The 144,179-nt window shown below is 35.2% G+C and overlaps 4 protein-coding genes and 2 long non-coding RNA genes across 10 annotated transcripts in view; 4 read left to right on the forward strand and 2 right to left on the reverse strand.

Moving 5' to 3' along the window:
• Positions 1–61,171: 61,171 nt before the first annotated feature.
• Positions 61,172–62,210, reverse strand: LOC140014496 (uncharacterized). Its single transcript, XR_011821256.1, has 2 exons — positions 61,554–62,210; positions 61,172–61,459 (listed from the first exon to the last, which is right to left on the reverse strand). It is a non-coding gene; the product is annotated as an uncharacterized lncRNA (long non-coding RNA).
• Positions 62,211–63,812: 1,602 nt separating this feature from the next.
• LOC140014796 (uncharacterized) lies at positions 63,813–74,271 on the reverse strand. Its single transcript, XR_011821488.1, has 3 exons — positions 73,946–74,271; positions 72,337–72,425; positions 63,813–64,194 (listed from the first exon to the last, which is right to left on the reverse strand). It is a non-coding gene; the product is annotated as an uncharacterized lncRNA (long non-coding RNA).
• Positions 74,272–83,658: 9,387 nt separating this feature from the next.
• On the forward strand, positions 83,659–84,159 carry LOC140014885 (uncharacterized). The gene has a single exon (XM_072066522.1). The coding sequence runs from the start codon at positions 83,659–83,661 to the stop codon at positions 84,157–84,159; it is 501 nt and encodes a 166-aa protein (XP_071922623.1).
• Positions 84,160–93,344: 9,185 nt separating this feature from the next.
• Positions 93,345–97,661, forward strand: LOC140014886 (uncharacterized). Its single transcript, XM_072066523.1, has 6 exons — positions 93,345–93,513; positions 93,925–94,194; positions 95,104–95,792; positions 95,859–96,015; positions 96,104–96,243; positions 96,663–97,661. Exons 1-6 carry the CDS (start codon positions 93,345–93,347, stop codon positions 97,659–97,661), a joined length of 2,424 nt encoding a protein of 807 aa, XP_071922624.1.
• Positions 97,662–112,676: 15,015 nt separating this feature from the next.
• Positions 112,677–113,351, forward strand: LOC140014557 (zinc finger BED domain-containing protein RICESLEEPER 2-like). The gene is made up of 2 exons (XM_072065609.1): positions 112,677–113,018; positions 113,169–113,351. The coding sequence occupies exons 1-2, from the start codon at positions 112,677–112,679 to the stop codon at positions 113,349–113,351; spliced, it is 525 nt and encodes a 174-aa protein (XP_071921710.1).
• A 16,108-nt stretch (positions 113,352–129,459) lies between these two features.
• Positions 129,460–144,179, forward strand: part of LOC113710223 (probable starch synthase 4, chloroplastic/amyloplastic) — a 17,483-nt gene continuing 2,763 nt past the window's right edge. Inside the window, exons 1-13 of one of the 5 annotated variants that reach the window (XM_027233109.2) lie at positions 129,464–129,805; positions 130,926–131,553; positions 131,911–132,010; positions 132,103–132,548; positions 132,648–133,150; positions 133,263–133,314; positions 137,960–138,082; positions 138,201–138,276; positions 138,364–138,548; positions 138,639–138,833; positions 138,991–139,062; positions 140,818–141,027; positions 142,304–142,429. In XM_027233109.2, the coding sequence (XP_027088910.2) occupies positions 129,648–129,805; positions 130,926–131,553; positions 131,911–132,010; positions 132,103–132,548; positions 132,648–133,150; positions 133,263–133,314; positions 137,960–138,082; positions 138,201–138,276; positions 138,364–138,548; positions 138,639–138,833; positions 138,991–139,062; positions 140,818–141,027; positions 142,304–142,429 (2,874 nt within the window). In that variant the 5' untranslated portion in view covers positions 129,464–129,647. Of the gene's footprint in view, positions 129,806–130,904; positions 131,554–131,910; positions 132,011–132,102; positions 133,151–133,262; positions 133,315–137,959; positions 138,083–138,200; positions 138,277–138,363; positions 138,549–138,638; positions 138,834–138,990; positions 139,063–140,817; positions 141,028–142,303; positions 142,430–144,179 lie in introns of all 5 variants that reach the window. The other 4 variants (XM_027233110.2, XM_027233111.2, XM_027233108.2 and 1 more) reach the window with 4 other exon arrangements.

Consider the following 144,179-nt stretch of genomic DNA (forward strand, 5'->3'; position numbering starts at 1 on the left):
TTAATGTGGTCTCCAAGTGATTAGCTAAGTGTGGTGTGAATTTGAGGTGAATTGGAGTAAGTTTGATGAAGATTTGATGAAGAAATTTGAAGAGCTCTTGAGTTGTTTTTCTTGCTTGATGGCCGGCCAAATGAGAGAGCAAGAGAGAGAGATTTTGGTCTGAAATGAGGCTTTCAAAGGAAGCTTAATGGTTAAGTATTGGATGCACAAAAGTCAATCGCAAATAGTGCGCGTACGCGCGCGTTTCGTGCTCGATTCCTCTCGAGTTTGTTTCACTTGTGCTCTAAACCTCTAATGCACTTTCATTCATATTATTATTATTCATTCTTAAGGGTCTAAAATCCCTCAATTAATCGGGCGCGTAAAAACGCATAGTACCGATTTGTGCGCGATAAAGTGGAATCTCTAAGAATTTCTTATAACGATGGTATAATTAACTAACACTTGAGCACTTAAACATAAAAATACCTATTTTAAGACTAATGTACAAGTCTCCAATTTTTCAAGTTTATTGTATCCTCAAATCGATTATTAACTCTAATCGCGTATTCACTATTCTCACTTAACGAACTTTCAAAAATTAAATTTGGAAAGAAATCATTTTAAAAATATATGCAAGTCATAATTCCATGTAATTGGGTCTAAAAAGGTTGAAATAAAATATTCAGAGTAAACGGACAATTAAATATTTAAATAAGCTAGTAATAGGAATTTAAAATAAGTAAATTTTTTTTTTTTTGCGAGTCCTCACACATCTTCTAGAAGCGTATGTCGTTTTTGCCATGTATTTGTCCTAATTTTCCCTCCCAAATCCTTGTCTCAGTCACTCCCCTTCGCACTGAGCCGCATTTTTATCCTCTAAAAGATAAGTTCAACCTTTCTGCTAAAGAAGGGGTTCAACCTTTCTGCTAAGTTAGTAGAAGTACTGAAGGGACCTCAGACCACTTTTAGGATATTAGGGCCACTAGCAATACGAAAGAGAAAAAATCAAGCATCAATGATTTAAAATATACAAGCACATGTAAACTTATTTTACACGTACTAAACTTCAGCAAAATGTCATCCTCTACTGATACATTAACAACAATCCTACTCCAACAGAATGCAATAGGACTTCCCTGAAAGGAAATTTACATGGTTTCAACCAACATCATGTCTTTTAGTGTCTGTCAGTTCATTAGAGCAGATAGAGATAAGAAATAGTTGTTGGCTAATGATCATGAGTTGAAATGTTGTACTATAAAACCAAAAATTGAACCTTATTTTGCGTTCATTTCACTCTACATTAAGGAAGAAATCAACCTGTCTGGGATTAGTAGGCTGAACGTCAACAAATTCATGTGAATGAGGCCATGATGTAAAGTTTTGATGTATTGAAGTCCGAAACTGAAATTCTTTCATGTCCCAAGGTTCAAGTTACAGCTACTTTCTTCTGATAACACAAGGTCTGGAAATATCATCCGTAAGAAACAAAAGGCGTTCCCATTGAACAATCCTCTCCAAATGTCTTTTCTCATTTTTTTTTTGAAGTTTTTCTTAAAATGATTCAAATTAATAACTTCAATACTTAGCATGCATATCCAGTGACAGTGTTACACTCGGTAGAATTGATAGTTAGACAGTGTTACACTCGGTAGAATTGAGAGTTAGGAAAGGAGATGGAAGAGATATTAAATGTAAAGAAAAATGACTTTATTATCCTGGATTATAAGTAACAGCATCAGAAACATGTGAATTCTAAAGATTGCCAGACCTTTGAAAAAATACCTTGTATTAACTTTACAAACAGGTTAATCTGAAGTATGTCCATTGTGGCCACGATCTGGTAACCGCTCAGAACCTCACACCTCAGTGAAGATGTGCCCTCTTTCACAGGACTTATAACTCTTTCCTGCACCAGAAAAACTATCTTAAATATAACATTTAGCTAGCCTCACCAACATAAGTTCATTAGCAAATGTAGATAGGGAGAGGAGCATGGTTCGCAATACCGGCCGATACCGTTACGTATCGACCGAGTCATAACCGGAACGGAGGGGACCGGGTACGATACCGATCCTCGAATCGCAGATATTATCATATCCGCAACGACTTACTCTGATTCGATCGATATTGGCCGATTCGAATCCGTGATGCATGATATCGGCTGATATATCCGAGTCAACTCGGATATTTTTTTAAATTGTATCTTTTTTTATATTTTCTAATTTTAGTAATTTTTTCAAAATTTTTGGAATTTTTCATGTGCTATAATGTGTGTATCACCCGATATTCAACCAATATACCGTAATGGATGTGGAACAACCGAAACCGCGATGCGATCGCGACTCGTGATGGCAAACCATGGAGAGGAGGATACTCAGCTATTAGTTAGGTTTTCTATAAATTACCTACAAACTGTTAAGATGACATGAAGGTACAAGATTGCTTGCTAACTGCTCCTGAAAATAATGAAACACAGAAAAAGATCTTTAAGTACTTGATTTGTATGAGATTAACCTAAAACAAGTTTGGGGAATTGTTTGTTGAGTATCACATTGGAAATTCAAGGGGTTCATGGCAAAAGGTCATCTATTTAATTTTGGTTCTGAAAACAAGCACTATGGTAAATCCATGAATCATATACGTGTCAGAACACAAACCTTTCTATTTGTTACAGAATTCAATATGTCTTCAAGTAGTTTCCCACATAATTCAAGCTCCTCCATATATTTCATACTTCGGAAGTCATGTCATGCCAAATTCAAGCTCCAAATTTCAAACATCCTATCACAATTTATAGTGAGAGTAGCCGGACATTAATTCCAACTAGACTTTGGAAGTTGAAAGGAAACGATTCCACTATGTCACTAAAGAAGCTGGTAAAATAGAATAAATAGCTTAACAAAATGGACTCATCATACTAATCAAACCTGGAGTCATGAAATTTGTACCAATTAGTCCTTTTGCTTAACCTTATTATCCCATGGCTTTTTTTAGCTAATCAATGTGCAGTTCAGTGTAATAACTGTAAACCGAATTTAAGCACATACAGTTCCTCCTGTCAAGTACCTTCATTATTTACCATATCTTAGACTTAGATTCAAGAGAAATTAAGCCTAGAATAGGAGTTCTCCAACATTAAAACACTTTAAGGACCTCAAATATTCCTCATCTTCTTGAAGTTGTTACTGCAGGATGCCAATTCTCCTGCCAAAGTTTCTGACATGATAATTGAGATTCTGAGAAGTCTTCTGTAAAATTAAACTTTTCAAAATATGGGGGCCTGGATCCAGAGATCATTGTTAGTTGCAATATGTGCCCTCAGATGGATCGATTTGAATAAAGAATGGCGTTTGTAGTCAAATTTGAACATGAGCAGTACCAACTCTCAAGTGTGTGAAGCTCCCTAATAGAGCCGGATCTAAGCGTTGACTAGGTAAGCGTCCTGTAGTAAGAGGAGTAGTTATGAACCCTGTAGACCATCCCCATGGAGGTAGGGAAGGGAGAGCTCCAATTGGTAGAAAAAAACCCACAATCCCTTTGGATTATCCTGCACTAGGAAGAAGAAGTAGAAAAAGTAAGGGTGAATTCTTAGTTTATGATGAAAAAAAAGTCATTCTACAACTGGGGCAGTTTTTGCAGGTTTTTTGTGAGGACCGAAAATTTTCTGAATTTCTAGGCTTTATTTTATTTAATCGCACACTTTTATTAGAAAATTCCCCAAATAATTTTTTTTTTATGAGTACATATAGTTTTAAATCATTTTCCTAGTATACGTTAGTTCATGTGAAATTAAGAGCGTATATCGGACGTGGGACCCGCTAGTGCGGAAAGTTTGGTAAAATTCGGCCAATTAGGTTAAGTTTTGGATACCGGATTTATTTTACCAGGTGCTAAGAGATAATTAAAGGTTGTTATATCGATGAGAGTGGAGAGACAAAAGGATAGCCAAGCATTAATGAGAGTGACAAGTGTCCTTTGGACCAACTTTACCAATAAATCAAAATTGACCAAAATCATCTTCATTCTTCTAGCATCTTGGCCGAATTCTTGAGGAGGAAAAACAAGAAGAAAGCCTTCAACTCCAACTCCATTTCTTGCTCAATCTTGTGAATCAACCGTTAAAATTTCAAATTCCTCCACAAAAGTCACTTGTTTAGGAAGATTGAAGGTAGTGGTGGAGTGATTGGAGAAGGGAAAGGACTAAGCCATCACCTTTCTTGAGATTTCAAGGTATCATGTCTAGCAATCCTTTCTTTGTTCTTAATAATGTTTAATTAGTGACTTGTGTTAGTCATAGAGTTGGATTTGTGCAAGGTTTTGTGACTTTTGGTGAAGTTTTATAATTATTGGTGATTTTTCTGTTTTCATATGAATATGATTATGTGGTCATGTATGATGATTGGAAATGATATTTAAGGAAGCTAGAAGGTGGAAAAAGTGGTTAATTGCAAGCAATTTCTGTTTTGGAAAGAAAATTGGAAAGTTAGGGTTTCAATGTTCTTCATTCTGCCTGGCACTGTAGCTTATAGTTAGAGGCCGAATTGGCCTTGGGTTAAAACATGAAAGTTGTAGGGAATGATATTTTAGAGATTCCTACAAAATTTCAGGTCAATCAGAGTAACTTAGCTTGTGAAAAGATGGAATTACCCTTGCTGCCCTGTTTCTACCCGAATTTGAGAATTGCTTCTGTAATGGGTTATTTTGGTTGGGAATTCTTCGGAATTGGTTGTTGAGGTCTTCTGATGAATTTTATCCCTGTTTCTTAGCTTTCGGATAGATTTGGAATTACTGGATTTGGACTTAGGTAGCCTGATTTATGATGTTTGCACCAGAATGCGATTTGTGAACCTGTTTTTGCGGTTCTGGTGTAGTAGATTGCATTTTTGACCTGGTTACACTCGAAACTGGGCTGAGTGACCTTCTGTAACATTGTATCCCTATCTCTTAGCTTCGAAACGGTGTATCTTGTACCTCCATCCAATAATCGTAGTGCCAATGGTGCCAAAACCGCAAAATGATGTCAAAAACTATTTTTATGGTTAGAGCTTAACTTTCATTTCCGGACTTTTCCCTAGCTTGAATTGTACTCGTACTACTTGGAGCTTACTGAACGGCTATTGAATGAACTTCTTTTGTGTGTGACTTTGGGACTTTGGGACTGGATGAGAAAAATAATGAAGCCATAAATGGCTGGAAATAGGAAAATGCAAAGGGCGTGCTGCCCAAATTTTCGCTCGAGGGCTAAGTTTCTATTTCAATTTGTCTATTTTTCGTTTGGAAAATACTATGACCGTTTTCCATCTTAAAACATGATACATTTTCCATTTGAACCTTCAAATGTTTAGTTACTACTTCATACCAAAATATAGAGGTATGACCTAAGGTTTTCTCAGTCAAGACATGTAGGCTATAATACCTACTTGAATGTCTATCGATTTTTAACCACATACACGATTTTGAAAAATAATATTTCTGAGCCTATCTAGTTGGATTCTGATTTGACTTTGATTCAAGTGTTTTCCATTGGAATTGTTATAACCCTTTGAGTTTGGTTATGACACCCTAGTTATTTCCGTCCACAGATCCAAATGGTTGTTTTTCACTTTAAAGTCACATTTATCCGTTTTACTCGTAACTAGTCGAGTTCCTTGATTCCACTTACTTGTTTTGCTAGATGAATAGTAATATTCTTTCTCGTTGAATCATAGATTTTCTCGGTGACCGAGGGTAAGATCCGATAGGACATTTTGGACGTTATTTTGCATAATTCGGTGAGTGTTCCTTGTTTGTTATGTTTCTTGATTATATGGCTTGTATATATGACTGATAACATGTTAAATGCTTTCAATGATTAGCCAAAACGAGTTTTCTAGGCGAGTGTGTACTTTATCGCACTCAGTCTAAATGATTGTGAACTTTTCAATGATTGAACGATTGAAATGTTACTTGTGCATGAATGTAAGCCTTTTGGCTGAACTGGCCACTGCCCCTTGTTACCGATCGACTCGAGCCAGAAGCGGATTCGGTCGGGCGATATGGTGACCTAGGTGAACGTTTGGTATACTCGAGTATTACCTTGTAGGTTGGTGGAGGTTGGTGGAGCCTGGCAAATGTCTAGGAAAGGGTGAATGAAATGAACGAATGAACGAACGAACGAGGGTTTTATGTATAAACGAAAAATGCATTTTCAAATGAATGAAGGAAAGGGGAATGATAGGAGAACGAACGAACGAACAAACAAACAAACGAACGAACGAACGAACAAACAAACAAACGAACGAACGAACGAACGAACGTATCCTTTTCATGTATGGTTTATTGTAAATGTTGTAACTGTTTCTTGACTTATCATTGGATTTATGACTTGATTCTATGTTCGGAACCTCATTGAGCTTTTAGCTTATCCCTTTAGTTTTGTTTTCCTTAACAGGGGAAGGCGAGCAAGGACGAGAGCTCTGTATAGACTGGCTGGGTCTAGTTTTGGTTTTATTTTGGTTCTCGCCCTAGTGCTTGGCACGGGCTGGTTGTATGGTGACTTGAGAACTTTTGTATTCTCGACGGTTGTACTTCTTTCTGAGATAGCAATGTACATATAAGTTTCACTTAAGTTTTGGATCCTCGTTTTGCTCTTTCTTGTGGTTCTATTTCTGATTTGTGTGAGTGAACGACTGAGTCCCGGCGAGAGCTGGGCAGGCGGTCCGCTGAACCCTCTGGTTCGCCTAAGGGGGAAGTGGGGCTGTCACATTTTTCTACAAATGGGGTGTTCACATTCCGGGAATGCGAGGTCACTGCAGTGAGCTTTCTGTGAAATTTCTTTTTCTTTTCCTTTTCAACTACCAAACAAATAACATGCACTTCATAAAAATAACTTATATAATTTTTTAAAATAACATTGCGTTATGAAATTTCTAAAATTACAGTTGAAATTGTAACAGATATTAATGACTATTAACTATTACATTCTTATAACTAATATTCATCGGTGTCAACAAATAAATACGATTCATTAATAACAAAGGAAAATTAGAATTTGATATAAAAAAATTTATTTCATAAAAAAGGAAAAAAAGTTAGTTTTTTTTTCATAAAATATAGTCAACACCTTACATGTTAACAATTTCATTCTATTTTTACATTGATATATGAAATAGATAGAAAGAACTATGCATGTGTACTTTTTCCACCATTTAAATGTATTATAATAACCGTACAATTACCAATTTTTTTTAATATAAAAGAAATATGTTTTTTTTTAGAGCACATATTTGATGACTTTAGGCACGTGCAAGTTTTAAAATAAAAAAAATTTATTCCTCTGCTAATTACAGATTTTTAAATAACATTTCTCTAACATTTCTCCGAAATATAAGATTTTAGTAGAGATTTTAAAATAAGATTTTACTACCGATAGCATTTTAGTAAAGACAAATTCTACAAAACAAACAACATTTACAGTTAATTTTACATTTTTTTGGGAGCTCATAAATTTCATTTAAAATTTTTTTTTCTAGCAAGTTTGAATTTAATTTTCTGAAAGTCATACTTATAAATGCGAAATCTAACAAAAAAATTAAATACCATTTTTGGAGGTCAAATTTATCAAATGCGAGCTATTTGAAGAATTTTAAAAAAAAAACATTTAGGAGCTCGCATTTAGCTCTTACTATTTTCTGGAAAAAATTCTCTAGCTCCAAAAAAAAAAGCAAAAAAATTTAAATTATACTTAAGCTCGCATTCGCGGAATGCGAGCTCAATAGAGCTGAGCTCGCATTCACGGAATGCGAAGACCCCCCTACGGAATATCCCACCAAAATCACCCCTTTTGTAGAATTTTTTAAAATTCATCACAAAATTGGAAATTTCTCAAAAAGTAATAAATATAGTGATAATTTGATTCTTCGTCGCCGTAGTAAATAAGAGAAAAATTAGAGTTTTTTTCTTCATCTTTATCAAAAAAAAAAAAAAAAAGGACTTGCGAGCACAAGTACCTAGACTCTGAAGGCATGACTTGTAATAATTGGAGCACTGTAAAAGCTTCACAATTTTGAGATCTAGAGGGTTTGTGCTGGATCACAAGCACAAGTAAACAAGCCCAAGTAAACTGAAGATAAACTGAAGAGCAACTAGACATGCAAAGGCAGACAAACTGATACGCGAAAGGTCAAATATATTACATTATACAGACAGACAGCTACCATTTCCACACTTGATTTGGTTCAGACTATTAATTACGTGCTGCATGAAAGAATAATTGATCACTTTCTGAGAAGTAGAATACGGACATTATAAGTGTAAAAATCAAAGAAAAGACTGAACTCCATTTTGCACATCTGAACTCATACCATATTCTCACTTAATTTGTATCCCAAACTTCAATTTTTGGTACTTTATAACCTAACCTCTCATATTTGTCCTGCTTAATTCATGGAGTAATTGATAATATTTTTCGAAACTAATGGAAGTGGTCAAAAAGAAAAAAAACATTGCAGACTAGAACAATGATACATTGTCATTGTTTTGTACATTTCTCTATTCTGCTAATTTTGTTAACAATGTTATTGGTTGGATGTAAACGGGAGAAACCTGACAGGTTAAGGTACAAAATGTCCAAAATTGAAGTTGAGATTGCAAAGCCAAAATAGTCCAAACAAAAATAGTCTGAGTTCGTGAAGTGTCCATAAATTCCATGCAGGCAGTAAACTGAAGATTGAAAGGCAATGCATTATTACCAAGTCCTTTTTCTATTGCAATTATACATCCACTCAAGCGAATCTAGTTGCTAATGTTACATGCTGGCTTCACTATAAACAGATAAAAAGAGTAGCATAGGAAGATGGTTTTTTCTCGGTTATTGTTCCTTATAGTTGGTCCTAGTAAAAAATCTGGCTTCAGGAACCAAAAAAAAAAGGTAATTCTCGTCTGACCTGTCTCCTTTTTTTTTGGGGGGAAATATCTTTTCTTGCCTAGATGAATATAAATCTGTTGCATGAAGAAAGACTAAGAGGTAAAAATTGGCCTGATTATATCACCAGGTCCAAGACGAGACACAACTCGTAAACCTAGCAACAACGGCAACGGGATTTGAATCTCAACTCCAAGGAATTGCCCCATCTGATCCCTCCAGAAAAAAGCAAAAGAAACTAGCACTTTCTGGAGCTGACTGAAAGTTAAGCATGTGATATAGGTTGCAATACTTACAACTTGACAGTAAATGAGGCTGTAATTACTCCAATTAATGACTTCTGTATTTCCAGTTAATTAGAAGTATCTCTCATCTTCTCCTACGCTTCCTATGTCTATCATCACTTTTGCTATCACTTATACTTTCCTCCGAGCTTGAGGATGGTTCAGATGAATCTGAATCATGAGAACTAGAACTACCTGACTCATCAGATTCAGGAACAGGCTTCTGCTGTTGCATGATAAGGCGCGGCATGTTCTTCAGATGCAGTCATGCTTGTAGCCCTCAAAAATAGTTCTTCTATTTATATTGCCTTATATATATTGCTTAATGACTTTTAGACATGAAATTGCCTTCAAATGAATAAAGATGAGTTGCATCTTGGTTAGTTCTGTCCTTCAATTATTTGACTTTCCTCGTATGATCCAAGAGAAGTTTAGTTCATTAGCTAGATTCTCTTTTTGACAAATCTCACTTCTTTTCTCATTCGAGAGGTCTTAAGGAACTCAAGTTATGTTCCGGCTTCTGCTATTTGTTGTAAAATTTAATTGAATTCTAAATAACGGCCAACACCCAAAATAACAGCCATAACCGATTGTATTTATGAATTACGATCTTAAAATTTCAAATCAATGAAATTTGTAAAGCTTAAAATTGGTAACAAGATATTAAAAAAAAAATCTTTACTAGCATTTTATTCTTTTTGGATTTCAGAGTTGTAATCATATTTCTCATTCTTGTAATGTCATGATTTGATTTTTTTTTTTCAAAATTCAACGTGATTTATTTTTAAGGTCTGATCCTTGCAAAATTGAATGTCAACCTTCACCTGTGAAGGGAGGCATTAGAAAAAATGATGAGTATGTAGTAGGGCTGCAAACAAATCAAACGGCTGGCTAGCGATTCGAGTTTGGTCAACATCGAGCTCGAGATAACCAAGTCGAATTCGAGTTCAAAAATACTAAACTTGTTAACTCGCGAGCCGGTTCTAGTTCGATTATATATATATATATTATTTTAATAGTAAAATTACATATATATCCCTAATATTTTATTATTTGTTAAAAAAAGTATTTTTTATTTATTTTTATTCATTTAAGCTCGAGTTTGAGCTCGAACTTGACGCGAATTTGAGTCAAGCTGAAGTTCGAATTTGACATTTTCATCGAACTCGAACTTGAGTTTGAGATTCGTAAAATTATGTGTTAGGAAGGGAATTCTTAGAATGATTACTGAATTGTTGGAAAATTAGTTTCTGTAAATGTCGTGCCCCATTTTTTTTTGAAAAATAATAATAATCTAAGTATTTAGGTGTTAGAAAAATGAATTTTTTGATTTGGAAAATGAGTTTTTTATTTTAGAGAATAAACAAAAGAAAAGGGGCCTAAAATGGGACTTAAAACGTGCGACGGTTTTGGTCCAAAATAATAGTCTAAAAAAGGGGTTTTAAGAAAAATAGGAGTCGCCACTTGGTATTGAGTTAAGATGTACCAAGTCACCCAAAATATGTATTTTTAATTAAAAAAAATAGATAAAACCCTTTTTAGACGACTCCAGATCTTCGAAAAGCAAGAGAAAAGAATTAAAGAGTCACGGTTGAAGAAAAGGAAGGCAAAGATTAGATCTAAGGTACCCTTTCAATCTAGCCAAGGCTAGTGGCGTGATTTAGTCAAAAATTTTCTTAATCTAACCTATAAACTTATCATATTATGGTGTTTCTATATGGATGCAAATATAGACCTAATGGATATCAAGAGGGTCGAAATATCTCTTCAAAATTTAATTGGTGCGAATCACATTAATTGTGATATCTAAAATGATTCTTAGAAGAGGTCACGAATATGCAAAAAATGAGACTCGAAAAAAGAAAAATTATAAGATATATAAATAAGTATATGTGACCTAAGAGAGTGATGCAACATAACGGGTACAGGAACTAAGATTCGTGACTTCAATTTTCCTTTTTATAGAGAGGACGAGAGCGTGTTAAGGCTAAGAAGCCACACTTGCTCATTTCCCATATTTGAAGGGTGACTCTCCTAATTTAATCAAGCAAATGAACTAATCTACTTCTAATTTTCTAAATGGAATACAAGTCTGAATGTCATGTTTCGTACACATAGGGATAAGGGAGATAATATAAAGGAAATATCATGCCAAATAAGGAAAAGAATCCTAAAAGTGAAAAGTATGCATGAAATGCAATAAATGTCAAGCAAAGTATGAATTCTAGCGCGAAAACGGTCTAACGGATCTAGCATTGGACTAGCCTATTTTTACAAGTTTTCACTAGCGTTTGACTAGTGTGGTGACATCATGCATTTATTATAAACAAATAAATCATATAAAACATAATTAAAGCAAAAAAACATATAATGCACATAGAACACACAATATATAAGTATAATTTATAGATGCAAAACTCTAATGAAAGCGAATAAACACGTAAGCACGCAAGCACACAAGCAAATAAATGCAAATAAAAGCTTAACTATTACATTCGGGACCCTAACTAAAATCTAAGGGGGAATTTGAAAACAATAACCTAACTATTATATTTATTTAACTAATTACATTTTTGGCAAAATTAAAACCTATCTATTACATAGCCTAACTAAATACATGTCTTAAGCATCTATCTATTACAACTTGGCACTTAAATGCCTCTCAAATAATCATCAAAATTAAACAGAATAAATAAAACTTAAAATAAATAAAATGGGTAATTAAAGGAAAAAACACTCAAAACATGCAATTACACATAAAATAATTTAAAATAATAAAAGAAGTTACTTCCCATGAAGTTGTGGTTAAATGGGGTGAAATTTGCTCTATTTATGCTCCAAAATCAACAAAATAATCAAGGCACCAATTTAATTATAAAGAAATAGGAATAATCATGAAATCTATCAAATCAAGCACTTAAATAAAGTATAATTAACAATTAAAGAAGATAAACAACTTGTATTTAAGAAATCAAAACTATTAAGGACCTAATTGCAAAAATTAAGAAAATTTTTGGGATCAAATTATAATTATTACAAAGATTAGGGTCAAAATTAAATAAAAAATAAAGGTTAGGGACCAAATTGCAATTAAATTAGGGATCTAATTGAAATAAATCCAAAGTTTTTAGAGTCACAATAAGATTACACAAATATCCAAGGACCAGACTGCAAATTCGTCACCAGATTGCTTGATAAAAAGACCGTTGGGCCATTTCTTTTAATTTCTGTGGGCAAAACTTCCTAAGCCCAATCAAAAGTCCAAGGCAAAATACACAGGCCAACCCATGGTTTTATCCAAACAAACCCAACAAAAAAGAGTGGGTGTCAAACTCCCAAACCCAAACTAAAACCCAAAAATATAAAACCAAACCTTTTATCAAATCCCAAACAGAAACAACCTTCAACCCAAACTAACCTATTTTATTAAAACCAAACAAAGTAATAAATCTACAAAAAATACTAAGGGTCTATTTGATAACATAAAAAAGTGTTGAATCTGAATTTTTTCAGACATTTATATGTTTTGACTGTTTGATAAATAAAAATCCATTTGCTGAATTTGTTAACTAGTGCTGAACTTGTGTGTATTTTTTTCAGCACAAGAATCCTAACTGAATGCTTAATTCTAATAAGAATCAATAAAATTACTTCAATTGTCTTATCTTATCTACCAAATCTATCCTTGTTTGTTAATTATGTTTAAAATTTTTATCTAATTAAACAACCTAATATTCTCTATCTAATGATTTTCTATTTCTCTTTTCTCCCTTTTGAATGACTTTCACATCTTCTGCATACTTCTCATATAATATATTTCATCTTTTATATTAATTTGATTTAAAAATAAATATTGTCATTTTCATACCTAACATTTTTAACTAATTAAATCATAAGTTCTATTTCTTTTTTGGATGAAAAGATATAAGGGCAAAATTGTCAAATTTAACTTATTAAGCATTTAGTTATAAATATTTATCAAACAGTATAAATAAGTTTAGCATTAAAATTCAGACATTCATATATTTCTTTTCAGTGCTTAAAATTCAGCAAATTAATTGTTTTAGTATTCAGATTTCAGAATTCAGACTTCAAAATTTAGATTCAGTTTTATCAAACGGAACCTAAGCCTTAATTATGCACGAAATCCAAGAATTAATCTACCCAAAAAGTCACCTAAAACATGCAAAAAAAAGATTAAAGTTTAAAAGGGGCAAAATTGATTGAAATTTTCCAGATTTGGGCCACAATGAAATTAGGCAAAATTTGAGGGGCCAAAATATAAATTTTAGAAAAATTCCATGCAAACCCGCGAAAGCTTTCTTCTTCTTTTTTCTTCTGCAACCCTTTTTCTTTTGCATCTTATCAAATACAAACAAACACCACGAATGATCCAAAATTTCAGACTAAAGCAGTAAGACCACACGAGCACATCATCAAGATTCAATTTTGGTACATTTAACACGAAATTGTGCAATAAAATCTGAACTATTACCCTATGAAATGAGCAAGAAAAAGAAAGAAAGTCCAGGCAGAATCTGGATGATTTTGGCACAGATTTAAGCTTAGATGGCAAGGGAAAGATGAAATACATCACCTTTGACGCTTGAAAGAATGAAACAACACGTTAATCCTCAAAGGAAATGAATCCAAACGCAAGAACTTGAAGATTGAACCTTGCTGTAACAGGCTTCAAGAGCTGACAGTGTAGCAAGTTTGGTCCCAGATTTGAAGAGTTTAGAAATGTTTTCTCTGAAAATTTTCAACTCAAAAGTTCTTCTCCTAGCAGAAATCAATAATCGATTCAAAAGAAGTCAAGACGAAGAAGAAAATGGCCTCTGAACAGGGTCTCCCGCTCAACCCTGGCTAAAGATTCTGCAGGAAAAAATTTCGAAGAGGGAAGTTTGGGTTGAGATTTGAAGGATTTCTGATATTTTTCAGCAAAACTCCTCAACACGAAAGTTATTCCCCTCTGTCTCAAGAAAATACAGAAGGAAAAATCACTCGAAACCAATCTATAACGAAGGAGAAAAGTCTCCTCGAACTAGGACGGTTCACTAGTTTTTTCTAGAACTTTTCTGCAATTTTCTTCCATTTTCTCTCTCCCATTTTCTCTCCTTTTTTGCTGTTTTTTCTTTTCTTTTCCTTTGGCCGGCACCTCCTTTCTTCCTCTTACATTTTTCAACCTTAATCCTACGTTTTGGTTCTATTTATATGGTACAAAGAGCTTCCAAACCCTCACCTCAAAGGTGGGGATGAAAGCTATGGTTCTTGAGCTCTTTTGAAGCCATTGGATGACTGTTGTTCCAAAATATTCTTGATAAGGATCAAAGGAGTGAGGTGGCCAAAGTTTGGGGAAAAAAGAAGCAAGAAAAATGAGTGGAAATGGGACCAAATTTTGCAGCTGCAATTTTGCTTACCTTGTATTGGTTTCTTGCTTGGCTTCTGGTACGAGGATGATGAGGAAATGCACGCGCGCGTGGAATTTTTTTTTTTTTGCAAAAAATTGATTTTAATCCAAATTTTTCTTCTTTTTTTTTCTTTTCTGCCTAATTTTAAAAAATGTATTGAAATGATTTTTTCTCAAGAAATAGAAATGAAACAAAAGAAATTAAAATAAATAAAATTTAAACTAAAAATGAACAAAAATAGGAATACAATGAAGAAAAATAAAATGGTAAAATTTTGATGTCTACAGCTTGCCTCTCTTTCGAAACTCGAGACAAAAACGCAGACACCAAATTGCTCACTTGTCTGACTCAACTATAATCGAAACAGCTAACAAAATTTAATAAATTAGAAAACTTAAACCTAGAAAATAAAAGGAGTGGCGGGATAACCCAAATCTAACAAAAATAACAGTTGGTGGAATAAAATGCAAACCCAACAAAATAAAAAATCGATGGGATAAAACCCAAACCCGACATAATTTGTGGAATAAAACCCGAATCCAACAGAATAAAGGTTGGTGGGACAAAATCCAAGCTAAACAAAATATACGTTCTGTGGGATAAATCCCAAACCGGATGTGGTTGGTGGGATAAAATTCAAACTCAACAAAATAAATATTTGTGGGATAAAATCGAATTCCAACAAAATAAACGTTCGGTGAAATAAAACTCAAACCCGACGTGGTTGGTGGAATATAACCCAAGTCCAACAAAATAAAGGTTGAAGGGATAAAATCCCAACCCAACAAAATAAATGTTCTGTGGGATAAAACTCAAACCCGACGTAGTTGGTGGGATAAAATCCAAATCCAACAAAACCTAAACCCAACAAAATAAATGTTCAGTGGGATAAAATCCAAATCCAATGTAGTTGGTGGAATAAAATCCAAATCCAACAAAATAAAGGTTGGTGGGATAAAATCCAAACCCAACAAAATAGACATTCGATAAGATAAAACTCAAACCCGACGTAGTTGGTGGGATAAAACCCAAATTCAACAAAATAAACGTTCGGTGGGATAAAACCCAAACTCGACGTGGTGGATCGGATAAAATCTAAACCCAACAAAATAAAGGTTGGTGGGATAAAACCCAAACCTAACAAAATAAACGTTCGGTAGGATAAAATTCAAGACCGACGTTATTGGCGGGATAAAACTCAAACCCAACAAAATAAAGGTTGGTGGGATAAAAACCAAACTCAACAAAATAAACGTTCAATGGGATAAAATCCAAATCCGACGTGGTTGGTGGGATAAAATCCAAACCCAACAAAATAAAGGTTGGTGAGATAAAACTCAAACTCAACAAAATAAACGTTCAGTGGGATAAAATCTAAACCCAAAAAAATAAAGGTTGGTGGGATAAAATCCAAACCCAACAAAATAAACGTTCGATGGGATAAAACCCAATCCCGACGTGATTGGTAGGATAAAATCCAAACCCAACAAAATGAAGATTGGTGGGATAAAATTCAAATCCAACAAAATAAGTGTCCGGTGAGATAAAACCCAAACCTGACACGTTTGATGTGATAAAATTCAATTCCAACAAAATAAAGGGTTGGTGGGATAAAATCTAAACCCAACAAAATAAGTGTTTGGTGGGATAAAACTCAAACCCAACATGATTAGTGGGATAAAATCTAAACCCAACAAAATAAACGTTGGTGGGATAAAATCCAACTCAACAAAATAAGTGTTTGGTGGAAGAAAACTTAAATCCGACACGGTTGGTGGAATAAAATCCAATTCCAACAAAATAAATGATCGAAATAGCTGTTGAAATCACTTCTCTTTTTTTTCTTTTTTCTTTTTTTAAAAAAATTGCCCCAGTGTAGGTTTTTTTTTTGTGCTTGACCTTCAAATTCGAATGATTCCAACTTGCACTTCTCCATTGATTTCGGCCATAAACACCTACACAGAGGGGATTTGCCAAAATACAACATGCACTTGAACCTTGATAAAAAAATTTCTCTCTTTATTCTGAAAATAATGCAATTACTAATCTTGGAAGATACGGTCTTATCAAAATCGAATTTTGAACAGTAGATTTGAAAGTATATTACTTGACTCTTGGACGAAATCCTACAAATGTATTACAAAATTTTGCCCCAATTTGGGTCTATTTTGCGAAATTTGTCTCAGTTTGAGCTTATTTTACAAAATCTCACAAATATATGTAAGGATCGAAGACAAGTTAAGAGGGGGGTGAATTAGGTGGTTTAAAAACTAGTCAAGATGTGAGTCACTTTTTCTCGAACTTGCCCTCTTTTTCTAATAGACCTCACAAAGGAACAATTAATGAATAAGCAGAAGTGATTGTGAGAGAAGAAATAAGCAGTTTATATTGCAGGACAGTAAGTAAACAGATGGAATAGCAAACCAAGTTTCAAACTCGACTTGAGTTTGAATATCACTTTATATAGCAAGGTTCTTCAAGTTGATCAACTTACAACCAATCTCTTGTATACAAAAGAAGGATCACTTCCTTCTTGTCTCAAGTCTCACTTGATCAAGCAGGAAGTTTTATAATCACTCGGATAATCCTCACAAAGCTACACTATTGAAGAAATTGAAACACACTTGAAAAGTTTATAGAAAATTACACAACTAAGAGTATAAATCTTCTTTTTGGAGTATTCTCACACTTGAATCACTCAAGATCTGATGTGGTCTCAATGTGTAAAAGTTGTTCTGAAGTAGTTAACTATTTCTATTTATAAGAGACCAAAAAGTACTCCAATAAATGCTGTCAACGGATAGAAGGCAGTTGAAGAGTCAACTAGCCGTTGGTGGTGTCGGACGTCCGGTAGGCAGATTCTTCGCATCCGATCGCAGATAGTGAGTTGAAGAAGTTTTTCTTGAAATGTTTAGGACGTCCGGTGCTTCAATACTTTGCTTCCGAAGTGTCGCACCATTTGTCGGACGTTCGGTACTCAGGTATTGTTCGTCCGAACGAAATCAATGAGTTTAGAGAGCTAGGTTCATTTGCTTCGAACGTCCGAGATTGAGTTCCTCATGCGTCCGAAGTTGCTCAAAGATTGTCGGACGGCCGATGCAGATTTTTTGTGCGTCCGACACATGTTTCAACATTTGTTAGCCAGTTTTGCTCCAAATCTGAAAATATCTATTTTGGGGAATATTAGTGTCATCCATTTATTTTGTCATCATCAAAAGATACGGACTGAGATGAATAATCTCTCCCTTTCTGATGATGACAAAACAATGGATTGAGCAAAAGAAATTTTAAGTATAGCTCCCTCTTACACATACTCCCCCTTACATAATGCATCTCTTTCTTTGCATTTCCCTTCGATTCAGAAGAGGTTGACTCCTCCTCACATAGAGAGTTCATATTCAATCCATTTCTCCCCCTTTTTGTCATCATTAAATTAATTATGGCCATATTAAATCAACCATGCTCAGCATTCATGCAACAAATCATGAGTCAACAAATCACAGAAATATCAAATTCATTACGGACCAACAGACATTCATCCAGAATATTATCCAACAATGTCAGACATTCATCCAAAAAATATAGGAATAACAAGTCACGAGTTCAAAACACACAAAAATATCCAAATATTCTTACAGACCAGTAGTGAAAGAGAAAGTAGAAGTCTTAATACAAAACACATAAATTTTAAAACGCAAAGGATGCCAAGAACTAATTATGAACTACCATGAGGTGCATGTGCCTAGGGGTGCCTAAAATGTGATTTTGGAGGATCTGGGCCTTCTTCTAGCCAGACGAAACTGAGCAGGGTTTTCTTTCTCAGTGTCCTCATCCTCATCATCGTCATCCTCTTCTTCAGTTTCTTCTTCAATTGCCGGAGCTTTTCCCTTGTCTTGTGATTGAGAACTGGAGGCACGGTACTCTGGGGTGGCCTCAGTGGTTGGCTCAGTTCTAGACTCCTTTCGATTAGCATTTTATTTTCAGGAGGAATGGGAGGTACGAGCAGATTCCTTTTGGCAACAAAGGTAGCTTGTTGATCAGAAGTCATGGTCATCATCAAGCCATCTTCAAGAAGCAAGATATGTTGTTTGAAGTTCTCAAACAGAGTGATGACCTCAAGGTTGGATGAAGGAAATTTAGAGGCTGATTTTCTGGGATGAATGGTGAAGGGTGTCACATACATTGACTGGTCACGAGGAGTCCTAGGGGTGACAGGGATTTCATGAAGATTTTTTCTCTTGGACTCAGAGACAGTTTCTTTGTAGCACCAGTGACCCTAAAAAAATTTTAGATTTTTTCTCTCAAAATAAGCCTTTGAAAACACAGTTGATGCACTCTCTTTTGGGGATTTGCCAGAAAAAGAAATTTCAAAATGATTGAAAATAAGAGTCAAAAAGTTTTCATAGGACAGTTTCCTACGGCTGTCAGAACTTATCTTGAGCAGAAACTTACACATTACAAAGCCAAAATCAATTCGAATTTTTTTCAGAAAACAGTAGAACAAGTAAAGTTTCATTTTATTTGCATCAGTTCTTTGGCCATCAGTGAGCACCAACAAGTTTGAAATTATGGTGAAAATAATCAGATTCTGAGGGCTCAGATCCTCCAATCTAACCTCAGCAGGAGTATTAAAATGAGATTAAAAGTAGGTCATTAATTTTGCAACATGAAAGTGATGGTATGCAGAGGGAAATACCTCATATGAAAAGAAGTTTGCAATTTTGCCTTTAAAACCACTTTCAATTTTGATTTCCAAAACAGAGTTAACAATGTCAGGATTCAGTTCAATGTTAACAGAGTTGACATGAGAAATGAGATCAGTATGTGATCTGCCTTTCCTAAGATTAGCAAAAAATTGATGGAGCATGTCAAGGTAGTATGTGTTTGGAATGGTTAACAGATGGGTCCATTTTTGGAATTCAAACAGGTTGAGAACCGGTTCAAGATCAAGCTTACGAAATTCGTAGGGAATAATGGTCCTCTGGATGATGAAACCCTTCTGCGAAATCCATTCGAACCTATCTCTGGTTTCATCGTCGATGAACTTGGGTAGAGGAGTGGGTTCAATAGCAGTTTGAGTCTCAGGCTGCTCAAGCCGCTTTCTTTTTCCACTGCGCTGAGAAGATTGTGCAGCACTTTGGACACCAGACCTTGTCCTTGGTGATTTCCTAGTAGATGGTTCCTCATTTTGCTGATCCTCAGCAGTTTTTTCTGCATTCTGCTGATCCCCAGAAGGATCAACAGTTTGCTTTTCCTTGGGCTGAGCAATGCTCTTCCGTTTTGCAGTCCTTTTGTGACGCCCCCACTTCTCCCAAGGGCGAACCCAAGGGTATCCGCGGAACGCCTGCCTAGCTCTCGCCAGGACTCGAGACAAATTAATTCAAAGTTAACAATATATAACAATTTATACCAGTCTAATAAGGAAAATTCGCTTCCAAAATCGAATATCCAAGTCTTGTACCACGTGTTCAAAATACATCCGTTATCCAATTCTTACGTCAGGATCCAAAAGATACATCAATTCCCAAATATATACAATAGCCAAAATGTCTAGCCAATTACAATTGAACCCTAATACAAAAGTACATCCAAAGGGTTCCAACGAGTTTCACTCCATCCATTCCTGTTAAGGAAAACAAATCTACGGGGTGAGCGAAACGCTCGTGAGGCCAAGAAAACACACATGCAAGCACGTTGTCCAAATAACAATCCCAATATTCAAGTAATTTACAATTCGAGCGAGAAAAATAAACAGAAATAATTCAAGGATATAGGAGCTCTCAGGAGCTATTTTCCTCTTGCTTCGCCACGGCTCGATCCGATACCCCCTCGTGATGACACTCCGTTATCCTGGTGGGTATTTTATCCGTAGAAACTTCACTTATTACTTCCTCCGACCAACATTCCACCCTCTCGGATCCGAAACCAAACACGCACGAAAAAAAAGGTAATACTCGTTGAGTATGCCACACGAGATCTCAAGAGATCAAGTTTTGATTTTTGAACACGCACGGAAAGGGCGATACTCCACGAGTATGCCGAACAAGATCTCAAAAGATCAAGTTGTGTTTTGTTATTCTCTTGGTTTATCAAACTTCTCGACCAAGCCCATGCCGGCTCGAGTTGTAAGATTGGTTAAGAGAATTGGGCGTCCCCATAAGTCGAGGAGGTTCACTCCACCCGACAACAAGACACGCACGACATACACGACATGCATGGCAACACGACACGCACACGAAAACGGGTATATTTTAATCGACGAGATTCACTCAATCGACTTTGAAAACCAAGTTAATACAAGTAAAGTGCAAGTAAAGGAGAGCGAGTGCGATAAAGTACACACTCGTCTCATCAAGTGATATTCACGTATATAAGCAGGTAAATCAAGTAAACACGACAAGTCATGCACTTGACACTCACCAATTCAAAAGTAATTGAGCGAGAAAATCTTTAGTTGTCCCCTCCGGGATTCTTTTCAAGACTCGCTTGAGCACCTGAAGCAATTAACAAGTATTTTTCACTCACAATCACGTATTAATCAAGAAAGGAGTTACGCTTATTTGGACTAGTCAATACCTCAAACCAAGAATCTTAGCCACTCAAAATAAAGGTTCAAAAGTGAGGTTTTATTAACACAAGAAAAACTGATTTCCTTCATGAAATCAAGTTTAAAGCGATCAATTATCATCAAGAAGGAGTAACAAGTTTTCAAATTTTCATTTTCTAAGAAATCAGCAAATTTCAGCTTTGCGCGTCAAATTTAGAAAAATCAGATCTTGCACTCAGTAGGTCCAAAATTATAAAACTTGGTACCGTTGGAAACCTCTTAGAAAGTACTAAAAGTTCTTAAAAGACACTTTTTCATGAATCTAAGTGGAAGGTATTCAAAAATGAGCTTGAAGGTACAGGTTCGGCGTACAAGGCAGAATTAAGTTGGATTTCGGCCAATTTTGGAAATTCGGCACGATTCACATGTTGCAAACCGGCCTCTGAAATTTACAGCTCAATTAGTGTTACAAGTTAGGTTTATAACAAAACAAGCGGATCAAGAATTGGAGTTTCGAGTACCGAGATACGGTAGCTCAAAGTTGAGGAAGATTCAAGACTGAAGAAGAATTTCCAGTTTTGAACCTCCAACACTAGCAATTTAATTCGGTATCGAAACGAACTTGAATTGGTGCCAAAATTGGCAGTATTTTACTCCTATATGCAAGGTATTCTTCTATCAAATTTCAGGGAAAAATACCCTCGGGAAGGTAGTTAATTAGTCAACCAAAGTTCAGGAAAAATTCTAAGGCAATCTGCCTTGTGACTTTCATTTCACAATTTCAAATCGTTTAACCAAGAAAACTATCCGAACATGGTTCATTTGTGAAACAAAGGTCTAAGACACATCCATGATACCTTTGGTAAGTGATGAGCATCAAGAACTTCAATTAATAAAATCATTCCCAAGTTTTGCCCCAAATCAGTCCAAATACTACGTTTTTCCAAAACAGGGCAGTCCTCTTGTTTTAGTCACAACTCAATCAATTTAACTCGGAATGAGGCATGGTTTATGGCGTTAGAAAATACATTCACGGGACTAAAAGTTCACAGAAGGAAATGTTCTGAAATTCGGCAAGAAACCAGCTCAAAATTGAGCCTCAAGTTGCTGCCTCAACAAGCCATTCCAGCAAATCCGAGAGACAGGACAGCTAACTTAAAACGTTTGGTTCGGATCACTCACAAAGAATCAGAACGTGCATTTTATCTCAAATTAAATCTAGGAATGTCTAGTTTCAAACGCCACTGACGGCACTTGATTTCGACACCCGAGGACAGAGTTATAGCCAAAATACTACTGCTGGTCGGAGTCATACGCGAATCAGTTTCCAGATTTGCTGGTTTCTAAAAAAAATTCATTTGCCCATTCAAACCTCGTTATTTTTCAATGAAATTTTCCACACCTCTAATACATCATATAAGCATCCAGTTCAAGCCATTAGTTCATTAAAAACTGGCCTTAAAATGGCCGAATAAAACAGGGGTAGAATCGGAAGTTTTTGCTTCTTACACCCAATGAAGTTTCTACTAATTACCCACCACTAATGCATCATTATAATCACTAAACCAACAATATAATCACCATTAATTATCACATCAGCAACAACAACCCAAGTGTGGGAATTCCAAGAGCCCACAATCACATTTTTACACCATAATCAAGTAACTAAGTGCATGCATGAGTTAAATCTTGCCATATAATCTCTAAAAGATAAGAATCCATGGGTTGATCATTACCTACTCCTTTGGTTTGCAAGATCAGAATTTTCGGCCCTCTTAAAGTTCCAAGAAACCGTGAAAGCTCCCCTCTTCCTTAGCTAGATATAGTCTCCAAGTGGTTTACTAAGTGGTCTCCAAGTTTGGTGTGATTTGGATGAATTTTGGTGCATGGATTGAAGATGAAAAATGAAGAACAATGGAGAGCTCTTCTCCTTTCTTGTTGCACGGCCAAATGAAGTGAGGAGAGAGAAGGTGTTGGTTCAATTGTGGCTTCCTAAGTAAGATTCATTGTGTGGTGCAAAACCCATCTCAAAGTCAACTTGAAATAGTGCAATTAGGATGCGTTTGGACTCGATTTTTCTCGCGCGTTTGGTTCGCTAGTGCACTAAACCTCCAATGCATATATATTCATGTAAATATTATTCACTCTTAATTGTCCCGAAATAAGGGTCTAAAGTCACTCAAATGAAGTCGCGCGTGTGAAAACGCGTACCGTCAATTTTACCGCTATAACGCGAAACTTTCGAAAATTCTTATAACGATTGCACTACTAACTATCACTTGAATATTTATTCATAAGATTACCTATTTTAGGACCATAGTACAAGTCTTCAATATTCCAATCTTATTGTGCTACTACGCGGATAAAATCTCCAAGTACTATTCACTATTTTTACTAAACGTACTCCAGAAAATTAATTTTCAGAACGAGTCACTTTAAAAATATAACGAAATTATATTTCCATGTATTTAGGTCTAATAAGGCTAGAAAATATTCCTCGTGGCAAAAATCCAATTAAATAGTTTATTAAGCCATAATTTAGGCATAAAATAATATAGTTTTTACGAGTTCTCACACCTTTTACCCTTCCTGAGTGATTTGGTGACAGTTACATCTGCATTGGTGGGCTGCGTTAGTTCCTCTTCGTTGTCACTCACTGGATGCTCCTCAGATTGCTGTTCCTCCATCTGCTCAATAGATGGTTCAGCAGATGGCTCTCTGGTCTGCACATTCTATTTTTTTCTTGCTGACTTTGTCATTTTTCCACCACGATTTCCAGTTTTCTTTTGGGTAATTTGATGGAGGGTTCAATAACTTGAACATTTTCATCCTCTTCATCACGCAGTTTGAAAGTGCGTCCGGCACTCATGGATCCCCCTCTGATCCTCACCATGATTGAAATGCAATGGTGTTTGTGATGTGTGATGTAATGCAAATGAATATTAAATGGTGAAAGAGTTCAATATTAACTACAGTGGATGCACAAATTGTCCACAAAGAGTGAGTTTTAGTGATTTAGGGTTTTGGGTAAAAAATTGGAATTTATAGTGTAGTTGGCGGTTAGGGGGAAGATATGAAGTGTAATAAACACACAATAGGTGTGAGAAGGTGTCGGTCAGAGTAATTTGTTGGAACTTGTTCCAAAGAGAGACGAATTTTAAATTTTGAACTGAGAGAGAATGTGAATAGTTGCGTTCGAGATGAATGGTAAGAACGAACTGAATGACGCTGAGAATTTCTTTATAAGACTCAATTTTTGAGTGTCGGACGGCCGAACGAAATGAAGCGTCCGACACAATCGTCCGAACCAAAATTTTTCTGGAAAAGGAATGAAAAACACTGTCGAACGTCCGTTCTAACTCATTGAACATCCAATAGAGAAAGACCAGAAAAAAACTTAGAAACTTTTTTCTGAAACACCCAGTTTTGTTCTCAGATACACAAATTGATCCAGTGAGAGGGCTTTTGTGAGGATATCAGCAATTTGATGCTTTATGTCATGTGCTTAGTTCTAGAATGTTGAATGGAATTTTTTGTCAAATTGATGGCACTAGTGTTATCACAATATATAGGCACACAATCATACACCAAATCAAAGTCATTCAATGTTTTTTTCATCCACAATAGTTGAGCACAACAAGCACCAGCAGCAACATATTCAGCCTCAGTTGTAGACAATGAAATAGCATTCTGTTTTTTGCTAAACCAAGACATTAAGCAATTTCCAAGAAAGTTACATATACCGGTTGTACTTTTTCTATCTACCCTGCAGCCACCAAAGTCAGCATCAGAGAATCCACATAGAGGAAGTTTATGACACTTAGGATACCACATGCCAAAATTCAATGTTCCTTTTAGATATCTAAGAATTCTTTTTACCGCATTCAAATGTGATTCATTTGGACAAGACTGAAAATGAGCACATAGGCACACAACAAACATAATATCAGATCTACTAACAGTTAAGTAAAGCAAACTACCAATCATACCTCTATACTTCTTTTCATCAACTTTTGTACCTTCTTCATCCTTGTCAAGCTTGGTAGATGTGCGCATAGGTGTTCCAACTTGCTTTGAATCCTTCATTCCAAATCTTTTTAGCAGCTCTTTGGTGTATTTGATTTGATTGATGAATGTTCCATCTCGGGTTTGAACTACTTGGAGTCCAAGGAAGAAATTTAATTCTCCCATCATGCTCATTTCAAACTCTTTTTGCATGATATTGAAAAAATCGTTGCACAAGCTCTTATTAGTAGTAGCAAATATGATATCGTCCACATATATTTGCACAATTAAAAGATCACATGAACTTTGTTTAGTGAAAAGGGTAGTATCCACAATTCCTCTTTTAAAGCCATTTTCAATCAAGAAACTACTCAAACGTTCAAACCATGCTCTTGGAACTTGTTTCAATCCATACAAGCCTTTTGAAAGTTTAAAAACATGATTTGGGTAAAATTCATTTTCAAAATCAGGAGGTTGATCAACATAGACTTCTTGATCAATAAATCCATTTAAGAAAGCACTTTTAACATCCATTTGAAATAATTTAAAGTTGTTGAAGCATGCGAAGGCCAAAAACATTCTAATTGATTCTAGCCTAGCTACGGGTGCAAATGATTCATCAAAATCTATTCCTTCTTCTTGAGTGTATCCCTTAACTACCAGTGTGGCCTTATTTCTTACTATCTCACCTTTGTCATTCATTTTGCTTCAAAAAACTCACTTGGTGCCAATGATGGGATGATCTTGTGGTTTAGCCACTAATGTCCAAATCTTATTTCTTTCAAATTGATTTAACTCCTCTTCCATAGCTAAAATTCAGTTCTCATTTTTCAATGCATCAACAACATTTTTGGGCTCAAAATGTGAGACCAATGCAAAATTATCTATTAGTTGTCTGGACGAGGAACGCGTTCTGACTTTTTCGGATTGATCACCAATGATGAGTTCCTTAGGATGGTTTTGGACAAATTTCCAGGCTCTTGGAAGATCATCAGGAGTGGTAGAGTCTCTGTCGTTGTTTTCTCTAGTTGGACTGTCTTGAGTTTCATCTTCCTTTGAATTATTTTCTGGTGAAGCAGTGCCTTGGTCACTGATTGTTAGCCTCTTTAGTTTTTCTTGAACACCTGCATCATCATCTTCACCACAATTCATGAAAATGTCATCATTAGATTCATCAAAAGTAATGTATATAGTTTCATCTATAACCAGAGTCCTACGATTATAGACTCTAAAACCTCTCTTATTCTCACAATATCCCAAGAAGATTCCCTCATCAGATTTTTTATCAAACTTTCCAAGGTGTTCCTTGATATTTAGAATGAAGCATCTACAACCAAAGACTTTAAAATATCCAACGACAAGTTTTCTATCAAACATCAGCTCATAGGAAGTTTTGTTCAAAATTGGTCTTAAAAGAACTCTGTTCATGATATAGCAGGCTGTGTTAACAGCTTCAGTCCAAAAATACTTTGGTAAATTACATTCACTAAGCATGGTTCTAGCAGCCTCTTGGAGAGTTCTATTTTTTCTTTCAACAATCCCATTTTGTTGGGGGATTCTTGCGATAGAAAATTCATGTGTAATACCATTGTTATCGCAAAATTATGGAAAATCACAGAAACGAAATTTTGAGCCATTGTCACTCCTTATATTGATGATTTTCAAACCAATCAGATTCTGAACTTTTGCAAATAGTGAAATAAAGTTTTTGAAAGCATCATCTTTGTGTGCAAGGAATATCACCCAAGTGTATCTAGAATAATCATTAACAACAACAAGACAAAATCTTTTGCCACCTAGGCTAGTGGTTTGAGTAGGACCAAATAGATCAAGATGTAAAAGTTCTAGAGGCTTTGAAGTAGAAACACATTTTTTTGATTTAAAAGATACCTTAACTTGTTTTTCAAATTGGCAAGCATCACAGATTCGGTCTTTTTCAAATTTGATTTTTGGAAGCCCTCTAACAAGTTTCTTTTTGAAAATTTCTTTTAGCAAATCCATATTGAAATGACAGAGCCTTCTATGCCACAATCAGGGGTCCTCATTTGCTGCTTTGAGACAACTAAGGTTAGAGGAATCAACTTTTTCAAGGATAACAACATAGATGTCATTCACTCTTTTTTCTTTGAAAACAGTGTTGAACTTAGAGTCAAGAATAAGGTATTCATACTTTTTAAATAACACAAACAGATTCCTATCACACAATTGACTAACACTTAGTAAGTTGTAACTCAAATTTTCCACTAAAAGAATATTGTGAACAAAGGTTTGACCATTCTTACCCACATCACCAATACCAACAGTTTTGGCTTTGTTGTCATCTCCAAAAGTCACTTTTTCGCTTGCTTTTGGCTTGAGCTTGATGAACTGTGATGTATCACCAGTCATATGTCTTGAACATCCACTATCTATGAACCACTTTGATTTCTTAACAGTGTTCACCAGGTTCACCTATGCAGAGATTCACAAGATAATTTTTGGTACCCTTTACTTTTTTGGATTCTTGAGAGTTAGCATTATGTCTGACCATCCACATGCATCTCATGCCATTTCTCATATTTTTTCTTACGTAACAATTGCTTTTTATGTGGCCAAATTGACAACAGAAGCTACATTCAGTTAAAGAGTTATTCACATGAACGGGTTTAATAAATCTGACTTGCCTTTTCCTATGGATAGCAAACTCATTTGCATTTTGATTCAGTCTTATCTGATGAGTGCCAAAATGAGATTTTGCGTCATTTATTTGAAACCAGTTTTGTTTCTTATGTTGAAGCATATCACTAAGATCATCCATTCTTCTTTTCAAGTTGCTTAGTTCATTTCTGAGCATGTTACAGAAGTTTGTTTTTCTATCAAGTTCAGCATGCAAATCATTTTCAATCATTTTCAAGCTCTCATTTTCATTTCTCAGACCTTTGTTTTGTCGAAAAAGACTTGCATTGTCTTGTATCAGAAAGTTAATTTTCTGTTTTAGTTCCTTGTTCCTAACATAGGACTCTTTCAAATTATTGTGCATTTTTTTCAAAAATGAATTAACATCATCATCGGATTCACTGTCACTATCAGTTTGAGAGTTACATGTGGTTACCTTTTCATCACCAATGGCCATGAAAGCTATTTGGGCAGATTGCTCTTCTTCTTCGACTTCACCTTCTGAATTGCAGTCATTCCAGGTGATCTGAAAATTGTTGAACTTTGATTTTCGTTCAATCTTGTTCTCCTTCTTTTTCTTCATTGGACACTCATTTGCATAGTGTCCAGGTTGGCCGCATTCAAAGCACTTATCAGTTTACTTTTTGTTGAACTCTGACTTTCCTTTGTTTCTTAAGTTGTTGAACTGATTCGGAAAGGAATTGCTAGATCAACATTTTCTGAATTTTTTCTTGTTGAGTATTCTTTTGAAGCCTCGTGTGATGAGTGCAATATCACTGTCATCACTTTCCATGTCATCTCCATCCAGGGAGGCTGTATCATCTTCATCTTGTGAGGCCTTCAGAGCAATACTCTTTCTCATCTTTGTGTCTTCTTTTTCCTGTACCTTGGACTTGAGTTTTAGCTCCTAAGAAGGCAGTGAATTAATAAGAGATTCAATACATAATGTATTTAGATCTTTGGCTTCCTCAATGGCAGTCACTTTACTCTCCCAATCCTTCGATAGGGCATCCAGAATTTTTCTATTTTTCTTATCTAGAGAGTAATCTTTCTCAAGCACTTCTAGATCCTTAATAAGATCATTGAATCTGCAATACATCTTGTCAATATTTTCATGAGATTTCATCTTAAAAGATTCATATTTAGTGACCAGAATGGACTTCTTCTGTTCTCTCACATTCTCACTTCCTTCATGAATTTCTCTAAATTTATCCCAAATCTCTTTTGTAAATTTGCAACCCTTGACTCTAATAGATTCATTTAAATCTAAAGCACTATATAGTACATTCATCGCCTTGGCATTTAGAGTGAGATGAGTTCTATCTTCAGCAGTCAGCTCACTTCTTGTTTTTGGTCTCGGCCTGTTTGTATCTTCATCAGTAATAGAAGTATCATATGGACCTTCATTGATAATAAATCACAACTCAATATCAATAGATTGTAAGAAAATAATCATCCTTTTCTTCCAACTCACATAATTTGACCCATTGAATATTGGAGGTCTAGTGACTGATTGTCCCTCAAAGAACATGGCATTGTTGGTTGTCATTTTTACTCCAAAGCAGATTGAACTTAATCTCTAGGAGACCAAACTCTGATACCAATTGTAAGGATCGAAGACAACCTAAGAGGGGGGGTGAATTAGGTGGTTTAAAAACTAACCAAGATGTGAGTCACTTTTTCTCGAACTTGCCCTCTTTTTCTAAAAGACCTCACAAAGGAACAATTAATGAATAAGCAGAAGTGATTGTGAGAGAAGAAATAAGCAGTTTATATTGCAGGACAGTAAGTAAAGAGATGGAATAGCAAACCAAGTTTCAAACTCGACTTGAGTTTGAATATCACTTTATATAGCAAGTTTCTTCAAGTTGATCAACTTACAACCAATCTCTTGTGTACAAAGGAAGGATCACTTCCTCCTTGCTTCAAGTCTCACTTGATCAAGCAAGGAAGTTTTATAATCATTCGGATAACCCTCACAAAGCTACACTATTGAAGAAATTGAAACACACTTGAAAAACTTATAGAAAATTACACAACTAAGAGTACAAATCTTCTTTTTGGAGTATTCTCACACTTGAATCACTCAAGATCTGATGTAGTTTCAATGTGTAAAAGTTGTTCTGAAGTGGTTGGCTATTTCTCTTTATAAGAGACCAAAAAGTACTCCAATAAATGCTGTTAACGGATAGAAGGCAGCTGAAGAGTCAACTAGTCGTTGGTGGTGCCGGACGTCCGGTAGGCAGATTTTCCGCGTCCGATCGCAGGTAGTGAGTTGAAGAAGTTTTTCTTGAAATGTTTAGGACGTCCGGTGCTTCAATACTTTGCGTCCGAAGTGTCGCACCGTTTGTCGGACGTCCGGTACTCAAGTATTGTTCGTCTGAATGAAATCAGTGAGTTTAGAGAGCTAGGTTCATTTGCTTCGGACGTTCGAGAGTGAGTTCCTTATGCGTCCGAAGTTGCTCGAAGATTGTCGGACGGCCGTTGCAAACTTTTTGTGCATCCGACACATGCTTCAACATTTGTTAGCCAGTTTTGCTCCAAATCTGAAAATATCTATTTTGGGGAATATTAGTGTCATCCATTTGTTTTGTCGTCATCAAAAGATACGGACTGAGATGAACAATATATTATAAAAATTTGCTCCAGTGTGGGTCTATTTAGTTGCAAAAATTTTGTTCGGATAGCTCTCAATTTATTTGAGCAAAATAAGAAACTGTATTTTCTAAAATTTAGAAAATAATCACATACTAATGTGCAATATGAATAGAATTTGCATTTTTCAAATGATGCACTTTAAATGTCATGTTTAAATTCATGTAGAAAACTCCATGATGAATCTCTCAAAATAAGACCAAATTGCAAAATATCTCTTCCTCATTGTAGGATCGGTGTTGAGGAAAAAGTGTCCTTTTTTTGTTACCTTATCTTTTAGGACCAATCAAGTAGGTGTTATTTCTGATTTTCAAGTAGCTAAAAAAAATGATAGTTAAAGATGATATATCAGGATCTATTTTACTTTCACGTCCAGATCATGTCTAACTTATTCAATATCACATCTTGGTGAAAGCAAATAGTTTATCACTCTTATTTCTTGAAAAAACTCTGTCAACATATAAGATTTATAATCTTGTAATATATGGGCAAGAGATAGCTAAACATATAAAACAGGTTATGACCCTGTGATCACAAGTGATTGGTAGATCCCTTAGGAGCATGATCCTTATTTCGAGTTGCCATGAAAGATAAATCAGCGATGGACTTTATGAGTTTCTAATGCGGTTTGAAGACGATAATTAAAGAAATGAAATTTTCAAGAACATTGCACTTAAAATCTCATTTCTTCCCAAAAATTGCTTTAGTTTTGGACTCAAATATCCTGGACTCCATTTTGACTTTTATCTTCAATTAATAGGGGATTTCAGTATTAAATCTCTTTGCATTTTTTTCATTTTCTTCTCTCTTTTTCTTCACATTTCCCTTTTCTTTTTCTTCTTCTTCTTTCTTTCTTTTTTCTTTTTTTTTTGCCAATACCGGAATATCAAATATCAATGATAGGATTGAGAACCCCCTATTTTTTAGAGCATAGATGCCCCCTCTTTTCTTTTCTTTTTTTAAATTGGAGTCCAAATATTAATGGTAGAATCAAATTCCCTCAAATTGTAGTTTCTCAATCTTCTTTTTTAATTTTAGCATTTTTTGTTATTTTTTAAAAAATTTACCAATCTCCTTTCTCAGTGTGGGGTGCGATCATAAGTGCTTTAGAAACGAACCACCAATTTTAACTCAAATGAGGATGCAAAGAATAAACAGTGTTTAGATAATAAAAACGATAGCCAAAATATTATTCTCATTTCGCATGACAATCAAAATAAAGAATAGTCCATTGGGAGAATCCATTCCCTTTTGACATTTGAAAATTTTTCCAATGTAGGGTTATGATCACTAAGGCTCTTATTTGAAACGAAATTGTACCTTTAAAGGCTCAAATAGAATAACAAATGATAAGATCTGTATAGATAGACAAACGAACGCTTAAAGTATCATTCCAAATTCTCAAAACAAACAAGAGTAATGTACATTTTTGTTTTCACTTAGATGTGGATTGAATCTGGTTAGGTATAATGGGCATTTTGAGAATAAAAATTACCCCACTCTAAAGTTTGTCAACCAATGTGACTGATTTTGACGGTTTGATAAAAGTGGGCAAAATATGAATAGTAATAATGAAAGGAGAAAAGACATCTTAGTTGATTTTTTAAGACAAACTAACCAGTTTGAGTGATCTCTTTTGATTTCGAACGTTCTCATTTAATAGTCTAGACCACAAATTTAGTTATGCAAGATTTTAGTAAAATAAACATACACTTGTGAATTTTTAAGCAAAAAGTTGAAAAATCTCAATTTGGTCTTATTTCTTAAAATTCATCATAAAGTCTGTGAGGATTCGGATTTTATTTTCTTACTTTTATATTATTTTAATAGTTAATTAATTATTTATTCACCCGTTTACTCCGACTAATTTATTTCATTCATTTTAAAACCCATTGTATGCAAATATGTTACTTTTATATTTTTAAAACGTTCCGTTCGCGAATTTAATTTTTCTATAGATCGTTTAGCGAGAAATAACGAATACACGTTTTTCGAGACAATATTCGATTCGAGAGTGCAATAATCTTGGAAATTTGAGAACTCATATTTTATTCTTAAAATAGTTATTTTTATAATTATTTACCCTATAGTTAGTTAATTATATCATCGTTACATGAATTTCTTTTAAATTTCGCTTTATCGCGCGTGAATCGAAAGTTCGCCTAAATCGAGCCGGAACGGCTAAGTGGAGATTTAATAAACTTATACTAGACTACTAAGGGTGAATAATTATAGTGTTATTGGAATTACATTAGAGGTTTAGTGTACAAGTGAAACAAACCCGAGAGAAATCAGATACGAAACGCCCGCGCGAGCACTATTCTTAGTTGACTTTTGTACCATTAACTTGGCTTCCTTGGTACACTTCATCTACCTACCAACAAAACACAAAACCCTCATCTTCTCTTCTCCATTCAGCCGACCAAACAGCAAAGAAAAGAAAGGAAGAAAAGCTTCTTCATTCTTGCACCAATCTTCCTCCATTTCATCTCAAACTTTGCATCCAACTCACAAACCACTTGGGAATTTACTTAAGCTAGAAGAAAGACTTCATCTTGGCAGTTTTCTTGGAGCTTTTGGTGCCAAAAATTTCTGATTTCTCTCAAAACTAGGAGGTAACCATCCAACACCATCCAATCTTTCATTCTTGGCTTTAATGGGTTTTATCCTTGGCTTTGAAGCTTGTAGCTTCATTATTGTTGTTATTACTTGGATTGGATTGGTTGAAGTGGGCTCTATGAATTCCCATCTTGGTTGTATGGGCTGATATGATGATATAATACTTAGTTTGAGTTGTTTAAGTATTGTTTAAGATGATTATGGATAGAGAATCGAAGGAAATAGCACAGGAATGCTGGCTGAAATCTGTTCTATTTTGCCTTGTTTATATTTTAAATTTTTGGTGCTCAAATGACTGTGAAACTGATGTATATATGTTATATATGGTGTGTAGAAAGTTTCTACCAAAAATCATTTGAATTAATTGAGCAAAATTTGAAATTTCGAAATGTGAAGAAACCTGAAAAATGTGTTCGGACAGCTTGAACAGTGTCCCTTTGATCAAACATATCTTTTTGTACAGATGTTGAAATTGAGTGTCATTTATGGCATTTGAAACTAGACAGTTGTAGCTTTCCAACGGTATAAAATTCACTTTCTGGTTCGAAATGAGTGAGCCGTAGTGAGTCAGCAAAGTTGCTGCCCTGTTCTGTTGGCCTATCCGAGAGAAAGGTAGAAGCTACATTTTGTGGTTCTATTTTTTCTCACTTATGAATTGATTTTGAAAACGATTTGTTCTGATGAAATGTAGCCTTATGATTCTAGTTTCCAACGCCACCAATCATTCTCAATTTCAAATTGTATTGAGTGAGATATGGTTCTATTTTCAAACTGCGACAAAATTGGAAAACCCTTCTTTTTGGCTGGCCGACTGATTTGGTTGCTTGTGAGAGGTTTTATTTTGAAATTTTGATGTTAACCAACTATCAATTGCTTACGAAATGTTTCTTGGACTTTGGTTTCACAAATGAACCAAAATGGGATTGATTTTATAGTGCAAAGTGTTTGAAAAGGGAAAGAAAACAAGAAGACAGATTTGTCTTGAAAATTTCTTGAACTTTGGTAGTTTTGTTAACTATCTTTCCGTACGGGTTTTTACATGAAATTTGATAGAGGAATAGCCCCCATACCACATTTGGTGTTATTCTAAGACCATTTCGATATCCAAATGATATGCCAAAGTTGTTCTTCAAGTCTGGAAAATTTACTGAACTGTCTTCAGTTTTGACCAACTTTGAGCTGCTATATTTTGGCACTCAAAACTCCGAATTTAGTTTCGTTTGTCATTGTGTTACAAATTTCAGAGGCTAGTTCTCTTTTTGTGAATTCTACCGAATTTCCAAAGTTTACCAAAAAATAAGACTAAAACTGCCTTGTGTGCTTATATCAGCCACTTTGAGCTGAAATTTGAATGTCTTCCGTTTAGAATCTTGGAAAAGTTCTTCTAGGAACTTTTAGTACTTTGGATTTAGTTTCCAACGGTACTAAATTTTCTAATTTTAGACCTACTGAGTGCAAGATCTGATTTTTCTAAGTTTGCCGCGCAAAGCTGAAATTTGCCGATTTCTTAGAAAATGAAATTTTGGGAACTTGACTTCTTATATTTGTATTGGTATATTGTTTTGAACCCGATTTCGTGGGGAATACAAGTTTCTTTAGTAATTTAAAATCCTCACTTTTGAATCTTGATTTTCAATAAAGTGAAACGCTTATAAGGACATTGAATTGAATTTTAAAGATTGTGTGCATTCTTCCTTATTTAACAAGAAATTTGTGAAAATGTGTGAGAGTGATTATTGGTCGTTTTCTTCAGGCGATCAAGAAGGTCTTGAAAAGAATCCCAAAACAGATTATTAAAGATCTTTTGCACTTACTCCCTTATTGTGATTTGATGAGTGTCAAGTGCATGAATTGTTGATAATGCTTTAATTGTTAATTGAGTATTATGAAATTGTTGAGACGAGTGTGTACTTTATCGCACTCGTTCTCCCTTAAGTGATGCTACAATTGAATTGTGCTATGTGAATTGATATTTGAATTGTGTGAAGTGAATTGCTATGTGAATTAAGTGAAGTGTTGCCATTGCAAATTACATTTGTGTTGACTTGACGTCGATCGAAGTAAATCTTATCGACAAATCATATTTTACTCGTGGGGACGCCCTTGTCCTCTCTCTCTTTGAACTACGTGGTACTTAAGACCTGAATACATATGATTTGGTAATTATACATGAACACGTTTAACTCGTGAGATCTGAGTGGAAGCATGTACCACACCGATTCGGGAAGGAGGTGCCTCTCATACTGTCTCAGTGCTATAATCGGTTATCTGAACGATAGCATGTACTACACCGATCCGGATGGGAGGCACCTCTCATGTTGATTGAGTACCATAAATAATTGTAATCGATTCCCTGAGCGATAGTATGTACCACACTGATTCGGGTGGAAGGTACCTCTCATGTCGACTCAGAACCATAAACAAAATATAAGTCGATTGGAGCAATGTCTCATCGACCACTGAGCGATAGTATGTACCACACCGATTCGGGTGGGAGGTACCTCTCATGTCGACTCAGAACAAAAAATGTATAATTGATTCCCTGAGCGATAGCATGTACTACACCGATTTGGGTGGGAGGTACCTTTCATGTCGACTCAGAACCATAAATAGAGTAAGTAAAGTTCTACAAAATTAAATACCTACCCGGTTGACGGAGTGTCACCACGTGGAGGTATTGGATTGAATTGGGCAAAACAATTGAAAATTAGTTTCTGAGATCTCCTGTATCATCAGTGAATGTGTTTAATTGAAAATTGTGAATTGCTTGAATGTTACAACTTTATTTCTCGCTTAAATGATATTGTTATTTGAACTACGTGTTTTGCATGTTTTCTTGGCCTCATGAGCATTCGCTCACCCCGTCAGATTTGTTTTCCTTAACAGGAGTTGAGATGAAAGGAATTATGGGGAAGCCTACTTGATGGCTCTTTTGATTAGAATTTTTGGTTGTATTGACTAGACGACTTTTGGAAGTTGTACATTTTGAAAAAATTTATGTATTTTGAAAACTTGTGATGTAAGACTGAATACTTGTATAAGGAAGCGACTTTGTTTTCAGTTCGTTTTTTTTATTTGGTTATGTACCTTAAGTTTGGATTGGAATAGTATCGAGTTCTGACGAGAGTTGGGCAGGCGTCTCGCTGATACCCTTGGGTTCGCCCTTGGGAGAAGTGGGGGCCTTACAAAGTCTCCCAATGAGCAAATAAAGAATGAAATGTACATGAATATATACAAAACAATAATTGTCTAAATGAAAAACTTTATTATTGCAAGTGTTTGAAACAAAAATTTTTGCTCAACTACAATACAAATAAGAAAAGAAAAATCTCTAAAGGATACACTTTCATATATATACACTTTTTCCCTCCTTTATCTTTTGAGATAAAATGTGTCAACAAATCAAAATAAAAAAGGATTTTTTTCTCTCTCTTTTTTTTGTTTTTATTTTTACAAACAATCATATCATGAAATATATTAGATGCTTTTGACTAGCATTTCCAGATGGATTCTTCAGATTTTTACATTGTCGAATCTGCCCAAGAATCAAGTAATACTCGTTATATTTTTTTTTCAAAAATTATCAAACCAAAATTGTTATCAGATATAGAAAAAATATTTTTATTTTATTGAAACATTTTTTATAAATGCAAGGGAAGGGAAAACAATAAAAGAAAAATACCTAGAGTTAATAAGTAAAACTGTAAAATCGGTATGCATGTCCTATGGGAAAACCCTTTTATGCAAAAGGTAGGCCTAGCATAAAAAATGCAATCTTTTAGAGTAGGCACCATACAATACTTGATGGATCTTTGATGGATCCGATTAATTTATTGATATTCGTGTGAAAAAAAATTTGAAAAATTTAACTAATTGGAAAGCCAGAAGACATTTGATCTAACAAAATGAGGACAATGTCTGAATGGATTAACTGCTTTGGTTGACACATAAAAAGATGTAAAAAGTCAATTTAATATGAAAGAGGCTATTTTTGAAAAGATTGCAATGTTTCGACTAGTTTTTACAGTGATCCATAGATCGAAACTCTAAAAGAGAATAAACGGGTCAAATGGATTGGATGGAATTGATGGTTTATTTAAAAATTGATTGGATTGTCCTAGAAGTGAATAAAACTGGTCAAATGGATTGAATGAAATTGAAGATTTATTCAAAATTGACTGAATTGTCCTAAAAATGAATAAATTGGTCAAATGGATTGGATGAAATTGATAGTATATTCAAAAATCGACTGGACTGCCCGCACATTTGTAATCTCAAATGTCACAAATTTCGTTGCAATGCATTAGTCTATAAGTTTTCTAAAATCAAGATTTGGCCTCGATATATTTATTATTTCAATAATGAGGAATCATTTGTGAATTTATTCAACTTAACGTCCTTTACGCAAGGGATTTTTTACAAACTTTGATAAAATGACCAAAAGATGATTATTAGAGACTCATATTCTAATGTGCAAAGCCGTTCCATCATTTTTAATGTCGTCATCGTGGAAAGAATCGGATCCTACCTTATCTTGTGCACTACCCCTTTGGATGGTACAAAAAATATAAACGTGCAAGTCACATTGGATTATATATTCGAGACGAAAGGTAGTTTATCCTTAACATGGGATCCCCTATGCGGCATTCCCTCTATAGTTGATACATGATACCAGTTTATTAAAACGAGTAAATATGTAGTAACGCAGATTAAACATGACCTAAAGGAACCCTTTTATATGCCAGAGTAGGCTTAAAAGTGAAGTGCAATATTGAGATATTAAAATGCAATAACTTATAATTTAAACGTGTGAGAATCTATCTACTAAGGTGAGCTCTAAAAAGAGTACCATAAGACTCTTATTTTCTAAGGTTTGTGAATGCAAGAAAAGAGAAAACAAAGAGAAGTTAATTCAATAAATAAATAACACATAGTACGTTGGAACAATAAAATGATACAGAAATATAAAAGAAAAGAAAAGGGGTAGAATCCTTCCCCTCGTGTCAAGTGTGCCTAACAGGGTAAAGTTGACTCTATCATAGGCGATTTCTAACATTGATGCATGAGGTTGGGCTTACTAATGCATCTATATTTGATAAGATTTTAGGTTCCCAAACTTTCAAACCAAAAGTGAAGGGTCATCAATCCTAAGACCTCTAGTTGGTGGTTCGAATGATCTCTCAGATATTGCTACGTGCACGTCGTATCACGGCCACATGTCCAAGTGAATCTAAGCTAATCCTAATAAGGAGGAGTGGTGTGACAACCACTAAAAAGAAAATAAGATGAGGAGTTATAAAGAGATAGTATATGTACGTATGAAGTGCTTCTTTGAGGGGAGGGATTGATATTAAACATGCATGAAGGTTGTAACGTGACATTTCCCCCCACCCCTAATGCAAAAGCGTGATAATAAAAATGAAAGTAAATAAATTATTCATCACATATACGGAAAGCGAGAGGCGGTCACGTGTGTAAAATGCAATAATCCTAAAAGGAAAAGGAAAAGAAAAATGCAACATAAAACATCCTAATGTGATATGTAGAAAAAGTTAGAAAAAGAAAAGGATCGACTAAATCAAGTACTCAGACTCTCTAAACATCTCCAGTAGAGTCGCCAGCTATCGCGCCCCTTTTTTTTGAAAAATAATAATAATCTAAATATTTAGGTGTTAGAAAAATGAATTTTTTGATTTGGAAAATGAGTTTTTTATTTTAGAAAATAAACAAAAGAAAAAGGGCCTAAAATGGGATTTAAAATGTGCGACGGTTTTGACCCAAAATAATAGTCTAAAAAAGAGTTTTTAAGAAAAATAGAAGTCACTACTTGGTATTGAGTTAAGGCGTACCAAGTCACCAAAAATATGTATTTTTAATAAAAAAATAGATAAACCCCTTTTAGACGACTCCAGATCTTCGAAAAACAAGAGAAAAGAGTTCGGGAGTTACGGTTGAAGAAAGGGAAGGCAAAGATTTGATCTAAAGCACCCTTTTAACTTAGCCAAGGCTAGTTGCTTGATTTAGTCGAAAATTTTCTTAATCTAACCTATAAACTTATCATATTAGGGTGTTTCTATATGGATGCAAATCTAAACCTAATGGATATCGAGAGGGTCGAAATATCTCTTCAAAATTTAATTAATGCGACTCACATTAATTGTGATGGCCAAAATGATTCTTAAAAGAGATCACGAATATGCAAAAAATGAAACTCGAAAAAGAAAAAATATAAGATATATGAATAAGTATATGTGACCTAAGAGGGTGATGCAACATAACAGGTACAGGAACTAAGATTCGTGACTTCAATTTTCCTTTTTATAGAGAGAACGAGAGCGTGCTAAGGCTAAGAAACCACACCTGCTCATTTCCCATATTTGAAGGGTAGCTCCCTTAATCTAATTAAGCAAATGAACTAACCTACTTCTGATTTTTTAAATGGAATGCAAGTCTGAATGTCATGTTTCGTACACATAGAGATAAGGGAGATAATATAAAGGAAATATCATGCCAAATAAGGAAAAGAATCCTAAAAGTGAAAAGTATACATGAAATGCAATAAATGTCAAGCAAAGTATGAATTCTAGCTCAAAAACGGCCTAACGGGTCTAGTATTGGACGAACCCATTTTTACAAGTTTTCACTAGCGTTGAACTAGTGAGAAATCGGAGAGAAAGGCCACAACTAGTGTTGGACTAGTGTGGTGACGTCATGCATTTATTATAAACAAATAAATCATATAAAACATAATTGAAGCAAAAAAACACATAATGCACATAGAACACATAACACATAAGTATAAGTTCTAGATACAAAACCTTAATGAAAGTAAATAAACACTATTAAGCATGCAAGCACACAAACAAATAAACGCAAATAAAAACCTAACTATTACATTCGGGACTCTAACTACAAGCTAAAGGAGAATTTGAAAATAATAACCTAACTATTACATTTATTTATCTAATTACATTTTTGACAAAATTAAAATCTATCTATTACATGGCCTAACTAAATACATGTCTTGAGCATCTATCTATTACAACTTGGCGCTTAAATACCTCTCAAAGAATCATCAAAATTAAATAGAGTAAATGAAACTTATAACACATAAAATGGGTAATTAAAGGAAAAAGCATTCGTGACTTCAATTACACATAAAAGCACATAGGAGCATATAAAAGAATTTAAAATAATAAAAGAAGTTACCTCCCATGAAGTTGTGGTTAAATGGGGTGAAATTTGCCCTATTTATGCTCCAAAATCAACAAAATAATCAAGACACCAATTTAATTATAAAGAAATGGAAATAATCATGAAATCTATCAAATCAAGCACTTAAATGAAGTATAATTAATAATTAAAGAAGATAAAAAACTTGTATTTAAGAAATCAAAACTCCTAGGGACCTAATTGCAAAAATTAAGAAAGTTTTTGAGGTCAAATTACAATTATTACAAAGATTAAGGTCAAAATTAAATAAAAATAAAAGTTTAGGGATCAAATTACAATTAAATTAGGGACCTGATTGAAAGAAATCCAAAGTTTTTAGGGCTACAATAAAATTACACAAATATCCATGGGCCAGACTGCAAATTCATCACCATATTGCTTGATAAAAAGGCCATTGAGCCATTTCTTTTAATTTCTTTGAGCCAAAACTTCCTAAACCCAATCGAAAGTTCAAGACAAAATACACAGACCTGTCCATAGTTTTATCCAAATAAACCCAATCAAAAAAAGTGAGTTTTAAACTTCCAAACCCAAACTAAAACCCAAAAATATAAAACCAAAACCTTTTATCAAAACCCAAACGGAAATAACTTTCAACCCAAACTAATCTATTTTATTAAAACCAAACAAAGTAATAAATCTACAAAAAATGCTAAGCCTTAATTATGTATTAAATCCCAGAATTAATCTACCCAAAAAGTCACATAAAACATGCAAAAGAAGATTAAAGTTTAAAAGGGGCAAAATTGATTGAAATTTTCCAGATTTGGGTCACAATGAAATTAGGCAAAAGTTGAGGGGCCAAAATGTAAATTTTAGAAAATTTCCATGCAAACCACGAAAGCTTTCTTCTTCTTCTTTCTTCTGCAAACCTTTTTCTTTTGCATCTTATCAAACACAACAAACACCACGAATGATCCAAAGTTTCAGAGACAAGCAGCAAGAGCACACAACCACATCATCAAGATTCAATCTTGGTACATTTAACATGAAATTGTGCAATAAAATTTGAACTATTATCCCATAAAATGAACAAGAAAATGCAGCAAAAAAAAGAAAGAAAGTGCAGGCAGAATCCGGATGATTTTGGCACATATTTAAGTTTAGATGGCAAGGAAAAAATGAAATACATCACCTTTGGCGCTTTAAAGGATGAAACAACACGTTAATCCTCGAAGGAAATGAATCCAAACGCAAGAACTTGAAGATTGAAGCTTGCTGTAATAGGCTTCAAGAGCTGACAGTGTAGCAAGTTTGGGCCCAGATTCGAAGAGCTTAAAAACGTTTTCTCTGAAATTTCCCACACAAAAGTTCTTCTCCTACGTATATAGAGTATCCAGAAATCAATAATCGATTCAAAAGAAGTCAAGATGAAGAAGAAAATGGCCTCTGAACAGGGTGTCCCGCTAAACCCAGGCTCAAGATTCTGCAGGAAAAAATTTCGAAGAGCAAAGTTTGGGCTGAGATTTGAAGGGTTTTTGATGTTTTTCAGCAAAACTCCTCAACATGAAAGTTATTCCCCTTTGTCTCAAGAAAATACAGAAGGAAAAATCACTCAAAACCAATCTCCAGCGAAGGTTAAAAGTCTCCCCGAACTAGGCTGGTTCACCAGCTTTTTCCAGAAATTTTTTGCAATTTTCTTCCACTTTCTCTCTCCCGGTTTCTCTCATTTTTTGCTGTTTTTTCTTCCTTTTCCTTTGGCCGGCTCCTCCTTTCTTCCTCTTACTTTTTTCAGCCCTAATCCTATGTTTTGGTTATATTTATATGGTACAAAGAGCTTCCATTGAAGCCATTGGATGACTGTTGTTCCAGAAGATTCTTGATAAGGATCAAAGTGGTGAGGTGGCCAAAGTTTGGGGAAAATAGAAGCAAGAAAAATGAGTGGAAATGGGGCCAAATTTTGCAGCTGCAATTTTGCTTCCCTTGTACTGGTTTCTTGCTTGGCTTCTGGTACGAGGATGATGAGGAAATACACGCGCGCGTGGAATTTTTTTTTCTACAGAAAATTGATTTTAATCAAAATTTTTCTTCTTTTCTTTTCTTTTCTTTCTTTTCTTTTCTGCCTAATTTTTAAAAAAAATGAATTGAAATGATTTTTTCTCAAGAAAAAGAAATGAAACAAAATAAATTAAAATAAATAAAATTCAAACTAAAAATGAACAAAAATAGGAATAAAATGAAGAAAAATAAAAATGGTAAAATTTTGGTGTCTGCAGTAAATGATCATTCTAGAATCTTCAATATGGTGTCGTTAGCAGCTTAAAGAGTTAGTTAGAATTAGTTAGACAATAACCATAAATAGTGAGCTCCACAATGTAAGAATGTATCGGGTGGTTATAAATAAAATCTTCATTTCTCTCTCCCTCTCTCTCTCTCTCTCACATGTTCTCTAAGTCTTCTTCCTCATTCTGATTCTGCAAATTCTTGCCTAAATCTCTAAGGTTCCTAGCAATTTGGTATTCAGAGCCTGCTGATCCTTGGACAAATTCTGCAAATTAATGGCAGAAAGCACTAGATTTAAGACACTAGAAGAACAAGTACAGAAGCAGGAGATTAAACTTCAAGAAATAATGGAGAACCTCCAATCTTCGCAATCGTCACAACAGCAGCTTAAAGAGCAACTCCGGCTAGAACTTGAAGAAAGTAATAAGTGAATAGAAAGCTTAGTTGTTGGAATGGAGCAGAAATTTGGTGCCTTCTTGGAACAAAAGTTTAGCTCGCTACTGTTGAAGGTGACAGGTAGGAAGGAGAAGGTGTTCGAAGAAGAAATGAGAGGAAGGGTGGACTAGACACTGCCATTGTTACCAACTCCCCCTTTTCAATCCAGTTTGCAGATTGAAATAGATTCCCAGAAGAGCCACAAAAGAGAAGGAAACATGCACACAGAAGCAGATTTCCAGAAAACCTTCAAGAAAGAAGGTAAACTTCAAATTCCTAATCCTCCAAAAATTGATTTGCAACTATTTTCTAGGGATAATCTGTGAGATTGGCTGCGAAAATGTAACAAATATTTCATGAATTACCAAATTTCGGATGATCAAAAGGTGACAGTAGTGGAAATGTACCTTGATGGAAGGGCTGACAAATGGTTCCAGGGAGTAAAAATCGAGAGGCCAAGGTTAACCTAGGAAGAATTTGAGGAGTTATTGTGTAAAAGATTCAGTGATAAGGTTTATAGAGATGTAGTTGAGGAATTTAACAAATTGCAACAAGAAGGGAGTGTGGAAGGGTACCAGGAGAAGTTTGAAGAGCTGAAACCATTGATGATGATTAAGAACATGAATCTTGATGAAAATTATTTCATCTCTAGTTTTATTAAAGGGTTGAAGGAGGAAATTAAACCTATGGTATGAATGTTGAAACCAACTACTCTGTCTGAAGCCTATGAAGTTTTTCAGTGGCAGGAGTATTACATTAAAATTCAAAGCAAAAGTTTTAAAGAAAGCCACAGGGGTATACAGAGAGTAAATTTGGGATCACCAAAAATGCCTCTTCAATTGCATTAAATTCAAACACTTACAAGGTTCCCCCAACTGGGAATTTTAAGAGCGCTAAAATCAGAAATTCACCAGCTGATAATCAAGATTCCAAAAGGATTTCACCGCAGGAGATTCAGTACAGAAGAAATCATGGCTTATGTTTTAGATGTAGGGAGAAATATGGACCTGGACATCAATGTAAGCTTGGTCACTTAAATTTTATGATCTGTGATGAAGATGATGATTCGATGTTTGAGGATACTCTAGGAGAACAAGATGACCAAACAGGAAATCCTGGTCAGGTTATGGACATAAATTACCAAATTTCAGCAAGCCTTTCATCATTGAAACTGATGCTAGTGGGGGAGGTCTCGTGACAGCCCCACCTCTCTCTAGGGCGTACCCAAGGGTTCGGCGGATTGCCTACTCAATTCTCGTCAGGACTCACTCATGAATCTCAGAAAATAATAACAATTCCCAAACTCCAATAGCATTAACTGCAAAATGAGCATCAAAACTTCATGGTTAAACATTACATACCATTCATTTTCCAAATTATCCCTACTTACATACATACAATCGAACGAATAAACTCTAAGTCATTTAATCAAATCACCAAGTACAACTATGATGGCAAGTTACTTAAAGTTAGACGTCAACTCTCAAACTGTCTATTTTCCTCGCTTCCCCATTGCCAATGCCTGCTAAGGAAAATAAACTAAAAGAAATGAGCTATAAGCCTAGTGAGGTTCCAAGTAAACTAGCAGGCATAATACCATTAAGTCAAACCCAAATAGAGCAGGACATAATGCATAATAAAGCAGGTAACCAGATAGATCATGCAATGGTATACAATAAAGAACATGTTCATGGCAAAAGATATAGGCTGCTCTGAGGAGCAGGTTCCATGGCAGCTTGTCCAGGGTCCGTTGACTCTCCGTCAACCATGAAATTATAATGTACGTAGATCACCACTAAACATCAATTTCCGTCCATCGATCATCCCCCTACTGGGCCCGAACGTCAAAGAAGTACCAAGATTCATCGATTTCCTCGACCAATTGCTTGCCGGCTTGATTCGACCAACTAGCCCTGAGTTGGGCTTATAGCTCCAAATATTTAGATATTCAAGATATGGCTTAGAGCCCCAAGTATTCAAGTATTCAGGAGTGGAGTCGTTGGCTGTCATCCAACGCTCACGCAGATAATGATTGGAGACATTAGTGGTCATTTAACGCTCCGTATTCAGAAATGTCACAAGTTCAAGTCGGGAATAAATAGGTTAGGAACTTTGACCTTTACCCAAGGTTGCCCAGCTTACCCGACAGTTCTGAGGCTGTTCTCAAGCAAAAGGTTCAACGAGGGCTCAGTTCAGCCGTTACCGACCTACATTCACGCATAAGCATGAGTAACCCAAGTATTCACTTTCCCGACGTCTTGGATAAGGGTCCAAAGGCTTAGTTCAACCGCTGCAAGAGGAATGCAACCGGCCTACAATCAGCCGTTGAAAGAAGAATGTGGCTGGTCTACAATCATAAACATATACATGCAAGTCCACACGCATGATCGATTATTCCAAATTCATGGAGGTCAAGTGCGAACAAGGACACACTCGCCTAGCCATGATCAAGTCACAAGTAATGCCCAGCATGTTACATTTTCAAGTATTTCAAGTCAAGATACAGGTCATATGCAAATCAAGTTACTTGTACATACATAAATGAGATATCAAGAGTTTAGTCAAGTTAGGTCAAGTGCGATAAAGTATACACTCCCCCATGAAATGTCAAATCGAGTGTCTAGCAAATTTCTAGAAACAATGAGCATGGAACATGCAGTTGGAACACTCACCAATAATCAAGTAAGCAAGACAAGAGAAGGCTTTTACAAGTTCTCCTCAGGATTTCTTTCGAATTCCTCTCGAATACCTAAGACATGCACAATCAACGATTACCTATAATCGTTCAACCAAGGTCAAACAATTTCCCCTCGACCCTTCCCTCAAGCATGCCCAATCTCTTGTCAAATTAAGAGAGAAACTCTCTTCACTTAACCATTAAGGTAACTCAAGGGAAGATTCAAAAGTGCTCCATTTGTAAGTCAAAACGTGGCAAGAGTTTTCGATTCAAAAGTTAGCCAAACCGCTCAAGAGTTTAACAAAACACACGTGAGAGGGAAAAACCACTTTCTCTTCCTTAACTCTTAATCTTTTGCCCAAGTTTTGATATATATAAATGAGCGTTCAAGTTTATTAAAACTTATGAAGTTAAAACTTCACAAAAGCACCATTTATTTCTTAGCAAAAACACCAACAAATCCTCCAAATTTTGAACATCAAGCAAGTGAAATTTCTCACAAAACTCTTGGCATGACGCCCCACTTTTCACCCCTGTTAATTCAAACTTGTTGCTCCTTTTAAAAGCACATTCGAGGGCAATTGATTAGCAAGCTATGTTGAGCAAATTTCACTTTAAAGTTAGAGAAAACGAGACAAATTTCAATCCAAGATTCGGCCAAAACCTTCCAAGTTTTGTTTGTCATTTCATAAGAAAAATTCCAGTTTGTGTAATGCTTTTTTAAAAGTTATAACTTGAATTTTGTAAGTCTAAAAATCATAAATCATATACCAGTAAAAAATCTGCAACTCTCTAGAAGACATCTTCATAAAATTCAACCCATCTCAGTCTCAATTCACTGCTTAACTGAGTACAAAAACAAGACAGTCTTGGATTTTCTGCCCACTTGGAAATTTTTTTGAAATTTATAGAAATTGAACCAAACCATGAATTTTATGCAGTTAAAAGAGCTATGAGTCTAGTTTCAAATGCAACAAACGGGACTGAATTCAAATTTTTCTATACCAAGATATAATAGATTTTCCAAAACTGCTCAGACTCTCCTGCTGGAAAAATTTTCAGCAGCACTTCTCCTTATTTTCTTAACTTTTCCATCCAAATTCAACGCCAATATTCATAGCAATCCAACCTCAATCACAATCACAAGTTATAGGCTATAAAATACACTTGTTTAAGGCCACAAAACCACCCAAAATAGCCAATTATCTAGCTCAAGAACTACCATAATAAAGCTGGAAAATGAAAACCCTAAGCTGAAATTTACCTCTACAAGCTAAAATTTTCTATAATCAAACCAAAATAACATATAAAAGCTAGAAAATTCACATGGCAAAGCTACTAGACCATAGCCAAACTTAACCATCATATCAAGGCCGAAATTTTCTCATTCAAAGCTGAAATTTGCCAATCACCACTTAAAACATGAAAATTTTCATGTAAACTACCAAAATCAAGTCCTAAATCTACTCATATGCAAGTTATAAAAGAGAAGATGATTTCTTGATGTAGTTACCTTGAAACCCTAAGAAGAAATGGAAACCAAGAGTTTCTTTCTCCAAAATCTCTTCACCAAAGCCCTTAACCCTACCTAAAGGTCAACTTTTATGAAGTAGATTCCAAGTTTATGGTGAAAACTCAAGGATTTAAGCAAGAATTTGAGGTTGAAAATGAAGTCTCTCTCTCTCTCTCTTTCCTCTCATGAAATTCGGCCTAGGGAAGGAAAGAATGAAGGTTGTTTTGGTCAAATTTTATTTTTATTAAAGGTTAAGATGGTCTTAGTCAAAGTCCAAAATCCATGGCTTTTGTGACAAGTGGCACTCCAAGGTTAATCTTCATCTCTTTGTCTTTCAAAGGCTAAAATATCTAGTCAACCTCTAATTATCCCTTAGCACCTTATAAAATAATATCCCTTTGCACAAAACTCCTCTACTCTTCAAAAATTTATCGCAAGCACTTCACTAGTGGGTCCTACTTCCATAATGCATTACGAACTTAACATGTACTAACTTATACAAGGAAAATGATTTAAAAACTTGACTCACTTATAAAAATATCTAAGAAATTAAGGCAATAAATTAAAGCAAAAATGTATTCAAAGAAATAAAATAAAATATAAAATAATTTTCGAATCCTCATACTCTCTCCCCCTTAAAAGAATTTCATCCTCGAAATTCTCACCTTTACTCACAAAACTCGATTTTTATAGGGTTTTCTCTACTTCTCAAGAGCTTCCCCTCACTCATGCCACTACCACAAACTTGTCTAGAGGAAAATCTTAATAACGTAATGGTTAAATTAACATGTTAAGAAAGATCAATGAAGGTATCAAAAGGTGTAAGGTGATAGGAGCATAGGACTCATTAATAAGAAGAAACCATAACTACGTAACTCGGTTACTACTCTCAATAGCCCTTAAACTCATACACTATATATTGACAAATCATCGACAACGTAAGGCCCCTCTCATCTTTACAATTGTACCACTATACCCGAATCACCCTCTCTAATCAAAATTTCTTCCTTTCGAACCATAAATAAAGAATTCTTGCTTAAATCCAAGACTAAATTATGGTAATTGATTTATAGATAAGGATTCAATGCTGCCTAACCATAAACATTTAATATCACTAACTAAAACATTAGGTACCAAGTTCACTGTTTCTAATAAAAATACAACTTACTACATAAAGTTTGCATAACACATAGTCCAATAAACACAACTATTTCAGCCAAACATCACTAATTGCTAACTTTAACTATTACAGCAGTTTTATCATCGCGAAATTCATTTGTCTCGGACAGTTCCTTACTTGATGTCCAAGTTGGCCGCATCTAAGACATGCACCAGTTTTCAAATAACAATTCCAGTTGAATTTGTTTCAGGTTTTACACTTGGCAGCTACGCATCTCTTTTTGAAGAGTCCATTCTTTTTTTTCTCCTTTTCTTTATTCTTCATAGCAAGTTCATCTTCACTAATCGCTTTACGTTTTCCTTTAGTATCGTGGAAATTTCCTTCACCCCCTTTTGACGTGATTACTAGGAATGTCTTGAGATGCTACTTGACTAGGCAAATGCATCAATTTAAACTTATAACGCACCTCCTCCGGGATCCCTTCATATTTCTTTTTCAGTTCTATATTCTTGTGCAGTAGCTCAATTTTCTCCGAATATTCTTGTTTTCATTGTCCTTCCCAGTACTCAACTAATCTCTTTTGGAACTCTACTTCCTTTCGAAGAATCGCTATTTTCTTATGCATTTAAGCCAAATTTGTCATCTCACCGATTCGCTTAAACTCAAGTGATAGCCTGCCAGGCAAATCAAAAGATCGAAATAAGTAACTAATTACAATTAGAAACTCTAACCATATAACTTTTAAGTTCATTCACTCCCAATCCACCCACGGAAGGTTAAACTTAGCTATTCTCAAATGAGATAGACGAGAAAGTGGAACACGGGTAGGGCAATACCTCAAGACACTATGCAACTTATTCCTATTCTAGGGTCTTAATACATGGAGTACCATTATCACTTATACACATAACAATACCCTAAAACATATTTCGTACATCAAAAGTTCCACACCTTACCTCAAATTTTTGCATAGAGGTATAGTACTCAAATCCTTTTTCTCAAAAACTTCATACATAATTTCAAAACTCTCAATCTCAGCATGATAGTAATCAAAGCCAAGTCCATACTTTGACATCAATTGATAGACATCAAGAAAGTATAGGCAAGGATAGTTCATCAAGAACCGAACTACGGGTATCTAATATTACAAGAAGGGCAGAAATACCTATATAGTTGCAGTTAAACCGTCTCAAAATCAAGTAAAAACTTATCAAATCCTCACATTCATAGGGGAAGGGAAACATGTCTTTAGTGCTAATTTCTCAACATACACTACAATCTAGCTGTCGTCTATAGAACCCTAGCCAAACTATTACTAGATTAGTCCATGATAGCACTTCTCGATCCAATCCTTTCGATCAGTTCAATTCCTAGATCAAATATTAGAATCTTCTGCGCCTTGACCTTTTCCATCAAAACTTACCTCAAGTGCAATCTAGATAACTGCCCTTATTCTAGTGATCTTCACTTTTTGGTACTCGGGTATAAGAATCCAAAATAAAATAATTCACAACTCGAACTGGCCGGTCCCAAGAGTAAATCACCTATATTAGAGATTTCTACCTGACGTACATATCTATTTTCCTCAATTATCATGATAAAGGTTTTATGCCTATAACAGTCATGATTCACAACTTACAGTCAAGAAGAGCACCTAGTCCTTTACACTTATTCACATAATCGGACAATAACACCACTTGGCCCCAAACTCACCCCGTGCAGAGACCATGTGAAACGACTCTGATATCACCTATGACAGCCCCACCTCCCCCTAAGGCATACCCAAGGGTTCGGCAGATTGTCTACCCAACTCTCGCCAGAACTCACTCACGAATCTCAGAAAATAATAACAATTCCCAAACTCCAATAGTATTAATAGCAAAATGAGCATCAAAACTTAATGGTTAAACATTACATACCATCCAATGTTACAAATTATCCCTACTTATATACATACAATCGAACGAATAAATTCTAAGTCATTGAATCAAATCACCAAATACAAGTAGGATGGCAAGTTACTTAAAACTAGACGTCAACTCTCGAACTGTCTATTTTCCCCGCTTCCCCGTTGCCAATGCCGGCTAAGGAAAACAAACAAAAAGGAATGAGTTAGAAATCCAGTAAGATTCAAAATAAACAGGCACGTAAATTAGCAGGCATTATACCATTAAGTGAAACCCAAATAGAGCAGGACATAATGCATAATGAAACAGGTAACCAGATAGATCATGCAATGGTATACAGTAAAGAACACGTTCATGGCAAAGGATATAGACTACTTGTCCAGGGTCCGTTGACTCTCCGTCAACCATGAAATTATAATGTCCGTAGATCACCACTAAACGACAATCTCCGTCCACCGATCATCCCCCTATCGGGCCCGAACGTCAAAGAAGTACCCAAGATTCATCGATCTCCTCGACTAATCACTTGCCGGCTCGATTCGACAAACTAGCCCTGTATTGGGTTTATAGCCCCAAATATTCATATATTCAAGATATGATTTAGAGCCCTAAGTATTCAAGTATTCAGGAATGGGGTCATTGGCTGTCATCCAATACTCACATAGGTAATGATTGGAGACATTAGTTGTCACTTAACATTCCGTATTCAGAAATGTCACAAGTTCAAGTCGAGAATAAATAGGTTAGGAACTTTGTCCTTTACCCAAGGTTGCCCAACTTACCCGACCGCTCTAAGACTGGTCTCAAGCAAGAGGTCCAACGAGGGCTCAGTTCAGCCGTTACCGATCTACATTCACGCATACGCATGAGTAATCCAAGTTTTCACATACCCAACGTCTCGGATAAGGATCCAAGGGTCTATTTCAACCGCTGTAAGAGAAATGCAGCTGACTTACAATCAACCGCAGCAAGAAGAATGCAGTCTGTCTATAATCATGCACATATACATGCAAGTCCGACGCAGGATCGATTATTTCAAATTTATGGAGGTTGATTGCGAATAAGGACGTACTCGCCTAGCCATGATCAAGTCACAAGTAATGCCCAGCATGTCACATTTTCAAGCATTTCAAGTCAAGATACAGGTCATATGCAAATCAAGTTACTTGTACATGCATAAATGAGATATCAAGAGTTTGGTCAAGTTAGATCAAGTGCGATAAAGTATACACTCCCCCATGAAATGTTAAATCGAGTGTCTAGCAAATTTCTAGAAACAATGAGTATGGAACATGCAGTTCGAACACTCACCAATAATCAAGTAAGCAATACAAGAGAAGGCTTTTACAAGTTCTCCTCGGGATTTCTTTCTAATTCCCCTCGAATACCTAAGACATGCACAATCAACGATTACCTATAATCGTTCAACCAAGGTCAAACAATTTCCCCCCGACCCTTCCCTCAAGCATGCTCAATCTCTTGTCAAATTAAGAGAGAGACTCTCTTCACTAACCACTAAGGTAACGCTCAAGGGAAGATTCAAAAGTGCTCCATTTGTAAGTCAAAATGTGACAAGAGTTTTTTATTCAAAAGTTAGCCAAACCACTGAAGAGTTTAACAAAACACACGTGGGAGCGAAAAATCACATTCACCTCCTTAACTCCTAATCTTTTGCTCAAGTTTGGATATATATAAATGAGCATTCAAGTTTACTAAAATTTATGAAGTCAAAACTTCACCAAACCACCATTTATTTCTTAGCAAAAACACCAACAAATCCTCCAAGTTTTGAACATCAAGCAAGTGATATTTCCCATAAAACTCTTGGCATGACGCTCCACTTTTCACCCCTTTTAATTCAAACTTGTTGTTCCTTTTAAAAGCACATTCTTGGGTAATTAATTAGCAAGTTATGTTGAGCAAAATTTCACTTTAAAGTTAGAGGAAACGAGACAAATTTCATTCCAAGATTCGGTCAAAACCTTCCAAGTTTTGTTTGTCATTTCATAAGAAAAATCCCAGTTTGTGTAATGCTCTTTGAAAAGTCATAACTTGAATTTCGTAAGTTCAAAAATCATAAATCTTAAACCGTTAGAAATAGAGTAAAAAATCTACAACTCTCTAGAAGACACCTTCATAAAATGCAGCTCATAACTTAGTCAAATCTCAACCTCAATTCACTGTTCAACTGATTGCAAAAACAGGACAATTTTAGATTTTCTGCCCACTTGGAAATTTTTCTGAAATTTGTAGAAATAAAAACCAAACCATGAATTTTACACAACTAAGAGCAATGAGTCTAGTTTCAAATGCAACAAATGGGACTCAATTCAAATTTTTCTATACCAAGATATAACAGATTTTCCAAGACTGCTCAGAGTCTCCTGCTGGAAAAATTTTCAGCAGCACTTCCCTTTATTTTCTTAACTTTTCCATCCAAATTCAAGACCAATATTCATTGCAATCCAACCTCAATCACAATCACAATCACAAGTTATAGGCTATAAAATACACTTGTTTAAGGCTACAAAACCACCCAAAATAGCCAATTATCTAGCTCAAGAACTACCATAATAAAGCTGGAAAATGGAAACCCTAAGCTGAAATTTACCTCTACAAGCTAAAATTTTCTATAATCAAACCAAAATAACATATAAAAGCTGGAAAATTCACATGGCAAAGCTACTAGACCATAGCCAAACTTAACCATCATATCAAGGCTGAAATTTTCTCATTCAAAGCTGCAATTTGCCAATCACCACTTAAACCATGAAATTTTTCATATAAACTACCAAAATCAAGTCCTAAATATATTCATATGCAAGTTATAAAAGAGAAGATGGTTTCTTGATGTAGTTACCTTGAAACCCTAAGAAGAAATAGAAACCAAGAGTTTCTTTCTCCAAAATCTCTTCACCAAAGCCCTTAACCCTTTCTAAAGGTCAACTTTTATGAAGTAGGTTGCAAATTTATGGTGAAAATGCAAGGATTTAAGCAAGAATTTGAGGTAGAAGATGAAGTCTCTCTCTCTCTTTTCCTCTCATGAAATTCGGCCAAGGGAAGGAAAGAATGAAGGTTGTTTTGGTCAAATTTTATTTTTATTAAAGGTTAAGAATGGTCTTAGTCAAAGTCCAAACTCCATGGCTTTTGTGACAAGTGGCACTCCAAGGTTAATCTTCATCTCTTTGTCTTTCAAAGGCTAAAATATCTAGCCAACCTCTAATTATCCCTTAGCACCTTATAAAATAATATCCCTTTGCACAAAACTCCTCTACTCTTCAAAAATTTATCGCACGCACTTTACTAGTGGGTCCTACTTCCATAATGCATTACGAACTTAACATGTACTAACTTATAGAAGGAAAATGATTTAAAAACTTGACTCACTTATAAAAATATCTAGGAAATTAAGGCAATAAATTAAAGTAAAGAAAATGTATTCAAAGAAATAAAATAAAATATAAAATAATTTTCGAGTCCTCACATGTCTAGGAGCTGTATTAATGCAGGGTGGTCACCTTATTACATTTTAAAGCAAAGCACAAGGAATCTTGAATTATCTGTATATGAGAAAGAACTCTTTTCATTGGTCATGGTTGTTACTAAATGGAAACATTATTTGGTAGGGCACCATTTATCATCAGGGCAGTGTAGACACCAAAATTTTTTTATTTTTATTTTTCTTTGTTTTATTCCTATTTTTGTTCATTTTTAGTTTAAATTTTATTTATTTAAATTTATTTTGTTTCATTTCTATTTCTTGAGAAAAAATCATTTCAATTCATTTTTTGTAAAAATTAGGCAGAAAAGAAAAGAAAAAAAGTAGAAAAATTTTGATTAAAATCAATTTTTTGTAGAAAAAAAATTTCCAACGCGCGCGTGCAAACCTCATCATCCTCGTACCAGAAGCCAAGCAAGAAACCAGTACAAGGGAAGCAAAATTGCGGCTGCAAAATTTGGCCCCATTTCCACTCATTTTTCTTGCTTCTTTTTTTCCCAAACTTTGGCCACCTCACCCCTAGGGTTGCAAACGAACCGAACCGCTCGCAAGCGGCTCGAGTCAAGCTCGACTTGAGCTCGATCAATATCGAGCTCGAGCTGGCTCGGGTCGCGCATATATATATATTTTTTTATTTTAATAATAAAATTACATATATATCGTTAATATTTTATTATTTATTAAGAAAAAATATTATTTTATTTATTTTTTAAAAATAAAATAATTTTTTTTTATTTTTTCGAACTTGGCTCGAACTTTAAATTGTCAGCTCGTCGAGTTTGAGTTCGAGTTCAATAAAACTAAGTCAAGGATCGGCTCGATTATACCAAAACTCGACTCGGTTTGACTCGTTTGCAACTCTACTCACCCCTTTGATCATTATCAAGAATCTTTTGGAACAACAGTCATCCAATTGCTTTAAAAGAGCCCAAGAACCATAGCTTTCATCTCCACCTTTGAGGTGAGGGTTTGGAAGCTCTTTGTACCATATACTAGAGATTTTTCTGGCTGTGCCTTGCCCAATATAGTGTCAAAAATATTGAAAAATTTGCTGGTATTCTCATTTCTTTAAACAATGACATGTAAATTCTTGCCAAGTTATATGTAGTGTCCATGCAAATGCATAACTCGTAGAACTGAAGCACTGAAGTAATTGCTAATTGAGGTGCTTAAGGGGCGAGACCACAGTGGTAAAGTTCACTAAAAATTCTATCAGGAAGACATATTAATTTTTGCTCTCATATTTTAGACATCAATCAATCATTTCTCATATTGGGTGACAATGAAGGCCCTTAAGAAGGGATGTAAATCTTATGCCATTCTGGACCAAAATGAAGTGCTTGCATACCTCCACATAAACCGCGAAGAGTCTGGAGAAAGGAGCACATATGCAATATGAAAAATAAACATAAATGAAGAACACAATAAACCCAAGTTAATTAACTCACAGCACACAATCTTTCTCTCACATAGAAAGATACACACTCACGTATAATTCCACAGTTTGACAATAGTTTGTACAGCTCGAACAAGAATTATGACCAAAAAAAATTCCAATCTTGGGCTAATTCAAGCATGTTGGACTTTGAATTATCAAATATCGATAATGAAGATACCTAAACAACACCAAAACAAAATTAACTGAATCGTAGAACAATAGTTCATAACTTCACAAACACTTAGAAATTCCTTCCAGCCCCAAATGTTTGATGCCAACATGTGACGATCATTGCAGCCCCAAATCGCGCCACACAGACAATAGCTTTCGTACAACACTTTGAATTCGTTCACAAAGCGATAACAATGTCAGGATTGATATTAAAAAGGTCATCTCTAGTCATTCCTAGTTTCCTATGAACTCCAACAGGAATGATCACAAGGTCCATGCCAGTGAGGGCATCCTCCAATTGCTCTTTCTTTACAAAACCATGCAGCTAGAAACGTAAACCATGGATAATCAGTCTATGCCAAATTGAATAATTGAGAACATAAGAATTTATATAGCACAAAAAGGGACATCTCAATTTTCACTCATTGAATTTCATTTTATCAAATTCCTGATCCCTGGATTTACCAACAAAGTTAAGGTAAAGTGAACTAAGATGAGATAATGCTACCATGCTGCAGTCTTTTCCCTGACCTTAAGGCCAAATATGTGAAGAAGAGATGTTAGAGAATCATAAAGTGGATATTTGCTGAACATAGGAGATAGACGAATATTTACCCATGTTTTCTCTTTCTTCATTAACTTTCACATTTCTAACATTGTACAATGACGACAATCTATTAACTCTTCTGCTATGTTGATTTTAATTGCAAGTCTGTAAAGTGACTCAAGGTTTCTACTGGCACAAAATGCGTTATTCTACAAAGTACTGTGGGTGGAACAACTCATTCAAGAGCTTCCATTTCATCTCTCTCTTTCCATTAACGGCTAACATTGATTTCTTTGACAAGTAGGCAGATGAGATACACATTAACAAATCAGCAATTTGGTTATCAATTAAGATTGAAAATGTACTACTGCTTTGGTGTCCATGTGATTAATATCTAGGATGAGAGCATAGGTATACTGTGACGGCCCCACCTCCCCCTAGGGCGTACCCCAGGGCTTGGCGGGTCGCCTGCCCAACTCTCGCCAGGACTCACTCATGCACCTCAAGCAAAAGAAAATAAGACCACAAGAACAAGGGTAACAATAATTCCAAACTTAAAACATATACTTATATACATGTCTATCTAAAAGGAATACAACTCAAATATACAAAGGTTCTCTATTCTTCACATCCAACCCTTGCCGAGCGATAGGGTGAGAACTGTTACAAAATTCAAAAGAACTGGACTAAACTAGTCTATACGGATCTCTCGTCCTTGCTCGCATCCCCTGTAAGGAAAACAAAACTAACGGAACGAGCTAAAAGCCCAGTGAGGTTCCAGACACATAAACAAACAATGAGTTCAATACATTAACCATAGATAGCAAGTAATTCCAGAAACATGACAATATAAAGCAATAATAACATTTATTAAAAGGATACGTGCTCACAGGGAGCCATTCATTCATTCATTTGTTCATTCTCCTTTCATTCCCTTCCTCCAATCATTTGAAAATGCATTTTGATAAGTAAAACCCCTCATTTGCATTGACAATCGTTCATTCATTTCATTCACCCCCTCCTGGACATTGGCCAGACTCCACCAGACTACAAGGTAATACTCGAGTATACCAAACGTTCATCCAGGGTCACCAAATCACCCGACCGAGTCCGCTTCTGGCTCGAGTCGATCGGCAACGAAGGGCAAAGGCCCAGTTCAGCCAAATGGCTTACATTCATGCGCAACTAGCATTTAATTATTTAATCATTGAAAATTTTACATTCATTTAGGTCGAGTGCGATAAAGTACACACTCGCCTAGAAAACTCATTTTAAGCAATCATTGAAAACATTTAACATGTTGTCATTCGTTCATAACAAGTCATATAATCAAGAACAAGCCACATAGTCAATGAAAATATAACAAACAAGGAACACTCACCTATTTACACAAAATAACGTCCAAAATATCTTTCTGGATAACACCCTCAATCACCAAGGAATCCTAATATAATTAAACGAACACATTATGCTTCAACTATCAAAGATGTAAGTGATTCAAAGAAAATTCGAATACGTACTAGTACAAGGTATAAATATGGTTTTGGTAGTGAAAAGAGGACATAAGTAAAATATTTGTAAAACTTATGCTCACTCGTAAAACTTTAAAATCTCTATTTGAGTTGAAGTGACAAAGAAAACGTATATCTATTAGTCAAAAAATTCATTTTTCCAAGGGTACCAGTTCGGCCAAGTTCTAACTTATATACCTCGATAAACAAGACGCAAATATCCTAGATGGTTCACGTGGTATTCGCTCTCAAGCCTTACTCAAGTCGTAAGTATCTCTTTCTAGTTCTCGGGCGTAAATTTGGGCAGCACGCCCTTTGTATTTACCTATTTTCCAGCCATTTATGGCTTCATTCTTTTCCTCAATCAATCCCTCAAGTCGTAAGTATCTCTTTCTAGTCCTCGGGTGTAAATTTGGGCAGCACGCCCTTTGTATTTACCTATTTTCCAGCCATTTATGGCTTCATTCTTTTCCTCAATCAATCCCAAAGTCACACACAAAATCATCTCATTTCAATAGCCGTTCCATAGGCTCAAAGTCATACAAGTACAAAATCAAGTTAGGAACATGTGTGGAAATGAAGTTTGAGTCAAGAAACAAAAGACAGATTTGCCGTCACTTAGCGTAACGGGCACAACCGAAGTTACGCTTATCAGATTGGGGTGAAATTTATACCGTTTCGACGCTAAGACGGAGTGATATAACTTTGATGAAGACTACTCAGTCCAGTTCATAGTGTATCTAGGTCAAAAGTCCGGATTACAGAACCAAAATCTCACATTCGGGCTAGTTAACTGCATTATGCGTAAACAATAATAACTCAGGCTACCGAAGTCCGATTGAGGTGTTTTCAGTTGCGTTGGAAAGCTGAAACATAGGGCTAAAAGGTTCATGTTTTGGACAAAGACTGGTTTGGTACGGATCAAGGTGAAAAATGCAGCCAACATGAGAAAATGTTAAAACTGTCTGCTGGACGCTACCTAGGGCAGTCTCAGGGGTATATTTGTCTTTTCACAAGATACGGTTGTCGGATTGAGTTGAAATTTTATAGGCAGCTATAAAACATCATTCTCTACAACTTTTATGTTTTGTTCTAAGCCTAATTCAACCTCTAACATGGTCAAACAGTGCCAGTCTGAACAGGGGAGGTGCAAAATCGAAAATCTGGAATTTATGCCTACAAGTGCTAATCTTCATAATTCTAGCTTAAAACACTTCCTCACCTCCTTATCTACACTTATTCCCATCATAATCCATCTAAGCAAGAAGAAATATGACTGATCAATACAAACCCTAACTCACCAATTCTTCCAAAATCACAACAACTACTTCCAGAGCTACCAATTTAACCAAATCATGAGTTATATAACAACTTAAACAAAAGTAAAAGAACCAAGATAAGGGACAGCCAAAATACCTCAAGAACAAGCTTTCAAAGGATATCCTCCACCTCTCTTTGAAATTTTTGGTTCCTTAAGCTTCCCAAACTCTCAAACTATTGATTAATCGATTTAGATTTCTTATTTTCTCACTTAAGTGGATCAAACTCAAGATGGATTGTGGTTTCTTTCTCTTGGCTTTTCTTCCTCTCTCTCTTGGCTGGTAGGCAGAAAAATGAAGGCTCAATGAAGCTTCAAGAAGGTTAAAAATGATAGAAATGAATTTGGGTCAAAGGTGACAAGTGTCACACTTTGATTGGTAGTCAAATTTTGTTCTTTTCTCTCTTATTTTTGGTCCAATATTTCAGCTGCCTTGAAGATATTTTGGGGCTGATATTAATCACTTAATAGTAAGGAGATTAAGGTAATAAAGTAGTGCTCAAGTGGTGCACTCACTCGATAACAAACGGTACCCGTCGGTTCAACCCGTTTTTTCTTAAATCACGCATACTAGGGTTTTATCTTATACTTCACTAACTTATTATCATCACTTCTAATCACACACTTAATATCATCTAAAACTCACTCTTAATCACCAAATTTGATCCACCTTCTGTACCGTATAGTCACACTACGAAAAGGCGTAAAAACCCTAATTCGTGCTAACTTGAAAATGAAAAAAAAAGACACCCTAGATTTTATGTTCATTTACACTTATTGTGGTGTGATTGGGGAGTGAGGCTATTAGAAAGTAATAATTTCCAAATAAAAGGAATTTTAAGAAAAATGTGAGGAATTTTACAATTCCATTGGTTACAATTAGGGTTTCGATTAAAATATAGGAGATTTAAGAAAACCGATTAGTCACAAGTAAACTAGGGTTTTTTTTTCTTTTGATTAGAATTTAGGGTTTAAAGAAGTCGGGGTATCACATATACCAATCTATTTATTTGTCCGCTATTGTCACGTAAAAAAGCTAACAACAACAAAAAGAGGGCAAATTAAACTTACCAAAGAAGACTCCATAAAAGGAAAAGTGAAGAGCAAGGCAGGTTGCTGCTGCTACTATTTCCAAATCAAATGGAAAGCCCAAATTGATTGTGTATAACATCTAGATTCCTAAAACATTCCCATTGTGAAGCCCATTTTTCATTTTTGTATTCATTGACTGGCCACAACAATCAATTATATCAAGCTCTTTATTTGTAGCATAGCATGACCAGGACCATGAATAAGAATAAAAAAGGTAAAACAGCAGTAATATCTATAAGTTTATATACAAAAATGCAAAATGCAAAATATTGGTCATATGCTTATAGAGTGGAGTTGATGTGGACTAAGTCAAGCAAGGAAGCGTCTTTCTATTTCGTCAAAATTTTGTGACTTTTGGATCTTTTTTTTTAATAAACAGAATACTGTTAATAAAATCTTAATGGTTGGAGCATACTTTATGAGATAAGAATCTTCAATCGAATGTTGAATAAAACTGAACTCAAATGCAATTCATGGTAATTCTTGAAAGCTTACTGATAGGTTGTGTCCCCTGATGGAAGCAACAACTTTGATTGCAGCAAGTAGGTGATCTTTCTTGATCATACTCGTTTGCTTCTAATACATATCAATCTATTGATTAGCCAGCCTCACCATAATCGTATAAAGCATACGTTCAGTTAATAAGTGAGACCAAATGAACCTACAACAGAAAACATTATGAGCAATAGATGAAATATAACAAAACTTAGGCACAAACATTATAGCATGTAGTCAAAGAAGAGGAGAAAGTGACTTGAAATTGAAGCAATTCCTTAGTACAAATCTGTGAACTCCAAATAAAAGGCTTTTCTGCACCAACATTTTCAACTTGTAATTAAATAAGTTCAATAGAATAGATGTATGGAGAAACATATGTAAATTTTTAACTTATATGAAAAGTAAATCGCTCATTTGGAATGTATAGAAGTACTGCACATATTATTGATTGCTAAAGAAGCTTATATGACATATTAGTATTAGAATGCACTACTCTATCAAAAGATATTGGAGCAGTGGACTCTAATACTGCATTTTCAGCTTGACAAAGTCATGTACCTAGGTTTTACAGGTTTATGGTTCTGGTAATAGGAGTCGTTAGCAGGTGAGGGAGGTTGTAGTAATTCTAAGTATTAGAATGCATTGCTCTATCAAAACATATTGGAGCAATGGATTCTAAAACTACAATTTAGCCACGATAGACCTGCTAAATTCTTCTCTAGCAATATCAAAAGGTTTTAGTAAGGATTGGGGAGTGTTCAATTCCCTTTTCCTTCCTGTTTTGGTTTCTTTATTGGGCTGACAGCAGTTTCTTCGATTGTGGTGGTATTTGGTGAAGCTGAGGTAGCAGTGTCTTCAAGCAATTTGTGGCTGGTTGTTGCAGCAGTTGTTGATTTAGTGATGAATCTTTTTTTAGTAGCAGTGGATTCGGCTATTTCTTGAAGGAGCAACTTGGCTGTTGGTGTGAACGTTTGTTCTTCTGCGACCTGTTTTTGCTTGATGTTTGTTGCTGTTCCAGTTTCTAAAGCTTGAAGAATTGTTTGTGAATCTAATAGAGCCAATGATATGTTGGGGACTTCAGCTGTTGGGTAGAATTTGATGATTGCATTTCTTCTTTAGAGTTGTCCTTGAAAAGTTGTCTCATATGTTTTGATGAAACAGATCAACCTGTACATTTTCATGATGGCAGAAAGTTCTTGGTTCATTGTTATTCCCTGAAATGATAAGCATCAATGTGAGTGTTTATATATTAGTATTTCTGTATATAAATGTTGAACAAAAACTTGAAAGTTAGGTGTGCTGATGTACATATGCCTCTGCATCCTTAAGCTCCACAGTAGTCAATTGTATCTGTCTTTCAGCTTCTTTTCCAGATATTAAGCATTGAATGCTTGCAGTTGGATCGGTCAGTGTTATTCCAATGTGACACCTTACGTGCAATGTCTGAGTTTTAGTTTATTGTACAATGTATTGTATAAAAGAGTTATTTTTAAACAGGTTAGATGAGAAACAACACCTTAGTTCCACTTCGGCTTCTTGTCTGCATGATGAATATTTTATGATCCAATTTGTATTTTCTTCAATAGTTTTCAAACAATTTGAGCATGCAGTATACTAAAAGCGAGTTTGGCCAAATGATAATTGCACTGTACCGCATATCCATGCTGTTTTTTGCTGCAAATGAATTGAAACTCTAGTGTATTACTATTTCATTTTCTGCAAAGTTGAAGTGTAAAATGATATTGCCGATTGGTTAGGGAAAAACTGTGGCGTTCTTACTGTTCCGAATGAGATTAATGCATCATGAATGGTCTTGATGTCCTCTTGGTTTGGCGGTGGAAGCAGTAATTCTGGATCTTTATATGCTTCTGCTTCTAATAAAATATTAACTTCATCTTTATGAATGCTATACTATTCACGAAGCGGCAATTCATCATGGACTGGTGGATTGATGAGAATGCATGATAGTCCTATTGTCGTCAATGACAAACCTGTTTAAGCAGAGAATTAAGATTTTTATGTGTGAGAAATATGAGTGATATGCAATGAATGTATACTGAATTTTTAGAGTAAGGGAGAAAGTAGAGACTTTCACTCTCATAGTAAAGATCATAGGAGCAGTTGCAATGGTGTTTGCAAGGATATTGCCTTCATGCTCTTGGAACTCATTCCATAAAGTGAGAAGCATCAATTTTTTCCTTTGAACAATAAGGACTCAATAAAAAGGATGATGTTAAATAATAATGTATGTGTTAAGTAATAGATGGAAGTGAGATTTCTTACTCTTCATTTACAATCAGAAAATCTCGTGATTGAATCTGGAGTTGTTTCTTTTTTAGGGAAGGCATATATGACCAATGCCTAGACACCTATAGTTTGAAGTAGTTAGTCAGATTTGAAAGTATCTAAGAATGTAAAATTGGATAAAATTCTGCAAAGATATGTTTTTTATATAACACTTACTTATCAGAGTAATATCAGATTCTGCATGTTTATGTGCATCAGAAAAGTTGTCAAAGGTGAAAGGACATGGAAGCATTGGAGGAATTGGTTCGAGGTAGCACTCAATCAAAGTTGAGTAATGAAGGACCCAAGAGTACGGATATTTGCTAACTTTGTATGTAGGAACAACATTGATAATAGTTGCACCAGAGATGTAGTATCGCTGGTATGGAACTAACAGATTTCTGAACAGTCGGATGCAATTTTCATAAGCTGCTGCAGAGACTTTGGTTCCCTGTTTGTAGTGTTTGTAGTTGAGTTAGTATACTATAAGGTAACATTATTGTGTATCTTCTATATGGATATCTGCATGAATGAGTTTGCAATCAGGTAGGAGCAATCAAGTAGGAGTTGTGATTTTTTTAGAATAAATCATAGACAGTTAACATTTTTTTGACCCTCTATGTATTGTGGAATCTTAGGTTTATGGATTGTAAATTGAGGGGAATAGGAAGAAACTGTTGTTTATGTTTTATTGGTGATTATGATTGATGATCATGTATGAGATAAAAGTGAATGAAATTTGTAATTATCGGGAGCAGCAAGAAGATGATTCAAAGTGGTTAAAGTTACTTAAATGTGTTCAATATTCTTGTGAATTAAAAAAGGTAGCAAGAGGAAGCAATTTGTATGAATTTTCTGCTACATAGTGAGAGTATTATATGAAAATGTAGTTTATAAGCATAGCATTGCATATTGAACTTTGAATGCTAAGTTTTTATGTTTTCTCGAATCTCAGGTTCCAAGAGAAAAGGGAAAGCTGTTGTTTATATTTTGTTTTTGTTTTACTACTATTGAGACTGAATTTTCAGAAGGTGTTAAACATTGATTTGGATCAGTTTGAAAACATACAATTTTTAAAAGTTAGAAATATAAATTTATTAAGCCTTGTTAATATAGGTGGTTCTTAGTGGTTAGTACTGATTGTATATTTATGTATATATCCAGAATTTGTTGTGTAAATTAATAGTCCAAATAAAAGTGAACTTGCAAGCAAACTGAAATTTGGATCTGTCATATCTAGGCTATTTTTGCTAAGTAATCCTATGCAGGCAGATCATAGAATATATAGAATACATAAAATTTTAAAGTGCAACAATTTCTAAAGGATAGGGTATGAGTGAATTAGAAATCAAATATTATTTTCTAGTAAAGTGTAAATATAGCTATGTAGTCATTTTTGTCTTGGATAGTCTAAGAGAATAAACATTTAAGGAGTCGTTGTAAGAATGGGATTAATCTATAGTTATTTATATTGGGTGATGAATGTACATAGTAGTTAGTAAAGTACTTGGGCATTAGTGAGCATGAATCGTTGGATCCTTCTAGGTGGTGCTTTCCGAGTGTACTGAATGTGATTCCTCTCAACTACTTGAATAAGAACTGTCCATTTGTCTGATTCTTTGTCAATGTCCAGCACAGTCGAAATATGTCTAGGCATTTTGAACTGCATTACGATGAAGTATAGTGAGAATTTTATTATTTCGGATGAGAAATAGTAATTATAACTGGTAAAGGGCTGCATACATAGGAAAACACTAAAAATAGTAAGAGAGATGAGTCATGAATGTACTTATTTGTAGTGGTTCTGTATGCTGAAGTACTTCTTTATACACTATGTTTTTTGTTTTGTCCATCTAATGAGGGGAAAAATAGGCTGGTTTTATTAGTATTCTAACTACTGAGGCTATTTTTGCTCTTGAGAGAGCAACGTATAATTGACCATGGGAAAACACAGGTTCTTTCAAATATATACCCACAAAGTCTAAGGTTTGTCCTTGTGCTTTGTTAATAATCATTGCAAAGCACAAGCGAACTGGAAATTGGATCCTTTTGTATGAGACTGGATATTGGTCATCGGCTGGTGGTTGCATTGGAATTCTATGAATAAATACATCTTTTCCAGAGAAATCACCAAATGATATGGTAGCATGAATGATGTTTTTACTGAGGAATTTGATTGTAAGCCTTGTGCCATTGCATAATCCCTCAGTTGGATCAAGATTTCTTAAGAGAATTATTGATGCATTTGGTTTCAAAACTAATCTGTGTGGCGGTAAACCACTTGGAGTCAATGTATTCAGCAAGTCGATATATTTAGCCTGGTGATTTTCATTTAATGTCTCTTCATAACTCAAGTATTCAACTGCTTCTCCTGGATATCTATCTATGAGAGCATTATTTATCTCATCAACAAATGGATTTTTCGTTGTTAGTATTGCCCTGTTTAAGAAAGAAGATGAGATTTGTGATCCATTGGTGATTTCAGGATACACCATTTGGATCAGTTTTTGAAGTGCATCAGATTCATTAGTGTAAGGAACTAAGATAGAAGGTGGAATTTTCACTAAATCATTAGCTTCTGTGTCAATTGTCCCATCTCCAATCTTTAATAGGAACTCTATAAATGCGGGGTCTAATCTTGCTCTCATATTTTCACTTAAGTTTAGTTTCTCAAGTTTGTCCCATATTAGAGAATTGATTAGATAGGCATTTATCACTTGACTTTTTGCTCCCTTTCGAACTACTGGAAGTGTCTGTCTAAAATCTCCTCCAAGGACAACAATTTTTCCCCCAAAAATTTGTGTTGAATCCATGAGGTCTTTTAACAAATCATCCAATGCTTCAATTGCTGTTTTTTTGGACATTGGTGCTTCATCCCAAATTATTAACTTTGCTTCTCTAATCATTGTTGCCAGAGAAGTTTGTTTGCTAATTCTACATATTGTACTCTTAGAAATATCAATTGGGATCTTAAATCGAGAATGTGCAATCCTACCACCAAGCAAAATAGAAGCTGCAATTCTTGAAGTAGCAGTTGCGAGTGCAAGAAAGCCTTTGCTCCTCACATCTACCAATAAATTCCTATAGAGAAATGTTTTCCCTGTTCCTCCCAGACCATCTATGAAGAAAGCGCCGCTTTTTCTTGAATAAATTCTCTCAGTAATAACTTTGAATGCTTGTTTTTGTTTTTCATTAAGCATGTCAATTCCACTCAAATCATAAGGTGTAACAAGAATGCTTTTTTCTGCTCGTAATTCTCTAGTCAGGTCTTCTACGTTGTTATATGACAAATTAGGTGGGACAAAGTTGTAAGAACGTATGCTCTTTTCCATTGTTTGTAGGAAACCGTCTATTTGTTATAGAGCTTTATGTTCAATTTCTTTAAATGTTAATGTTGAGCATCGGACAAGATCCTCCAACATTGACACTTTGAATTTTTCCCACAGTTATTTTGGATTATTTGGACAAGAGTAAACTAAGAGTGTAGCGAAAAGCCTTCTCATTTCGTAAGGCGTCTTAAAATGCGAGGCTTCTTGTAAACAGATTTCTTGACTATTATCATCTTGCAATAAATTTCGAATTAATGTTGCTTCCCTAAAAGTATCTACTGTAACACCATTGTAAGTTCGTAAGTCCTTGAATGAAGTGGGACATCAAACTTTTGAGAGGAGGAGCCTAAAGTAGTATCTCTCACCTTCTGTTGGATGTGCGGTCATTATTCGTCCAACAGAGTCTCCTCTTTCTCTGAGTTTCCAATATCTTTGGCTTGGTTTCCAAACAAAGTGGTCTAGAAATTATGAGTATGTACAATTCAATCTTTGTGCATCTTCATTTGTCTTATTCATATGAAAAAATTATGTTAACATTGTTGTCTTAAAATGAGGATTTTCTGTAACATTTTGAAGATTAGCTAACTTCTTGAAGACTACCGGTTGATAGTTTTCAAGATGTAGCTGTAAATGGATAATTGCAGGTTTGATTTCAATTGTACAAAATCTGAATATTCTCCATACAGCTTCAGGTGGAGAAATTCATCTTGCTGATACATATTGTTCGATTTCATCTACCACATTGTCAAAAGTAGACGATAAAAGGCAAAAGCTTGTTTTATCATGACCCTTACATATATATTTGACAGCTTTGATTGTTGAATATATTTCAACATTCATATGGCAGTCAAATTTGGCCAATAGATATGAGTTATATGGGACAACCTATCTATTGTCTAAAACAGCACTTCTAATTGTTACTTGGACACCATTGTTTGTTCTTCTATATTGAGGATATGCGTCTACTGTTTGAATGGTCTCTTCACAAAAATCTTTTGGATAATTATTTAGATAGACGCCATTCTTTGTCATGCAAGCATTCGATGGATTAGCAGGACCACAAGGGCCATGGAGCATGTGTTTGACTACCATCTCATATGGATGAGGGTAAGTTTTTTTACGTGGAATTTTTGCACACACAATTCTATCGTATTCTTCTGCACTATATAATTTACATTTGGACTTTAATATTAATAAGAAATGAGCATGTGGCATTCCTCATTTTTGGTATTCAATTACATAGGTATAGGTAGCCACCTCACCAAAAATACATTTTTTCAGTAATTTGTCTTTTAAGACTTCTAGTTTTGAGTGGAATACTCTAGCAAGCATATTGTTCGATTTCATCTACCACATTGTCAAAAGTAGACGCCGAAAGGCAAAAGATTGTTTTATCATGACCTTTACATATATATTTGACTGCTTTGATTGTTGAACATATTTCAACATTCATATAGCAGTCAAATTTGGCCAATAGATATGAGTTATATAGGACAACCCATCTATTGTCTAAAACAGCACCTCTAATTATTACTTGGACACTGTTGTTTGTTCTTCTATATTGAGGATATGTGTCTACTGTTTGAATGGTCTCTTCACAAAAATCTTTTGGATAATTATTTCAACAGACGCCATTCTTTGTCATGCAAGCATTCGATGGATTAGCAGGACCACAAGGGCCATAGAGCATGTGTTTGACTACCATCTCATATAGATGAGGATAATTTGTTTACATGGAATTTCTGCACGCACAATTCTATCGTATTCTTCTGCACTATATAATTTACATTTGGACTTTAATATTAATAAGAAATGAGCATGTGGCATTCCTCATTTTTGGTATTCAATTACATAGGTATAGGTAGCCACCTCACCAAAAATACATTTTTGCAGTAATTCGTCTTTTAAGACTTCTAGTTTTGAGTGGAATACTCTAGCAAGCATATTGTTTGATTTCATCTACCACATTGTCAAAAGTAGACGCTGAAAGGCAAAAGCTTGTTTATCATGACCTTTACATATATATTTGACTGCTTTGATTGTTGAACATATTTCAACATTCATATGGCAGTCAAATTTGGCCAATAGATATGAGTTATACGGGACAACCCATCTATTGTCTAAAACAGCACCTCTAATTGTTACTTGGACACCGTTGTTTGTTCTTCTATATTGAGGATATGCGTCTACTGTTTGAATGGTCTCTTCGCAAAAATCTTTTGGATAATTATTTCAACAGACGCCATTCTTTGTCATGCAAGCATTCGATGGATTAGCAGGACCACAAGGGCCATAGAGCATGTGTTTGACTACCATCTCATATAGATGAGGATAATTTGTTTACATGGAATTTCTGCACACACAATTCTATCGTATTCTTCTGCACTATATAATTTACATTTGGACTTTAATATTAATAAGAAATGAGCATGTGGCATTCCTCATTTTTGGTATTCAATTACATAGGTATAGGTAGCCACCTCACCAAAAATACATTTTTGCAGTAATTCGTCTTTTAAGACTTCTAGTTTTGAGTGGAATACTCTAGCAAGCATATTGTTTGATTTCATCTACCACATTGTCAAAAGTAGACGCTGAAAGGCAAAAGCTTGTTTATCATGACCTTTACATATATATTTGACTGCTTTGATTGTTGAACATATTTCAACATTCATATGGCAGTCAAATTTGGCCAATAGATATGAGTTATACGGGACAACCCATCTATTGTCTAAAACAGCACCTCTAATTGTTACTTGGACACCATTGTTTGTTCTTCTATATTGAGGATATGCGTCTACTGTTTGAATGGTCTCTTCGCAAAAATCTTTTGGATAATTATTTCAACAGACGCAATTCTTTGTCATGCAAGCATTCGATGGATTAGCAGGACCACAAGGGCCATAGAGCATGTGTTTGACTACCATCTCATATAGATGAGGATAATTTGTTTACATGGAATTTCTGCACGCACAATTCTATCGTATTCTTCTGCACTATATAATTTACATTTGGACTTTAATATTAATAAGAAATGAGCATGTGGCATTCCTCATTTTTGGTATTCAATTACATAGGTATAGGTAGCCACCTCACCAAAATTACATTTTTTCAGTAATTCGTCTTTTAAGACTTCTAGTTTTGAGTGAAATACTCTAGCAAGTAAATCTGATCTATTTTGTGCTTCTTCTCCATGAATTAAATATTCTTTTATTTCTGGCCAATTATGATTACATGTCATAGTCAGAAAGATATCTGGCTTTCCAAATTTTTGGACCAAAGTCATTGCGTCCATATATTTGCGTCTCATATTCCTTGGTCCTCCAATGAAGGAGGGTGGTAATATGATTCGCTGACCGACTTTTGATGCTTCTGTCTCACCTCTAGTCATAGCATCAATGATTCCTTGTAAAAATTCCTTTTGTATTTCCTCTTGTTGATTTCTAAAGAAGTCAAGTCTTTGGCTTTCTAATTTGACATATTGATCTACTACGTATTGTTGTAGTAGTCTTGCAAAGTGAAGGAGGAATGATTCATCGTTATCCCTTATTTGGAGCTTATAAGCATAGTGCTCTCGCACGGAAACAAATCTGGATCTTCTTGAAAGCTACTCATTACTGTGTGGATTGAGAAAAAAAAATTTTGTTAGTTGATATTTTTGTGAAATTTTACATTAAAGAGTGCTGATTAATAAACGTGTATTTACTTACCAACCTCTTCATTCTCAAGTAATTCATCTACATTAGAGACATTGATGGGGCAAATAGATTCGGTTGTAATTTTTTTTTCCTCAATCTCTTAGTTTGTGGTTTTATTCCCTTTTTGGGAATGCCTTGGTGCTATCCTAGATCACCAAAAGGAAACATTAGTGGGTATTGAAGCGGATCATAACATCCATAATAATATTGAATATTTTTTGAGGTCCCACTATGAGTGTGCACTCTAATGTCTCGCTTTCCTGTTTGTCTATTATCTTCACCTTCAATCCACAAAGCTGCTACTTGTGAGCTTGTAGGTTTATTATAGACTCTCTGGTCTAGACCAGGAATAGTCTTTAGGACAATGTGATAATTATCGAGATTAGGCACTCCACTTAAAGTTTGAAAAAATTTAGCGTATGGATTGTTTTCCAACACGCACATGAGTTTCTTAACTAAAGTTTCTGATAACCTCGGGCAAGATGCTATTCGATTGGCTAACTCAATTTCAAGATCATGAAAATATAATTGAAGATTTTCGCCATGATCATTGGCTGAGTTTAAATCATTTAAAAAATGATAAATTTGCCCTTGAATTCTAAATGTATAGATTCCTTTATTTCTTTTGCAGAGTTTCTTGTCATATTTAACATCAAAAGAGGTGATACCAAAGTGGTTGTTATAAGTTCTAATCATAGCTCTAAAGGTTTTTGCTTCTTCCGAGGATGAAGTTAAGAGCTCTTTTAGAACATTAGGAAGTTTATTCTGAGAGAGAACTACTTCACCGTTGGAACAACAGAAATTCATTGTCTCAGAATAGAATTTCTTTGCTTCCGCAATGTTGACACTGCTGCTCCAATGGTAACCTATCAGGGTAATCAGGTATCAACCTTAGCAAATCTCTTCCACTCGGATGCGTCTTACCTATAATGTGATTTGCATTCATTGATTAGTATTTCTTAAATCTTGCAAATTTTTGTATCCTAAAATTGAAGAGAAGTGAGTATAAAGCTGAATGGTTATTATTGGAGGATTGTTTCGATGTTTGAATCAATGATTTTTGAGAAGAATTATTGATAGTGTTTATTTCATATTGACAGTATTAAAGATGGTCTGAAAGTTTTTATGAATTTAGAAAAGATAGTTTGAAAAGGTTTTAGTAAACATGGTCTGAAAATTAGATAGCAGTGATATAAATTTACAAAAAAATGGTTTGGAAATTTTTTTAAAATACTCATAATGTTTTATGGTTAAGACAATAATTATGTGAGTTGAAAGAGGAAGCTAAGTTGTCATGAAAAATCAATGAACAAAAAGCATGTATATATTTTTTGATTATAAATAAGCACTGAAAATAAACAAAATGTTGTAGTAGCAAAGCAGTACTAGTGCGAACACTGCAATGTTTAGAATATTTGAAGCTAAAATAAATTGGAGGAAAAAATTCATATGTTACTACCAGTATATCGGAGATTTTTTTTTAAACCTTTTTTTGTATAAAAACATTTATAGAAGAAAGTGGAAATAGACAAATCTCAAATAGAGAATTCATTACCTTTTTGGGTTAGTGATTGTACATTAGATTGTAATGCAAAGTTGGTAGCAGCTATGCAATTCTCAATCCTTTCCAATCTCATAGCTGGGACATGTTGTATTTTAGTGCAAACATGTCTACGTAATTTCTTTGATTTCCACTTTATGTATGCTTGTCTTCTATAATTCTTTCTCTCAAAGCATTTTTCTTCAAGATAATGTGCAAGAGGATGAGAAAGAATAGCAGAGAAAGGTAGAAATGAAGAAGGTGGTTGAGAAGTGGAAACATTTGTTGTTCCACTTATATCATGAAGTTGAGTGATTGTGATATTATAGTTCTCATTAAAGCTGTCTTGATAGGAAGATGTTCTATTTGAGCTTGATCTAAGATCAATATCATTAGGCTGAGGGCAGCTCTTGATAAGAGAAGTATGGATTTCAGAGACACATGTAAAATTGATGGAAGGCGAACCGTGAGAGTGAGCATAAACCTCATCAATATTAGAGGTTAATAGGAGCTGGTTACGATTTGATTGATTTAAGGTCCTTAAATGAGAACCATCTAATCCGTGCATAGATGCGACATTGGGAGAGGATAAATGTTTAGAAACAGGGACAACTTCATTACTATAATTCTTATGATCCTTCCTAATCATGTTACTATTTGGGTTTGTCATAAAGTGGAAGGTGGGATGAATTAGATGAGTGTTATTTCCTGAGGTCTGAATATCTACATATATAGTATCAGAATGCATATGGATTGGATTAGCAGGATGAGCCTAAGAAAATGGGAGGTTTGTTGATAACTCTTCACATTGTTCTATTGTATGAGAGCTATTTGCGTTCCTTTTTAATGAAGCCTCAGCATTGTAACATTTATCGAACCACTCATCTACTAAACTAAAGGCTTTACTTACATTCCTTTTTCTTTTCATTTTAATGAAAGTAGGAGTAACGAAATGTCACTAATGATAGCTAATGAAGAGAGTAAAGCTAACTTCTATATATATGAAATCCAAACTATTAGATACAAGGAGCTGACCAAGAGATACAAATGTGAGACTAATTGTTTGAGACTGTCGTATTCAACGAATTAGAGTGATTAAATAGTAAAAGGCAAAATGTGAGAAAGAAAAATGATATAAGCATAGAGATTCAGTTATGATATTCTCCAGGGTGTAGTCAAGCAGAGCAAAACTTAAGCACGAAAATTGCAAGATATAGTGAAGGAATAGAAGGAATGACCTTGAATTGAAGCAATTCTTTAATACGAAACTGCCAACCCCAAACAAAAGCCTCTTTAGCACCGACGCTTTTATATCGTAACTAAACCCCTGAACAAAGTTGGCAACCAAAATAAAATGTAGAAGAAAGGTATCAGTCAATGTAAAACTATACAAATTATCCAATATGTTTAAACTATACTCAGATGAGAAAAAATTAGAAAAAGACAAAAATATAATTAGGCACACTTTAAATGAATGTCAATCTGCTAAGGAGAAAAAAAATTGAAATATTAAGAAATACCAGAATGGACATATCAATAATTTCATCCAGAAATTTCAATGCCAAAATTCAAGCAACCCGAAACACTAAATCAAGACAGTAGATATAAAACCAATATCATGTATATAGTGATTTAAAATTGCAATAGTAGATCTAGATTCAATTTAGTGCTAGAATATCACAAAAACTTTTCCTCAACAAAGATGTGAATTTTGTGCAACTTCTCATATTGTGGATTTAATATTTGAGAGTTTTGTGCAAAAAGAAACATTGCCTCTAGAAATAACTTTGATTAAGTAATATTCTACACTTCTAAGCTAGCCAGAAAAAATGCTAGAAACTCAATATTAGAATTCTCTGTTCGAAACTTTGTTTCTTCTATCGCCTACCTAACCTTTGTGAACAATATCTCCAATGTAGGGCAAAACTTTAATGTGTAAGACTTTATCTTTTATTCTCATTTTCATAAGTGGGATTTTAGCAAACTTTTCTCGTATCTTTAAGACATGGATGGCGGTATTCATTCTGATGCCTTTAGGTAACTTAAGCTTGAAGTTGAGGTTGAGAATTTAACTTGTTTTAGCTTAGTTGTCTCTATTCAGCAAGTAGTGACAACGCTTCTTGGGTAATTAGTTGTAGTATATTATTAACAGGAAAAGAAAAAGCAAGAAAGTGTATGAGAACTATGCAAGACTCTTTCTTTGGAGCATTTATAATTTCCTTTTTAAACTTCCTCTCTCTTTAGTGTGATACGATTGTTTCTCCAATTTTATTTACTTATTTATTTTTAATTTTTTAAGAAAAAACTGGAAGTATGACATACGTAGCACCTCAGCTTTTCCTATCTCCTCTCTTTTTGTTCAACAAAAGATTATGTGAAGATCTTTCCCATTACTTTAGAAGCAGATGCATTATTATTTCCTGTTGTGATTAGTAATTGATAGCTAATGGTTTAGTACTCTTAAACTTTTCACTCTGTGGCCCTAGGGTGCATGAAAATGTGAATTTTATGCAATCAACTTGTTGTAACATGTAACAGGAACCCAGCTGACTTTGACTGTTAAATAGGAGAACTTACAATCTATGGACTTAATACTCGCAAGGGAACTTAGAACTGATAACGAAAAAAGTAAGGGAAAAAAATTCAGTTGACAAGTATTAACTGAAAGCAAACGAACTTATAACTGAAATATGTGAACGCTAAATCAGAAGCTCTTCTGCACCAATTCTTTCAAAGTGCAATTAAACCCCTGAAGAAATTTGGCAACCAAAATAGAAAGTATACAGATTATCCAATCTCTTCAATACTCATGCGAGAAAATATTAGACACAAAAAATGAGTAGTTACCTTTAGTCGGAAATGTTGAAGAGGAAAAGGAGGAAGAACCGTCGATTTTTTTGTGAGCAGTGTTTGTGTTCCTAATGTATATATAGAGACACGAACTCTATCAGTTCTTAGGAATTTTTCTTTCACTGTCGATAATTTGCCAACTAGCCAACAGAAATAAAAACAAAAGGAGAAACGTATATCCCTAGCAATGGTATTAGGCATCATGAACAAAATAGATAACGACACAAAATTGATGAGTTGTTAGAGATTTTTCTTCTCACTCTTGATAATTTGTGAATTGGCAAACGAAAAGGAAGGCAAAAGGACAAACCTATATCTCTAGTAATAGGTAGAAATCATACCTCATACCTGACTTTTTGTGGAATAATCCCATGGTTCGGATATGAATGGGCAGCCATAATTGACTCTTTGTGGAACAATACCACGGTTGGGATATGGATGAGTAGCCATAATTTGGGGGAAAAGATGGTCAAATTATTGACCAAGTGTTGGAGGAGATCAATTGGTACTTTTGTTTGTCCGAACCAGAAAGAAAACGAAAGAGAAAGAAAGGAATGGAAACAGAGAGGGAGGGACGAAGGAGAAAAAGTACAGCTGAACATGAAAACAAAATGAAATCTGCAAACATACTTCTTCTGAAGCAAAAAAAAACGAAGCGGAAACAATGGGAAAGAGAGGGCAAGAATGCTAGGCAAAAATTCAAAAACACTTCTAAACAATTCGCTACTAATGGAAGAATTGAAGTTGTACTTTTCTTCGTTGAACCAGAAAGAAAAGAAACGAGAAATAAAGAAACGAGAAACAGAGAGAGAGAAAGGAAGAAGAAAACAAAAGATGATGGGCTAAAAGGAAGCAGAAAGTGAGTGTTTTGTCTTACTGCCACATAGGTGAACTTCTTTTTTTATTTGACATTTTGACTTCTTGTCTTCCACAACGGACACAAAAGAGAAGCAGCAACTACTGCTTTCTTTTGCTGAGAAAAGCGAGGAAGAGATGGGAAAGACTGAGAAAGAAAGCAAAAGATTATTCACAAAAAGTCAAAAATAGCCCTCAATAGTTAGTTACTGTTTTGGTGCTAATTATTTTTCCCTGGGCAAGATAGTAATTTCATGTAACAAGACAAAAATGACCTCACCAGTGATATACTATTCGGAGAACTAATCAATATTCTCAGGGCATAAACGGAAGAAAAATTTTCTCCCTCCCCTCATGCTGCCACATGGCTGAACGTGGGAGTAGAAATCTTAACTCTTTCTATATATGTAAGAAATAGAACCAAAACATAGGATTAGGGCTGAAAAAAGTAAGAGGAAGAAAGGAGGCGCCGGCCAAAGGAAAAGGAAAGAAAAATAGCAAAAAAGGAGAGAAAACGGGAGAGAGGAAGTGGAAGAAAATTGCAGAAAATTTCTGGAAAAAACTGGTGAACCAGCCTAGTTCAGGGAGACTTTTCTCCTTCGTTATAGATCGGTTTCGAGTGATTTTTCCTTCTGTATTTTCGAGATAGAGGGGAATAACTTTCGTGTTGAGGAGTTTTGCTGAAAAACATCAGGAACCCTTCAAATCTCAGCCCAAACTTCACTCTTCGAAATTTTTTCCTGCAGAATCTTGAGCCAGGGTTGAGCAGGAGACCCCGTTTAAAGGCCATTTTCTTCTTTGTATTGACTTCTTTTGAATTGATTTTTGATTTCTGGATACTCTATCTATGTAGGAGAAGAACTTTTGGATTGGAAATTTTCAGAGAAAACGTTTCTAAACTCGTCGGATCTGGGCCTAAACTTGCTACACTGTCAGCTCTTGAAGCTTATTACAGCAAGTTTCAATCTTCAAGTTCTTGCGTTCAGATCCATTTCCTTCGAGAATTATCGTGTCGTTTTATCCTTTAAAGCGCCAAAGGTGATGTATTTCATCTTTTTCTTGCCATCTAAGCTTAAATCTGTGCCAAAATCGTCCGAATTCTGCCTGCACTTTCTTTCTTCTTCTTGCTGCATTTTTTTGCTCATTTTATGGGATAATAGTTCAGATTTTATTGCACAATTTCGTATTAAATGTACCAAGATTGAATTTTGATGATGTGGTTGTGTGGTCTTGCTGCTTTGGTCTGAAACTTTGGATCGTTTGTGGTGTTTGTTGTGTTTGATAAGATGCAAAAGAAAAAGGGTTGCAGAAGAAAGAAGAAGAAGAAAGCTTATGTGGGTTTCCATGGAAATTTTCTAAAATTTACATTTTGGCCCCTCAACTTTTGCCTAATTTCATTGTGGCCCAAATCTGGAAAATTTCAATCAATTTTGCCCTTTTTAAACTTTAATATTCTTTTGCATGTTTTATGTGACTTTTTGGGTAGATTAATTCTGGGATTTAATGCATAATTAAGGCTTACTATTTTTTGTAGATTTATTACTTTGTTTGGTTTTAATAAAATATGTTAGTTTGGGTTGAAGGTTATTTCTGTTTGGGTTTTGATAAAAGGCTTTGATTTTATATTTTTGGGTTTTAGTTTAGGTTTGGGAGTTTGAATCCCACTCTTTTTGGTTGGGTTTGTTTGGAGAAAACTATGGGCTGGCCTGTGTATTTTGTCTTGGACTTTCGATTGGGCTTAGGAAGCTTTGGCCTAAAGAAATTAAAAGAAATGGCCCAATGGCCTTTTATCAAGCAATCTGGTGACGAATTTGCAGTCTGGTTCTTGGATTTTTGTGTAATTTTATTGTAGCCCTAAAAACTTTGGATTTCTTTCAATAGATCCCTAATTTAATTACAATTTGGTCCCTAAACTTTATTTGTCTTTAATTTTGGCCTTAATCTTTGTAATAATTATAATTTAACCCCAAAAACTTTCTTAATTTTCACAATTAGGTCCCTAATAGTTTTGATTTCTTAAATACAAGTTGTTTATCTTCTTTAATTGTTAATTATACTTTATTTAAGTGCTTGATTTGATAGATTTCATGATTATTTCCATTTCTTTATAATTAAATTGGTGTCTTGATTATTTTGTTGATTTTGGAGCATAAATAGGGCAAATTTCAGCCCATTTAACCACAACTTCAAGGGAGGTAATTTCTTTTATTATTTTAAATTCTTTTATATGCTTCTATGTGCTTTTATGTGTAATTGCATGTTTTGACTGCTTTTTTCTTTAATTACCCATTTTATTTATTTTAAGTTTCATTTATTCTATTTAATTTTGATGATTATTTGAGAGGCATTTAAGTGCCAAGTTGTAATAGATAGATGCTCAAGACATGTTTTTAGTTAGGCTATGTAATAGATAGATTTTAATTTTGCCAAAAATGTAATTAATTAAATAAATGTAATAGTTATGTTATTATTTTCAAATTCCCCCTTAGATTGTAGTTAGGGTCCCGAATATAATAGTTAGCCTTTTATTTGCGTTTATTTACTTGTGTGCTTGCATGCTTGCGTGCTTACGTGTTTATTCGCTTTCATTAGGATTTTGCATTTAGAAATTATATTTATGTGTTATGTGTTCTATATAAATTATGTGTTTATTTGTTTTAATTATGTTTTATATAATTTATTTATTTATAATAAATGCATGACGTCACGACACTAGTTCAACGCTAGTTGTGGCCTTTCTCTCCGATTTCTCACTAGTCCAACACTAGTGAAGATTTATAGAAATGGGCCAGTCCAATGCTAAACCCGTTAGACCGTTTTCGCGCTAGAATTCATACTTTGCTTGATATTTATTGCATTTCATACATACTTTTCACTTTTAGGATTCTTTTCCTTATTTGACATGATATTTCCTTTATATTATCTCTTTTATCCCTATGTGTACTGTAGACACTAAAATTTTAATTTTTATTTAATTCAATTTTAGCTTTATTTTTTATTATTTATTCTTGTTTTTATTTTATTTTATTTTAATTGACTAAGTTTGCAAAATGATAGTTAGTATTTATTTTTGCTTATTTTAGTAAATTAGGTTCATCATTTTTCTTTTTAAGATATTTTGCATTAAATTTCTGAAAAAAAAAAAAGAAAATTCTCACAAAAATTTGTTTTAATCTTTTTAAATTCAAGTGCCTCAAAATTAAATGAAAATTAGTGATGCATTTAACATTTTTTGGTTACCATAAACTTGTTTTGAAAAACAAAAAATAGCAAAATAAAAAGAAAATAGATGGAGGTCATGCAAAGTAGTTAAGTGAGATAGGTAAGGGTTAGACAAGTGTCCTCATCTTTTGCTGACACCACAACACATGCTAGGCTAGGTGGCAAGACACTTGTTGATTGAGGAGAAAATGGGAGAAAAATCTGGAAAAATGAGGAGGAAATGAGAGAAAGGAGCTACGGGACAGAGAAAAAAGAGAAAAAGAGAAAAACCAAGGGGAGGAGCCTCGGGCTGGCAAGGAAATAGGAGGAGAACCTGGAAAAGAGAGTAAGAAAGGGGAGACTGCGGCTGAGCAAGAAGGGAAAAACAAGAAGAAGAGGCTACAGGCAAGAGGGGAACAGAAAAAAACAAACTACAGAGAGATAGAGGGAACGAGAGGGAAAATCTGGGAGAGAGCTTCAGGCCAAACAAGAGAGAACAGGAGAAAAAGAAAGAACCGAGGGAGAAAAAGAAAAAAAAAGCTGTGGCTGGGTAAGAAAAAGGGAGGAAAAAAGAGGGTTTTGCGGTTGAAAAAGGAGGAAGAAAAAGGCTGCGGGCAGGAGGAAGTTTTCTTAGAGAGGAACAGGAAAACTGAGCAAGGAAGAGAGGGAGATGGCGTAGAGGTAGAGAGGCACTTCGGGAGTGATTAGAAAAGAAAAAGAAAGAACGAAAGAGGAAGAAAATGAGGGTTTCGGGATAAGCAAGGAAGAGAGAAAGAAAGGAATGGAGAAGGGGAGGAAGAAAGGGAAAGAGAGGAAGAGGAGAGATAATCTGAGGACAAAAGAGAGAGATCAGGAAACGGAACAAAGAAAAACAAAGAGAAAAGAGGAGAGAGTTTTTCAGAAAATTTGCTAAAACAAGCTGATCGTTCAGCCATTTTTGGGGAGGATTTTCTCTTTTGTTACAAGTTCTTTTGAGGACTTTTTGATTTCTGCATTTTCTCTAGTGTTAGGAGAGCAATTTTGGTTCTGAACACTTTTAGAAAAAACGCCAATATAGCCTTTAAATTCGGATCTAAAGTTCGGGTCTTCACAGCTCTTCACCGAAATCTGCATCCTGGGTTTTTGATGCTTTATGAATCTGGTTTTTGATGCATCCTGGGTTTTTGTGGATCTGGCTCATTCCATGGATGTTCACGGTGATTTGACTACACAAAGCAGCGAAGGAATGTTAGAAATGGCTCTAACTTGGTTTATTCTCCTTGATCAGTTTCCCCTTTTCTTCTTTTGTTCACGGATCTTGTTGCTGCAACTTCCTTGTTTTTCCTCATTTCTTTGCTTTTGCTTCATTTCATGTTTTCCTTGTGTTAGGTTCTTTTCCCTTTGTGTTTCTTTTTGTGTTAGGTTATAAAATGCATAAACTATGAGATCTTGCTTGTTTGGAATGGTATTTCCTGTGGTTTCTGGAAATGAAAGCCCAAGTTGCAAAACATTTTCCAGATTTTTGCATGCTCTTTTCCTCTGAATTTTGTGTTTAAATATAAGAGTTTTAAGGTGAAAAGTGAGAAAAAATACTTGTTAATTTTGTTGCTTTGGTCTAAATTGTCGTTGGGTGAGACATGAGTTGCGTTTGAATAAGGAGGAGGTTGCATTTGAGAACCTAGTTGCAGAGGAAAGAAACCAGCAAAGAAGAAGAAGAAAGCTTCGCGGCTTTGCATGGGATTTTTCAAACAATTGTATTTTAACCCCTCAAGTTTTCCTTTATTCTATCATGGCCCAGAAATTTGGAAAATTTAATCAATTTTGTACTTTTAAAATGTTAACTTTCTTTGGCATGCTTCAATGTGATTTTTGGACAGATTATTCATAAGTTTTAGGAGAGCAATTGAAGGTTTAATAATTTTTGATAGATTTATAGTTTTGATTTGGGGTTTTCATTCATTTTGTGAAGTTTAGCATTTGGTTTTGGTATGCTTCATCTTAAGCCCTTAATTTTATTTCATTTTATTTTAATTTAGACCCTTAATATTTGTAGTAATAATAATTTGACCCCACAAACTTCTTTAATTCTTTCAATTAAGTCCCCGCTTGTTTTAAATTTTTGAATAAAGATTGTTTACGTTCATTTAAATGTTTTAATTGTTCAATTTCATGTTTAGTTTCATCTCTTATGATTATTTGTTAACTAAAGTTGTACCTTAATCATTTTTTTTGTGTTGGAGGGTAGAAAGGGAGTAATTTCATTTCATTAGGTGACCAATTCAAGGGAGGTATACTCTAATCTTTATTTTGATTTTACTTGATCCTATATGCTCCTATGTGATTTTATGTGTGTAATTACATGCTTTTTGGATGTTTTTATTTTATTTTATTTATTTATTTTAGTCACTTTATTTGTTTTAATTTAGTATATTTATTTTAATTTAATTTTGATTATTTGAAAGGCGATTAAATGCCAAATTGTAATAGTTAGGTTATTATTTTATTTTATTTCATTCTTTCCCCTTTTAGATTGTAGTTAGAACCCCCCGAATGTAATAGTTAGGTTTTTATTCGTTTTTATTTTATTTGTGTTTGCATACTTGTGTGCCTATGTGTTTACGTGCTTTCTTAGGGTTATTGCATCTAGATATCATGCTTATGTGTTATGTGCTATATGTGATTTATGTGTTTATTTACTTTATTATATTTTACATGATTTATTTGATTGTAATAAATGCATGACGTCACCACACTAGTCCAACGCTAGTTGTGGCCCTTTTTTTTGATTCCACACTAGTCCAACATTAGTTGTAGCCCTCCTTTCTAATTTCCCATTAGTCCAACGCTAATGAGAACTTATAGACATGGGTTAGTCCAATGCTAGACCCTTAGGAACCGTCCACGCATTAGATCATGCTTGTGTGACAAATCACTACCTTTCATGTATATTTTCCCACTTTTTAGGATCCTTATCACTTTTGCATGATATTTCCCCTATATATATTCCTTATCCCTATGTGTGAAACATAACACGTAGACTTGCATTCCATTTAAGCAAATTAGAGTAGATTAGTGCATTTGCTTGATTAAATTAGAGAAAAAACCCTTCAAATATGGGATATGGACGAGTATGGCCCCTTAAGCCTTAGCACGTTCATATCTCCTCTATAAAAGGAAAAATTGAGTCACAAATTTTAGTCCCCCGCACCCGTTATGATGCATTCCTTTAGGTCATGTATATTTGTATAAGTATTCTTTTCTTTTCTTTTCTTTGAGTATCATATTTTGCATACTCGTGACCTCTTCAAAAAGTCACTTTTGAGCATCGCAATTTAATGCGATTTGCATCAACTAAAATTCGAAGAGACATATTGACCCTTTCGATATACATTAGGTCTAGGTTTACATTCATATAGTGACATCCAAATGTGATAAATTTTTAGATTAAAATAAGAAAATTTTTTGACTAAATCACGCAACTAGCCTTGACTAGGTTGAAAGGGTGCTTTGAATTTTATCCTTGCCTTTCCTTTCTTCAATCTTGATTCCCGAACTCTTTTCTCTTGATTTTCATAGATTTGGAATCTTTTAAAAAGGGTTTTTTCTACTTTTTCTTTAAAAATTCATTTTATGTGACTTGGTATACCTTAATTCAATACCAAGTGGCAACTCCTATTTTTTTTCATTGAAATCCCTTTTTAAACTATTATTTTGGGCCAAAATCGTCACATTTTTTAAAGTCCCATTTAGGCCCATTTTCTTTATTTATTTTCTAAAAATCAAAACTCATTTTCACTCAAAATTAATCAAAAATTCATTTTTACAAAAAACTCATATTTTATTTTATTTTATTTTTCATAAAAAATAGGGCGCGACATGTACGAAACATGACATTCAGACTTGCATTCCATTTAGGAAATTAGAAGTAGGTTAGTTCATTTGCTTGATTAGATTAGGAGAGTTACTCTTCAAATATGGGAAATGAACGAGGGTGGCTTCTTAGCCTTAGCACGCTCTCGTCCTCTCTATAAAAAGGAAAATTGAAGTCACGAATCTTAGTCCCCGTACCCGTTATGTTGCATCCCTCTCTTAGGTCCATATACTTGTTTATATATCTTATAATTTTTCTTTTTTCGAGTCTTATCTTTTGCATATTCATGACCTCTTTTAAGAATCATTTTGGACATCACAATTAATGTGATTCACACCAATTAAATTTTGAAAAGATATTTCGACCCTCTTGATAGCCATTAGGTCTAGATTTGCATCCATATAGAAACGCCCTAATATGATAAGTTTATGGGTTAGATTAAGAAAATTTTTGACTAAATCATGCAACTATCTTTGGCTAGGTTAAAAGGGTGCTTTATATCAAATTTTTGCCTTTTCTTTCTTCAACCCTGACTCTCGAACTCTTTTTACTTGCTTTTCGAAGATCTGGAGTCGTCTAAAAAGGATTTTATCTATTTTTTAATTAAAAATACATAGTTTGGGTGACTTGGTACACCTTAATTCAATACCAAGTGGCAACTCCTATTTTTCTTAGAAACCCTTTTTTAGACTATTATTTTGGGCCGAAACCGTCGCACTTTTTAAATCCCATTTTAGGCCCTTTTTCTTTTGTTTATTCTCTAAAATAAAAAATTTATTTTCCAAATCAAAAAATTCATTTTTCTAACACCCAAATATTTAGATTATTATTATTTTTGAAAAAAAAAGGGCGCGACAAGCAGATCACCAGTCATTAAAATACCTGCTTGATCAGAAACTGAACACTGCCCTACATCATAAGTGGTTAACCAAGCTACTGGGGTTAGACTATGAAATTCAATACAAAAAGGGTGCTAAAAATCTAGTTGCAGATATTCTTTCAAGGAGATATGAAGGGAATACCCTAATAGATAACAACACTAGTTCTTGCTTGGCTATTTCTACTAAAAGACCAGGGTGGATTGAGGAATTGTTGAAAAGCTATGAAAATGACAAACATTGCCAAGAGATCATGTCCTAGTTACTACTGATTCCACATCTTAACCCTCCTATACCTTGACAAATGGAATACTGAGATACCAAGGAAAGATGTATGTAGGCACAAGCAATGGCATCAGAAACAAACTTGTAATAGCTTTGCATACCTTTGCAATAGGGGGGCCATTCTGGACAAAGGAGTTATTGGCATAGGATTAAATCCTTGTTTTACTAGCCAGAACTCAAAAAGGATGTTATTGCTTTTTGTGCAGGAGTGTGATGTATGCCGAAGAAGTAAACCTAAACATCTCTCATATCCTGGTTTTTTACAACCAATTCCAATTCCTCAGCAAGCTTGGTCCTACATTTCTATGGATTTCATTGGAAAACATCCAAAATCACAAGGATATGATATGATCCTAGTAGTTATTGACAGGTTTACTAAGTTTGGGCATTTTTTACTACTTACATATCCCTTCACAGCAAGACAGGTTGCATAAGTTTTCTTAGATAATGTCATCAAGTTGCATGGTCTACCAAAATCTATCATCACTGATAGAGATAAGGTGTTCGCTTGTTGTTTTTGGAAAGAGAAGGAGTTGTTCAAATTGGTAGGGACTGAACTTAATTACACTTCTTCATACCATCCATAGTTAGATGGTCAGAGTGAGAGGCTTAACCAATGCCTTGAATCTTATCTGCGATGCATGACCTGTGAATTTCCATCTCAATGGAGCAAATGGATACCTACTGCAGAGTGGTGGTATAATCCTACCTATCACACCAGTTTAGAGATGTCACCATTCGAAGCCTTGTTTGGGTACAAACAAACTCCTCTACCATTGGGACCTTATTTGGATTCTATGATACCTGCTGCAGCTCAGATGTTACAAGAAAGAACCAGAATTGTTAGCAGCATCATGGAACACCTGTCCAAAGCTCAGAATAGAATGAAGTATTTTGCTGACAAGCACAGAACTGGACGGGAATTCGAAGTAGGGGACTGGGTATTTTTGAAATTACAGCCATTTAGGCAGCAAACAGTATTAGTTAGAAAATGCTTGAAGCTCTCTGCCAAGTATTTCGGTCCTTTCCAAGTTGAAGAAAGAATTGGGAAAGTAGCCTACAAGCTGAAACTTCCTACGGGAGCTAGATTACATCCAGTATTCCATGTTTTGTTACTTAAAAAGAAGATGGGACCTCGGTAACAGGTTTCTGCTACGTTACCAGAGTGGAATGGCCATGACTTGTGTCCGTTACAACCAAAAATGATCCTCAAATGAAGAGCAATTCTAAAGGATGGGAAACCAGTTGTACAGTTCTTGATCAAATGGAGCTATCTTACTTTTGATGAGGCATCCTGGGAAGACAAAAATGTTTATTGAGCAATAGTTTCCAGAATTTCAGACTCGAGGACAAGTCATTTCTCAAGGGGAAGGGATTGTTAGGATGGGAATTATTAGAATGATTAGTGAATTGTTGAAAAATTAGTTTATGTAAATAATCCTTCCAGAATCATCAATACGGTGTCGTTAGCACCATAAAGAGTTAGTTGGAATTAGTTAGACAATAACCATAAATAGTGGGCTCCACAATGTAAGAAGGTATCAGGTGGTTATGAATAAAATCTTCATTTTTCTCTCTCTTCTCTTCTCTCTCTCTCTCTCTCTCTCTCTCTTTTGCATATTCTCTCTCTAAGTCTTCTTTCTGATTCTAATTCTGCAAATTCTTGCCTAAATCTCTAAGGTTCCTAACATTATATTGAGGCTCGGCTTGATTAGGCCGAAACTCAACTCGCCTTAACTCGTTTGCACCGCTAGTATGTAGTCTTAAAAATCATATTTTTTGATGTATCATTCTCGTAATTTGCATTGGCCAACTTTCAATACACAAGCCATACTGACATACTTACCCAATTGATAGTAATTATCCAGTGACACATTAGATATGGAGTAATATGTAGTTGATTTATGGTACCAATAAAAAAGTTATGCAAAAGGCTGAAGAAGAGCAACTTATCCAAAGTCTTAGACATGAATTACCTTGGAATTTCACCATGAATCGTGTTATTTGAGAGGTCCAAATAATGTAAGCTCTCTAAATTTCTAAGAAACTCCGGAAATTCCTTTATTTGGCAAGAAGACAATGCCAAGTGCATGAAAGCTGGATAGTATATGCTAGCATTGTTGGTAATGTTCCATGGTGCTTCAGTCTGAAGAGGATTCTTTTGAAGCTTATTGAAGTCCACAAACGAGTCTTGCCCAACCCCGGTAAAATGACTTGATGAAAGGTCATGGTAAGATAGGGTCGAAATAGTAAAAACTAATGGAGGAATTGAACCACTTAGTTGATTATTTTCCAACTAAATTTTTGATAGTAGCTTACTTTTGAAATCTTCTATTTCCCTCACCAGTTGATTACTAGAGAGATCTAAAAAGTAAAGATGCGTAAGGTTGAGATATGAGTTTGGAAATTTCCCAACCAATAAATTGTGACCAAGTGACAGTCTACTTATCTTTTGTGAACTGGAAAATTTTCTCTAGAAGATAGTAACCTTCCAGATACAATTTAGTAAGCTGTGTACGGTTGAGAAGTGAATTTGAAAATTTCCCAAACAATAAATTGTGACCAAGTAATGGCCTACTTATCTTTTGTGAACTGGAAAATTTATCTAAAAATTTCCCTCAAAGAAAGTTATAATCCAGAGACAATTCAGTAAGCTGTGTAAGGTGTCAATTTATGTATTTGTCATATATCTTAGGAAGAAGGAAGGGAAACAACAGAGAATGAATGACATTGGCATAAAAATTGACAATTCATCATCTGTATTCTAAACACACCTTGACATTAATGAGTTTTGTTGGGAGCCAATAAGAAGCAACGAAACACATAAAATAGTATGATGTTGCATCATATTGTTCGTCAGAAATCATGGCCTCCATTATCTATCAAACTGATTATTTTGTTATCTAAACAAACAATTAGGCTGAGCAACAAACTAAAACTTTGCTCACACAAATATTTCAGAACTTGATACATTGACTTGTATAGCATACAGAATCTTTTTAATTTTCAACTCCATATTACAAGAATAAGAAAATCCAAGAATACTGAACAGCCAATAAATAAGCTGAGAAAATGTCAGCCTACTTCCAATCTTATGTTTAAATTCAGGTGACACATCTTACACTTGAGGTGAAACTAAAAGATGATGACAACATGACAAGTAATGAAGTCTCATCCTTCCTATATTGCAAACAAATGATTAAGATACCAAAACTAGTGATAAGTATAGAGTGACTATTTCTTCTGTTTCTTCTCTACAAAAGATTTGGGAGTACCCATCCAACGAATAAATTTTGTTTTATCCTTATTCTTCATGTAACTATGCAAAAATATAGCAAATTCATCGTAAATTCGAAAAATATGAAACCAACCTTAGCATTTTAATCAATCGCGCAGGTTGATGTCCTCCAAAATTGGCTGGTGTTTTCAGGTGGCGCCGGGTAGAGGTTGAAAGAATAGAATGGCAACGATTAGGGAGATTAAGGATTTGGTCAAGCAAGGGGTTGGCTGATGTTCCCTTTTCTTTGGATTTTTCATCTTTTTAGTTTTTACTTTTAGTCACTCGATCAACCACTCGAATTTTTAATTTGACTCGATAGGATGCCTAGCCGATTCCGATTCAACCGATTCGATTAATTGGTCCGGTCTGAATTTGAAAACACTGCATAAAGGTGATTGGTTAAGCAAACACTAGTAACTTACAAAATTGGTTAAAATAAAATATTTAAAAATAATGAAGGAAGTGTCCGAGATTCTAGTTCATCTCTTCTTCCTCAAATTCGTTGGCTCCACATTTCTTCCTCTCTCAATCTCCTCATTTGCTTTCTCTAGTCTTCACTCTCTAGGGTTCCTCTCTCTTTAATTCTCTTTCTTATTATACATTTACACCAAACTTATAGAATCAATTATTTAGATAAGAGTAGAACTTCAATTATAGAGTTAATGGAGTGGTATATTGATTTCAAATATCTTTTCTACTTTATGTACATTTGATTATTTTTGAAAAATTTTGTCATATTTAGTGCCAATATCAGGATGGGATGTCCCGACACCAATTGGCAATCCAAATTGTGAATTTATGATTTTGGATTTGATCGGTGTGTCTAAATGCTTAGCCACTAGATTTTAGAGATTTAGCTGTTTTGTACTTTTTGTTATATAATCTGATGTTTCCAAACAAGAGATATGATGCGAATCTTAGGAGCTGCCCAAAAGCTATTACGTGGTCCATTGACGGGTCGTTGGGGTCCAATGAAGAGAGCCAAAGCCAAGCATTCAAAGTTCAAGGATTTCGTGTGCAACGCGTCGGACTGATTTAGTTGTTTTAGCAGTTTCCGTTATTTCCAATTATTTCCTATTTTTTATTGCTTCCAATTGGGTCTTGTAAGCCTACTAAGGCATATCTAGTATGTTAAGGAATTAGTTATGTTTTGGTTAAGTCTTTCAATTCAATTAGGAAACTTACATCTTTCGCGTAGTTTTAGGTTAAGTTGTTTTGTAAGCCTATAAAAGGCTGCTCAATTCCATAGAGAATGGACTTCTTTTGGGACAATTTCAGAAATTAAGAGAGTTTCTCTAGCTTCTTGTAAGCACCCTTGAGCACCTTTAGAGGATCTAAAGTGTTCGTCGACTTTATCAATCAAGGAACACGCTTGATTGTGGTGTCTTCTATCGTTCGAAACTATCTCGCGCTGCCCTTGATAGTCTAGGACTCCGCTTACCACAAACTCGTTACCTTGGTCTTGGGCTTGTGGTTCGAATTCTGGCATCCTCGGATCCGGGTTCGTATCAGTTGGTATCAGAGCATAGGTTAAGGTATCAAGTTATATCCCTTTTATTTTGTTCTTGTCGTATTTGTTTAGAGTTTATTATTAGGGTTTTCTTCTTAAATTCTTTTGTGTTGTCGGTCTGCCGCAGTTTGTGTTGCTAATTGTCAGTTAATCGTTTCACTGTTCACGGTACTGTAGCACGGTATTGTAGCATACTGTTCACACGTACTGTAGCAGCTACTGTTCATCCGTTTCTTTTAATTCAAAAAAAAAAATTTAGGCCATTCCAATTATCGAGGGTTTTCCTGAGTCACCTAGCGCCTAACCACATTCTTGGAAAACCGAATTTTGGAGACTTCTAAATTTTAGCCTTGACTTAAGATTGGGTAGAATTCCTTTTCTTGAGTTTCCAAATCTATAGTCACTTCGTAAGTTCCCAGATTTGTTATGCACTTTTGTCAAAAAAAAAAAAATTTTGTGAATTTTTGAGTCATTGAAATCACCAAAAAAAAAAAAAAGGGAGCCTAGCTGCACTTGCATGAATTATTGGTAGTTGATTGTTCATCTAAGGTCACTCTAAATTTCCTCAAGGTGGGTGATCAAGAGCTTTGAGAAAATTGGTGAGAATTACTGGCGCATGCCAATTTGAGTGACATACACGAGTGTGAGAGAAAATTGTGAGGGAGTGAAGTGAGGTTCTTTGTTTGTCATTGATCTCCCGCAGGTTTAAAACATGTCAAACGAGGGTGAATCCCAACCTTTTGATTTAAGACTTCAAATGAAGGATATGATGGAAGAATTCAGGCGCATGCTTAGAAGCTCCATTGAACCATTGCACGAACGGATGGAACAATTGGAGTCATCCAAAAATCGAGCTAGTTTGAGCAGAGGAAGGTCGAGGCAAGTTGAGTCGGATGCGTCTAATAGTGAGGATGGCGAGTTTGATCTACAACCAAGGGTTGCCCGAGGAAGGAGAAACGGCGGGAATGAATCCATCAAGGGAGTTAAGCTCAACATCCCATCATTCCAGGGTAAGTCCGATCCTGAGACATACCTCGAATGGGAGCGCAAAATTGAGCTTGTCTTCGAGTGCAATAACTATTCAGAGGAGCAAAAGGTGAAGCTTGCCGCCGTCAAATTCACAGATTATGCATCCGCATGGTGGGATCAGCTTCGAACTAGTAGGAGGAAAAATGGTGAGCGAGCAGTAGAAACTTGGGGAGAACTTAAAGGAATCATGAGGAGACGATTTGTCCCAAGCTACTATCATAGGGAGTTACACCAACGGCTACAAACTCTCACTCAGGGCAACAAGAGTGTGGAGGACTACTTCAAGGACATGGAGATGCTCATGATGAGAGCCGATGTGAATGAGGATGCTGAAGACACTATGGCACGATTCCTCAATGGCCTAAAATCCGATATTGCTGAGATAGTTGAACTCCAACATTACATGGATATGAGTGAAATGTTGGATAAGGCTGTGAAAGTTGAAAGGCGAATCAAGAGGAGGGTTACCGCTAGATCTTCATCCCATGTAACTCCTTCAAGTTGGAGCACCAATCCCGGACCTAAAGAGGAGAAGCCTGCAAACTCAACTCCTCTACTCAAGCCTAAAGGGGACCAAGTTGGATCGGGTACAAGTAAAAGAGCGCCAACCCCATTTAATGGTGCTTCTAACTCGCGCAATCGGGATCGAAAATGCTTCAAGTGCCAGGGATATGGTCATATACAATCCCAATGCCCTAATCAACGCATTATGGTTATAAGGGACAATGGTGAAGTGGCCACAGATGACGAGTCTGATTATGCAAGGATGCCGCTTTTGACGGGTGATGGGGACTCGGAGGAAGAGATTGCACCGCTACCTGGGAATGTAGGATGTTTGGTCGCTCGCAGGGCGTTAACCATGCTTGCTAAGGAGGACGAGGGGTCTCAATGGGAGAACATCTTTTACACCCGTTGCAAAGTTAAGGATAGGATTTGCAGCTTAATTATAGATGGGGGAAGTTGCACCAATGTTGCAAGTTTACTCATGGTAGAAAATTTGGCTCTCCCAACCAAGAAATATCCACGACCTTATCGACTGCAATGGTTGACAGCTGATGGGGATGTGCGAGTGTATAGACAAGTGTCGGTGCCTATTTGCATAGGGAAGTATGAGGATGAGGTGATCTGTGACGTCGTTCCCATGCAAGCCACTCACATTATTTTGGGACGACCATGGCAATACGATAAAGATGTATCCTTTGAATGTCGAACTAATAAGTATTCTTTTACCCATGATGGTAGGAAGATTACTTTAGCCCCTTTATCCCCCAGCCAAGTTTGTGAAGATCTAGAGAAGTTGAGGGCAGAGAGTGAGCATGAAGATGCAAGGAAAAAGGAAAATCGAGTTGCTAGCCATGAGAGAAAGCAAAATCTCTTGATGCGCTTTACACCTGTGGGCGATGCTTAGCGCCCCTCACCTCTAACATTTGCTTTGTTTAGTGTCCACTCTTTTGTGCAGGTTGAGCAAGGGGCAAAAGTCTTGGTCCTACAATGTTCTATGCCTCCTTCCATTAGAGCTAATAACCGAAGTGCTGTTAGCCCGCGCTGCCAATTCTTGCGTTCCCACAATTTGAGGACAAATCTTTTTAAGAGGAGGGGAATGATACGAATCTTAGGAGCTGCCCAAAAGCTATTACGTGGTCCATTGACGGGTCGTTGGGGTCCAATGAAGAGAGCCAAAGCCAAGCATTCAAAGTTCAAGGATTTCGTGTGCAACGCGTCGGACTGATTTAGTTGTTTTAGCAGTTTCCGTTATTTCCAATTATTTCTGATTTTTTATTGCTTCCAATTGGGTCTTGTAAGCCTACTAAGGCATATCTAGTATGTTAAGGAATTAGTTATGTTTTGGTTAAGTCTTTCAATTCAATTAGGAAACTTACCTCTTTCGCGTAGTTTTAGGTTAAGTTGTTTTGTAAGCCTATAAAAGGTTGCTCAATTCCATAGAGAAAGGACTTCTTTTGGGACAATTTCAGAAATTAAGAGAGTTTCTCTAGCTTCTTGTAAGCACCCTTGAGCACCTTTAGAGGATCTAAAGTATTCGTCGACTTTATCAATCAAGGAACACGCTTGATTGTGGTGTCTTCTATCGTTCGAAACTATCTCGCGCTGCCCTTGATAGTCTAGGACTCCGCTTACCACAAACTCGTTACCTTGGTCTTGGGCTTGTGGTTCGAATTCTGGCATCCTCGGATCCGGGTTCGTATCAAGATAAATGCTAGAAATATTACCCACCATTACCCGCAGGTGTAAAAATTAATTTCCCCAAAAGCACCGGACATGATCCCTGGAGAAGAAACACCTGAGAGTGGTGGATGTGCCATAGTAGTCTGTATCTTAGGGCTTCCTACCCTCTAGGCCCTTCTCTTGTAAATTTGAGAAGTTTAAGGATTCAAAAGTAACTAAAGATACTATGATGAAGTTATAATTCATTTTTGAATATTTTAATGTAGTTTTAGAATATTGAGATTTAACTATAAATCTATGGTTTATGTGTAATTTAACATTTAGCTATAAACCTACTTTATCGAATGACTATCTATTGTTTTGAAATGAACTAGGGGAAACCATTTCATTCTTGCCTTTAACATACACCTTTTCTTGACTTCAAAGGAGTTGGATGAAATTCATGGGATGGATCATGCTACAAGAAAATAAGCCATTGTGCTGAAAGAAAGTTGTCGTCAATGGGAAGTGGAGAGTAGTGATGTCTGATGTTGAAGAGAACTTAAAGAATGACATTTAATCTTGTTAGTTCTTATTTGCTTCCTTCTTTTTGTAGTTTGGTAGGCGTAAATACATTGTTTAGCTGCTACTGACACATCCTTATCAAAAATCATAGCCAATTTGGGGACAATCATAGCCATGCAAGTGTTGAGCTATTGTCTAGAAATAAAATGTTTTCTTAATGTAATTTTAAATCCAATATGGAAATTTTGATGAAAAATTTGGGAAGTGATAGAATGGAAATAATTAAAACTTATTTTAAGCCATTATCAAACATATATAGACTAAGAGCTTAGGAACTTGTCCGAAGGTGTGTTTTTGCTGACGTGTCGATTGGTGATTTGTTGAAAAGTTGTCATCCTCCATGCGCTGTTCACGTGAGCTGATGCTTGCAAAATGGGCTGTGAATTGCATTTGTGAGCGATTGGCCGTTTTTTGTTGTTGTTGTTTACATTACATGCAACCCACTAGGGAGAGTCAGGTGGTTTGTGGGTGGTCTTTTTTCTCTCTTTTCACTCTAACTAATGTCAGGCTTTTGGTAATGAATTGTGATGAAACTTGGAGAAGTCATTCGTTTGGCTGAATGTGACGGGTCATGTGTTTCATGTTACTTATTTGCCCTTCTTAAACATGCTGCTTTATCTTCTTTTCTTCTTCTTTTTTCTTTTTTTTTTTGCAGATTGAATTAGTTTTTTACTTAGGTTATATATGTAAAAAAAGGTCCCAACAACTGTAGAACTTTTAGAACTATACTTGCTCCTTTGACTTTGCTCTGCGTTAGGAACTTTGGTATTAGGAACTTTGGCCATGTCTTAGTCCTAGATTTTGCAGGCATTATGATGCTTTGTAGTGCGTTTAGTTCTTCTTTTCTTTTCCTATTTGCCTTTCTACCGATAAGAGGCAATCTTTTCTTTCTTGTGCATTGTGTTGTTTCTCCTGTTAATTTCATTTGCTCTTTTGCTTCTTCCTCTGTTCTTTTGCAAGCCTCATTTGTCTTCAACTTCTTCGCCTGCATTGCCCCGGTCAGTTTCTTCTTACAAATTTATATTTTTCTGTTAATGTCAGCAGTGTTGTAATGTGATCTTTTTTGTTAGCTGACTTGAACTTTTTCTTCCCTTTCTTCGTAAATCTTGCTGCCTGTGCGCTTTTGGATTTGTGATAAGTTCATTTTAAGCTTTCCCGCCTTTTCCTTTTTGTATTCGGTTCTCCTTCCTATTTTGTCATTACCTATTTTAGATCCGTATGGTATATTTATTGCTGTAGAATGCGCTGGCTTTTTGCTTCTTGCGAGAATCCTTCTTTGAAGCTGATTCTTTGCTATGTATTGCGACAGAAATTCTGCTGCAGGTCAGATGCTTGTTTTTTTTGTCTTCTCTACTTTTTCATTCTATCTTACGTTCTTAATTCATGCAAGACTATCTCTTTTGCATGATAGTTGTTAGCTTACCTTTGAGACTTGCCATGCATGGTTATTCCAAAAATATATATTCTTTGTTCTTTTTCCTTTTTCATTTTGTACAGTAAAGCTATTATTTTCTTTCTCAATTTTTGTGCGGTCAAGCTGTTATGCATGTATGTTTTCTATTTCCTTATGCAATGTATGTAATGTTGTTCTCTACAGTGGTGCATATGCATTGTTTTTTTTTCTATTGTTTACACTAATTATGTTTTAGTCTTTTGTGGATGTTGTAAATTACGACTCACGGGCTTTTGTTCGACTCCTACATTTTAGTTATTTAAGTCGCATGGATAGAAATGCTATTCATCGAAAGTGATATGCTGAAATGTCACAGAGTGAAAAGGCTACGTTTTTGCGTCGGAGGCGTGAAGCTAGGCTTTTGAAAACAAAGGAAAAATCCTCACGTTCTTATGTTCATAGAGTACCATTTGGTTGCATAAAGACCGGTGTTTGTTTTCCTGCTATTGCTCCCGAGGGTGATAGCAAATTACGGGGTAATCACGATTAATTTTCTGATCATGAAACTATTCTAGTTCAAGACTTGATGGAGTGTGCATCCATCGGTGTGCCTGCATACCCCAGTGTTAGCGGTGGTAGTCCTTCTGCTGTTGTCGTGCCATATTTAATACAATGTGGTTTTACTCCTCAAGGTATATATACCATTGTGGTATTCTACCTGGTTATTTTGTGTGTGATGCTTTATCCAGCCCTACGTTGGATCAGCATCTTTTAATGGCTTCACTTTTTCTTTCTATGCTATTTACGAATAAGGCCATCTATTTTTGCGCATTGCAGCAGCTCCACTAAATGACAGAGTTCAAATTAGAAACAATCAACCAAAATCCGATGCTGGAAAAAGAAAAGGGAAAAACTCTGTGTCTTCTCCTCTTTGGCCTAACATTCAGTTTTTTCTAATGATCAATCTTCTCACCACGGCCACAGAGAAGTCTTGTCTAGGAGATTACCTCAACTCTCAGATAACATTATTGTCTTCAATGAGAACCAACAAACTTGTAATTCTGGCAATGAAAACACGAATACCATGTCAGAATCTTTGAAGGGCTCAAATTCTACAATCCTTGATTCTTTGAACTTTCCGACTTTAAATTCTTTGTCCACAAACTCTGCTTGCTCTTCTATTGTATTAGATCCATGGTCTTTAAGCACTCTTCAAGGTAGAGATATTACTGCTTTTAGCAATTCATTTTCCTTCCTTTTCTCATTCAGCCTTTAGTATCGTTGTCTTTCATACACTGCTCTGATATAAATAAGACCGCCTATTTATACGTATTACAGCAACTCCGTTCAATCAAACAGCTCGACATCAGAAATGTCGAATAGAAACTAATAGTGGAAAAAAGAAAAAAAAAAAGGAAACATCTATCTTTTCATTCCTTACCTAATGACCAGTCATGTAAGCGGAAGCATGGAAATTTTTGTCTATGACATGGCTTCTTGTTTCAGCAATTACCTTCCCGATTTCTGATGCGAATCAACAAACCTCTGGTACTCAATGTAAAAGTGTAGCTACCACCTTTGAGCCTACGTAGAACTTGAATTCTAAAATTCTTCCCTCTTTGAACAATCCACCTTTGAACAGCTTCTCACAAGACTGTAGTTCTTCTTCTATTACATTAAATCTCCATTCTTCTAGTGCTTCTCAAGGTACACATATTATTATATGCACCAATTGTCTGACCTGCTTTTCCTCTTCAATCTTCAATCTCTGTTCCTAAACAAAAAAAATTTGCTCCTCTTGTAAGATAATCTATGTCTAATGGCTCTCATATTAGGATTTGCCGCTCCAGATATCCCATGCATTTATAAAAATGTGGTTGTTCATCCTCAAATACTAAATGATGTGTTCACTAACAAAGATGGGGCTAGCAAATCGTTCAACATTCCTGCTGGTTTTACAAATCGCACGAAAAAATGTGCAAATGTTATACGTGCACAGCCGAGACGGTTAGGTTATCCTTTCAATTTTCATAGCATTTCAGACTTTTTTCTTATCTTTCATTTTTCATGCCTTCCTTTAAGATTTTCTACTAGTCATTGTACCAAATACATAGACTAAACTGCAGGAACAAATAGTGGACGCCGTCGTTCAAATATCTCTAGAATTGAAGAAATTTCTAGAGAATCTTTACTCCTTCCTGATGCTCCTAACTGTCAATATTGTGGAGCAAAGAGGTTTCATCTGGAACCTCCTACCTTTTGCTGTTCCCGAGGAGAAATTTCTATTGTTGCTCCTCCAATGCCTTATGCTCTGAAACGTCTATTTATAGGGATTGATGAAGAATCCAAGCATTTTAGAAAATTGGCTCGTACTTATAACAATAACGTATCTTTCACTTCATTTGATGCGAAGTATGATCCAGAATTGACAAAAAATGCACAGGGAGTTTATACTTTCCATGTTCAGGGCAAGGTTTATCATTTTCTCAATAGTTTATCACAAACAAGGGATAGGCCTTGTGTTTATCATCTCTATTTTTTTGATACTGATGAAGAATTAGTAAAGAGAGTTGCTGCTTCTGACAAACTGCGTGACAGTACTTTGAAGCTACTTATGGATATTCTTTATGAAAATCCCTATGCTAGGTTCTTCAAAGATCTGAGAGATATGCCAGATCTTGAAAAACACAATATTGTCCTTAATTGTTACCCTGGCCTGGACCAACGTGTATATAATCTTCCTTCTGCTTTTCAAGTTACTGCTATATGGATTGAAAGTGATAACGAATCAATCGATAGGCGAGCACACATTCTAGTATATAGCCACTCAAATACCAGCCATAAGGTCCAGCATTATTATGCTTGTTATGATCCTCTATAGTATCCTCTTTTATTTCCTCGTGGTGAATCTGGATGGCACCATGGAATTAAACGAGTCTGTAAAAGGAAACGAATTGATACTCCTTGTGATGAAGACATTATGATTGATTCATCTTCTATTAAGGATCCATCTGAACTTATGGAATTAGAAACAAGAGGCAAGCATATCTCTTACGTTTTATACTTAACAGATTTTATGATTAACAAATAGCTTACTTATTAGATATGCATTGTTTCCATCTATAGTTGCTGATCGTAGAAAGAAGGATGAGGATATTGTGTCGGTTAGAGAATATTATTGCCATAGGTTTCAAATCAGAGAAAATGATGAATCCATGCTACTGCATACTCTTAGATTGCTGCAGCAGTTTTCAGTTGATTTCTATGTAAAAATTGAAACAGTTAGGCTAGATTTTCAGCGAAAAAAACAAAATGAAATTTGGACAGAAATTCTTAAAGGAGTTCTGGAAAGTATCTCGATTGGCCAAACTAAAGGTTCAAGAGTAGTTCGAAAAGTCATATTACTAGCTTCTTTTATAGGTGGGCCAAGAGAGATGAGGCGTAGATATCTCAATGCAATGGCGCTAGTGCAAAAATATGGGAAACTTGATATTTTCCTGACCATAACATGCAATCCAATGTGGAAATAAATTCAGGATAATTTGCAATTTACAGAAAAACCTCAAGATAGACCAGATCTTTGTCTCGAGTATTTCGAGCAAAAGTTGAGATGCTCAAATATGAACTTTTAGATAAGAAAATTTTTGGAGAGGTTCCTGCGCATTTTTACGTTATTGAATTCCAGAAACGTGGCTTTCCTCATGCGCATTTACTGTTAATCTTGAAGCCGCAGTTCAAGTTACTTAATCCTGAGTCATATGATAGAACAGTTTGTGCTGAATTGCCAGATCCTAGACAGCATGCTCATCTGTACTCTCTTGTCCTTAAATACATGATTCATGGTCCTTGCGGAACTATGGACAAAAGTAGTCCTTGTATGAAAAACGGTACCTGTAAAAATCATTATCCAAAAAGCTTTTGTGATTATACAACTCACGCCGAGGATAGCTATCCATATTATAGAAAAAGAAATGATGGAAGAAAAATAATTGTCCGTAGGTTTCAGCTTGACAATAGATGGGTGATCCCATATAATCTGTATCTTCTAGCCTTGTTTGATTGCCACATGAATGTGGAAATTTGTTCTACTTTGAAGCTTGTGAAATATTTATACAAGTACGTGTTTAAGGGTCATGATCTTGTGAGCTTTAAAATTACTTCCGATGATAGCCATATTGATGTCGATGAAATTAAAGAATTCCAGCAGGGGAGATGGACTTCACCCCCTGAAGCTTTTTGGCGAATCTATGAATTCAAGTTGAATGAAATGACTCTAGCAATTTATACTCTCCAGGTTCATCTACCTACGCAGCAGCTTATCAGCTTCAACAAGAACTCAGACCTTTCGCAGTTGATGAGGAAAATTGATTTTTCAAGAACTAAGCTGACTGAGTTCTTCAAAATGAACAAAGCAAACACAATAGCTGAAAATTTAAAGTGCTTTTATAGAGAATTTCCAGAACATTATGTTTGGTCTTCTAAGTTTAGAGTTTGGACTGAGAGGAAACCCAAAAAAGCCATTGGAAGATTGGTGATAGTTAGTCCCCGTGAGGGAGAAAGGTATTACCTTAGGCTCCTGCTGACTCATGTTCAAGCTCCTACATCTTTTGATGACCTTTTAACTGTTAATGGTCAGATAATGAATAGCATTAGAGATGCTACTTTGGGCCATGGACTCTTGTAGTCTGATACATATATTGAAGAAACTTTTGAAGAAGTTGCTATTTTCCAAATGTCATCTTCCTTAAGATTGCTATTTGCTACTCTTCTTGTTCATTGTTCTCCAACAGATCCTAAATTCCTTTGGAACAAATTTGAACTAGAATTGTCTAGCGATTATAGTAGAATACAGCATCTCTGTTGCGCCTCATTTTTTAATGGAAAATAACGTGTTTATGAATTTGTTTGATTAATTTTGAAAAAAAATGTATTTTTAATGCAAAAATGAATAAAGAAATGAATTTTGATTTTGATTGAAAAAATGATTTTTTTTAATTTTTAGAAAATAAATAAAGAAAATGGGCCTAAAATGGGGTTTAATAAGTGCGACGATTTTGGCCCCAGAATAATAGTTTAAAAAGGGTTTTTTAATAAAAAAATAGGAGTCGCCACTTGGTATTAAATTAAGGTATATCAAGTCACCTAAAATGCATTTAAAATAAAAAAAATAGAGAAAACCCTTTTTAAACGACTCAAAATCTGCGAAAATCAAGAGAAAAGGAGTCGAGAGTCACATTTGAAGAAAGGGAAGGCAAAGATAAAATCCAAGGCACCCTTTCAACCTAACCAAGGCTAGTTGCGTGATTTAGTCAAAAGTTTTCTTAACTTAATCTAAAAATTTATCACATTTGGATGTCACTATATTGATGCAAACCCTAAACCTAGGAGGATGTCGGGGGGTCGGAATATATCTCTTGAAAACTTAATTGGTGCAAATTACATTAATTGTGATGCCCAAGTTGGCTCTTTGAAGAAGTCACGAATACGCAAAAATATGAGACTCGAAAAAAAGAAAAGAAAATAATAATTATACAAATATATATGATCTAAAGGAATGCATCATAACGGGTGCGGGGAGGCTAAAATTCGTGACTCAATTTTCCCTTTTATAGAGGGAATACGAGCGTGCTAAGGCTAAAAAGCCACACTCATCCATATCCTATATTTAAGGGGTATTTCCTATCTAGTAGAGCAAATGATCTAACCTAGTTCTAATTTTCTTAAATGAAATGCAAGTCTAATGTCATGTCTCCCACATAGGGGTAAGCAATATACATATAGGGAAAATATGAGATAAGGGATATACATATAAGGGAATATGGAATGGGATATACATATAAGGGAAATGTCATGCAAAAAATGATAAAAAAAACCCTAAAAAATGAAAAATATGCATGAAAATGTGATGATTGCCAGACAAACATGATCTAGCGCGTAAATGGTCCATAAGGGTCTAGCATTGGACTAACCTATGTCTATAAATTCTCACTAGCGTTGGACTAGTGAGAAATTAGAAAGGAGGGCCACAACTAGCGTTGGACTAGTGTGGAATCGGAAAAAGGGGCCACAACTAGCGTTGGACTAGTGTGGTGACATCATGCATTTATTACAATCGAAAAAATTATGTTAAACATAATAAAGGAAATAAACACATAAATCACATATAGCACATAGCACATAAGCATGATATCTAGATGCAAGACCCTAAGAAAGCGAGTAAAACACACAAGCATGCAAAACAAACAAAAACAAATAAAGCAGATAAAGCACTAACTATTACATTTGGAGGCCCTAACTACAATCTAAAAGGGGAAAGAATGAAATGAAATGAAATAATAACCTAACTATTACACTTTTGGCATTTAATTGCCTCCCAAATAATTAAAAAATTAAATTAAAATAAATATACAAAATCAAAATAATTAAAGTGACTAAATAAATAAATTAAACTAAAACATTCAAAAGGCATGCAATTACACACATAAGAGTCACATAGGGCACATTGGATCAAATAAAATCAAAATAAAGGAGTAGAGTGTACCTCCCTTGAATTGGTTGTCTAATGAAATGCAATTTTCTTATTTACCCTTCAAAACAATAAAATGGTTAAGGCATCACTTTAATTAACAAATAATCACAAGAAATGAAAATAACACGAAATTGAATCAATCAAATCATTCAAATAAAAGTAAACAACCCATATTCAACAAAGTAAAACAAACAAGGACCCAATTGAAATAATTAAAGAAGTATGAGGGGTCAAATCATTATTTTACAAATATTAAGGGTCCAAATTAAAAAAAATAAAGTTCAGGACTTAAGATGAAACCTACCGAAAACTAAATACTAAAATTCACAAAATAAAACAAAACCCTTTCATCAAATCCCAAAACAAAGATATTACCCAAATTTGAATTATTTTTACAAAAAATCCAAACGAAAATCATAAATATATCAAAACTACTAAACCTCCACATTTCATTCCAAAATTCACCAATAATCTATCCAAATAATCATATCAGAACATACCAAGGAAAAATAACATGTTAAAGGGACAAAATTGATAAATTTTCTAATTTTTTGGGCCATAGTAGAATAAGGGGAAACTTGGGGGGTTAAAATACAATTTTTCTGAAAAATTTCCATGCAAGCTACGAAGCTTCCTTCTTCAGCTGGTTTCAGAAGCTTTCTGCGACTTCCTGAGCTTCTTGTTCAAGCAACAATCATCGACATATTTAAACAAAACCCCAGAATCCATTAACTAACATAAAAAACTTCATACCAACATGAAATTAATGACTTAAAACCCCTCTCTTCTCCTCCTTTTCTTCTCGGGTTTGCTATGAAAGCTTATTTAACGCATATCACATTATGAAAAAGTGAGGCAATCGAATCAGAATTCAATCCAAACTCATAAAAAAATCATCCCAACATGTTAACAAAGCTTCACGACTGCCATTTTGAAGAAAGCCACTTCTCAGACAAACCAATGAACAGGAGGATAGGAAATGAAAGCAGCGAAAGATGACAACATGCACAACTAACGGGACCAGAATCTAGCCAAATTCCACGTGCATTATTCTTCCCTCTTTGTTAACAGAAGCAAGTAAACAAACAAGATTCACAGCTCCTAGATCTCCCACCAGATTTATGGAAAGAAAAACAAACAAGATGTCAAAGTAATGGAACCGACAACAAGAGTGCAAGAATTCATGTCCAATGGCTTAGATCTTCGTGAACAACGTGTTAAATCAGCAAGGAGAAGAGTCATTGTCACCTGAGGGTGCTTATGTGGTCAATTGAACGTGAGATATTCCAAGAAAATGGTTGCTGATTTCTGAGATGGAGCCCAGGAAATTTTGTCGCAGGCTTCCCAGCAATGGAGAACTCGTGACTTCAAGCTCCAATTAAGCTGCCCTGGAGATGATTTCAGTTGATAATTGCTGAAAAACATTTGTTCTTAGATGTCTCGAGAAGGTATAGAAAAAGAAAGCTCTCCGAAATGAGCATTATCGAGACCAGAAATCAGCCAGTAAGAGGGCTGATTCGTCAACCTGATTTGACGAAAAATTTCTGCAGAATCTTCCTTCTTTTTTTGGTTGTTTTTCTCTCCTTTTCCTATGTGTTTTTATTTTTAGCCGCCTTCCTTCTCTACCCTCAGACTCTCCCAGATCCTCTCTTCTTCTTGCTCTACTTCTCTTTTCTTCTTTTCTTTCTTCCCTTGCTGTTTCCTTTCTATTTCCTTTCCGATCTCCCTCGTTTCTTTCTTTTCTCCCCAACCCCGCAACTTTTTCCTTTCTTCCTTGCTTTCTCTTTCCTTCCGCAGCCCCTCTCTTCCTCTCAGCTCAGTTTTTCTCTCCCAAAACTCTTCCTTTCCCACAGCTGAAACCCCCTCGCAACCTTCCTTTCTTTTTTTCTCCTCAAGCTCACGGCCGAAACCCTCTTCCTCTCAGGTTTCCTACCCTCACTCAGCCCCTCTTGAAGCTCTCCCCTTTTCTTGGTTTCTTTTCCTTTTCTTCCACCAGCCGAAGACACTTTTTCTTCTCCTCAAAGCTCCTTTCTTTTCCCAGTTTTTTTTTTCTCTTCCTTGGTTCTTTCCCGTAGCCCCCTCTGCTGATTTTTCTTGGTTCTCTTCTTGCTTTTTTTTCCTTTGTTTTTCTCCTGCCCAGCCCGTAGTCTCACCAAGCTTTTTCTATCCCTCCAGCTCTCTTTCTTTCTTTGCTCTCGCTTTCTTTTGCCCTCCTATCTCTCACTCTCCGAAACCCTCTCAATCTCTCATTCTCCCCTTGCCTTTTTCCAACCCTAGCTGCCAGCTTTTTTCTTTTGTATTTTCTTTTTGTTGTTTTTTTTTCCTTCCAAATTATTCTAGGCCTCCAAGTGTCTAGCCACCTAACCCCTCCTTGCATGTGTTGTCAACTAAGAATGAGGACATTTGTCCTATTTGCATACACTCCACTTGTCTAATATCTCCCTAAAACACTTGTCTTCTTATTTTCATTATATTTTTGTTTTTTTTCAAAAATCAACTTAGGTAAACATAATAAATAAAAAAATGTTAATTCTTATTGCACAATTTTCATTTATCTTAAAAAAAGTGAATCTAAAAGGTTTAAAAACAAATCTTGAATTTTTGTGAGAATTTTTCCTTTTTTAGAAATTTAATGCAAAAATACCTTAAAAATAAAAATTATAAACCTAATTTATAAAAATAAACAAAATGAACATTAACCATCATTTAATCAATAAAATATAAAAATAAAATAAAGTAAAACAAGGATAAAGTTAAAATTGAATAAAACAAGGATAAAACTAAAATTGAATAAAATAAATAAAATTTGGTGTCTACAATCTCTGTCCCTATTCACCTGATGAAATAAAAAATAAGGTCTTGGAAAATATCAGAAAATTAGTGGAGCAAACGGGTAAGAACTTTGCTGATTACCATCTAACTCCCAGCATTTCAAGAAACACCTACTCTAACCAAGTAACAAAAGAAGTGGAGAGTGAAAGGAATATTTAAGTTCTACCAGAGGATCTTCTTATGCCTTTCAAGTTAAATGCTCAGCAGCGTCATGCCTATAATCTGATTTTGGAAACGACTTTTTCTTCTGGTGGTCAGAGTTTTTAAATTGATGGTCCTGGAGGAATTGGTAAGACCTTCTTGTATAGGTCGCTTCTTGCTACTTTAAGATCCCAGGGACACATTGCTATTGCTATTGCTACATCAGGCATTGCAACATCTATTCTTCCGGGGGAAAAACATCGCATTCTAGATTTAAAATATCATTAGATTTTTCTAAAATTAAGACCTGCCAACTTAGTAAACAGGGCAGTGTTGCAATATTGCTTTTTCAGGCAAAATTAATTTTGTGGGACGAAGCTACAATGGCCAAACGACAAACTATTGAAGCTTTTTATGATTTGCTCAGAGATATAATGGATTGTGACCTTCCTTTCAGAGGAAAATTGGTTGTGTTTGGTGGCGACTTTCGGCAAACCCTGCCAGTTATTAAACAGGCTACAAAAGAAGTTCTTATAAAATCCAGCCTTGCTAATTCTTCTTTGTGGCCTAAATTACAAAAGCTCAAGTTGACATAAAATATGCGAGCGATCTGAGATCCGGCATTCTAAAACTTTTTATTAAGAGTAGGCGAAGGAAGAGAACTTGTCGATGCACAAGGTGAAATAACTTTACCTAGCGACATAGTCATTCCTTATAATGAAAAAGAAGAATCTTTGAACAGGTTATCAACTTTTCCCTTTCAAGTGCTACTTTTAGCAGGTCTTTGCTCTGCAGTTCACCATGTATATATCCTAACTCAGATTTCTTATAAACAGGTTGATGGAATCTCTTTTTCCAGATTTAACAACCTATTCAAACGATCCTTATAGTATGATCAATAGATGCATTTTTTCTCCAAAAAATAGTTCTATCGATGAAATAAATGATATGATGATTAAAAGATTTTTAGGAAATCTTCATGTTTATATAAGTTATGATAGAACTGTTGATCCACGGCATCAAGGAGATTATGAGGATTTCCTCAATTCTCAAAATCCAAAAGGTCTTCCTCCTCACAAGTTATTGCTTAAAGAAAATTGTCCGATAATGCTTTTAAGGAACTTGAACCCTGCAGAAGGATTGTGCAATGGTACACAGCTCATATGCAGAGAGTTAAAACAAAATACTATCTCTGCTGAGATAGCTAGGGGTGTGCAAAGTCGAAAAATTCTGATTTACCGGCCGATTTCGAATTGAATTCGGAATTTCAAAATCGGTAAATCGGTAATTCTGAATGGAATTCGGTAATTTCAATTTCGAATTAGTTGAAATCGGATCGAATTCGAAAATATAATTTTTGAAATCGGTAATTCCGATTTCGAATTTACAGATTGGGAATTCGAAATAGGAAAATATAATTTCAATTAGATTTATAATATTTATATATATAATATAATATTTTTTGACAATATGTTATATATGTAATATATAATTTAAATTATTAACATAATAAGTTAAATTGCAAAACAACTTCCAAAAAGACAAAGAAGCAAAAGTGCAAATTGCAAAACCTAATCTTCCGCCTCTTCCTCATTCCTCAATTCGTCTCTGAGAAACCTTCCTTCCTGCGCGGCTCCGCCTCCACGGCCAGTCTGTCTACCAGTCTTGAGTCTTCAGTCTAGAATCGAGAGTCAAGAAGCCGAGAAGGAGCTCAACCATTCTGCCTTCAGCTTTCCTACTTCCTCAACTTTCATCTTCACTCTCTCTCACTCTCGGTTTCACCTTCATCTTCAAGCCATCATCAGCTAGCCATCAAGATCCTTCATCTTCAAGGACAAATTGACGTACGCGGGTGATTTTACTTAGCTTTCCCTTATGTTTCTAGTTTATTTTTCTTAGGCATTTCATCAAACAGCTTCTAAGTAGGAGAGTTGGGGGAGTTTCCTCTCTATACTCGTACTCTTTCTCTCTCTCTCTCTTTATACTCGTACTCGGTTGAGCAGCTCCAGCCAATCAATTTTCACACAGACCTTATCATCAGAGAATACATGACTGTTTCTCTTAAGTATAGCTGCTATTGTGTATCCCAGGGCCATCAAACCACCAAGAAACCGCACGCTAACTTTAAAAGTTATTCTTGGTGATATTACAAATGGAGAATCTGTAACCCACTCCTATGATTTCAGTAGCATAATAGAACTCGTCAATACACTTGCAAATTTTTTTTTTTTACATATATTGACCGCTCCCCACATAATAAAACAATGCTCCAAACTTAATGTGTGATGACCCCACCGTACCCAGAGGCGTACCAAAGGGCTTAGCGGATCACCTGCCTAGCTCGTGCCGGGACTCGATACTCTAAAACAAGAAAATAGAGTTCACGCCAAAAGAAAGTTCCATTTAAACTATTACATCTTCAAAAGTTGTGCAAACTATTACATCAAGCCATACATACCACTAGTACCAGAAAGTAAACTCTAGAAAATCTGGTGACTATAACCACCACAACCAAAATATACATCTTACTTGTCAGCTTATAACAAATACAAATTCAACTATTCTATAACCAAAAGTCTATACACCTTCCCGAACTTTCCCCGCGTCGGCCCCTGCTAAGGAAAACAAATGGAACGGGGTAAGCTATATGCTTAGTGAATAATCAGGGGTATTTTTATCTTTTCACGTGCTACAGTGCTCGAATTGAGCTGAATTTTATAGGCAGCTATAAAATATCATTCCCTACAACTTTCATGTTTTGTGCTAAACCTAATTCGGCCCCCATCATGGTCAAACAGAATCGGTCATAACAGAACAATGAAGAATCTCAATTCTGGAATTTAAGGTATTCAAGGTATAACTTCCCATTTCTAACTTAAAACCACTACTCCTACCTCCTATACAAGCCTACATGCACCATATACCATCCAAACAACAAGAATTACAAATGAACCATTCAAAACCCTAACTCAAAATTCATCACTACAAACATCAAAATCACTTAAATTAGATATCACCAAGCAAGAATACAAGTTACTACATAACTTAAACAAGACTAAGGAGAAGGAAGAAGATGGTCAGCCATAATACCTCAATAAAAGGCTTGCAAGAGATATACTTCACATTTCCTTGCAAAATTTAGCTCCCCAAACTTCCTAAACTCTCAAATTAGAAGTTAATCGGTTTAGTTTTCTTGATTTTTCACTCAAACAAGCTAAGCTCAAGATGGATTGAGATGGTTTCCTCTCTCTTTCTTCCTCTCAAACTCACAGCTGGAAGGCTGAAAATGAAGGCTCAAATGAAGCTTCAAGAAGGTTAAATGATAGAAATTAATTTGGGTCAAAGTTGACAAGTGTCACACTTTGATTGGAAGTCAAATTTTGTTCTTTTCTCTCTTATTTTTGGTCCAATATGTCGGCTGCCTTGAGGATATTTTGGGGCTGATTTTAATCAATTAATAGCAAGGAGATTAAGGTAATAAAGTAGTGTTCAAGTGGTGCACTCACTCGATAACAAACGGTACCCGTCGGTTCAACTCGTTTTTTCTTAAATCGCGTATACTAGGGTTTTAACTTATAATTCACTAACTTATGATTCTTACTTCTAATCACACACTTAATATCATCTAAACTCACCCTTAATCACCGAATTTAGTGCACACATCTCACCAAGTGAGCCCACGGTCAAAATACGCAAAAAACCCTAATTTACCCGAACTAAGAACTTAAAGGGAAAACCCTTGATTCTATGGTTGATTGCAATTACTGAGGGTGTGAATGAGTAGTAAATCTATTAGAAAGGAATAAATGCCAAATAAAAGGAATTTTTAAGCAAAATGTGAGGGATTTTACAATTCCATTGATTACAATTAGGGTTTCGATTAAAAATGATAGATTTAAGAAAACCGGTTAGTCACAAGTAAACTAGGATTTTCGATTAGACTTTAGGGTTTCTAGTCTTTTAAAACAAAATAAGGTTTTAAATCAAACCCAAAGAAATAAGTTTCAGTATTTTCTTTAAAAACAATCTCCTAACATTCGATGTATCACAATCTCCGCTCCTTCAAAGAATTTCGTCCTCAAAATTGCAACCAACGAGCTATGGGTTGAAATACTCTAATATCTCATTAACGAGTTCATCATTGCTAATAAAATTTACCTTCAAAAGTTTGTCCTTCTATGTATTCCAATCCAAGACCCAACCGTGTAATTCTTTGCTTAAAGTCGCAATGGTCTTTAGATGTCTTGTAAAACGAGTAAAAGGAAACCTCAATACGATGGAAAATAGGGAGGGTACCTTCAATGATTGCCAATGAGTCTGTCACCTCTTGATTTCCTATTGCATAGGTCCTTGCCGGTACTTTCGGTCGATTACCCGTTGCATTGGTCGGTTTAGACGTGTTCCCTTCTGCCCTTGGCAAATTTCCTTCTTTTGGCAGGTGAGGGCACTGAGCAATCAGGTGCTCAGCACTATCACATCGGTAGCATTTTCGAACTTGTCCTTTCTTCCAACAATTATCGTCCATGTGGTTAGCAGCCCCACAAAATTCACATGCCATTCTAGGTCCTGATGTCGGACTTTCTCGTGAGGTACCCCTTTGGGTCTCTCTCCCTGCCTGACCCTTCTCAAAATGTCCTTGATTTGGGATCCCTGTGGATCGTGGATCATCTATTTCTCGGCCCATCTTAAATGGTGGCTCGCTCCTCGAACTCTGTCCCTCTATATAACTGCTTGGATCCGGTTGTCTCCTTTTCTTATCATGAAAAATCTTTACTTGACTCTTAGTACTTTCAATTCTTTGTGTCTTTTCAATAGCTTGACTATATGTCTCCAATTGAGCAGCTGCTAGTGCCTCTTGAATCTCTACATTTAAACCCTGAACAAGCCGACGAATTCTCTTCCGGTCTGTCAGTACTAACTCTGTAGCAAAACGAGAGAGTTTGGTAAATTGCGTCTCGTACTCCGCCACACTCATAGTCCTTTGACGTAGGCGTATGAACTCATCCTCTCGCCTTTCTTGAACAAGTGGCAGTAAGTACTTCTCATTAACCTCACGAGTGAAATTAACCCATGTCCATAGGGTCTACTTTCTCTCCCATTTGGCTCGAATCACATTCCACTAGGCACGAGCCGCTCCCTCAAATTGAAAAACGGCGAAAGCTATCTGCCATTCCTCCGGGTATCCTAATGCAGTGAATATATCTAACATTCGATCCAACCAACTCTCCGCTATATCAGGGTTAGGTCCACCCAAAAATTTTGGCGGTAGAAACTTCTGAAACCGTTCTAAGGCACAGTCCTCTCTCTCAAGATTTCCGGGATGCTGTACCTGGCCTTGACCATGTTGGTTGACCATCCGTTCTAACAAATCAGCCATTCGCTGTATGGCTGTAGCTACTTGGGTCTCGACTTGTATATTTGCATTTTCATTTGTTACCCCTTCGGTTCCTTGTCCTCGTCCTCTACCCCCACCACGAGTCTCCATTTAATTGTTTTATAGTTTCTATAATTGGAACAAAATATGGTACGAGTTCAAAACGTTGAAAAATTATAAATGCACGAATTAGCCAAGACAGCAAAATATCATACACGAAACTATATACATATATCTACAATTCACGCCAAAATATACACATATCAGTTCACAGCTAGCCATCATTCAACCAATACAAAACATGTTAGTTCATGAGCACACCGGCTCCAAAAAGTCAACAAAACAACTCTGAGGAATGACCCTAGCGGAAATCCCCTACAGAGCCTATAGAGTCTATCGCATCCATCGGCCCTGCTCCGCCAACCCTAGGTGGCGCCTCGACAGCCATATCTAAGAGAACTTCACAGTCTAGTATAATACCCCGGGCTCTCTCTCTCATCTGCCCCTTCAAAGCAAAGAAGTGGCGGTGGGTCTCCTCAAGCTGACGACCAAGGGTATGCGTCCGCTCGTAACCCCTCCTCGAGGTCACACAGGCGCACGGCCTGTCCATGGCTCACTCTTCTGGCCTCTTCCAACTATGCCCACAAAGTGTCAACTGTCTTACCTAGGTAACGACGCTCGTCATCTATAGTCATAACTATCTCGTCAGGGTATCCATATGTATGTCGACACTCACACGATCGACTCATCTGACCGAAGGGAGAATATAGCCGATAAGGTTCCCCGACCCTCCTCTGATATCTGAGGACTCGTCGGCGCATCGCTAGGTCTACCGGTATTGCTAGGTCCACCAGCCTCCATACCTACACAACAAAATATCACCTAATCAGTTCTCCGGCATTTCATCTTAATAGATACGATTCAATTTAAAGACAATCGAATACGTATATGTTTTATAGAACATTTTTCAACTGCCCAAGTCCTCCAACCTAGGCGCTCTGATACCACCTGTGACGACCTCACCGTACCCAGAGGCGTACCAAAGGGCTTAGAGGATCGCTTGCCTAACTCGCGCCAGGATTCGATACTCTAAAACGAGAAAATAGAGTTCCCGCCAAAAGAAAGTTCTATTTAAACTATTACATCTTCAAAAATTATGCAAACTATTACATCAAGCCATACATACCACTAGTACCAGAAAGTTAATCCTAAAAAAGTTGGTGACTATAACCACCACAACCAAAATATACATCTTACTTGTCAGCTTATAACAAATATAAATTCAACTATTCTATAACCAAAAGTCTATACACCTTCCCGAACTTTCCCCGCGTCGGCCCCTGCTAAGGAAAACAAATGGAACGGGGTAAGCTATATGCTTAGTGAATAATCAGGGGTATTTTTATCTTTTCACGTGCTACAGTGCTCGAATTGAGCTGAATTTTACAGGCAGCTATAAAATATCATTCCCTACAATTTTCATGTTTTGTGCTAAACCTAATTCGGCCCCCATCATGGTCAAACAGAATCGGTCATAACAGAACAATGAAGAATCTCAATTCTGGAATTTAAGGTATTCAAGGTATAACTTCCCATTTCTAACTTAAAACCACTACTCCTACCTCCTATACAAGCCTACATGCACCATATACCATCCAAACAACAAGAATTACAAATGAACCATTCAAAACCCTAACTCAAAATTCATCACTACAAACATCAAAATCACTTAAATTAGATATCACCAAGCAAGAATACAAGTTACTACATAACTTAAACAAGACTAAGGAGAAGGAAGAAGATGGTCAGCCATAATACCTCAATAAAAGGCTTGCAAGAGATATACTTCACATTTCCTTGCAAAATTTAGCTCCCCAAACTTCCTAAACTCTCAAATTAGAAGTTAATCGGTTTAGTTTTCTTGATTTTTCACTCAAACAAGCTAAGCTCAAGATGGATTGAGATGGTTTCCTCTCTCTTTCTTCCTCTCAAACTCACAGCTGGAAGGCTGAAAATGAAGGCTCAAATGAAGCTTCAAGAAGGTTAAATGATAGAAATTAATTTGGGTCAAAGTTGACAAGTGTCACACTTTGATTGGAAGTCAAATTTTGTTCTTTTCTCTCTTATTTTTGGTCCAATATGTCGGCTGCCTTGAGGATATTTTGGGGCTGATTTTAATCAATTAATGGCAAGGAGATTAAGGTAATAAAGTAGTGTTCAAGTGGTGCACTCACTCGATAACAAACGGTACCCGTCGGTTCAACTCGTTTTTTCTTAAATCGCGTATACTAGGGTTTTAACTTATAATTCACTAACTTATGATTCTTACTTCTAATCACACACTTAATATCATTTAAACTCACCCTTAATCACCGAATTTAGTGCACACATCTCACCAAGTGAGCCCACGGTCAAAATACGCAAAAAACCCTAATTTACCCGAACTAAGAACTTAAAGGGAAAACCCTTGATTCTATGGTTGATTGCAATTACTGAGGGTGTGAATGAGTAGTAAAGCTATTAAAAAGGAATAAATGCCAAATAAAAGGAATTTTTAAGCAAAATGTGAGGGATTTTACAATTTCATTGATTATAATTAGGGTTTCGATTAAAAATGAGAGATTTAAGAAAACTGGTTAGTCACAAGTAAACTAGGGTTTTTGATTAGACTTTAGTGTTTCTAGTCTTTTAAAACAAAATAAGGTTTTAAATCAAATCCAAAGAAATAAACTTCAGTATCTTCTTTAAAAACAATCTCCTAACATTCGATGTATCACATAATGTACGAACAGTCGACAAATAAAAGATAATTACATTATCTGCTCTTAACTCAAAACTTCTTATCCAGTTACAACTTTCAATGTCTATGTCATAGTGCTACAAACCAAAAAAGCAGCCATCATACCATGTAAATAAAAGTACAACTGGTTTGATTCAATACTTACAAAAGTAGTATAGTATACATATCCTTAATAGCTCATCTGTTTTAGGACAGCAAACATTAAGAATCTCAGTGCAACAGAAGCAACAGATGCATATCTCTGTCATAACTAGCTAAACCGATATATCTTCCTATAATTGTAGTTACAAATAGCATTATATATCCAAACCTCCGTGCAGCATTTACTAAAGCATAATTTCATGCTAGACAAGCAAAATGACAACCAAGCAAGTAGGAGAGTTGGGAGAGTATATTTTGCTCAATTCTGTGACATTCATTTAGATTTCGGGTTAATTTTGTTTGGAATATGGTGGTTTGTCAGATTACTTGTTTTTTTTCTCCCCTGCTATTGGATTCATGCTTTATGGCCTCTGTGGCTCTGCCACTGTTTCTGTCCACCTATCTGACCTTCCTAAGTGTTTGTGTTGTGTATATGCATTTTTCCTTTTAAGTTATTGCCATGGAAGAGTATTGTCTAATCTATTGCATATATTGGGAAACATATCTTCATTTTATTTTCATTTTCTTTTGCATACCAGTAAACATGTCCACTTTTAAGGAGATAGAAGGTTCAAGTGATTCAACGCCATCTTCATGTCTAGCTCCTGCTTCCAACAGCTATGAAGAATCTGGCCTTGGTGTTAAGAAGAAGAGAGGTGAGTACAAGAAAAGGTCACCAGCTTGGGATCATTTTCAGCCTCACTATGTCCAAGGTGTTCGTCATGGCATATGTAACTACTGTACGAAAATGATAGCTGCTAATCCGAAGTCTAATGGTACTATTCCTCTCTTATCCCATATTCAATCATGTGAAACGAATCTTGCAAATAAGTGTAAGGGGCAAGGTATATTATACTTGGGAGAAGTTGGTACTCTTGGGGGGGATGTTAAGAGTGCACTTGTTAGTTAGAAGTATGACCCTGATACAATTAGAAAAAGTATTGCTTATATGTTGATTGTTGATGAATTGCCATTCAAACATGTAGAAGGTAAAGGATTTCAGCATGTCATGAGAACTGTTTGTCCTTCTTTTAAAATTCCTTCAAGGTGGACAATTACTAGAGATTGCTATCAACTTTATTTAGATGAAAAAATTAACTTGAAGAATATGTTGAGGCATAGTGCTGTTAGAGTTTGTCTTACCACTGATTGTTGGGCATCTATCCAGCGAATAAATTATATGTGTTTGACAGCTCACTTTATTGACTGTGATTGGCTATTTGAACAAAAGAATTTTAAATTTTGTCCAATTAATAGTCATAAAGGGAATGAAATTGGGAAGAGTATTGAGAAATGCTTATTAGAGTGGGGGATTGATGATGTTTTCATAGTAATAGTTGACAATGCTTCTTCAAATGACACGGCTATGCAATATTTGGCTGGAAAATTGCAAAATTGGGGTAAAGCTATATTAGGGGGAAAGTGGATTCATATAAGATGTGTAACTCACATAATCAATTTGATTGTGACTGATGGCCTAAAAAAATTTGAGGGGTCCATTGATTCTATCCGAACAGCTGTGAGATACATTAGACAATCACCTTCTCGTTTGAAAAAGTTCAAGGAATGTGCCGAAATTGAAAAAATTGACTATAAAAGGTTGCTGAGTTTAGATGTGGCAACTAGGTGGAACTCAACCTACTTAATGTTAGACAGTACTCATAGGTTTAAGAGGGCATTTGAGAGGTTTGAGGAGCAAAATCCATATATGCTGCATGAGCTAGAGCACTTGCCAACAAAAGTTGATTAGGAAAAGACAAGATTCTTAACTATATTTTTGGAGAACTTTTATGATCTCACAGTAAAGTTTTTTGGTTCCAAATATGTGACATCTAATAATCTTATCAATAAGCTTAGTCACATTAATGGCATCCTAAAGGAAATGGCAGAAAGTGCTAATCCTGACTTGAGTGGAATGGCAAAAACGATGAAAGACAAGTATGATAAGTATTGGGGAAGAGTGGAGAAAATGAACATGTTGATTTTCATTGCTTGCATGCTTGATCCTAGGACAAAGTTTGAGTATTTTGAATTCATTGCTTGTAAAATGTATGGTGATACCGAGGGTGCCGTTGTGGCTCGTGTAGCCAAGGATGCAATGTATGAATTGTTTGATGAATACAAGAGATTCAATACTGCTGCTGGATCAATTACTATTTCTCAATCCTCTACTTCTTCACTGTCTAGTGGATCTGAAAATAGCATCTCTTCCTTTGATGGAGAAGTCTCCAAAAAAATAAATAATAAATATAGAATTGAGTTAAAGAAAAGAAAAGTTGAACTTGGAGGAAAGAATACTAAATCTGAACTTGACAAATATTTGAGTGAGGATTGTGAGGATGAGGATCCCCAGTTCAATATCTTGAATTGGTAGAAAGGTAATAGTCTTCGGTTGCCAATACTTTCGCAAATGGCTCGTGATGTGTTGGTTGTCCCGGTCTCTACAGTTGCTTCCGAATCTGACTTTAGTACCGGAGGACGTGTTCTTGACCCATTCAGAAGCTCTTTAACTCCAAGAATTGTGCAAGCCTTGATTTCTGCTCAAGACTGGTTGTAGGCATCGGACAAGGAGTTGAATGTAGAAGAAAAATTGGAGGAACTTGAGGAATTTGAATCTGGTAAATTATCTTCTTTCTTATTTACAAACTTGAAATATTTTTTCTATTCATAAATGCAATTGAGCTACTTCATTCTGTTTTCCTTTCTTGAATAATAGGTTTGATCAAAGGAGGTGCAGGCGCCATAATTGTTGATGTTTGAATTCTCTAATGGTGATTTGGAGTACATAAATTGAAGTCTGAGTAGTCAAGCCTATCCCTCAACCCCTCGGAAGTTGCAAATTGAAATGTTGTTTTACATTTATGATTTATTTGAAATATTTGTTGTCTTATTTGTGTGAAATTTGGACTGAAATTGTTGCTTACATTTGTATTATTTGATAATAGTTGTTTTGTATTATTTACTGGAATTGTTTTGTATTTGAAATTTGGACTGGAATGGTTGTATAAGTATTCACTGGAATGATGTTTTGTATTCTCGTATGAAGTGGTAGTGTTCTTGTGAGAAGTCGTTAAATTCAAACAGGTTGTTGAACAAGGAAAACAAAAAAAAAGGGAACAGGTTTTGAATTCAATTCGAAATCAAATTCGAAATCGGAATAGGCCATTTCGAATTCGAAATCGGTCGAAAAAATTCATGTCAAAATTTCAAAAAATTCTGATTTTAAACTTCCGATTTATCGATTTCGATTTCGATGCACAACCCTAGAGATAGCTTTTGGTCAGCATCAGGGAAAAAGAATTTTCCTCCCCAGAGTTCCTTTGCAAGTATCTGATGATGACAAAAATGGCTTGCCACTTATAAGGACACAATTTCCTGTCCGTGTTTGTTTTGCCTTAACCATCAACAAATATCAAGGCCAAACTTTAGATTATGTTGGAATCTACCTTCGTGAACCGGTTTTTTCTCATGGTCAGCTATATATTGCTCTATCCAGAGTTAAAAACATCTGTAGCGCTTAAAATTCTTATTGTGCCTGGAACTTTTGATGAAATGAAAGTAGATTGCAAGACTAGAAATATTGTCTTTCAAGAAATATTTCAGTTGACTGAACACGAAAACTGAACATTAAAGCTATTTCACCATTAGATTTGTTTACCATGATTATTATTCTTTCTTGTGATAACAATAATAGCACTATTTATTATGCTAATGCTTCTTACATATTTCTTTTTTTCTGTTCTGTTTAGAATGGATAACCTTTTATCCATCAAAGAAATTGTACCTGATATGCGCAACTGGGCATGCAACATTATTGTTCAAGAAAAATAGCAAGTTACCCAATCATTGTTCACGCCAACAAAGAAACAAAAGTTTATTTTTGTTGATGCAGAGGCGCACAAGCATAATTTTTCCTTATAAAAATTCTCTTTCATGTTGTATTCGTATTTACATATAACTAACAACCTGATACTTTCTTTTATATAATAAGGATCAAAGGTTGAAGGTATTATTTTCAACTATAACATTCTTAGAATGGGACCAATCTTACAAGTGTACAAGAAATACAAGACATCAAATGTTGTGGTTAGACAGATCGACCCCAAATATCAAACAAGTGAACTAACAATGCAGTAGATGATCACTAGCAAAACTATCATTAAAGAGGTTGCTGATGCTGAAGATATAATGCCTATCAAATTCAATTGCGCTAAATTCATAGACTTGGCACAATACATGGATCGCAAGGATAAGTCTGTGGGTATGTACACTATATATTAAACATATGTTATATATCAATACCTTATAATATCTTGTATAAGAACATCTTATTTTGCAGACGTACTCGACATAGTTATTGAAGCATTGGACAAAAGAATTATTACTAAGGATTTTAAAGAATCCGTTGTTCAAAAATTTGTTCTCGTCAATGAGTGAGAATTTTGTTTCTTCTCCCATTTCCAGTTTTCCCTCTCTATTTCTACCTTCTAAATATATCTCATACTTTTTAACTCATAATTGATGTTCTGCTGTTAGATCACAAGCCGTACTACTTTCGATGTGGGATGATTTCATCAAGAATGAACCCCAGCAAATATTGACAAACATGCATACCTATCCTATCGTTATATGCCGTAGGATGAAAGTTACCAATTACAATGGTAACTCTGCATTCTCTTCTTTTGTATTTTAAAATGTCTTTACATGCAAATCTGATACACTAAATTTGTTGATATAATATAGTTGTCTATATACTAGGAGTTGCATTATCCACATGGTTTGATTCTGCAATCCAGGTTGATCCTCCTGTACAGGAAGCAAGAGACTTGAAGAACTGGTGCTGGTTAATTAGATGTATTATACTCAGCAATAGTTAAACTGCAGCCAATTGTTACTTTTACTTTTTCCTTTCACTCTGTTATAAGGCAATGAGAAATGCCAAGCTGCTTGCAACAATTGTCAATGAAAAGAGTTATAGTAAGTATAACCCTGAAATATCGTTCAAAACAGATCAGAAGATTACCTTAATTTCAAATGTCAGTCCATCACAAAAGGTTAAAAAAAAATTTTCCTTCTCTGTCATTTGTCCCTCCATATGAATATTAATGTATAGATTCAAACACTACCATTTATTGTTGTTCTTTAGAGTGCATGGGTGAAGGCAAAGTTCTCTTTTCAGTACATATTTCAAAAATATTGGTATATGAGCTACAAAAAATGCTGTCGCGGCATAGCAGTAGCTTACGGAGTTATTTTTATGTCTAATACATGCAAAGAAAAGCATCTTGGTCAGTCTAGGTAGTTGTTTTAAAATTCATTACAATATAAACCTTCTTTCATAATCATTTAAGAATTCCTTTTTTGAAATTATTGACTAAAAATTATGTACATTTATAGGTGTCGGTTTGATCTGGATTTATTTGATGATTCTAGAATTATCACAGCCTCTATCTTTGGAGAACAAGCAGAAAAACTTCTGACATTCACTGCTCTTGAGATAATGGAACATTTTAAGCAGGCCTGTTATCATTAACATAAAAAAAGTGTTAAAATATTATTATTTCATTTTAGTTCTTACCACAAGTCATGTCTAGATTGCAAATACAACATCCGCGTCTTTACTGATTTTTCTATTCCTTCTATTTTTTCATAGAACATTGAACTTCCTCTTGAAACTGTCCACAAGGATCTAGAGTCAAAGTGGTCTCTGGTGCATATAAAACCAGTGCAGACTCAGTTAGCTAATGCAAAGCAGCGTTATACAGTTATTTACTATTTTGGAATTGTAGATACTACTGATGCTATTCAGCCAACGAGAGAGTCAAAAACTGACTCTTTATTAATCGACCTCCAAGCTGATAGTGGCCAAATGATCACTGCAGGTGTTTCTACTTAATCAGAATTTAACTTCCATTCTTGACACAAATGGCTGACACCTCCTGAAATTCAAACAAACTTTTGCCTCTCTAATTAATTCTTTTACATAGTTAAATAGATATTAATTCAACACAATACAATATAATGTCTATGTAGATAAATTAATGTTCTGCTTTTGTAAACTAAGTTGCTGATGGTACAGGAATTAAAACTGTTGAACAAAACAAAGCACCTTCAAAGACTCGCATTTGCCTTGTTGGAAAATTTGACTTCGCAGATGAAACAGACAGATGTGTCTCTCAGACTGCAGGCGAAAGTTCCAAGAAGAAGCCAAAAATTAATTAGACTGTTGCCATACCCTTTTGTATTAAAAAAGCTGAGATGCCTAAGTCACCAGTGTGCTGCTGCTAATTATTTTTGTAGAGCAGCTTATTCTACTACAAAAACTATGCTGACAATAGCTAATTCAGCAACTTATTTTTTGGAAAACACTGTGCAATGAACACTGCTTTTGCTCATTTTGTAACTTTTCTGGCTAAACATTTTACAGCCATTTAACCTTGTTCAATTATTTCTTCATTACGTGTCAATCAGATTGAGCTCATTTTGCCATTAAACCAACTGTTCTCACTAACATTTCAATTCCAATCAAGTTTATCATCTTTTATACAATCTTATAATTAAGTCATTTCCTGGATCTCCTTCTACTGATGAATCATATTTACTCTCAACTAATGCACTTCTAAAATAAATATTCACTCAATAGAAAAACCAGTCTTATCAATTGCAGCGAATACTCTTGTATACCTGGGGTTACTAATATATATAAACTACTCTTCATTCACTGTACAAGTTATATTAGCTATAAAATTATTAACTATTATTCATTAATGGTATTGATAAGATACCTTTCCTATTGCATTCATTCTTTATATATAGACATCTCTGTTTCTTTGACCCAGCACATGATATGGTAAGCTCGTCCATAACATCACAAAAAGATCTTCTTTATCCGCTGCTTTCATTATATATTGATAACTTTTCAAAGCCAGCTTCACCACCTATTGACATTCATATATTCATCATTTTCCTTTTCCAAGCTATTACTTCGACATTACCTTATCAACAATTTCTCATCACCTAAAGTTAAAACTTTAATGGCAACAGAAAGTGTTATCCCTACAGCTTACTCTCATATGACAAACAATGGTCCCCATACATATTGCTTTCTTATCAATTGCAAAGACAGAGGACAGGTAGTATTATTTGTTCTCCAAACACACTACTCCACTATTTTTATTGTACAGGTAACATTTACGCATGAGCTTCCTTTTTATACAATGCACAGATTCTACCTATGGAATTTGAAATATTGCTAACACAGCACCATCGCAATGCCATCACCTTCAGGCATGGGATCCACTAATGGACTATCACAGTTGCTAATCGCTGTTTTGGAGAAGGTTGGCAACAATATTGAGTTCCAAACATTACTAAACAGCATGATATGCTGTTACTTCGACACTCTGGAGATCTAATTTTTTATGTTATTCATTTCTGTGAGCTCAAAAAACAAGTCTATCTTCAATGGATAGTTCCTCTGCCAAATCTTTTGCATGAACACAGCACTATAACTTCTCAAGGTATACCTAACCCTCTAATTCTATATTCTTATCCGCATTACTTATTATATGTTATCACATGATTCTTTTTCATCACCAGAAGCTACATTCTCATCAGTTCAATCGCAAACAATTTCTTCATCACTGAAACTAGATTTCTCTCAAGATTTGTGTAATTCAACCTGCTTTTATCAAATCTTTGACTCAGCATATCCACGCAGTTTGGTAATGAATTTATTCCACCTGTTTCTCAAAAAGGTTCATGAACAAAGTTATTTCATACCAGTTAATAACCTAACCATTATTATTTTATTGTTAGAAAATTCCTCGCTTTGTTGATTACTTTTTGAACGGTGACAAAACTCCAGTTATAGTTCTCAAAACTGGACACAGCGGTATTGAAGTTGGCATGAAACACAACCGCCTCCAAAGAAACTGGAGAAACTTTGTTTTGCAACATCATCTCCAACATAACGATATCCTTGTGTTCATTCCAGAATCAGAGACAACCTTTACCATATAAATTTTTGATAGTAATGGAGTTGAGAAAATTTTTCCTTGGTACTATACATTTCCATTGTATTTTTGTGCTTAAGTAATCTCAATTAGATATGTAACATTATTTACAAGTTAACGCAGCAGACGTGTTACTTTCATCCATTGTATGATGAGCATTTGTTACCCACAATAGAGATCTGTTTACTCATAAATTTAATTTGCTAATGATTCTCAATACATATTCGTATCTTCCTTATAATCTACTTGACCCTTTCATCCAGTTAAGTATCAAATGTTTTATCATGCTACTGAAAAGCTAAACTACTTTCACCCATTTCTATGAGAAACCACATACGACATCTGTGACAGCTATATAGACTACTTTAAATTTTTGGTCAGGAATATATTCCACTCTTGCAAAAGCCAACAAGATTCTTGACACTGAATTATCTCATCTCAATCAAATCTTCCAGCTGACTCAATACTAATCAAACAAAATTTTCTTTCCCCTACAAATTATTCCTATTCATTCTACTTCATTCTCGCTAATCCACCAGAGCTACATAAAAAATGCAGCTTTAAGCCTTTCTAATCACTATTTTTCCCCAATTATAGATTTTACCTTGTATTCCTTAACTTTTTATCCTCAAACAAAGAATATCCATAACATTCACGGACAACTCAATCATAACACAGCTATCTTGTCCTTCCACTTTAGCTGTAATCGAATCTGTCTCTCTCTAACCATTATTTCTTTTACGATCTAAGTTTATTGTTTCCCTATATAATACACTGGTGCTCTTACCATCTATCTCAGATTTCTCACAGCTTTTTTTTAATATTAACTGCATTATACTTCTTTCTTCAGCATCAAAAATCTGAAGACCTTTTTGAGCTCTCAAATAGGTAAGCATGCTTTGATAGTTAAATTGTTTCCAGGCTCTTTTTTCACACCAATTTAGTTCACCTCTACACAAAAATAAGCAATCGCATTCACAACACATCTGCAAAAAAAAATGGCAAGAAATTAAAAACTATAATTTGCAGCCATGCAAGCGAAAAAACTATTGTTGCCAATATGGATACAACTATCCAGAAATACCTATTTATGAATACCAAAAAGCCTCTCTAGTTTATGAATACCAAAAAATCTCTCCAGTTTATAAACATCTTTCCACCATCTTCTTCTTTACTTCTAAAATTTTTCTAATTACTTCTTATACCATTCACATACAATTTCCTTGATCATCCTTGATACAGAATATCCCAAAAATGGATCCTGTTACTATTTCTTTGTCTGTAATTAACCCATCTTTGGAAAACTGGGGTATTACTCTTCAAGTTATTGAAGCAACTCATGTAAATAGCTCAAATCTTCAACAACGTTATCGAACCTTTCTGCTAGCCGACACGCAGGTACTATGTATCTCGTTCTTCATTTTTCCATCTCATCATCAAACACAAATCTGATGTAGCCTAATAATAATTAATGACAGGGTACTAAAGTCAAAATGCATGTTACAGAAGACATGTTTGATCTGACACCTGGATTGCTTGTACCATTTAAAAAATATTACATTTCCAAAGCATCTGTTTGTCATCAAAATGCACATGCTTCCATCGCCGAATATCCATTTTACTGGATTGCTGCTGAAGATACCTTTATTCAGGAGATTCAAGAACATAATCCACCTTCTCTTCCTTTTCACTTTCAACTGTACCCATTCACTATGTTGGATGTAATTGCTGACACTAATCAGCTTATAAGTACGTTTATACTTATCCTATACAACATTTTTTAAACTTCCCGCAAATAGCTTGAATGTTGATATTCTTTCTTAATTTGGACAATCTTAGATGTCATGGGCTATATTACATGCTTTACCTGCCAAGACTATCACTCTTCATGGAAAAACGTCCATTGCTCGAGACTATGTGATTGTCAATCAAGAGTAACCATCTTAATTATTAACCTCATTCACTTTACCATTCTTTACACACACAACTAAACTTCTAACAGAAGCATTTATTCTTCCTTTGTTCTTAGCATGAAACCATTGATCTTAACTTTATGGAATGAGTTTGAAGACAATGACGCTCCTGCCATTGCGACTGCTCAACAATACTTTCCAATCATCATTGCCACAAGAGTACAAGTCACGACACAAAATTGTAGCCAAACTGTGAGGACTCGCAAAATTTACATATTTAATCTCCTATTTCTAGCTTATTTAATTATTTATTTGGCCTTTTGCTCCGAATATTATTTTCTAAGCTCTTGAGACCTAATTACATGAAAATATAGTTTCATTATATTTTTAAAATGACTTGTTTCAAAAATTAATTTTCGGAAGCTCGTTTAGTGAAAATAGTGAACACGTCTTTGGAAATCTTGATCGATTGAGAGTATAATAGGTTTGAAATATTGGAGACATGTACAATGGACCTAAATTAGGCATTTTAATGTTTAAATACTCAAGTGATAGTTATTAGTACTATCGTTATAAGAATTTCTCGAAAGTTTCGCGTTATCACGCTTAAATTGGAGATACGCGTTTTTATACGCGCGATTTAAATTTAGGAACTTTAGACTCTTATTTTGGGACAATTAAGAGTGAATAATATTTACATGAATATAAATACATTGGAGGTTTAGTGCACTAGTGAACCAAACGCGCGAGAAAATCGAGCCCTAATCGCGCCAAACGCACCCTAATGTGAGTTGACTAATGGGTGACTTGAGGCCACAAGTTAATGTCTTCTCTTGGAAGCTAAAATCTGATCACTCTCTCTCTCTCTTGAGCTTCAAACAGCCGGCCAGCTCTCTCTCTCTCTCAACCTCCAAGTTTCAAAATTTCTTCTTACAAAAACCTCACCAAATCATCTCCAAATTCAACCAAACTTGCACCACACTTAGCTTAACACTAGGAGATCATTTTGAGCTGCAAAAGGGTGCTGGAAATCACGGTTTCTTGGAGCATTTTGAGGGCCAAAAATTCTGATCTAGTACACTAAGAAGGTATAACATGATCCATCACCTTAAACTTGATTTATAGTAGTAGATATGCATCTCTAAGTACTTGCATGTAAGTAGATGACTTGATATTGTTGGAAAAATGTGAAAGTGGGCTCTATGAACTCCCACTCTTGGGTTGTTGCTGATTTGATGATTGATAGTGGATATATTGTTGGTTTAGTGGTTAAAATGATGGATTAATGGTGTGTAATTGATAGAAACTTCATTGGGTGCAAGAAGCAAAAGTTTCCGATTTTACCCCTGTCTTGTCCGACCATTTTTGTGCAAAATTTTGAGGTTCTAATGACTTGATTATATTGTTTACATGTTAGTGTGAGTGTGTACAAAGTTTCGTTGAGAAATAACATGATTTGGTTGGTCAAATGAGTTGATTTCCAAAGTTAGCAAAACTGGAAAATGAATCCCGTATTGCCCAGGCAGTCATTTTGTATCGGCTATAACTCTTTGCTCCGATGTCGAAATCAAGTGCCGTTTGTGGCATTGGAAACTAGACATTCCCAGATTTCCATTGGTACCAATTTCACGTTCTGGTTCCACTTGAGTGAGCCACACCATTCGATTGAAAATCACTGTCCTGTTTCGTTTCTCTCCAGGAGACAGGACAGGACTTGTATCTTGATGCTAAAAAACGAGCTGTTTGTGGATAGAATTTGAAAATGGTTTCTTCTGATAAAATTCAGCTTTATAAGAGAGCTTTCCAACGCCATCAACCACGTCCAATTCCAAGTTGAATTGAGTGAGTTGTGGCCAAAGTTCGAAACTGCTACAGTGAAAGAATTTTCCACTTGGACAGATTTGTAACTAACAATGATTTGGGACTTGTTGTTTGGAAACTTTGATGTCCAACATCTACCAAACTTTATATTAGATGTTTCTTGGACTTTGTTTCACAAATAAACCAGATTTGGATTGGTTGCTTTGGACAAAATGTTTAAAAAGGGAAAGAAGAGCTAGAAGACAGTTTTACCTTGGGGGAAATTTCTTGAACTTTGATGGTTTAGTTAACTACCTTCTCGTGTGAATTTTCAAATGAAATTTGATAGAAGAGTAATCCTCATATGGAGGTTTAATTGTGCAAAATTTGGTAATATTCTAAGACCATTTTGATACGCAAATGATGTCACAAAATTCGCTCATCGAATCTGGAAAACTTTTCGTTTTCTCTTAGCCAAATGGTCAAATCTAATTTGGGGAGTTTTATTTTGAAAATTTGGATGTCAATGGCCTTTAAATTTCTCAGTGGATGTTATGAACTCTTGGTTTCAATAATGGAGAGATTTGGAACTGATTTCATGGTACAAAAAGTTTGTAAACAAAAGAAAAGTGAGAAGGTAGTTTAGCCTTGAAACTCTTCATAAACTTTGGTTGTTTTAATGACTGCCTTACCGTGAGAGTTTTTGTATGAAACTTGGTAGAAATGTTGTTCACACATGGAAGATTTAGTGTACCAAGTTTGATGTATTTCCACTGCCAATTCGATGACCAAATGATACTTCGAATCTAGTCTTCAAACCTGGAAAATAGCCCAACAGTCTTAACTTTTTCAGCAACTTGGAGCTACTATATCTTGGTGCTCGAAACTCCGTTTCTCGTTCCGCTTGTTTTGTTATACTCTTGGATTGCAACACTAATTGATTTCCAAATTTCAAAGGTTAGTTCAAAAAAAGTGAATTTTTCCGAATTTCCAAAGTTGGCCAAAAACCAACTTAAATCTGTCTTGGTAATTCAAGTTACCAACTTTGAGCCAAAATTTGAGTGCCTTTCACTTACATTCATGGAAAAGTGCCTTCTAAGAACTTTTAGTACTTTCAAAGAGGTTTCCAATGGTACCAAGATTTCCAATTTTTGACATATAGAATGTGAGATACGATTTTTCAAAATATCGTATCAAACCTGAAAATTTTCCGAATTTCCAAGGGAAGGGAGTTTTCAAATACTCCTTATTCCTTCGGTATTACTCGAACATTTTATACTTGATTTCTAAAATGAAATCTCGATTGCTCATGTACTTTAAGAAACTCCACTTGAACCTCGATTTACGAGTAATTGAGGTTCATTTTCATAAGATTTCCTTAGATTGCAGTAGCGTACAATCTTCCTCGATAATTAGAAATTTGTAGTGATTTTAAGTGGTACTTGATTATTGTTTGCTCAGGCACTCGAGGGAATCTCCAAGGGGAACTCGGAGCGGACACCTAAAACGCTTGTTTGAAAACTACTCGCTTGTTTTGACTAGGTGAGTGTTCCATATAGGAATACGTAATTGAATAAGTCTAGGACATGCTCATTTCATGATTATTAAGTGTTAAGTACTATGTGTTAAGTATTTACCATACTCATGCCTATTTAAGGAATGTATACTTGCATTGTATATCTACATGAATTGGTTAAACGATTAACCATATCAAATGACCATATGAACTCGATACATGCTTAACTTGCTAGATTGCTTGCTTAGCCTACTCGGTTTTGAAAAATGGGGTCGAGTGTGTACTTTATCGCACTCGTTCTCTTTTGAGATGAATAACTCATGCTTGAAAATGCTCGAATAACATGACTTGGTATGCTAAGGTTGCATACGTCGTTGGAGTGAATCTCCCCGACTCTCACATGGTAAAAATGGGATAACGGCTAATGATGGCCTATTCATATGACAAATGCCTGTCAATTAACCGTCACTACTCAACCGTCAACCGTCACCCGTCACCCGTCAACCGTTAACCGTTAATCGTGAACCGTTTACCAACCCACATTACGACCTGATTACTTGACTATTTGCTCACATGATTTCCAATCTACATGACTATCCGATATCCGTGAATTACATGCTCCCATGAAATCAACTTGTATTGCTTACCTGCTTACGTGCTAAGTATCCACTTGATTACTTGATTATCATGAATCACATGTTATATGAAGCTGTCCATCATTGTTAGGCGAGTGTGTACTTTATCTCACTCGACCTACCCAAATGATGAATTTTACCTTTTGCCGAATTACTTGATTACTTGTGCATGTTGTAAGCTCTAAGCTGAACTGGGCCCTGCTCATGGTTACTGACCTACTCGAGTCAGGACTGGGCTCGGTCGGGTAGGTTGGAACCTTGGGACACCGTTTTGGTATACTCGAGTATTACCACTGGAGGGATAAGGTGATGGCCAGTCAAACCGAGGGGATCCGAAAGTCATAAGGTGCAGATGATCGACAAAGTTCCACTGGAACACCGTATCCTACAGTATATGTTTACCTGGTATCATGATAATTGTTTCATGCTAAAATGCCAACATGAAATCCTGAGCTATGCCTGTAATAAGCTCCAATCACTCGTGAACTATACATGCCAATGTCTTGAACCATGATAACTGTCTCATGATAAATGTCTCATACCATGATAAATGTCTCAAATTACCCGTACAATGATTATCACCTCATGATAACATGCCATTGTGTAACCTTGAACCATGCATATGATATGCCCAACCTACTTGATTTATTTGAACTGTTAGAGTGTCTTGGAACCTCACTGAGCTGTGTAGCTCATCCCACGTTGTGGTTTTCTTTTACAGGATTCCAGACCAAGGGTGCTCGTGAGTAGTACTAGATTGCTTTCTTTTGAAGATTTTAAGTTATATTATAACGGATGGCTATTGTACCCTTTTCCGTTGGGTTGTATTTAAGCTTGAAAGCTACATAGTTGTAAGTGTAAGATATTTGAAGTATTTTAATTATGTATTGAAGTTACTTATAGTATTTCGAGCTCTTGAATGATGGATTGTAGTGAGTCCTGGCGAGAGCTGGGCAGGCGTCTCGCTGATACCCTTTGGCTCGCCTTAGGGAGAAGTGGGGGCGTCACACAAACACTATTACTTATTATCTAGAACACATAAACATATTTATTAGAAGACAGACTCTTTCATTCTTTTCATACATAACATTATCTTTTTTTTTTCTCCTTAAAACTAGATCTTAGTCTTTCAACTCAAGATTCATCTGTTATTTTGACAAGTTCAATTGTGCAACAGGCAATAGACCTACATCATTGGTAAGGAATTTTTTTATTACTCTATGTAACATCATCCTTCTTCCTCCTATTCATGACTTCTCTGTTTTTTTTTAGGTATCATAACAATGCAATTCAACTAGCACAAATGGTCCATGAACACAGTTATAGTAATCCACGAATCCTTCTTGCTCCTGTTCATGACAATCGATCCTTGATATAGCCACTCTACTTCATTCAGTAAAACTCTAACTCTGCAACTTAACTACACAAATAAACCTCTTTATATTTACTAAATACTCTTTTCTAACTTGTTCTTTTATTGCTTTTATTTTACAGAAACCAAAAACTGCATGGATTAGAGATGTTATAGAACTCGCCTGTAAACCTCAAAAACTCACCTATATAGCTTGTCCAAATTGTAATCATCCAAACAATTCTATAGAAGAACGAAAAATTATCTGCACCTACCGTCAATCCAATGTCAATCTCCAACCTAGGTACTTATAAATAACATATTGTGTTTACTAATTCCATATCTATTTCCTTACTAATTCAGGAGCTTGCATTTCAATTTCGATAATGGATTCAACCGGAACCTTGTGTGCAACTGCTATGTCATCTGAAGTTGAGAGACTAACTCAATTTTCAACCGCTGAGCTCTACTATTTATATACAGAGGTAATAATCATTTCTTTTTATGTAACAACTGTTTCCTTTAGTTTTTCAACAACTTATGTTACTTTCTTTCTCTGTCTCTGCCAGAATATATATTTAACTCAACATCTCATAACTGCTCTGCATGGAAGGATGATTACATGTTACATCAAGCCTTTTCCTTCCACATTTAGGCTTATCAGATATGCAACTCACGAAATAATCACTTCCTATACTATGGATGAAGCTCTCAACATTCACAACCTCAACATCAACAATCTCAACATTAATGACTAGCACTATATTTATTATTTTTTTAAACTTGCACTTTGCTACAACTGTTATGTCCTTTAATAGAAGTTATGTCTTTTATTATAATAGATTATAACGTCCTTTCTTATAATTTTCAGTTTCATTTTTTCCCATTTTCTCCATTTTTGTTAGGTTAATCACCAAAACTGGGCATACCAGCCTTTGTATTCTACACTGCGCATATGCATAGTTAACGCCTCCTAGTGATAATAAAAAAGGATAAAAGAAGCATGAAGCACTTGAATTCTAAAAGTAGGTAATTTGCGATTTGTCTTTTCTATTTTGTTGCCTTTGGTTTTTTGCAATTGGGGTGTGAGAGTGGTTAAGCTAATTTTAATTTTTTTTGTTGTTGACAAGGAGACCTACAATCGTTATCTAAGAGTGCGTATTAGGTAAATTCCACCCCGTGTAATAGCACGGCAACCACACGGAGGGGTAAGACGCACTAGACAAGCCCTGTGCGACGGGCAGATGTCCCCAGAGAGGTTCAAACCCTGTCAACCACACGGAGGGATAAGACGTATTAGGCAAACCCTGTGCGATGGGCAGATGTCCCAGGAGAGGTTCGAATCCGGATTGGTAGGAAGGTATGACACCAATTTTACCATCTCGACCAATTTAAGGGACACTAATTTTTAAAGTTATGGCTCAAATTGTAGATATTTTAATTTTAAATTAAGTTGTGGCTCACAATTTTAATTTTAAAGGTGTGGCTCAATTATTTAATTTTAAATTATGACTCAAGTTGTAGATATTTACGAAGTCAACTTATAGAATATACCAAGTTGAATTTCGCATATCGTTGGTTATTCTTCATAAAAAAAAAGGTAATTTTTGGTAACTTTTTTTTTGGTAACTTTTGTTTCCGTTTCCGTTTCCATTTCCCTGAGGAAAAACCCATGATCGAAACCAAAAAAAATAAAATACTTTCTTTGGGTTTCTTTTTCATTTCCCTAGCACTTTCCACTGACAACCAAACAAGAGAATGAATTAAGGTTTTCAAGGAATTCATTTTCGATTTCCTTTCTTTCTTTCCGTAGTGCTTTCCTGGAACCAAGCATGGCCTAAATGATTTGCAAAATATTTCCTACCAATAGAAAACTAAAATGATAATCAATTGCTGCAATTTAATTAAGGTGATCTAAATTTTAGGCATAAGTTACGGTGACATTAGGATATTTATTCCAACATAAGAATTAATGATTACTCAAATGAGTCCATTCTATTATTATTAATTTACAAATATGCCAAAATATAAAGATTGACATTTTTTATGACCATGTGCACATGAATATTGAGTAAACAAATTAGGTGGGTACTAATTTTTTTCTGTTTTTTTTTATGCAAAATATTTCCTACCAATAGAAAATTAAAATGATAATCAATTGCTGCAATTTAATTAAGGTGATCTAAATTTTAGGCATAAGTTACGGTGACATTAGGATATTTATTCCAACATAAGAATTAATGATTACTCAAATGAGTCCATTCTATTATTATTAGTTTACAAATATGCCAAAACATAAAGATTGACATTTTTTTATGACCATGTGCACATAAATATTGAGTAAACAAATTGGGTGGTGTACTACTATTTTTCTTTTTTTTTTGAACCATATAATGAACTATCAAAGGTGTTACAATTCGATATGAGTGCATATATGAAGAAAAAAAAGTTTGGGAAACATAATAAGACCAATCAATTGCTAGAATTGCATTAATTTATACTCGTGATTGCATAATTTACATCACAATATGAAACATAATAGTTTGGGAAAGGAGATTGGTCCGGTGGTTTATTAAATCACTTAAACGGATTCCTTATCCTTCGTGCCATGATTCTGACAAGTTGGCTCGCACGGGCATACTATGACTCTGCTTGGTGATGTGATTTTTCACTGTTTACCGACCCCAATTAATAGACTTCCCCTTTTATTTTATTTTTTTTTAAGAGGCAAAAAGATAGATCCGCTTATAATTAAACAAATAATTCAATTTATATTTATTTTTATCTCTAAAAATGCATGATTTGATCCGAACTATATTCATTTTTTTCCTAAAAATGTAAATTTGACTTAATCTATATCTATTTTTGCATCTAAAAAAAGTGGGATCTAATCGTTTTATACACAAATATGATCACATGTGAATTTCGTAATGATTTCAAGTTAAAAAATAGTCACAAATTTAAGTTGAGATCAAATTTTACTAATTGAAATTTGCAATGGGAGTAAAGTTAATACTAATTTTAGTTTATAATGGACATAAAATTAATATTTAATAATAAAAGAGGAAAAAATTTATTTAACAAAATATGAGAAATATTTTAAGCAATTTTCTCTTAAGTACTAGATTCCTTCCTTGAAGTAATCAATATACATATGATAGATTTGGTAGGACTTGCTTGTAGTAAATAAATAGTTCAAGAAAGGCACATTTTGAGATTCGAGCAGCAATGATAAAAAAAAATCCCAATTTCCAACTTCACGCATCAATATAATCACTATTCTTCCTTCATCCTCAACCATTCACCTCTCAACCCTCAAATCATCCCATCACTCTCAACTCAAGATAAACATGCTTAATCATCTGCCACGTGTCAATTCAGTACAAAATCAATTTTCCTTTCAGTACACCATCACGTAGCCAATTTTTCCTCTCCCCTAAAATCTCCCGGAAGAAAGAAGAAGATATAATATACTTTTACCATTAAGCACTAGTCGTTGGTCCTAAGTAACCGTTTGTTCTCTCCCTCTCAACTTTCACGCACACGCACACTTCCACAACACCATTTTCACACCATGACTGTGTGAAGAAGTTTTGCACCAAATTTGAAGGAAGAAGTAATCAATGGAAGCCAAGTTGGCATCAAGCTTTCTAGGGCAAAGATGGTGGTGCTATGGAGGAGGAGGGCTCGACTACTGTAAGCAAGGGAATGTACGGTTCTGCCCTTCAGTTTCTCATCGTTTCCTCCCAGCTTCTTGCAAAATGCGCCAGCGGAATCACAGGTACTTGGACTTTATTGTTGTTTCATTTTTTTGGAACCTTCTTCAGTGCTCAGTATTCATTTCTTATTTCTACTTGAATAATCCCACATGGGTTGCCAATTTTTTGCATCGATAACTTGAATTTGTTGAAACAAGATTGAAACTTAGATTCTGGATAATCTGGGGCATTTTTTTTATGTCCTGTTTTTATGGGATTTTATTGATTTTCTTTGGTTACGTTATTGTATTGCCTTGAGAGGTGTAAAGCAGCCAATTGGTGATGAAACTAGAGAAAATTTGAGAACGAATAAGAGGTTTTTTTTATGATTAAATTGTAGGTCTGTTGCCTATGTAGACTAGACAGTGTTGTTGGGAGTGTGAATTTTGGAATTTAATTTGGTCAAGTAATATGATACAATTGGACTCTGTAATGCTATTTATTTTTGTGATTGAAGAAATAGGATAGGATAGGAGCACACAAGTTTCTTGAGAAGTCGGCATATGGCTTTCTATGGTATCACTCGAGCTCATTGATATTGATTTTGGGGCCTTTTTGATGTGATGTTAAATTGCTTATCCCCCATCTTTATACTGGTTTCAATAAAGTAGTAAACATAACTCAAATACTTGTCCTATTTTAGGATTAGGATGTTACACCATTGTCCCTCACATCTATGTGACGTCCTAGCCGGATAATATAACCTGTCCTGTCTCTCAGACCTGGAAATGTGTTTGTTTCCTCCATTTTTTTTTTACCTTGGGTAAAATGTCACTACTAATACTTGCAATGATCTGTAGATCGTGACAAGGGGACTCTGGTGCCATATGCAATATAATTTTAGGCTCAGTTTGCAGCCTATTTATTGTGAAAGACTGATTAACTGTCAGAACTGAAATGTTCAAGCTATTGTTTGATTCTAAAACCTAGGAGGGCAGACCAACATGCCTTGGTACTCTTACATAAATGTTGAGGTTTTCAAATCATTCCTGAAAGTTCTCTATTCTTTCTATGACATCAATTATCTGAGTTTTCATCCGTATGCACTTCTGCTATTTGCAAAGCTAACATTGCCTTCTCTTTTCTATTCCGTTTTCATGTATTTCTGATTTCATTAAGTAGTAGGCCTTGAAATATGTACAGTTCCCAAAATAAAAGACAGCAAGCGAAGAAGTTATATCCTGATCGTCCCACAGGTGTGAATTTCCCTGCAACCAGTGACGAAGATTCTGATATGGAAAACTTCTCCAATGATGGCATCACAAGCTTAAAAGATACAGCAGATGACCTTGATGCTGCTGTAAAAGCTGAGCAAACTGATCATCCCACCAGTGATGATTTGCTGGCAACCAGTGGTGAAGATTCTGACACAGAGAAGTTCTCCAAAAATGGCATCACAATCTTGAAAGATACAGCAGATGACCTTGATGCTGAGCAAACTGAAATACTTCCCAATAACAAAATCACACGTTTGAAAGATACAGCAGATGACCTTGATGCTGCTGTAAAAGCTGAGCAAACTGATCATCCCACCAGTGATGATTTGCTGGCAACCAGTGGTGAAGATTCTGACACAGAGAAGTTCTCCAAAAATGGCATCACAATCTTGAAAGATACAGCAGATGACCTTGATGCTGAGCAAACTGAAATACTTCCCAACAACAACATCACACGTTTGAAAGGTGATGCCAATGGTATGGATTTTGCATCAGAAGCTGAGCTGTCAAATGAGAATATGAGCTTGACTCTGCTCAATGAGATTAGACCTGTGGTATGTATTCTTTTGCTGACATTAGTATGTTATCATCAATTTATTGTTAATATAGCTGATGTGGTAGCGCCTTACTTATGATGCTCAGTTTTCAAACCAAAAAATTCACATTTTTTTAAAATCAATTCTTGGGGTGCTGAACCTTTGATATGATACATCTGATGACTTGTTCTTGACCTCTATTAAGAAAATTCTTATTGTGCACAGATAGTAATTTTGTTCTATTAAATCAGTTGATTCTCGATTAAGATTATATTTGTCTATAATGTTATTGATTTGCTTTTGTATTTATTCTTCCATACGAGAGGATGGATAATTTATTAAGAATATAATGAACTCATGTTCTATCGAAAACAGTCAATTGCTGCTAATGGTGAGGATGAGGCTAATGGTGAGGATGAGCTTTCAAATGTTCATCTTTCAGGTTTAATTGGGATGATTAGAAATGCTGAAAAAAGTAAGCACTTTTCTTTCCTTAAAGCAATACTTGCACAGTTTTTGGCTTACGTAATGTCTGGAAAAGTTTAATTCAGTTTCCTTTTGAGATAGATATCCATCTACTCAACCATGCTCGGATTACCGCTCTTGAAGATCTTGAAAAAATTCTTAGTGAGAAAGAGGCTTTACAGGGGAAGATGAATGTTTTGGAGATGAAACTTGCAGAAACTGATGAGAAGCTCAGAGTTGCTGCACAACAAAAGATGCATGTGGAACTCCTTGAAGATCAGTTGGAACAATTACGAAATGAGTTGCTTGCTAGGGGTGATAATGAAGGCAGTATGCATGACAAGCATGTCTCCCTGCCTTTTTCTCTTAGTGAGGAGCTTGATGTACTGAGAACTGAGAACTTGTCCCTAAAGAATGATCTTCAAGCACTAAAAGCAGATCTTGGAGATATTAAGGGAACAGATGAACGTGTTCAGATGTTAGAGAGAGAAAAATCGTTTTTGGAGTCTTCATTGAAAGGGTTGGATAATAAACTTGCTGCATCTCAGGTAGAAGTTTCAAAATTATCTATGTTGAAGTTTGAATGCAAAAATTTGTATGAAAAGGTAGAGCACTTGCAAACATTACTTGATAAGGCAGCCAAACAGGCAGACCAAGCTATTTTTGTCCTGCAAGAAAACCAAGAACTACGAAAGAAGGTTGACAAGCTTGAAGAATCTCTTGAAGAGGCTAATGTCTACAAGCTATCATCAGAGAGATTACAACATTATAATGATCTAATGCAGCAAAAACTAAGAATTCTTGATGAACGGCTTCAAAAGTCTGACGAAGAGATTCATGGTTATGTTCAGTTGTATCAAGATTCTGTAAAAGAATTTCAGGATACACTCAGTAATCTAAAAGAAGAAAGCAAAAGAAGAGCAGAGGATGAACCTGTGAATGATATGCCTTGGGAATTCTGGAGTCAGTTATTGCTTATGATTGATGCTTGGTTGCTTGAAAAGAAGATATCAACCGACGATGCCGGGCTCTTGAGAGAAATGGTATGGAAGAGAGATGGACATATTTGCAATGCATACATGTCATGCAAGGAAAAGAAACAACATGAAATAATCTCTATGTTTCTACGGCTAATTTCATCCCCTAAAAGGTATAATCCTTTTGCATCTTTTATTCTAGTTTGTGTATTTTGCTCGTGTTCTTGTGATGCTACAGTGTTCATGCTTGCTTGTCTCTAACATTCACTGGTTGTCAATGTTTAGTTCAGAGTTGCATGTCATTCACATTGCTGCTGAGATAGCACCTGTTGCAAAGGTATAACTTTTTATTTCCTTTTCAGAATTATAAACAGTCTAACTTTTGATTCTGTGGATAGAAAATTTCCTTCTTAAATGTGAGAATCATTCTCCTGGTCATAAATAGGGTTGAAAACAAGTCTCAACGAGTCGGACAGAGGTATGTTCAGCATTGGTTTGAAAATTAAAAGGAACGTTTGAACTTGACTTGCGTTTGAAAATTTTTTGAAAGAAACTGATCGAGCTTGGCTTGAAATTTCAAACGTATGTTCATGGAAAACTTGGCTTGGCTTGGCTTGTTAAAGTATTGAGTTCAAGTACATACAATCAAAGCTTGGCTTGATTTGAAATTTCATGTTTTATTATATGGAGATTTTCACTCTAATATTGCTTTTTTCTCTTAATTTTTGCTTTCTGATTTTCAAGAAATCTGTTACGATGAATTAGGGATGTGATTAAAATCAATTATGTCTATTCAAGAGACGAGTATTATGTGCTTCTATTTAGAAGATAAGCAATATACACAAAGGAAAAAAGCGGAGTTAAGAAAGGAAACTATAGGTATATTTTTATGAAATTTACTTGTTTCATATGTTCCTGAATACATTGACTCAGACAACATGAAGATCATGATTGGTTCATTAATATTTTCGAGTTTGAAATCATGTTCGGGCTTGGATTGATACCTAAACAAACAAGTTTGAACGAGCCTGGTTTGAGTCAAATTCAAGCTGAGTACCGAGTTGTTTGGTTTGATTTACAACCCCAGTCATAAAGCACCATCAAACTAATGTTTTCCCTCTTACTTTCTAGCCAGCCTTTTTTGTGTGGTTGAGTGTTTTTTTTTTTTTTTGGGTTGTGACGTTATCTCAATCAGAGCTATCAAAGGGTAAGTTGGGTCAATTCTCAACGGGTTGATATAGGAGCACTCAGGAGGATCCTTTGATGCTGAGACTTTTTAGTTAGTCTACATGGTTCTCTGTTGACATCTACTCAACATCTTTCTTTTAAATAAATGAATGGTATTTAGGATACTTCTAGGTTGCTGAAAAGAAATTATGCCTACATGGAGAATTTTCTATGAGCTTTTAGGTCTTGCTTAAGGAAAACATCTCATGCCGGAATAATATGGCAGGTGTTAGGAGTTTTTTGGATGCTCTAGAGTGTGGTAGTTATTCAGTTGAATTTTTTTTCCCCAAATATGACTTGTTTGAAGTGGTTCTTACGCCTCCTTGTTTCGATTGTTATGCTCACATTGAACCCCTCGTTTCATACGCAGGAATGCTCAGAATGGAAAGGTTTTTTCACCTAGAACACATTTACACCCAGAATTGCAAGGGAAAAATTTTATCATTAGACAAGTCAAAATGGAAAGTTTACCCAGTTTTCGATATTTGGTATAATCAATATTTAGATGTTAGAATGAAATATAGTAAATGCAAAATTGACTTAATTGCCCTGGATTAGTTTATAGGACGTAACATGCCTTATTACTTCTTTTATTTGTTCCATAATAGTATTTGTCTATTTATGTGAAATTTTGATATTTTTACTTAAAAAATAAATGAGGATTGATATCAAAACTCTTCAATTGTAATTCTTGATTTATTTTAATATATAGATTTTTAAGTTATAATTTTGTAGCAATATAATTAGCAACATAAAATACAAATTAAATGAAGCCAAACAATTATAATTTATTTTAATCTATTTCAATTTTGATAAGATTCACAAAAAATTCTTGCACAGTTGTTCAAAAGTCAAAGAATAAAGTATTTTAAAACATTTGTTTCCTAGTATAAAAGAAAAAACAATTATTTTAAATACAAGAAAAATTAATTATTATGAAAAATTACATTCAAAAATGAATTGACCTTACATGTTACAAAGAGGCTAAGATATCATGGTCTAGTGTAAAAATTTATAAGGATAAATTTGACGTCCTACCATTTAGGCATTCTAGGATGAAGGTGGAAAGGGCTTTTCCCAAATTTTTTAGGATTCTAGGAAAATGTTGGAATGAACATTTCAGTGGGAAAGCCATACTAAACGCTGAAATGGAATGGACAAGTTGGAAAGGCCTTTTCTTTCCAGGCCATTCCTACGTATCAAACAAGGGGTGAATTTCTTTAGATGATGATGGTTGATGAAAGGCATCTATTTCTACTCGTTAGTGTTTTATTTTCTTCTGATCTCATCGGTTTATGTTGAAGAAGGATCTTAGGCTGTTCCTTTTCTGCTTTTGTCAGAAACCTTTGACCACAGCTTCATTGGTTTTCAAGTAGATTGTTGTCTTGCATTACATTTCTCTGACATTGTAATTAAAGTGTTTAAATAGTGTCATTCTGTTATGTGTTACTGGTTTCCCTGGTCTGATTTTTGGATGATGCTTAAAGTCATGTTTGGTCATATCTTTATTTGTGGTTATTGGTTTGTCAAGTCTGTTGGCTTCTTTAAAGCTGCACAATAGAAAGTTTATGTGATAAATGTGTAGATAGGGGCTTTCAAGATTACCAAATATCAATGGATTGCTTGACTTTCTAGCTGTTTATAGGGTAAGTTTTGATGCCCTTTAGGTTATCCTAGTGTTATAGTGTTATTATTGGGTTTGCTAGGTTTGAATGGTATTTTTGTCATTTCAAAAATGCTTGACTGTTACTGCTCTAAGTACGCGCTTTCTAAATTTAAGTTGTCAAGTCCAACTAGAATTGCCGAATCCTAGGCCTAACAGCTGCAGACACGTAGCAATTTTTACGAGTTCAAGTTGAACTTGGTTTCCTAGATCAGTTGCATTCAGCATATGTAACTGTTGAGTTCCAGTAGGTGTAAAGTATAATGAGTAACTAAGAATGCTTGGGCTCCATGTGCTGTTTTCTACAGAAGGAATTGATCTAATGTAACGGAAAAATTGATGTATGCTTAGTTGAATTAATGAAAATTTGTCACATTTGGGGCACACAAACAGTGTAAGCTGCGCCATTGCACGCGTCTTGTGGGGTAATTCATGTTCTCAGAGGCAGCCGAGCAAATTGGGTCATGCCCATCCATTAACAAAAATAACAATAATAAAAACTAAATAAATAAATAAATAAAAGTTTTATCACCTTTCTTGAAGAATTGAAGCAGACAAACTGTTTTGTTTGGTCAATCTATAAAAAAATGTGGTTGGGATTCCTAGAATTTCTACTGTTCTTTCCACTCTTCTTATTCTTTCACCCCTTCTTATAAATTCCATATCTTTCCCTTTCTTTCCTCAGATTCATAAATTTTCTTAGGCTGAGAATGCTAATATCAATATTATCCGCTTGTTGCATTTTTTTGCACTGTATCACAATGCAGGACAAATTCTGTTAGCATAGTTTAAAGTTCAAATAGGTTACAATTCTTGTAACCCTACATATGTCCAAATCCTGACGTTTGGCTTTTTGTTCTATTTTGATTATATATGAAATTCAAACTTCATAATTTCCTTCCTTTAGAACTGCAGTGTATGATAGATCAGCTTGCTGTTCAGGGGAAAACCCTAAATTTTAGTAATGAACAAAGGTGTTTTGATGGAGTAGCTCCGTATTTAGGGTTATCTCTGGTATTTTCTTTAAACTGATATTCTTCAAGCATTAATTGTGTGTTGTACGCTTTCTTTGCACTTCAGTCTGCCTGTTCAAGAAAAGACTATTCACTTAAAATCCACTGAATGTGTCAGCTTGGTGGGGTAAAATAAACAAGTATGCCTCTATGATTGCCTTTGTTTCAACTTTGAATGAGCTATTAAGATGCCAAGGACACCTAAGAAGCCAGAAAGAATGTCTTACTTGGAGGCTAGACCCCCCCCCTCTCTCTCTCCCTCAACCCATCTTGTATAGAGAAATAATAAATTGCTAAAATTTTCCCATCAAAGGCACAGAGCAGGGGTCTTCCAAAAGTTGATTGATCTTTGTTGAATCTGATAATGTTGTTGGCTGATAGTGTTGGCCTTTTGAAACCTACGCTGACGTTACATATTATTAGAAAGTACTTCCTTTTTAATGTGAATAACAATGAGCCCAATATTTCTTCTCCTCCTAGATTGGCAAATTTTATGTTTCTCACTGCTATAATAAAGTAAAAAGTCTTCATATGTTTCATATATATTATTCATTTTGCTTCTGTGCACCATCTTCTTTTCTGCTTGTAATATGATATATGAGAGCTAATATCTATGAGTTTTTTATTGATGAAATGCTCCACTAGGTAGAAATAACTCTTCAGACTATTAGAATATCTCTGGCCATCTGACACTTGACAATCGTTGTATTTTATTAATTAATATTATTATTATTATTATTATTATTATTATGATGATGATGATGATGATGTTGGTGGGGGAAAGTAACAATTTTGCATATTCCTCCTTCAAGAACATCTAGTTTTCTGATTGACAATCTCTGCCCGTGGTTTTGATAAGAACATGTAGTTTGTAAGGACTCTTATTGTATTGAGAACTTAACATTTAGTATATGAACTTTCTGCATAGGGATCTTATACAAAATTTCATGCATTTTTGCATTTATCCTTGAGGAATTGATATTGCTGGGGGAGTTTTTATCAATACTGCTGCACCATCTTCTGAATTACTTTCATTTTGATGAAATTTACGTGATATAACTATACCTGTCTATATGAAGGTTGGTGGTCTTGGTGATGTGGTGACTGGGCTCGGTAAAGCTTTACAAAGGAGAGGGCATCTTGTGGAGATTATTCTTCCTAAATATGATTGCATGCAGTATGAGCTTATTCATGATTTAAGAGTAAGTTCACTGCTTGGACTTGATTCTTGTTTTGTGGTCTTGCTTATGGAGGATTCTGCAGGAAGATAATTCTTAATATGGTGAATTTCATTACAAATATATGGCTTATGCTTTACAGGCTTTAGATGCAGTGGTTGAGTCATACTTTGATGGTCAGCTACACAAAAACAAGATCTGGACTGGCACCGTTGAAGGTTAAGAATGTTTACTTACTCCTTAAGGAAATGTTTTAGTGCTTTATTGTGTTAATACAGCAGTTCACTTTGATTGCAAAATCTCAGGTCTTCCTGTCTATTTTATTGAGCCTCATCATCCAGGAAATTTCTTCTGGAGAGGACAATTTTATGGTGAACATGATGATTTTAAGCGGTTCTCATTCTTCAGTAGGGCAGCACTTGAGTTACTTATTCAAGCTGGCAAGAAACCAGATATAATCCATTGCCATGATTGGCAGACAGCTTTTGTGGTATGGGAGATTTTAGTTTGATAATACAAATGTTAATTCTTTTTGTCTTGATATTATATTTCAGCTAAAAGTTTTTCATGCTATTCAAAGGCTCCGCTATATTGGGATATTTATGCACCAAAAGGTTTGAATTCAGCTCGGCTATGTTTTACATGCCACAATTTTGAGTATCAAGGGACTGCGCCAGCTTCAGAACTAGCATCATGTGGTCTTGATGTTCACCATTTAAATAGACCAGATAGAATACAAGACAATTCCGCACATGACAGGGTCAATCCCATTAAGGTAATGTGGCTCTAGCTGGTTTTGTTTTCTTCTATTATTGACAGCTGTGTCTATTACTTGTTTGTGCTAGTTCCTTTCAGTTTAAGTCTCATGTACATCTAGTGACTTTACGTACATGTATTTTTATCACATTAAAAGCTCAGGTGTTGTTTCTCAGGGAGGAATTGTGTTCTCTAACATTGTAACAACTGTTTCACCGACCTATGCCCAAGAGGTGCGGACTGCTGAGGTATGGGTACTGCTGATATTGTAAGAGATCTAATCTGTACATTTTTGTAAACTCAACATGCGTTTTGCTTCTGTGCAACATCTTACCATGTCTGCTTTTAAGCACTTGTTAGTGATTATTTTATTGGCAGCCCTATGATACAGGTTGTTGTCTTCACTGTGCTTTCTTTTTGGTATTTTGTTCTTATTTCTTTCCCAAAATCTTTTGTGCATCGAGTATTGAGGTGTACTTTCCACGAATATTTGGTCTTCATACTGTTGAAGATGGTTGAGCATTGAGAAAGACCGAGTGCTAGACTTGAGGTACCCGCTTGCTGAATGCACTAGCTTGGATGCTGGATCAACAAATATTGATTTTATATACTATTAACAACTAGTAAATCTGTTTATGTGTAAACAAGGGAAATGTACAACCAGCATATGACATCCTTAAGGGACAAGCAGAATTTGTTCAATTTGGCATTCATGGTTGTTGACATTTGTGACCCGGTGAAGTAGTGCAACACATCAAAAGAACATGGTCCCAATAAAGTGGAAGTACCCTAAGTCATTGGGTTTTGGACTGCTTTACATAAATAAACATATTTGGAAGGATATATTCCATTGAAGATTTTGAGATGAAGTTTGAGCTCCATTGCTTTAGTTTATAAATATCATGATTAGTGCTGGTTATCTTTTTTAATGATTTCCATGTTTACCGAGGTTTTAGTACAGATCATCTGAGAATTGATGAATTGACTTTAGAGCTTTTGGTCCAAAACGATAGTGCTTTCCAATGCAATGGTGAGAAAATGAAGTTTTACTTCCAACCCTTGGATCAGCTGCTTATTATCTGAAGCTTTATTAGTAGAAAATTCTTTGTGTACTGCAAAGATTTTATTGCATGTAGTTTAGTAATTTTGTAACTTAAAGCAGCTGCAGAGATGGAAACTTGAGCAAGATTAGAATTTGCTTGTGGGGAGAATTTTGTATATGTAAGTGCATGTCTGTTAGATATCAGGCAAAAATAGCTATGACTTATCATTCTGAGGGTCTTGGAGAGCATGAGATGACGAGAAAAGAATAGAAGGGACAAATTTTGTAAAAAAAGGGGTTATGGAGCCAGAATGACTGCGAAGAACCTCTAGTGCAGTTAGATGCATTTGCTTTAATCTTAACTGTGGAAGCTTCAGAATCAACTTAAAGCTGATTATATATAGTATCTTTTATCCACTTTTTGGTTCCATGTGGCTATAATTAGAGTGATTCTTGTTTAAAAGCTCTTGTTGTTTTGTTAGCATAGTGGCTTCTGTAGTGGAACTTACCTCTACAACAGTTTGTACACTACGGGTCCAATTGAAACTCTCTTTCAAAATAAAGTTCAGTGATGGGTTTTGGCTAGGGATAAAATGAAAGCTTAGGAAAAGGCATTTGAGTTGCTTGTCTGGCACTCCTGTAGTACTAACTAAGAAGCTTTTGTCATGTTGTCCTCATGGGAATCACCAATAGTTTCCTAGGTCTGGCATTTTTTCGGATAAAGAGACTAATAACATTTATGTATTCAAGAAAGGAACTTTTCTTCAACTGGATGGCTTTCTGTTGGGACTCAGGTTTTTTATTTTACACCAATCTTATTCATACAGTTCAAGTTCATACGGATTTTGAGTCCATCTTAATTAAATCAGCTATATAAAGTTAATAACCATGCACAACAGGATATATGGTGTTTCCTATTATTTCTCATTTTGTTAGTGATATTTTTGGGTGTTTCATTCAGGGAGGACGAGGCCTTCATGCTACACTGAACTCTCATGCTAAAAAATTTGTGGGAATTCTCAATGGAATAGATACTGATGCATGGAACCCCACTCGTGACACTTTTCTCAAAGTACAGTACAGTGCCTTTGATACTCAAGGGAAAGCTGAAAATAAAGAAGCTTTAAGAAGAAAGCTAGGTCTTTCTTCTGCTAATATTGGACAGCCTTTGGTAATTATTATAAGCTTTTTCTCCTTTCAGTAAAAATAGCACATGTTGATGAACATGATATTTTACATAAATCATGCATCATCGATTATGAGAGTATAACTTTTGATGGGGGTGTGATATTGTTAGCATGGCATAAATTAAGAGTATACGTATGTATGAGCTTATACCAGAAATACATTTCAGCATTGAGATGTATTATGTACCATCTATTGTTTTTTCAATTTTTATTTTATTTTATTATTTATTTTTTTTGTGTCAAAGTCGAGAGTTTGTTTTGTGTACTTATTGATTTCTTACTAAATTAATCATCATCTGTGGCAAAAGATAGTTTTGCATTAAATTGTGCGTACATATTTGCATAAGTAGCAAATTATGAACATAGCTAAAGGGAATTTTGTCAATGAGCATGAATGGGCCATGAATATGATCATCAAATTGGTCATAGCATGATAGAAAACGTAATAATTTGTCGGGTGGTGGACGGGATAGGGTTGTTTTTGAACAACTCTACACTTGCACAGCATACCTATTGCCAGCCCCTAGATTTTATGACGAACACTGTGTTGTCTAATATCTATTGGGTTATTTCATGTCCAGTCCGTTTGATATTGTCCAACCATCTTAACATATTAATTGTTATTTTAATGATCAGCATCAAACTAGGTAAAAAGTCTTTTAAACAATTGAGTAATGGTACAATGTGCTCTTGGGCAAATGTAGCATGGTTTTTTCCTTTGCCAACATTCATAAGGAATTATTTTTGAGTATATTTGATTGTTATCCTCTGTAAGGGATTCTTTGATGTAAGTTGTGCCACTGAATCTCAATTGGTGTTGACTTCTGAAATTTGTTTTCTGTTCTTTCTACCCCTAGTTGCCAAACAAACAAATACACACATGCACCCAAAAAAAAAAAAGAAAAAAGAAAAATGAATGGACAGAAGATGAACAACATGAGGACAGTAAAATACTACACACAACATTTTCGGGAAAGTAATCTTGTACTTTATGATGAAAAATTTTTGGTTGCAAGGAAGATTACCTGTTTGAATCTCTTATGAAGATGGCAGTTCCAATATTATTGGATTACCATAGCAGTGCAACATTTTACTCTCAGTGCTGGTAATCGGTTGTTTGCTGCATGGCATTGATGTTATGACTTTGTCGTGTTCAATGGAATAAAGGTTTTTCCATGAGCATAATGCATCTTATGTGGGTCCATGCTCCTAAATGAAGCTAATTTGCTTACTAGACCTTCCTTGTCTGTTGTTGAGCAGGTTGGATGCATCACAAGGTTGGTTCCTCAAAAAGGTGTGCATCTTATTAGGCATGCACTGTATCGAACGCTGGAACTAGGAGGCCAATTTATCCTTCTTGGATCAAGCCCTGTGTCACATATTCAGGTAATAGATTATGACTCCTGTTTCATTTATGAGCCTTTATTAACCTTGAATAGATTTAAGCAAACGTTAATTGTGACCAAGCCACATCAGTTGACAAATCAAGGTTTTATATTTTCCTTTTAACTAAACATTTAGTTTTAATTTTAGCGGTTAATTATTGCTCCTAGAATCTTTCATTGAAAATTTTATATGAGGGGTAAAATAGAAAATTACTTTACATTTTTTTTACTTTTCAAATCACAAATGATATAGGCTGAGTAGAAAATAGTTACTCTGACACATAACATGGAATGGAGGGATTACTTTATCTCCAGATTAGGATTTTTCTGTCTTTTAGTTTTACTAACACAAAAGATAAATTAGATGTTATAAATAATTCGTATCTATTCTTATTGTATTAAAATCCACCTTGAACCATTAAGATATTTGTCATGGATACTACTGGTTTGTTAAAATGCTTCAAATGGAATGATATCCTACAGATAAGATGAATGCAGGAGGGACTTAAAGTTGATCTCCAGCTAAAATAACAGATTGAAAATCTACAAAGACTATATGCAGTTATTTCCTAAACCTTTTATGTTGACTGCTTTCCTAACAAAAATTGGCAACTCATTTGCTTGTTCATAGATCTGATCTAGTTTTTTCTGAAAGCTTGCATTGGTAGAATGTCAGCTAGTAGATTCTCTTCCAGCTTACAATTTATTGGAAATCATTAGGCTATCCTTGTAAATTGTGTATGTAGTTACTCTTATCAAAAATTGATGCACAACCTACCAATGATGAATCTTGAATCTCTTAAAAATATGTTGACTTGGTATCATGCATCCATATTAGATGATTTTCTTCTTGGAGGTAAGGATATCATTTGATCTACCATGCAAGTACACTTTAGAGTCTAATTCTTTGTATAAAATTTTCCGAGATTTGTGAATCTGTTAACTATGATTTAACAGTGTACAGTAGCGTTCTCTTCACTGACCTATTCATTCAATCTTCTTCATTGAAGCATTTCCACAATTTTTGCAATGTAATCACTGAATCGACATCCCTAAGGAAAATGAACTAGCTTCTGACCCTCTGATAACTTTAATCAATGAAGAAGAGCAGCTTTATTTCATACCTTATTCTTCTTTCTTATCTTCCAAATAGACCACAGTAAATAGCAGTGGCTTACAGTGCTGAAGATCTATGCATTGTATTCTAGATCTTAACTTTTTTGTAAGTCAGGTTTTTTCTTGGTTATTTTTTAAGTTTCATTTCAAGTAACAATTTTGGATGTAGGCCTGGGGTATTTGAACTCCCATGTTTATATTCTTCTCTTGTTGATTAACAATTAAGGGCTTCTAGTGTTATTATGCATGTCTTGAAATCTTGGACGTAATTCTAATTCCATGTATGGTATCTATTTCATCCTAGAAGTGGTTACTAGAACAACATCCTCTTTTTTCCTAATTGCAGCTCACATCAAATCGCTTTCTCCTTGATTTTCTAAGCACAAAACTGCCAAAGAGTCCCGAAAACCTTGAAATTACTTTTAACGTTCCTCGAACATCTCCTTGTTCCTCTCCATCTGGGGCTCGAATATTCCTTCCAGACCAAACTTACTCCACAAATTGTTGGCCCAAATGATATTAGAGCTTGGCCGCATCTACCACCTTTTTTCCTTCATATTTTCCTTGTACTGGTTTTAGTTCTACTCTTCAAGTGGCTAGCACAATTTGGAAGTCTTAATTGCTTGGCTCATAAT

This window comes from Coffea arabica, chromosome 9e (genome assembly GCF_036785885.1).
Source record: "Coffea arabica cultivar ET-39 chromosome 9e, Coffea Arabica ET-39 HiFi, whole genome shotgun sequence".
NCBI lineage: Eukaryota > Viridiplantae > Streptophyta > Magnoliopsida > Gentianales > Rubiaceae > Coffea > Coffea arabica.

Coding starts and splice junctions, on each gene's coding strand:
- LOC140014885 (XM_072066522.1), top strand. CDS start 83,659: ATGACCTGTGAATTTCCATCTCAATGGAGCAAATGGATACCTACTGCA.
- LOC140014886 (XM_072066523.1), top strand. CDS start 93,345: ATGTCACAGAGTGAAAAGGCTACGTTTTTGCGTCGGAGGCGTGAAGCT. Junction 93,514..93,924: donor GGGTGATAGCAAATTACGGG/GTAATCACGATT, acceptor CCTAACATTCAG/TTTTTTCTAATGATCAATCT. Junction 96,244..96,662: donor AGTTTTCAGTTGATTTCTAT/GTAAAAATTGAA, acceptor ATTGAATTCCAG/AAACGTGGCTTTCCTCATGC.
- LOC140014557 (XM_072065609.1), top strand. CDS start 112,677: ATGGCAGAAAGTGCTAATCCTGACTTGAGTGGAATGGCAAAAACGATG. Junction 113,019..113,168: donor TCTCTTCCTTTGATGGAGAA/GTCTCCAAAAAA, acceptor TTGAATTGGTAG/AAAGGTAATAGTCTTCGGTT.